At 43.0% G+C, this 139331-nt stretch overlaps 11 protein-coding genes across 22 annotated transcripts in view; 8 read left to right on the forward strand and 3 right to left on the reverse strand.

Moving 5' to 3' along the window:
- Positions 1–12948: 12948 nt before the first annotated feature.
- trappc11 (trafficking protein particle complex subunit 11) lies at positions 12949–28069 on the reverse strand. The gene is made up of 30 exons (XM_029659427.1): positions 27835–28069; positions 27114–27338; positions 26731–26900; positions 26558–26628; positions 26245–26359; positions 24458–24557; positions 24201–24274; positions 23970–24066; positions 23729–23862; positions 23494–23641; positions 22742–22835; positions 22211–22290; positions 21513–21591; positions 21343–21397; positions 20106–20251; positions 19443–19504; positions 19208–19340; positions 18957–19087; positions 18699–18854; positions 18319–18506; positions 17830–17978; positions 16610–16731; positions 16281–16400; positions 16104–16169; positions 15747–15903; positions 15345–15456; positions 15108–15199; positions 14871–15004; positions 14193–14360; positions 12949–13979 (listed from the first exon to the last, which is right to left on the reverse strand). Exons 2-30 carry the CDS (start codon positions 27318–27320, stop codon positions 13935–13937), a joined length of 3405 nt encoding a protein of 1134 aa, XP_029515287.1. The 5' UTR covers positions 27321–27338; positions 27835–28069; the 3' UTR covers positions 12949–13934.
- A 312-nt stretch (positions 28070–28381) lies between these two features.
- Positions 28382–34161, forward strand: abhd18 (abhydrolase domain containing 18). Its single transcript, XM_029659430.2, has 13 exons — positions 28382–28518; positions 30122–30230; positions 30343–30427; positions 30617–30717; positions 31243–31318; positions 31480–31564; positions 31670–31697; positions 31806–31944; positions 32049–32138; positions 32302–32403; positions 32599–32926; positions 33041–33203; positions 33301–34161. The coding sequence occupies exons 2-13, from the start codon at positions 30139–30141 to the stop codon at positions 33353–33355; spliced, it is 1344 nt and encodes a 447-aa protein (XP_029515290.1). The 5' UTR covers positions 28382–28518; positions 30122–30138; the 3' UTR covers positions 33356–34161.
- A 739-nt stretch (positions 34162–34900) lies between these two features.
- On the forward strand, positions 34901–39610 carry rnf103 (ring finger protein 103). Its single transcript, XM_029659429.2, has 4 exons — positions 34901–35687; positions 36030–36166; positions 36508–36623; positions 37224–39610. Exons 1-4 carry the CDS (start codon positions 35462–35464, stop codon positions 38743–38745), a joined length of 2001 nt encoding a protein of 666 aa, XP_029515289.1. The 5' UTR covers positions 34901–35461; the 3' UTR covers positions 38746–39610.
- Positions 39611–41989: 2379 nt separating this feature from the next.
- Positions 41990–57366, forward strand: immt (inner membrane protein, mitochondrial (mitofilin)). 3 transcript variants are annotated; one of them, XM_029659435.2, is made up of 14 exons: positions 41990–42306; positions 43152–43225; positions 43490–43676; positions 43860–44004; positions 45043–45165; positions 47137–47250; positions 47530–47663; positions 49855–49958; positions 53829–53964; positions 54771–54900; positions 55210–55430; positions 55609–55740; positions 55986–56115; positions 56190–57366. In XM_029659435.2, exons 1-14 carry the CDS (start codon positions 42265–42267, stop codon positions 56795–56797), a joined length of 2280 nt encoding a protein of 759 aa, XP_029515295.1. In that variant the 5' UTR covers positions 41990–42264; the 3' UTR covers positions 56798–57366. The 3 variants fall into 3 exon arrangements, with proteins under 3 accessions (XP_029515295.1, XP_029515296.1, XP_029515294.1); XM_029659434.2 differs by having other exon boundaries at positions 41991–42306; positions 55207–55430; XM_029659436.2 differs by lacking the exon at positions 45043–45165 and having other exon boundaries at positions 55207–55430.
- A 1-nt stretch (position 57367) lies between these two features.
- Positions 57368–64755, reverse strand: ptcd3 (pentatricopeptide repeat domain 3). Of its 2 annotated transcripts, none has more exons than XM_029659437.2 (24): positions 64648–64755; positions 64375–64427; positions 64212–64251; positions 64077–64122; positions 63917–63985; positions 63714–63818; positions 63501–63624; positions 63246–63349; positions 62624–62703; positions 62437–62524; positions 62286–62346; positions 61985–62067; positions 61716–61860; positions 61560–61610; positions 60003–60092; positions 59855–59883; positions 59659–59765; positions 59463–59541; positions 59279–59369; positions 58391–58476; positions 58135–58283; positions 58007–58048; positions 57761–57919; positions 57368–57675 (listed from the first exon to the last, which is right to left on the reverse strand). In XM_029659437.2, the coding sequence occupies exons 1-24, from the start codon at positions 64734–64736 to the stop codon at positions 57630–57632; spliced, it is 2016 nt and encodes a 671-aa protein (XP_029515297.2). In that variant the 5' UTR covers positions 64737–64755; the 3' UTR covers positions 57368–57629. The 2 variants fall into 2 exon arrangements, with proteins under 2 accessions (XP_029515297.2, XP_064874554.1); XM_065018482.1 differs by having other exon boundaries at positions 63246–63373.
- Positions 64756–64799: 44 nt separating this feature from the next.
- polr1a (RNA polymerase I subunit A) lies at positions 64800–76017 on the forward strand. 2 transcript variants are annotated; one of them, XM_029659431.2, is made up of 32 exons: positions 64800–65174; positions 65422–65626; positions 65794–65943; positions 66124–66231; positions 66317–66402; positions 66498–66598; positions 66736–66925; positions 67085–67238; positions 67999–68172; positions 68314–68436; positions 68532–68759; positions 68981–69235; positions 69357–69548; positions 69640–69789; positions 69974–70157; positions 70356–70438; positions 70548–70706; positions 71082–71180; positions 71295–71447; positions 71538–71620; positions 71787–71952; positions 72118–72336; positions 72520–72734; positions 73119–73286; positions 73394–73529; positions 73694–73851; positions 74022–74151; positions 74326–74706; positions 74905–75105; positions 75215–75332; positions 75436–75600; positions 75748–76017. In XM_029659431.2, the coding sequence occupies exons 1-32, from the start codon at positions 65098–65100 to the stop codon at positions 75846–75848; spliced, it is 5112 nt and encodes a 1703-aa protein (XP_029515291.1). In that variant the 5' UTR covers positions 64800–65097; the 3' UTR covers positions 75849–76017. The 2 variants fall into 2 exon arrangements, with proteins under 2 accessions (XP_029515291.1, XP_029515292.1); XM_029659432.2 differs by having other exon boundaries at positions 66739–66925.
- A 3739-nt stretch (positions 76018–79756) lies between these two features.
- st3gal5 (ST3 beta-galactoside alpha-2,3-sialyltransferase 5) lies at positions 79757–93515 on the forward strand. 5 transcript variants are annotated; one of them, XM_029659438.2, is made up of 8 exons: positions 79757–80078; positions 86304–86350; positions 86574–86680; positions 87032–87155; positions 87804–88135; positions 88753–88939; positions 89132–89290; positions 91063–93515. In XM_029659438.2, the coding sequence occupies exons 3-8, from the start codon at positions 86649–86651 to the stop codon at positions 91318–91320; spliced, it is 1092 nt and encodes a 363-aa protein (XP_029515298.1). In that variant the 5' UTR covers positions 79757–80078; positions 86304–86350; positions 86574–86648; the 3' UTR covers positions 91321–93515. The 5 variants fall into 5 exon arrangements, with proteins under 5 accessions (XP_029515298.1, XP_029515299.1, XP_064874556.1 ...); XM_065018484.1 differs by having other exon boundaries at positions 79801–79829; XM_065018485.1 differs by lacking the exon at positions 79757–80078 and adding an exon at positions 82593–82611.
- A 3312-nt stretch (positions 93516–96827) lies between these two features.
- atoh8 (atonal bHLH transcription factor 8) lies at positions 96828–104658 on the reverse strand. Of its 2 annotated transcripts, XM_029659441.2 has the most exons (4): positions 104441–104658; positions 103601–104283; positions 102453–102644; positions 96828–97585 (listed from the first exon to the last, which is right to left on the reverse strand). In XM_029659441.2, exons 2-4 carry the CDS (start codon positions 104279–104281, stop codon positions 97580–97582), a joined length of 879 nt encoding a protein of 292 aa, XP_029515301.1. In that variant the 5' UTR covers positions 104282–104283; positions 104441–104658; the 3' UTR covers positions 96828–97579. The 2 variants fall into 2 exon arrangements, with proteins under 2 accessions (XP_029515301.1, XP_029515300.1); XM_029659440.2 differs by having other exon boundaries at positions 103601–104657.
- A 19785-nt stretch (positions 104659–124443) lies between these two features.
- On the forward strand, positions 124444–128145 carry tmem129 (transmembrane protein 129, E3 ubiquitin protein ligase). The gene is made up of 4 exons (XM_029659449.2): positions 124444–125327; positions 125585–126059; positions 126281–126440; positions 127005–128145. Exons 1-4 carry the CDS (start codon positions 125123–125125, stop codon positions 127251–127253), a joined length of 1089 nt encoding a protein of 362 aa, XP_029515309.1. The 5' UTR covers positions 124444–125122; the 3' UTR covers positions 127254–128145.
- Positions 128146–129734: 1589 nt separating this feature from the next.
- Positions 129735–133315, forward strand: slbp (stem-loop histone mRNA binding protein). 2 transcript variants are annotated; one of them, XM_029659450.2, is made up of 8 exons: positions 129735–130007; positions 130791–130919; positions 131371–131475; positions 131559–131621; positions 131831–131965; positions 132055–132204; positions 132506–132617; positions 132785–133315. In XM_029659450.2, exons 1-8 carry the CDS (start codon positions 129949–129951, stop codon positions 132851–132853), a joined length of 822 nt encoding a protein of 273 aa, XP_029515310.1. In that variant the 5' UTR covers positions 129735–129948; the 3' UTR covers positions 132854–133315. The 2 variants fall into 2 exon arrangements, with proteins under 2 accessions (XP_029515310.1, XP_029515311.1); XM_029659451.2 differs by having other exon boundaries at positions 129745–130007; positions 131565–131621.
- A 102-nt stretch (positions 133316–133417) lies between these two features.
- Positions 133418–139331, forward strand: part of ccdc142 (coiled-coil domain containing 142) — a 6540-nt gene continuing 626 nt past the window's right edge. The window contains exons 1-13 of one of the 2 annotated variants that reach the window (XM_029659444.2): positions 133418–133957; positions 134425–134562; positions 134695–134756; positions 134869–134923; positions 135054–136652; positions 136732–136818; positions 136970–137134; positions 137553–137716; positions 137967–138083; positions 138208–138322; positions 138469–138646; positions 138888–139099; positions 139277–139331. The exon at positions 139277–139331 is cut by the window's right edge and continues 626 nt beyond it. In XM_029659444.2, the coding sequence (XP_029515304.1) occupies positions 134475–134562; positions 134695–134756; positions 134869–134923; positions 135054–136652; positions 136732–136818; positions 136970–137134; positions 137553–137716; positions 137967–138083; positions 138208–138322; positions 138469–138646; positions 138888–139099; positions 139277–139331 (2897 nt within the window). In that variant the 5' untranslated portion in view covers positions 133418–133957; positions 134425–134474. The remainder of the gene's footprint in view (positions 133958–134424; positions 134563–134694; positions 134757–134868; positions 134924–135053; positions 136653–136731; positions 136819–136969; positions 137135–137552; positions 137717–137966; positions 138084–138207; positions 138323–138468; positions 138647–138887; positions 139100–139276) is intronic. The other variant, XM_029659445.2, reaches the window with a different exon arrangement.

The following is a 139331-nucleotide window of genomic DNA, read 5'->3' on the forward strand; positions in this document are numbered from 1 at the left end:
ACCCTAACCCTAGCTTCATGTCCATATCCCAGTATAACTAACCCCTAACTTCATGTCCATATCCCAGTATAACCCTAGCTTCATGTCCATATCCCAGTATAACCTAACCCTAGCTTCATGTCCATATCCCAGTATAATCCTAACCCTAGCTTCATGTCCATATCCCAGTATAACCCTAACCCTAGCTTCATGTCCATATCCCAGTATAACCCTAACCCTAGCTTCATGTCCATATCCCAGTATAACCCTAACCCTAGCTTCATGTCCATATCCCAGTATAACCCTAACCCTAGCTTCATCCATATCCCAGTATCCTTCATGTCCATATCCCAGTATAACCTAACTTCATGTCCATATCCCAGTTAACCCTAGCTTCATGTCCATATCCCAGTATAACCCTAGCTTCATGTCCATATCCCAGTATAACCCTAAAGCTTCATGTCCATATCCCAGTATAACCCTAACTTCATGTCCATATCCCAGTATAACCTAACCCTAGCTTCATGTCCATATCCCAGTTAACCCTAACCCTAGCTTCATGTCCATATCCCAGTTCAACCCTAACCCTAGCTTCATGTCCATATCCCAGTATAATCCTAACCCTAGCTTCATGTCCATATCCCAGTATAACCCTAACTTCATGTCCATATCCCAGTATAACCCTAACTTCATGTCCATATCCCAGTATAACCCTAGCTTCATGTCCATATCCCAGTATAACCCTAACCCTAGCTTCATGTCCATATCCCAGTAACCTAACCCTAGCTTCATGTCCATATCCCAGTATAACCCTAACCCTAGCTTCATGTCCATATCCCAGTTCAACCCTAACCCTAGCTTCATGTCCATATCCCAGTCAACCCCTAACCCTAGCTTCATGTCCATATCCCAGTATAACCCTAGCTTCATGTCCATATCCCAGTATAACCCTAAACTTCATGTCCATATCCCAGTTCAACCCTAACCCTAGCTTCATGTCCATATCCCAGTTCAACCCTAACCCTAGCTTCATGTCCATATCCCATATCCCAGCTTCATGTCCAATCCCAGTATAACCCTAGCTTCATGTCCATATCCCAGTATAACCCTAACCCTAGCTTCATGTCCATATCCCAGTATAACCCTAACCCTAGCTTCATGTCCATATCCCAGTATAAATCCTAACCCTAGCTTCATGTCCATATCCCAGTATAATCCTAACCCTAGCTTCATGTCCATATCCCAGTATAACCTAACCCTAGCTTCATGTCCATATCCCAGTATAATCCTAACCCTAGCTTCATGTCCATATCCCAGTTAACCCTAACCCTAGCTTCATGTCCATATCCCAGTATAACCCTAACCCTAGCTTCATGTCCATATCCCAGTATAACCCTAAGCTTCATGTCCATATCCCAGTCAATAACCCTAGCTTCATGTCCATATCCCAGTATAACCCTAACCCTAGCTTCATGTCCATATCCCAGTATAACCCTAACCCTAGCTTCATGTCCATATCCCAGTTCAACCCTAACCCTAGCTTCATGTCCATATCCCAGTATAACCCTAAACTTCATGTCCATATCCCAGTATACCCTAGCTTCATGTCCATATCCCAGTTCAACCCTAACCCTAGCTTCATGTCCATATCCCAGTATAACCCTAGCTTCATGTCCATATCCCAGTATAACCCTAACTTCATGTCCATATCCCAGTATAACCCCTAGCTTCATGTCCATATCCCAGTATAACCCTAACCCTAAGCTTCATGTCCATATCCCAGTTCAACCCTAACCCTAACTTCATGTCCATATCCCAGTTCAACCCTAACCCTAGCTTCATGTCCATATCCCAGTAACCCTAACCCTAGCTTCATGTCCATATCCCAGTATAACCCCCTAGCTTCATGTCCATATCCCAGTATAACCCTAGCTTCATGTCCATATCCCAGTATAACCCCCTAGCTTCATGTCCATATCCCAGTATAACCCTAACTTCATGTCCATATCCCAGTATAACCCTAACTTCATGTCCATATCCCAGTTCAACCCTAACCCTAGCTTCATGTCCATATCCCAGTTCAACCCTAACCCTAGCTTCATTTCCATATCCCAGTTCAACCCTAACCCTAGCTTCATGTCCATATCCCAGTATAACCCTAACTTCATGTCCATATCCCAGTATAAACCTAGCTTCATGTCCATATCCCAGTATAACCCTAACCCTAGCTTCATGTCCATATCCCAGTATAACCCTAACCCTAGCTTCATGTCCATATCGCAGTATAATCCTAACCCTAGCTTCATGTCCATATCCCAGTATAATCCTAACCCTAGCTCCATGTCCATATCCCAGTATAACCCTAACCCTAGCTTCATGTCCATATCCCAGTATAACCCTAACCCTAGCTTCATGTCCATATCCCAGTATAACCCCCTAACTTCATGTCCATATCCCAGTATAACCCTTCATGTCCATATCCCAGTTCAATAACCCTAGCTTCATGTCCATATCCCAGTATAACCCCTTATGTCCCAGTATAACTAACCCTAGCTTCATGTCCATATCCCAGTTCAACCCTAACCCTAGCTTCATGTCCATATCCCAGTCAATAACCCTAGCTTCATGTCCATATCCCAGTATAACCCTAACTTCATGTCCATATCCCAGTATAACCCTAACCCTAGCTTCATGTCCATATCCCAGTTCAACCTTAACCCTTTCTTCATGTCCATATCCCAGTTCAACCCTAACCCTAGCTTCATGTCCATATCCCAGTATAACCCTAACCTTCATGTCCATATCCCAGTATAACCCTAACCCTAGCTTCATGTCCATATCCCAGTATAACCCTAACCCTTCATGTCCATATCCCAGTTAACCCTAACCCTGCTTCATGTCCATATCCCAGTATAACCCTAACCCTAGCTTCATGTCCATATCCCAGTATAATCCTAACCCTAGCTTCATGTCCATATCCCAGTATAACCCTAACCCTAGCTTCATGTCCATATCCCAGTATAACCCTAACCCTAGCTTCATGTCCATATCCCTAACCCTAGCTTCATGTCCATATCCCAGTATAACCCTAACCCTAGCTTCATGTCCATATCCCAGTATAACCCTAACCCTAGCTTCATGTCCATATCCCAGTTAATCCTAACCCTAGCTTCATGTCCATATCCCAGTATCAACCCTAACCCTAGCTTCATGTCCATATCCCAGTATAACCCTAACTTCATGTCCATATCCCAGTATAACCCCCTAGCTTCATGTCCATATCCCAGTATAACCCTAACCCTAGCTTCATGTCCATATCCCAGTATAACCCTAACCCTAGCTTCATGTCCATATCCCAGTTCAATCCTAACCTAGCTTCATGTCCATATCCCAGTATAACCCTAACTTCATGCTCCATGTCCATATCCCAGTATTCCTAACCCTAGCTTCATGTCCATATCCCAGTTCAACCCTAACCCTAGCTTCATGTCCATATCCCAGTATAACCCTAACCCTAGCTTCATGTCCATATCCCAGTATAACCCTAAGCTTCATGTCCATATCCCAGTATAATCCCAGTATAACCCCTAGCTTCATGTCCATATCCCAGTCAATAACCCTAGCTTCATGTCCATATCCCAGTTCAACCCTAACCCTAGCTTCATGTCCATATCCCAGTATAACCCTAACCCTAGCTTCATGTCCATATCCCAGTATAACCCTAACCCTAGCTTCATGTCCATATCCCAGTATAACCCTAGCTTCATGTCCATATCCCAGTATAACCCTAGCTTCATGTCCATATCCCAGTATAACCCTAACCCTAGCTTCATGTCCATATCCCAGTATAATCCTAACCCTAGCTTCATGTCCATATCCCAGTATAATCCTAACCCTAGCTTCATGTCCATATCCCAGTATAACCCTAACCCTAGCTTCATGTCCATATCCCAGTATAATCCTAACCCTAGCTTCATGTCCATATCCCAGTATAACCCTAACCCTAGCTTCATGTCCATATCCCAGTATAACCCTAGCTTCATGTCCATATCCCAGTATAACCCTAACCCTAGCTTCATGTCCATATCCCAGTTCAACCCTAACCCTAGCTTCATGTCCATATCCCAGTTCAACCCTAACTTCATGTCCATATCCCAGTATAACCCTAACTTCATGTCCATATCCCAGTATAACCCTAACTTCATGTCCATATCCCAGTATAACCCTAACCCTAGCTTCATGTCCATATCCCAGTTCATCCTAACCCTAGCTTCATGTCCATATCCCAGTTCACCCTAACTTCATGTCCATATCCCTAACCCTAGCTTCATGTCCATACCCATAAGTATAACCCTTCATGTCCATATCCCAGTATAATCCTAACCCTAGCTTCATGTCCATATCCCAGTTCAACCCTAACCCTAGCTTCATGTCCATATCCCAGTATAATCCTAACCCTAGCTTCATGTCCATATCCCAGTATAATAACCCTAGCTTCATGTCCATATCCCAGTATAACCCTAACCCTAGCTTCATGTCCATATCCCAGTTCAACCCTAACCCTAGCTTCATGTCCATATCCCAGTATAACCCCTAACCCTAGCTTCATGTCCATATCCCAGTATAACCCTAACCCTAGCTTCATGTCCATATCCCAGTATAACCCTAACCTAGCTTCATGTCCATATCCCAGTATAATCCTAACCCTAGCTTCATGTCCATATCCCAGTTCAACCCTAACCCTAGCTTCATGTCCATATCCCAGTTCATGTCCATATCCCTAACCCTAGCTTCATGTCCATATCCCAGTTCAACCCTAACCCTAGCTTCATGTCCATATCCCAGTATAACCCTAACCCTAGCTTCATGTCCATATCCCAGTATAACCCTAACTTCATGTCCATATCCCAGTATAACCCCTAACTTCATGTCCATATCCCAGTATAACCCTAACTTCATGTCCATATCCCAGTTCAACCCTAACCCTAGCTTCATGTCCATATCCATATAACCCAGTGTCCATATCCCAGTATAACCCTAGCTTCATGTCCATATCCCAGTATAACCCTAGCTTCATGTCCATATCCCAGTATAAAACCTAGCTTCATGTCCATATCCCAGTATAATCCTAACCCTAGCTTCATGTCCATATCCCAGTATAACCCTAACCCTAGCTTCATGTCCATATCCCAGTATAACCCTAACCCTAGCTTCATGTCCATATCCCAGTATAATCCTAACCCTAGCTTCATGTCCATATCCCAGTATAATCCTTCATGTCCATATCCCAATAACCCTAACCCTAGCTATCATGTCCATATCCCAGTATAACCCTAACCCTAGCTTCATGTCCATATCCCAGTATAACCCTAACCCTAGCTTCTTCATCCCAGTTCAACCCTAACCCTAGCTTCATGTCCATATCCCAGTATAATAACTTCATGTCCATATCCCAGTATAACCCTCTTCATGTCCATATCCCAGTATATGTCCATATCCCAGTTAACCCTAACCCTAGCTTCATGTCCATATCCCAGTATAACCCTAGCTTCATGTCCATATCCCAGTATAACCCTAAAGCTTCATGTCCATATCCCAGTATAACCCTAACCCCTTCATGTCCATATCCCAGTATAACCTAATAGCTTCATGTCCATATCCCAGTATAACCCTAACTTCATGTCCATATCCCAGTATAACCTAACCCTAGCTTCATGTCCATATCCCAGTATAACTTCATGTCCATATCCCAACCCTAACTTCATGTCCATATCCCAGTATAACCCTAACTTCATGTCCATATCCCAGTTCAACCCTAACCCTAGCTTCATGTCCATATCCCAGTTCAACCCTAACCCTAGCTTCATGTCCATATCCCAGTATAACCCTAACTTCATGTCCATATCCCAGTATAACCCTAACTTCATGTCCATATCCCAGTATAACCCTAACTTCATGTCCATATCCCAGTATAACCCTAACTTCATGTCCATATCCCAGTTCAACCCTAACTTCATGTCCATATCCCAGTTCAACCCTAACCCTAGCTTCATGTCCATATCCCAGTTCAACCCTAACCCTAGCTTCATGTCCATATCCCAGTATAACCCTAACTTCATGTCCATATCCCAGTATAACCCTAGCTTCATGTCCATGTCCCAGTATAATCCTAACCCTAGCTTCATGTCCATATCCCAGTATAATCCTAACCCTAGCTTCATGTCCATATCCCAGTATAATCCTAACCCTAGCTTCATGTCCATATCCCAGTATAACCCTAACCCTAGCTTCATGTCCATGTCCCAGTATAATCCTAACTCTAGCTTCATGTTTAAGTCTCAGTTCAACCCCAACCCTAGCTTCATGCCCATATCCCAGTATAACCCTAGCTTCATGTCCATATCCCAGTATAACCCTAATCCTAGCTTCATGTCCATATCCCAGTATAATCCTAACCCTAGCTTCATGTTTAAGTCTCAGTTCAACCCCAACCCTAGCTTCATGTCCATATCCCAGTATAACCCTAACTTCATGTCCATATCCCAGTATAACCCTAACTTCATGTCCATATCCCAGTATAACCCTAACTTCATGTCCATATCCCAGTTCAACCCTAACCCTAGCTTCATTTCCATATCCCAGTTCAACCCTAACCCTAGCTTCATGTCCATATCCCAGTATAACCCTAACTTCATGTCCATATCCCAGTATAAACCTAGCTTCATGTCCATATCCCAGTATAATCCTAACCCTAGCTTCATGTCCATATCCCAGTATAACCCTAACCCTAGCTTCATGTCCATATCGCAGTATAATCCTAACCCTAGCTTCATGTCCATATCCCAGTATAATCCTAACCCTAGCTCCATGTCCATATCCCAGTATAACCCTAACCCTAGCTTCATGTCCATATCCCAGTATAACCCTAACTTCATGTCCATATCCCAGTATAACCCTAACTTCATGTCCATATCCCAGTATAACCCTAACTTCATGTCCATATCCCAGTTCAACCCTAACTTCATGTCCATATCCCAGTTCAACCCTAACCCTAGCTTCATGTCCATATCCCAGTTCAACCCTAACCCTAGCTTCATGTCCATATCCCAGTATAACCCTAACTTCATGTCCATATCCCAGTATAACCCTAACTTCATGTCCATATCCCAGTTCAACCCTAACCCTAACTTCATGTCCATATCCCAGTTCAACCCTAACCCTAGCTTCATGTCCATATCCCAGTTCAACCCTAACCCTAGCTTCATGTCCATATCCCAGTATAACCCTAACTTCATGTCCATATCCCAGTATAACCCTAGCTTCATGTCCATGTCCCAGTATAATCCTAACCCTAGCTTCATGTCCATATCCCAGTATAATCCTAACCCTAGCTTCATGTCCATATCCCAGTATAATCCTAACCCTAGCTTCATGTCCATATCCCAGTATAACCCTAACCCTAGCTTCATGTCCATGTCCCAGTATAATCCTAACTCTAGCTTCATGTTTAAGTCTCAGTTCAACCCCAACCCTAGCTTCATGCCCATATCCCAGTATAACCCTAGCTTCATGTCCATATCCCAGTATAACTACAACCCCAGCTTCATGTCTACGTCCCAGTTCAACCCTAGTCTTAACCACAACCCCAGCTTCATGTCTACGTCCCAGTTCAACCCTAGTCTTAACCACAACCCCAGCTTCATGTCTACGTCCCAGTTCAAATCTAACTCTAGGGATCCCCAACCTCTTGATTTCCCAGTAACACCATTTGGTTTCTTCTTTCACCTGGATCCTGTTTTCTCCATCATACTGACAAAGGGCAGTTCATTTTTACTATATCTGATAACCTCTGTGGAATGTTTGAAATTCACATAAAGGAATAACAGGCCTTCAACGATGCACATAGTTAGTCTGCATCTCACCAGCAGAGGGGGGTGCACTGTAGATTTAAACCTTTTCAGCGAGGAGACCATTTTTTTGGCAGCAACTTCTGGCGACCCCAGCCCAAATATATTGACAGAACCTTCAACTTTGTCAAATTTATATTTTTATATTAACAAATAACCTTAAATTCCTTACATTTTCATTTCTCTAATCAAAAATGAAAAGTACCAATAAAGACATTGACTCAACTAAAATCATGAATTGTTTATCAAAAAAAGTTAGCATTTTTCCCATACAATAATCTGTACACTTAATTGTTTGTTCCCTAACAATGAAATTGTTTTTATGTGGTGACCCCACTGCAATTCCCCCATGACCCAACCCCCACCTTGAATACCACTGGTGAAGGCCATGGAGAGCACATGCAGCACCCTCATACACACCAAGAGCGAAGAAGCTCATCCTCAAACAAGCATGTTAAGTCATTTTAACAAATTAAAACTTGCACACACAATTATTATTTTTCATTCTCCACATGTTTCAACAATAGATTCCTGTCATGCTGTGGGCTGAGGGTTCCTGTGACACCACCTGAAGATTCTATAGAAGTCAATGGGTGCTCCAGTAAGAAAATCTCATTATTTTATTTGTCACATACACGTGTTTAGCAGATGTTATTGCGGGTGTAGCGAAATGCTTGTGTTTCTAGCGTCAACAGTGCAGTAATATTTAACAATACACACAAATCTAAAGTAAAGGAATTAAGAATATGTATATAAATATTTGGACAAGCAATGTCAGAGCGGCATATAATAAGATAGAATACAGTAATCTAGGTTTATACAGCGTTCTCCTCTGAAAGGTGATGCTCCTTTACCACATCAATATTTTGGTTATTTTTGACGTGTCCTTTCCTTGTGCTTACATCTGGGCCAGCACCTACAGTACACACAAGTGATAAAAAAAAAAGAGATAACGGTATTATATATATATAATCAAAAATGTATATATATATGAGTGAGTGAGTGAGTGTCAAACGCACCAGCAGTGGACTGTCTGTATTTGGGTGAGGTCCTCTGGCATGTCAGTCTCCTGTGTCTCAGGCAGCAGTAGATTAATCATCAGGTCAGTCTCCTGTGTCTCAGGCAGCAGTAGATTAATCATCAGGTCAGTCTCAGGCAGCAGTAGGTTAATCATCAGGTCAGTCTCCTGTGTCTCAGGCGGCAGTAGATTAATCATCAGGTCAGTCTCCTGTGTCTCAGGCGGCAGTAGGTTAATCATCAGGTCAGTCTCCTGTGTCTCAGGCAGCAGTAGATTAATCACCAGGTCAGTCTCCTGTGTCTCAGGCAGCAGTAGATTAATCATCAGGTCAGTCTCCTGTGTCTCAGGCAGCAGTAGATTAATCATCAGGTCAGTCTCCTGTGTCTCAGGCAGCAGTAGATTAATCATCAGGTCAGTCTCCTGTGTCTCCGGCAGCAGTAGATTAATCATCAGGTCAGTCTCCTGTGTCTCAGGCAGCAGTAGATTAATCATCAGGTCAGTCTCCTGTGTCTCAGGCAGCAGTAGATTAATCATCAGGTCAGTCTCCTGTGTCTCAGGCAGCAGTAGATTAATCATCAGGTCAGTCTCCTGTGTCTCAGGCAGCAGTAGATTAATCATCAGGTCAGTCTCCTGTGTCTCAGGCAGCAGTAGATTAATCATCAGATCAGTCTCCTGTGTCTCAGGCAGCAGTAGATTAATCATCAGGTCAGTCTCCTGTGTCTCAGGCAGCAGTAGATTAATCATCAGGTCAGTCTCCTGTGTCTCAGGCAGCAGTAGATTAATCATCAGGTCAGTCTCCTGTGTCTCAGGCAGCAGTAGATTAATCATCAGGTTAGCAGTCAGTTGGGATGTCAATCAGGATATAGACAGTCCTATCAGAGGTCCCTGAGGAGCAGCAGAAGTGAACTAAACACACAATTTTGGGATATTGCTTTTTTTAACCAACTCAAGTGTGTCAAGGATACAACGATGAATGCTGCATTACACATCCCCGCCGCAATGTTCCAACATCTAGTGGAAAGCCTTCCCAGAAGAATGCAGGCTGTTACAGCAGCAAGGGGGGGGGACCAAATCCATATTAATGCTCATGATTTTGGAATGAGATGTTTGACGAGCGGGTGCTCATCGAACATCTCATTCCAAAATCTCTGCCTGGCCGGTTCCCCTCTTTCCACTGGAATTCTCTGCCTCTAACCCTATTACAGGGGCTGAGTCACTGGCTTACTGGTGTTCTTTCATGCTGTCCCTCTTGAGTGGGTTGAGTCTCAGGTCAATCATCAAGTGATCTTCCTGTCTGGGTTGGCGCCCCCTTGGGTTGTGCCGTGGCGGAGATCTTTGTGGGCTATACTCGGCCTTGTCTCAGGATGGTAAGTTGGTGGTTGAAGATATCCCTCTGGTGTGGGGGCTGTGCTTTGGCAAAGTGGGTGGGATTATATCCTTCCTGTTTGACCCTGTCAGGGGGTGTCCTCGGATGGGGCCACAGTGTCTCCTGACCCCTCCTGTCTCAGCCTCCAGTATTTATGCTGCAGTAGTTTATGTGTCGGGAGCCAAGGGTCAGTTTGTTATATCTGGAGTACTTCTCCTGTCCTATCCGGTGTCCTGTGTGAATTTAAGTATGCTCTCTCTAATTCTCTCTTTCTTTCACTCTCTCAGAGGACCTGAGCCCTAGGACCATGCCTCATGACTACCTGGCTGTCCCCAGTCCACCTGGCCGTGCTGCTGCTCCAGTTTCAACTGTTCTGCCTGTGATTATTATTATTTGACCATGCTGGTCATTTATGAACATTTGAACATTGTGGCCATGTTCTGTTATAATCTGTTATAATCACAGCCAGAAGAGGACTGGCCACCCCACATAGCCTGGTTCCTCTCTATGTTTCTTCCTAGGTTTTGGCCTTTCTAGGGAGTTTTTCCTAGCCACCGTGCTTCTACACCTGCATTGCTTGCTGTTTGGGGTTTTAGGCTGGGTTTCTGTACAACACTTTGAGATATCAGCTGATGTACGAAAGGCTATATAAATACATTTGATTTGATAGTTATAATTGATGCGAGCCCTCACTTGGCCTGCAGTGGCCAACTTTGTCTTTTGAGACATCAATTTATTTATGATGGGCAAATTTTTCTGCCGTCTTAGGAGATATGGATTGCTGCTTTGCCTGCTTTTGACCAATCCCCTTAGCAAACATACCAAATAATTTACTCATCCAAAGAAACGCAAAAAGTTTGTGAAACTGGCTATACCCAGGCAGTAGAGTGTTTTTAGTTGGATGGACATTAAAATCTCAAAGGCACTTGCCCTTTGGTCACTTGCCTTCAAAGGCAAAAATCCTATCTGACATCTCAGTATGCTTAACGCAAGATTACCATTTTTGCTGAAGGCAAAAATCTTGACCTCTACTGTCTGACACTCAACTGCACTTACCTGACAGTTCTAACAATGTGCTCTTGACTTGCCCAAAGGGTAAGTGCCTTTGAGATTTTAATGTCCATCCCAGCAGAACAACAGTGTTTCTGTCTGAAACTAAAAACAATCTATTTCCTGAGTTTAGCCAGTTTGACAAACCTTTCATGTTTCTTTGGACAAGTAAAAAAAATAAAAAATCCCTTCATATAGTTTTCACTTTAGATGTAGGATCTTCATTTGATCACTCTCTTGTTGCTTAGAATTTTCCTTTACAGCAGGAAATGCAAACTTGTAGTGTATTCGAGGTTTAAAAAGGCTTCTAAAGTTTATTTCCACCTTAAAATTTCAGACTTGATTTGTTGTAACAAAAAAATGTATCAACCCAAAAAATTATATTCATTATAATTCACATTTCCTGTTGCTGCAGGATTATTTTCCTGCTGTAGCAAATTGGCTCAAATTAAGATCCTAAATCTGTACTTTGAACTGATGTAGTAAACATTCCCTAACATCAAACTGTATAATTGAATATGTCTCAACATGTCTAAATGGTTCCTCATTTAAGCTACATATTGTGGCATTATGTTTGCTCAGTAGATCCAGTTCGACAAGTCACATCATGTAGACAGTTCTAATGATACCCTAGAAGATCAGACTGAGAACACACACCTTCACCTGTATGAGGTCCTGGGTTTGGGCTGCATCACATCCGGCCGGGATTAGGAGTCCCATAAGGCGGTGCACAATTGGCACAGAGTTGGCCGGGGTAGGCCGCCATTGTAAATAAGAATTTGCTCTTAACTGACTTGCCTAGTTCAATAAAGGTTCAATAAAAAATAAATAATTCCAGACATAAGAAATCCAGATAGCACTCTCAAAAATAATATTGTTATAGTGAAAGGAGCAATCCATGCATCGTCACACACCAGATTCCACTGTGGAAAGGCACAACGTGATAATGATAATGCAGATATTTCCAGAGATCAGGGAAATATGCAAAGCTGTCAAGGCAAAGGGTGGCTACTTATATAATATATTTTGATTAACACTTTTTTTTTTGTGACTGGTACTGTATAAAAAAAATTAGCCCAGAAAACTTTTGGTGTCAAATTACATCGTCCACTGGCTGTTGTCGATCCCTGCAATAGAGCAACCCTTCTTCTCAATGTGTGATACCTGCTTCCACATTACCACTGAGCAAATACTCCAAACATTGTTGAAGGTGGGAACTTCCAATGGCACACCAATAAATTGGCAGATGGAACCAAATCTTTTACTTATCCCATGATGAGTCTCATTCCCCATAAATCAGATACCAGGGTTGGGGTGAATTCCATTTCAATTCCAGTCAATTTAGAAATTAAAACAAATTCTAATTCTTCATTGAAAAGCATTTAAGAGAACTGGAATTTCAGTATATTTCCTGAAATGACTCCAACTCTGTTAAATACTACTTGAACCACTAGCCATCACCTGCTACCTGACTGTTCTCAGGAAAAGTAGAAAGGATCACCCACAGCAGAGTTGGATTTAACCTGTCTAAAAGCTGAAACATCACTGAACTTTGAATTCAAGGGCAGGCCTGATGACATCACATCATTACAGTAGGTTCAAGTTAAAACAAGGCATTTGAGAGGCTGTACAATCTTCACAAAAACCTTTAATACTATGCCGTCTTAGTTATACTGTATTCATTACATTTGACAGTCAGTGAAACACACACACAATCATAACTCACCCAAATGTTTTAGTTTGAAGATTAATGAGGAACTGCATCATTGATCAAGTAAAATGTGAGGGAAATTACTGTGGGTGTGTTAGTAAATTCACTCGAATGCCAGAGTGCGCACTATTCGTAAATTCAGAGCGTTTCGCTCTCGGAGTGTTCAGAGTGCACATTGGATGCTCTGCTCTGGCCGAGGAGTAGGGATGAGCCGAGCGTTCTGACCTCACAATGGCAAGCATCCAAGCTAACTGGCTGAAGTTGGCTAGCTTGCTAGCTACTTCCAGACACAAATGAGAGAACACCTAACACCTAACTCTGACTATTTTACTCACCCTAACAGAGCTGGTTAGGCTTTCATGTTATCCAGAGTGTTGGTGACGAACTTACTGCTGGCAACAATTTAACTACACTTTTTGTCTATGTTTACTGACACTGATCATATTCAGTGTGTGTTGCTCGTTCAGAAATCCATCAGTTATTCTGCGCTCTGGCACACTAAGACAAGAGTGCTCTGAAATCAGAGTAAATAGACGGAGTGAATTTACAAACACACCCCGTGTAACAGCTACATGACATGATAACAAAAGCCTAAGGTTTTAGATCAGCAAGCTACAATATTAATCAGTTACGGATCAATCAAGATTATAAAGTAAACTATTGTAGTTAAGCATCCTTTTAAAAGCGTGATTTTACAGGAGGTCAAAAAGTGAATGCATCTGTGGTACAACATTTTCCAGTTGAGCCCAATAGGTGAGAGATGTGTTTCAGGTAAACTAGTATTCACTTAGGGGTGGGGTCTTGTTATGGATCTCACTTAGGGGTGGGGTCTTGTTATGGATCTCACTTAGGGGTGGGGTCTTGTTATGGATCTCACTTAGGGGTGGGGTCTTGTTATGGATCTCAAGCCGCTGCAATGGAGGCATCTTCTGCTTGTCGGCCCTGGGGCTGAAATATATTTAGTTAGTTTACTCATTTTTGTATTCTATGTAAATATGTTTCAATATTACTGTCAGTTAACAGCGCTGCAGCTAACACTGAGATGTATCTACAGAATATGCCATGTGGTTAGAAAGAGCCTAGTGGCTGTTAACATAGAATTAGAATGAATAGACAAGAAGTCCCTTCATTTGATTTATTTGGGTTCTAAGCTAAGTGTACCTTGACAAAGATGCGTGAGGGGAGGAAGCGGCGAAGCAGCTGTCCGGACACGGCAGGGAAGCGCAGCAGGCTGATGTTGAGCTGGGGAAGGTTCTGGTACCCTGCCATCAGAGGGTAGAAGTTATACAACATCTCCTGCTCCGCTCCAGGCAGGATCCTCAGACGCACCTGGGGAAACACCGTGACACTAAGGGCATGTAGAGCAAGAGACTGGAGACCGCATGGGTCCTCAAATGGTATGGTCTATTCTAGTCTAATTCTGAATGAAAACCATCGGTTCTCTACTACATGTGTTGTGAGGCAGCAGTTTAAATTGGAATACAAATAATGGTGGAAACTCCAGCCTCAAAACAGACCAGTGTCAAGTCGAACTCTGGCACTCAGTTAAGTTGTACCCTGGGCTTGCATGTTGAACTGACAACAATAAGGAGTGTAGTAGAGAGTTGTCTGCTTGTAACTATTGCACTGTCCTGTACTCAATTTGTCTCAGGCTGTATGGAATCTCACAATAGTACTCAAGATTGTGTCAGGCTCGTAGTGGACTCGTCGCTGAGTTGCACAGAAATAAACACCAAATGACGGTTGCAGTTAAAGCCAGTGAGTAATATGTTTGTGCTACTTTACAGTTTCTTTCATGTGTTTACCAAGGGGGGGGGGGGGCATGTTGCAGAGACCTACCTGCTTGAGGCCAGAGAACATGAAGGCATCACTGGGTTCCACAGACATCTCCACGTCCTGGACCAGCCCCGTCCGGTTCTGGATGTGGTACCTCACTGGCATAGACTCCCGCACCCTTCCAAACGACGGCAGCTCTGTAACCACCAAACACAGGGAACCATTGTTATGTACATCTGAATGGGACAGAAAGACTCAACTGTGAAAATAATTCATCATTCAGATCAAGACATGCTGTACCTGCATGAACATATAGAGGAATGGTCTCCACTATCACATGGGGGAGGGTGGCAACAGTCGTCACGACAGGTGCATCTGCACACCAAGATTTCCTGAAATAGCAATACAAATGTAATGAGTTAAAGCTTCAGGAAAAGAAAATGTCTTGACCGTGTGAATTTCCCATTGTGCTTGACAGGAGGAGAAATGTCAAAGTAGAGAAGAGGAGAATGGCCGGCTGGAGTCAAGCAGACACACCTCTTCCAGGAGATGAGGTACTGTCCAGACGCCACGCTGCTCGTCCCGTTGAGCACAGGGGGACACTGAAGGCTGAAACACTCGCTGGCACATTCCCCTGTCTGAAGCACCACTGGTGGAAAACAACAACCAAACCTGAAGGTTAGGCTACAAGGAACTCGGGTGTGTTTCTATGCTACAAACTACTAACACACACTGAAACTACAACGATTGGGGTCATTAGAATATATGGTCTTAGATGGGAGATGTTGAGGCTTCCCCTGCAGAGCTATGTCAGAGGGAGCTTTAGTGTGCATCCCAAATTCCCTATATAGTGCACTACTTTTGACCAGGGTCCATAGGGCACTTCAGAGGGAATAGGGTGCCAACTGGGACGCGACCATAGAGACGGTGGTGTCATACCCTGCTCCACCTGGGACTGGGGCTGGTCCATGGCAGCCATGGTGGGGGCCAGCTGCAGCTGGCTGGTCACGAGGTGGAGAGGCCAAGGGGACGCACTCAGGATGTCCGTCATCAGCAGAAAGGGGATGTCCACATACACTCTATCCAGGTGCTCAAACTGAAACACAACATGATCCATTATCACTGAAGTCGCTGCACTGACAAGCACTGCCTTATCAACATTGAACAAAAAAACTGCACTCAAAACTGCATTTAACACCACATTAAAACTGCGCCCAAAACACCATTAAAACAGCACTCAAAACTAAATTTGCACAACAATGCCAACAACATCAATAGAGGGAAAATAAGTTAAACCTTTGTGGATACAAACTTCACAGCAACTTCAAATGGAACAACGGTTTCTATGGTAACAGTTTCATCCTACAAAAAAGAAAGCTATGGTCAACAAACAGTTAATTTCATACATATTTATGGACACAAGTCACAAATACTGAAACTAGCAATGAGTGAGGTTTCAGTGCACAAACTCACTTTGTGACACCTGCAGGTGATGTCTTTGCCCTCCACCTTGGTGCTCAAGGCATAGGCAACATGGAACAGGAAGATTCTGGCTCCAGTGGTGACACAGCGAACATACAGACACTTCTCAACCTGTTCAATAGAGAACGATTAGTACAAACAACACACTGCTGATGTCCCTCAAGAGATCTCAGCAAAACAAGGGGGCCCGGTTTCCCAGACACAGATGAAGCCTAGTCCTGGCCCAAAAAGCTATATTAATGGAGATTCTCCATTGGCCATGCTTTTTTTCATGATGGACAGTGAGGTTGTGCAGGCCTGAGGGTGGGTGGAGGATGTACCTTTTCTCCCGGCTGGAGGTCTCCAATGGCAATGTCTGGAAGCAGTGCAGGATGGGATTCGTCACACATCTCCAAACCGTTCAGGGTCACATGGGTGGACTGTGTGAGGTTTGCATCCTGACCTTAAGGTGGTGGGACAAATATCAAAGCTTGTGATACCTAACCAATGTATGTCAGTGTTTTCCCAATGCTGTAAGGTCCATAGAAATAGAATTCCTTAAACGGAGATTTCCCATTTAAATCTCATTCTGAGAAGTCTGTTTCCAGGGTTCTATCCTGTGTCAAGCCGTTTCTGGTTCTGTAGGTGTGAACTATAGGAAAAAGAGGCCCGAGCACACCACCATTCTCATCGACTCGGCTGCAGTGGAGCAGGTTGAGAGCTTCAGGTTCCTTGGTGTCCACGTCAACAAACTAACATGGTCTAAACACACCAAGACAGTCGTGAAGAGGGCATGACAAAACCTATTCCCCCTCAGGAGACTGAAAAGATTTGTCATGGGTCCTCAGATCCTCAAAAGGTTCTACAGCTGCACCATCGAGAGCATCCTGTCTGGTTGCATCACTGCCTGGTATGGCAACTGCTCAGCCTCCGACTCCAAGGCACTACAGAGGGTAGTGCGAACGGCCCAGTACATCCCTGGGGCCAAGCTTCCTGCCATCCAGGACCTCTATACCAGGGGGTGTCAGAGGGAGGCCCTAAAAATTGTCAAAGACTCCAGCCACCCTAGTCAAAGACTGTTCTCTCTGCTACCCTGGTACCGGAGAGCCAAGTCTACGTCCAAGAGGCTTCTAAACAACTTCTACCCCCAAGCCATAAGACTCCTGAACATCTAGTAGAATGGCTACCCAGACTATTTGCGTTGCCCCCACCCCCTCTTTACATCACTGCTACTCTCTGTTGTCATCTATGCATAGTCACTTTAATAACTCTACCAACATCTACATACTACCTCAAATAACCGGTGCCACTGCAAATTGACTCTGTATCAGTACCCCCCTGTACATAGTTTTGCTATTGTTATTTCACTGCTGCTCTTGAATTACTTTTTTATTTGATCTCTTATTCTTATCTGTATTTTTTTGAAACTGCATTATTGGTTAGGGGCTCGTAAGTAAGCATTTCACTGCAAGATCTACACCTGTGTATTCGGCGCATGTGACTAATACAATTTGATTTGATCCTGTGCTGTGTCAAACAGTTCTGGTGTAATGCTGCCTACCTGGTTTGAGTCCGGCAGTGAGTTTGACGTCTTTGGTCACTGTCTCCTCGTTGGACTGGATGGAGACAGTGATGCGGTACATCTCGTTGTTCAGAGCAGGGGGCTCATGACTCAGCTGAACAGAGATCTTGGGAATGCGAGAGATTATCCTGAAGAACAAAACACATTGTCAGATTAGGATGACGCACCGTCTGTTACCAACTCCACTATGTTTTGAATTTATGACCGTATGAAAAAACTGAGGGCGACATTTTCCTCTATGCTGTGAGCTAATTACCATAGTTTTAACTGGTTAGTTTAACCAGAGATTTAGTAAACAATGCGATACACACAAGGTACAGCATCACAGCTCCCGTTACTTGAAATGTTGCAGTGCATTATGGAAAATGTCTCTACCTTGGTGTGCAGACAGTGAAGCATGTCATACATGGATCATGGAAATCAGTGACGTGACATAGTGTGATTAAACTGAACACAATGGAGACTCACATGGTGCTGGCCTGGATAGACACGGTGTCCCATTCCACATGCTGCTCTGGGACACGCCCCCTGCTCTTAAAGGACCTGGCCGCCAGCAGAGCTTCGTGGGACGAGGCAGCATCTCCTCCCCCGCCTCGCCAGTTGAGGAAGACGCAGCGGCCGTTATCACTGCCCAGCATCAGGTCCACCGCTGTGATCTAACACACACACACACAAAGTTAAACACACAAAGCTAAACACAGTGTGCACAAATCCATAAGATAGATCACAGGTAAAAAGGTGATGCTCTTCATCTCTCTTGGTTATGTTAAATCTGTGTCTGCTATGCCAGTACAGCACAGTTTAGGAAACCCTGACACACTGGAAACCAGTGACACACTTTCCCTTACCTCTATCTTCTTCCCCACATCCTCAGTTTTAGCCACAAACTTGAAGCTGTATATGCGTGTCTTGCCAGGGACCAGGCACATGTTCTCTTGACTGGAGGCCTCTAGGATATCCTGAGACTTACACGGCTCCTCTACCACACACAACTGGTTATACTCCTGAAGAAGGACAGAGAGCCACCAGAGAGTCCGAGTCAACAGAGAGTGGTTGTACCTGCATGGATTGTGGTGGGGTAGTAGAGTTATGTAGTGGGTCTGTACCTGGTTGCTGAGGCTGACACACAGTTTAGAGAAGCGGACAGGGTGAGGGCAGTCAGCCCTCAGGTAGACATGCAGCTGGACCGGGTCATCCACGTGGAAACTAGGGGACAGGAACTTGGCCTTACACTGGACTGGAAAGACAAATGTGTGGTATATGTTAGGTAGCTGTTCACAGAATCGCTCTTGTATTGTTTAAGATCTTGATGCATAATTGTATGATCTCGGTAGGTATACTGTAGAAGTGTACTAACCAAAGGGTACGTAGTCTTGCACCTCGATGGTGAACTCATTGCTGCCAGCCAGAGACATGCGGTCGCTCCACAGGGCCTGGGCAGCCTTGGCTGAGGCCTGGTCACAATCTGGCTCTGCCTCTGGGACCTCGTTCTATGAACAAAGACACAGGCTCAGCGTTAACATCCACAGAACAGGGGCTACACAGTCACATGAACATCAGGTGATGTGACGGGTGCCATTTCTTCAACTCACCATCAGGACCTTGATGAGATTCTTCTCAATCCTGGATTTCTGCTCCTCCCGTAGAGTAGAAGCTGGAGAAATAGACAAAAGGGAACTTAAGGAAAAATGTAAATGACGATGGACTTCTGCTGCTGTTGATGTGATGGCCAGGCTCTAAACAAACTGAACATTGTAAATAAGCAACATATTAAACTGACGAAGTAGCCCATAGAAGCAGAAAATGTAATCTGGAGAGAGCTGGGTGCAAACTGACTAAGTAGCCCATAGAAGCAGAAAATGTAATCTGGAGAGAGCTGGGTGCAAACTGACTAAGTAGCCCATAGAAGCAGAAAATGTAATCTGGAGAGAGCTGGGTGCAAACTGACTAAGTAGCCCATAGAAGCAGAAAATGTAATCTGGAGAGAGCTGGGTGCAAACTCACTAAGTAGCCCATAGAAGCAGAAAATGTAATCTGGAGAGAGCTGGGTGCAAACTGACTAAGTAGCCCATAGAAGCAGAAAATGTAATCTGGAGAGAGCTGGGTGCAAACTGACTAAGTAGCCCATAGAAGCAGAAAATGTAATCTGGAGAGAGCTGGGTGCAAACTGACTAAGTAGCCCATAGAAGCAGAAAATGTAATCTGGGGAGAGCTGGGTGCAGCTGAAGAGTGTCCTGTACTATACCATCCTGTACCTCGTCCGACCAGCTCCATGGAGTAGGTGATGTAGTCCTTGATGTGGGCCATCAGGTAGGAGCACCGTAGCGCTGTGCTGAGGATGGAGGTGAGCAGGCTCCACCAGCGCTCTGTACGGTAGTCACACATCACATAGTCCAGCAGTCTGCATATAGACACACAGACCAACATAGGTAGGTAAGTTTCACAATGATCCTCTTATCCAAAACTTTTAATTATTCAATCTAATCACATTTGTAATATTTCAGCTTTGACTGCCAAAATAATAGCGAGTTAATACGCCACAGTAGCTCTACAGGCCTCATTACTGTAGTCCTGTAGGAACATATAAAAGGTTCACTACTCAGTGTCATCACACTGTTCTACAAATAAAGAAATCATCTCTGCCATCCACACAACATAGGAAATGTTACTCTTCACTACCAGCTTAACCATGAACAAGCTCATCACAATGACGTAGAGACAAAACTATATGCTATATGTCTGTTGTTGTTGTTTTTTAAAGCTTTAAAATACCTTACTTTAAAAAATTATAATATAATTTGTGCAACTTTAAAATAGCTTTATTAGAATACAATATAATTTGATTAAAAAAACAATTATAATTTAGTTTCAAATGTGTTGCCTACAGTTCAGAAATACGTCCTTCCCCTCTTGATAAGAAATGGCCATAAGCTATATTTTTCAGACAAGTAAAAACATTAATGGATACATAAATTGGAAGCGATAAATGTATCCTACACCATTCATTTCCATTCATAAAATGTGTAGGGTAAGCTACCTTGCCATAGTAGATTTGCCATGGTAAACAAGGAAATTAAATACTTTATATCAATTGTACAGAATGATTGTCAAATAGACAAATTGCCCTTAGTCTCCTCAAATTGCAGGACTCAATAGTTCCCGATGATAATAGCCAGAGGTAGAAATTTCTTGACAAATGTTGGATGCAAACAGGACTAAGAGTAAACACCGAGATTCACTTAGGGAGAGGTAAATCGATGGCCGATTTGGTTGCAATTGAGATCAGCTGTGCAAGTGATTTTAGCGCCTGTTTGTGGTATAATAGGAGATCCGTTGCCGATAATCTAGTCGCCATCAATGGTTGCAATTGGTCCAGTAATTTTCTGGAAGTCAGGCTTGCGCCCAATGACAGTGGGGATTTGTTATTATACTCTAATTGACTTAGTAACACATTTGACTTTTGTCCCACTGTGTCTGCTGAGTCAGGCTTACTTCAGTGCTTTGGTGTAGTCCTTGGCATGGTTGTACTCCTCTCCCATCTGCACCACTGGAGACAGACAGACAAACTTTGACAAGTACATGTAGACGCACACAAAAGTGATGCTTATGGTAACAATATGCTCCAAATGCACTGTTCCCCTTCAGCTCAGGGTAAAACTCACTCAGGTGGCTCTTCATCCGAGGACACTTGTATTTCTTGAACTGAGCCACAGCGTTGCTGAGCAGAGCAATGATTAGCTCCTGTAATACAGCAAACAGAACAATGGGAGACTCTCTCTCACACACTTTTGGCATAATAAACCAAGAAGAATCAGTATTTTGCAGAAAACTCCAGGGCGGTTCTCATGGTATTCTTACTAAAAGTGAATCATATATTACCAGATACTGCTCTACATCACTAGTGAAGGATGCCACAAGACTGAACCTTCTGTTTACGTAGTAGGAACTTTGGCCTTTCAAATGAACGTCCACTGAACAACAGACCTGGCAATATGGTAACGCTGTTAATAAATATTCCATCCTCACTGTTCATGGAGCAAATCGGTCATTTCAGTTTGTAATGTTGCAGTATCATCCAAATCCAGAATTCACTTTTGATCTGCTTAGTGGTTTTATTCACCATCATACACCATAAAACTGAACCTCCTTTGACCTGAAAACCTGGCATGGCCTTCTTCCACAATTTACCATGAGGGTGAGAGCTTGCTATCCATTAACATACTATAGGTCTACACTCATGGACTGCGCAAGCCCAACCCTGTGTAGCAATGTAGCCTTCATGCACTAAAAGAGGCTTCAGCGTTAGTAGAACATGAGAATGGCTGTGTCGTGCTGAATTAGTGAGTGAATGTGGACTAACGGAGTGGGGAACATCCTTCTCCTTCATCTGCAGCGCCAGGATCCCTCCTTTCTCCTTCTCCATGTGTGGGGGATCGATACCTGCAAATACAAAATAAGACATTTCAATCAATATTTAGAACCTGAGAGACTGATCAAAACAGCATTCTTGGTTTAAACGCCTGTATTTTTCTTAAAACTGCATGTTTGGTTAAGGGCTTGTAAGGAAGCATTTCACTGTAAGGTCTACTACACCTGTTTTATTTGGCGCATGTGACAAATAACATTTGATTTGAGCTGTACACACAAGTCTAAACACATACAGTGGGGCAAAAAAGTATTTAGTCAGCCACCAATTGTACAAGTTCTCCCACTTAAAAAGATGAGAGAGGCCTGTAATTTTCATCATAGATACACTTCAACTATGACAGACAAAATTAGGGAAAAAAATCCAGAAAATCACATTGTAGGATTTTTAATGAATACTTTTTTCCCCCCACTGTAAAAGCTACTTTTAGTGCTGAAAGATTAGTGTTGAGAAGGGCATACTCACTCTGGTGGCCCTGTCTCCAGGCTCTCTGCCCATAGAAGTCCAGAGCCCCGCTGGGCGTATCCAGGTGGTCTGGGGTGGGGTAGCTCACACTGGCCTGCGAAAGGGAAATACAGTGACGGTCCATCAACATGTGATATAACGGTCATGGGGGGGGGATGCCATGAGGGGGCATAGAGGCCTTCTGACGCGATTGTTGTGCTGTGTGTAAACTAGAATGATTGCACTGCATGAAGAATCTACGATGCAGACATCAACAAAAATATTAGCCCATATCAATGCCATACATTACACATTATATACTCATATGTTGAGTTTCCATCTGAGATCTCCCCCACTGTTTTACCCAAAAGGCTCAGACTTTTCTGTTTCCATCTACATGGGCCAGCACCCGTGTCTCACTAGGCCATACGGCTGCAGAGGCCCTGCTCTTACTTGGGGACAAAGCCAGGCCACTGGTACTTTCCGCTGTCATTTACATAACAATGGCTAACTGTGAACTCTAACACCTTCTCACAAAACTACTGTCTTGATGATGCAGAGGTTCTGCTCACCCTAAGTCTTTAGTGTCACACTCCTGATGGACACACAACTACATTAACGCTGACATTAACATAAAACCCTTGAGGCACACCGGTATGAGGTAAGTCTCAGTTGGAAGTGCAGCAATAGTGGCTCTATATACATTTTTCCCCTCTCAAGCTTCTGCAGTCTTGTGAAAGACAGCTGTCTGAGTCACACATGCATTGCTGTACCTCATGGGCACACAGGTGAGTTGCTTGCTGCTTGCGTTCCTGGGCGTAGTAGGCAGCCTGCTGGTAGTAGAAGCCAGGGTTCTGAGTCTGGATGGCCGTCAGACCCAGCTTGATCGCCTCATCAAACAGGTCACCAAAAGACTGGAACCTGGGAGTGAGAAAATGGGTGGAGATGGGTTATTATCAAGGATGGCATCAGGGAAGAATGGTAGGGAAGTGGGTATTGACTTCTTACTGTTTGGACATCCATGCTGTGTGCTCAAATGCCAGTTCTGCACTACCAATCTTCTTCTTGCACAGATCAATATGCTTCCTGAACTGAGCAATGGCATCCAAAGGTGTGTTGTGTTGGAAGCATAGTCGACAGATCTGAAAAGAGGTTTTCTGTTACACATGTAACTCAACAGGGTATACAGCACAGTCTATATGTTGGGAGCGCAATGTCTGCATTCCTGTTCATTATGATCCAAAAGCACCTTGTAGTTTATGAATCCAGCCATGGTCTTTATCTCCAGCATGTTGGTCTCGTGGGTTCTCAGCTCATGTACAAGGCTGTAGGCAGTCCTGTAGTACCTGCATCAGAAACAGTACTAATGATGTGTCAGACAGACAGACAGCACTAGAGAGATGCATTGTAAGACCAATCATATACACACACACACACACACACAACACAACACAAGCCAGTAGAGCTGTGTTGAACTTACTTTAGGGAATTCTGTGTGTCTTGCTTGAGCTCGCTGAAGAATGCAATCTTAAACTGGTGTCTCACAAACAGCAACTGCAACAACAACATGCACCAGTTGATGACATTGCAGTGATATAACCAGCATTAGCTTAGCTGCAAATTAAACCATTAAAATAAAAATGACACAGAGACTTGGAGGAGTCATTGATTAACATAGTGGTGGTGGAGATCATAGGGAACCAGGAAAACATACACATTATTTCTGTCATGTCTCACCTGATGGGTTGTTTTGTTGAGGAACTCTTTGTGGGATTTGACCCTCCTAATCTCTGTGTAATAGTAGGTCTGTGCATGCTCATAGAACGCATTTTCCAGCCTGCAAATAAGTACATAACACATACTAGGGAGGCTTCGTGATAAGGGTAACATACAACACCAGTCAAATGTTTCAACACACCTACTCATTCAAGGGTTTTTCTTTATTTGGACTATTTTCTACATTGTAGAATAATAGTAAAGACATCACAACTATGAAATAATACATATGGACTCATGTAGTAACCAAAAAAGTGTTAAACCAATCAAAATATATTTTATATTTGAGATTCTTTAAAGTAGCCACCCTTTGCCTTGATGACAGCTTTGCACACTCTTGGCATTCTTGCAACCAGCTTCATGAGGTAGTCACCTATAATCAATTTCAATTAACAGGTATGCCTTGTTAAAAGTTCATTTGTGGAATTTCTTTCCTTCTTAATGCATTTGAGCCAATCAGTTGTGTTGTGACAATGTAGGGTTGGTATACAGCCCTAAAGACCAAGTCCATATTATTGCAAGAACAGCTCAAATAAGCGAAATGACAGTCCATCATTACTTTAAGAAATGAAGGTCAGTCAATGCGGAAAATGTCAAGAACTTTGAAAAAGTTTCTTCAAGTGCAGTCACAAAAACCATCAAGCACTATGATGAAACTGGCTCTCATAAGGACCGCCACAGGAAAAGAAGATCCAGAGTTACCTCTGCTGCAGATGATAATTAGAGTTACCAGCCTCAGAAATGGCCAATTAACTGCACCTAAGATTGCAGCCCAAATAAATGCTTCACAGAGTTCAAGTAACAGACATCTCAACATCAAGTGTTCAGAGGAGACTGCGTGAATCAGGCATTCATGGTCAAATTGCTGCAAAGAAACAACTACTAAAGGACACCAATAATGAGAAGAGACTCGCTTGGGCCAAGAAACACAAACAATGGACATAAGACTGGTGGAAATCTGTCCTTTGGTCTGATGAGTCCAAATTTGAGATTTCTGGTTATAACCGCAGTGTCTTTGTGAGACACAGTAGGTCAATGGATGATCTCTGCCTGTGTGATTCCCACTGAAGCATGGAGGAGGAGGTGCGATGGTGACACTGAGATTTATTTATAATTCAAGGAACACTTAACCAGCATGGCTACCACAGCATTCTACAGCGATAAGCCATCCCATCTGGTTTGCACTTAGTGGGACTATCATATGTCTTTCAACAGGACAATGACCCAACACACCTCCAGGCTGTGTAAGAGCTATTTGACCAAGTGATGGATTGCTGCATCAGATGACCTGGCCTCAACAATCGCCCAACCTTAACCCAATTGAGATGGTTTGGGTTGAGTTGAACCTCAGAATGAAGGAAAAGCGGCCAACAAGTGCTCAGCATATGTGGGAACTCCTTCAAGACTGTTGGAAAAGCATTCCAAGTGAAGCTGGTTGAGAGAATGCCAATAGAATGCAAAGCTGTAATCAAGGCAACGGGTGGCTACTTTGATTTTATTTGTTTAACACTTTTTTGGTTACTACATGATTCCATATGTGTAATTTCATCGTTTGTATGTCTTCACTATTATTCTACAATGTAGAAAATAGTAAAAATAATGAAAAACCCTTGGATGAGTAGTTTCCAAACTTTTCACTGGTACTGTACATGTCATATATTAAGAGATGATGGTGTCAACACGGCTATCGGTAATTTTGCTCAGGGCCTTTGATCTGATCCCGGGTCCCACCAAGAGGAATTACTTACCTGATGATGTAGCCCACGAGGTGATCAGTGTGAGGGAGGACGAAGAGAGACTTCCCAGACAGGTCACAGGCATTGCACAGGGAAGCAGCCCTCTCTGAAGCCACCAGGTCCTCACCTTGGCAGACAGCAGCAGCACAAATTCAGTCAGAGTCCAAGTATGCAGCCTAAACATACATTGCATGACACAATACAATCTCTACAGTACTGACATGGTTGTCAGTCCTACAGATGTAATATTGTGGCTATGTTGATCATAAAACAGTACAACAGTACAATCAACATATATGATCTGTATAACTGTAGATGCAATTACCTGGAGGAAGAGGGGTTTTCTTCTGAATTAAAACAACTGCAACCTTGGTGTTTCTTCCTTGAAGGCTTGTTCTGTGAATGGCATGACATATTCATGATATACATTGCTTCAACTCAACAAACCCACTATAGATCTTCATTGATGACCAGTGAAGAGGAGCAGTACTACTGTACCTGACTATCTCTACTTTAGTGGCACACTCAGACTGTTTCTCCTTCCAAACTGCATCATCCCAGTCCAGCTCATAGAACAGCACCAGCAAGGCAGGTACCAGGTTCAGGTGCTTGTTCATCCAGCCTGTCTTCAAGATCCCTTTGGGGATGTACCACTCATAGGAGGTTCTCTGAGAAAACAACAACAGGGTCGTATTCACTTGTAGGCATGAAACTGAAGAATACAGGTTGAAACGGGAAGGTAGCCTCGTCTACTATCTGATCGCTTGTTTACGTTTTCCATTGCACAGTTTTGCTACCGTTGTGCTTTAGTGTATACACCCCAAATGTTTGTGTTTGGGAACAAATGATGTAAGTGGGTAACCTCATCAAGCAGCACTTACTTTGGTCCTACACTTTGGGTATTCATGGTCTCCTGGAAGGACCTTGAATGAGATGGGGACCCTGTCGGCCCTCCTGTTGGCACAGAAGGCATCCCATATTGCCCTATGGATGGCGTTATAAGTTACATCCAGCCCAGTCAGGGCCACAAAGGCCATGGGCCGGCAGCACAGCTCCGGGGGCAGATCCCATTGGGTCGGACTCATCATGATTGATGCTGCTGCAATCTAAACATGGAACAGACAACACAGACTGTTTACAACTATAGATAGCTATGTACGTCTGCAATGACAGGTGCACAACATATGTTCGTATGATGAGAAATATATATATCTATTTTTTTACTTCAACAAGACATTGTACAACTGGCAGAAACAAGCAGAATTGCGAGTACATTGTGAAAAGAATCCTAAAACAGTCAAAACACAATAAACATGTGAGTCAAACAAGTATTCAGTTGTTACAGCTGATGACTGCCCTACAAATACAATCACAAAGTTGTGATTTAGCTTACAATGGCCGTATTATTAGCTAGCTAGGCACAACCACAATCACCAGAGTCAATTCAGAAAGAAAGAGGCAATAACATAGGACTGCATTGGCTCGTGGAAATAGCTGGCTACATTCACGTTGACACATTCATGTTATGATCAATTGTCGACGTACACACAGTGACAGAAATGGTAGCTTGTAGTAAAGGCGATTAACAAACTAGCTACTTACCAAGCCAGCTAATGCTAGCTAGCTAGGCAACTCGGGTAAGCTAACTGGCTGAGTGTTGCAGACCGACTGAAAAATAAAAAAAGTGCTTAGTTACATAAGTAACATTTCCAACTATGTGTCGAATTCAGAATGTACATCAGTCAGCAAACAGTAACGTTAGCAAAGCCAACTAGTTAGCCAGTGACGAATAGCTTCCTGTCTCCTGATGCCTTCTGTTGACATGTAACGTTAGCTAGCTATAGTGAACACAAACCCAGGCAGAATATTGAGTACTACCGCCACCTGTTGGACAGTCAACAAGAGTTCATGCCACTCCTCAATGTATCCAATAGGTCAAATCACACCCAATTATATTTATATCATTCGTCACACCATAACATTTTTGGACATCAAAATACATCATTTGTTTTGTCATCCAACAGTTTATTTTTGCACCAGTAAACTCTGTATGAGTAGTGTATACATGTATTTTTTGTCACTATTCCTTGTCAAAAGGTGGCAGCAATCTCCAAGTGACTTTTACAAACACCACAGAAAAAGAAATAGCTACATCCGTTTCACAATTCGCATGGCACGATGGGACGTGGGGAGCCCAGCGGTAGTGGAATTCGCCCTCTACGATAACCATACAATTCCAAGACTGAGTTATCAGCGAAAGGCCACCACACTCCGTTTCAATTTGAGGTATAATATACTCTTTCTAATGCCTTTTTTGTTGTCTCTCGTGATTACTTTAGGCGTTACGTCGGCATACAACAATTAATTTAATGGTAAGACATGTTAATTCACGATAGCTAACGTTGGGCTTGTTCGAGTGGATCACTTTTGTCAAGTCAGTGATCATCGTTGGTCATAGCCTTACAACGTGTGTTGTATTATTTAATCATTGTCCGACTTGCGGCTGCATGAATTTGACATAAATCATGTGATCTAAGGTCATGAAGTTTAGACTGCAGTCGACTGCAAGTGTCTCTAAATGTTCTTTACCAACTTCATCCTGCAGCCGTCGCCTGCATTGTGGGAGGCTCTATTGTCAACCAATCATTAGGGTGTTTTTGTTTGACTTCGCGAACGTGACCAAAGACATGACTGGAACAGGAACCAACTTTGGCGCGATTCATTTATAGAGTTACATTTGAGGCTACTATACACATTTTATTTTCTGGGACTGAGTTTGTGACATGGGAGTTGGAGCTATGTTTATTTCGACATAATAAAGATGAAATGTATAAACAATGCCAACACTACCATGTTGGTCTGAGCCTAGTTGTAAAAACTAATTTGTGTTCGGCTGTCGCAGAGCTCACTCCTAGACGTTCGTCTAAAACAAGGGGGGCAAAGTACGGCCAGCTGGACGAGAAGTTTTTTTTTTTTTTCACAATTTCGTGGTTTCCAATTGGTAGTCAGTCTTGTCCATCGCCGCAACTCCCGTACGGACTCTAGAGAGGCGAGGTTCGAGAGCCGTGCGTCCTCCGAAACACGACCCCGCCAAGCCGCAATGTTTCTTGACACAATGCCAGCTTAACCCGGAAGCCAGCTGCACCAATGTGTTGGAGGAAACACCGTACACCTGGCGACCGTGTCAGCGTGCATGCGACCGGTCCGCGATTGTGCTCAGCCTCATGGGTCTCCCAGTCACTGCCAGCTGTGACACAGCCTGGGATCGAACCCGGGTCTGTAGTGATGCCTCAAGCACTGTGACGCAGTGCCTTAGATTTCTGCGTCACCCCCACCAATAGATTTTTAACGAACATTTGGTCCCCCCAAAAATGCAGCCCTCCATTGAATGTCTAAATCCCTATGTGGCCCTCTGGCCCAAAAGTTTGCCCACCCCTGGTCTAAAACATTGGAGGTTATGAAATAACGGAGCCCCGTTCATTTTCAATTAAGTGAGCCAGGGATGTTGGGTGCTGCAAGTATGGTCAAAGGAGCATGAACAGGGCTGGACCCAAATTGGGGAAATCTTAACTTTTGTCTTGCATTTTGGGACGTCACGTTGCTATTGACCATTCAAAGCTCACTATAGTTTCCAGCCCCTACTGGATTGACTATTGATTCTTAGCACTATCTAGGCTGCTTGTTAGCACCAACATGAAGGCGACGCTAGGATGGCATTCTGAATTTACACGTACAAAGGATCTCAGACACTCTTAAACGTGCCTGTTGTCACTTGTTGTGTGAACTCCACGGGGTTCGAGAGAGCCTGTGTTTCTGGTTTTCAGGAATAAATGTTTCTGGTAGACATTAAGTGAAATCTAATGGGCTTATTTTCTGGCTTATCATTCAGATGAGAGATCCTTGTCAATGGGTGTGAGCCGGCTGGATGTTCTTTACAGAAAGCTTCTCCTCACCAAGCTTTTCATCCAAGGTTGGGGAAAGCCTGATGATCTGAAAAGGTAGCGTAAAATATGCCCACTGTCATATGGCATGGCAATCACTAGGTACATTTTCACCTAATTCTTATTTTTCTGGCAGTGTAAATTTAACCACCTTTTCATATTTCCACAGAATATTTGAGTTACGGAAAATCGTTGGCAATAGAGAGAAGTGTAAGGAACTGGTACCTAAGGACTATCCTGTGTTTATTGACAAGGTACCCCTCCCTAAAGTCTTAACAAATGCATGTTGGTCTGAACTCTTACAGTGCCTTTCCTATTTTTTTTCATTGGTCTGTAGCCTACTGAGCCATTTCACATTTTAATAATATGCACATTCACCATAAAACAGGTTTAGTCAATGGCAAACATCATGCAGTTGTATATATTTTTTGCTGTTGTCTTAGGTAGAAGACCAGTCTGACTGCAAAATACACAATGGGTATTTCATATCTCCTCTGGAGCACATTGTTCCTGGTATCTTGCCATCAGAGTCCATCAAAGCCAGGTAATGGAAATAATACTGTCACTAAATGAGTCAAATTTTGCAGATTGCCATATAGTAATAATAGACCATGTCTCCAATTACTTGGGAAAAATCTATGATCAATTTGATCTTACTTCTGAGTTTACTTTATGCAGTTTTTTTTGTCAAAGCTGGAATCGGTAGCAGTGAAACTGACAGAAAAACAGTATTCTCCTATGATTTATTTTATTTTTCCCATGATGCTGGATCCTCCTCCTGACCCGTAAAAAATACAATTCTGTCAAATATATAGTAATACAACAACAAAAAGTTGACCAGTGTTGCTGTTTCACCTTATGCAGATTTAAGTAAAGTAAGAAGCCTTGTCTGAGCCAGAACAGCCCATAGGGTAGTTTCTCCCTCCGAACAGGATGCTATCGCAGGGCCTCACCCCAAATCCATCTCCTTAATGTTAACAGCCAAGCAGAGAGGCATTGGGTCCCATTTTAAGTCTTTGGTATCAAAGCAGACACTAATCCCAAGGCCTATTTTTTTTTGTGTTTTAAGGTTCCAGTTTATAGTTCCAAAGAAGTGGAAAAACCACAAGCCAGTATGTATTCACTTGGCTGGGACTGGAGATCATGTAAGTTACATTAGCTACTAAATGCTTCATAATATTCTTTGCACTAACAGGGTAGCTACATTTGTCAATCAAATGTAATAGCTTCCCCTGATCAACTGCACAAACCAGGTATCAACCTTCTTTGATGTACAACCTCTCATAGAAAATAGCTTTATTTTCAGTTCTTCTGGAAGAGGCGGACCCTCATGGCCAGACCCATGATAAAGGAGGCAGGAATGGCTTCACTTCTCCTGGAAAACCCTTATTATATCCTTTTAATTAGAGAAATAGTAAAATAAGTATTAATATACTATTTACATTGTAAATTGTTTTTAAATATTCTTATTCCAATTCCTTAACTACGACTTGTACATGGATACCGGAAACCAAAAGAACAAGTGTAAGTCATCCCCATAACCTTGTCTTGTTTTAAAAAAAACATCTACCGTTATTCAAGTGTCATGGCAATGTCGTTATGATTTGTGCTTTATGCTTGGTGTTTGTCTAGTCGTTCCAGCCTGAGGAATGTGTCTGACCTCTTTGTGATGGGAGCAGCACTCATCCTGGAGTCTGCAGTGCTGCTCCACTGGCTGGAGAGGGAGGACTACTGGCCCCTTGGCATGACTGGTATCTCAATGGGAGGGCATGTAAGTACACGCCACACAATCATTCATTCTGTTACCAAAAGTAGACATCAGTTAAGTTCATTCTTAAAGGAGAACAATCAATGGAAGCTCTCATCTTCTCACAGATGGCATCCTTAGCTGTAACCAACTGGCCAAAGCCCATACCGCTGATTCCCTGTCTCTCCTGGACCACAGCTTCCAATGTTTTTACAACAGTAAGTATTCCTTTATCCATCTCAAATTTACAAAGCCCATTTCTCAAATTTACAAAGCCCATTTCTCAGTCTTCAATTTATTTAAAAAAACTAAAAGCCAATCAGTAAACTGCCCAAATTTGTTAAGTGCTATGCTCTGAAATACATATTTTGTGTTTTACAGGGTGTTTTGAGCAAAGCTGTGAACTGGAGGGAACTGGAGAAGCAGTATGCAATGCACTCTGTGTACGAACAGGAAATCATCAGACTGTTGGAGTACTGTGGGGTAAACCTTAATTCCATAACATAATGTTAGGTATACATATCGTACCATCTGTTTTATAGCTTGATGTCAATTCAATCAATCTTTTTTACAGCAGTTGTCATAAATGGCTTTACAGATTGGTTAATTCTTTAATAATTGATACATTATTAGTGCAGTCAATTGGTTCATAATTGACAAGACAACCTTTTATTTCAGGTTGATTCCTTCAAGATGGGTCAGGAGTTTCTAAAGAGCTCACTTGACACGCTTTCTGGTCTGGATCTCTCCACGGACATCTTGGGTCTGCATTCCCCCGAGAGGGACCGCATGGGGATGCGCACCTCTGCCCTGCACTGCCGGGCCGGGGAAGGAGCTAATGGACAGGACCACGATCATGGGCTGGACCAGATGCTTTCCTCTGTGAACATGCAGCATACCAACATCAACAAGGGCAGTGGGCGGCAGCGCCAGTCCCTCCACACGGAGTCTCTGGACTTCATGAAGGGTGTCATGGATGAGTGCACACACATCGCTAACTTCTCAGGTGAGAATTGACAGATCCCTATAGAGCTGGGACCCAAAAAATGCTGTAGTTGTGCAGTAGAACTTGTTTAGCTCAATTGAGTAACACTCAAGCCTGGCTGTCTTGGTTTTCCAGTGCCGTTGGATCCCAGTCTAATCATTCTGATACAGGCAAAGGAAGATGCTTATATTCCACGCACCGGTGTGCGCAGTCTACAAGAGATCTGGCCAGGCTGTGAGGTGCGGTATCTCAACGGTGGCCATGTCAGCGCCTACCTCTTCAAACAGGGACTTTTTCGGTGAGTAAATGGTTCCACAATTTCACAAAGAGACAGATGCCCATTGTTGCCTTTCTGTAATATTCTGAAATACTTATTTGGTATGTTTGTCTTACAGGCAAGCCATCTATGATGCCTACGACCGATACCTTGAAAAGTATTCCAATAGCTAGCCACTAAAACAGAAACTCATCCTCACAGGAAAAGGATTCCATTTTCTAATTTGTAAATAATTTCAAATTATGCAGTAGAATTTGATGACCTCAAATAGTCAAACAAATCCTGAAGGATACATTTGTAACATATCCATACACTTACAATGAGGTGCTACTGAAATGACAATAGTTTTATGTAAAAAATGGAATATTGTTTATATGGATAAATGGGTATAGATGTCTTCTAAAGCTCAAGCATGATCCCACATTTGCCAATTCCACACTTTGTGCTCCTCAACCCATCTTTATCCATGTTGTTGCCTTCACCCTTTTATTCTAGGACTAAAGGCTTTGATCAAGATGTGCCTCACTTTATCTTAACATGTTCATATCTTTCCCCCAAACCTGTCTTGCCCCACATTGAATTATTCTCAATATTTCTGATCCTCCCCTGCTCTAACATGTTATGCACCTGTTACTTCTTACAAAAGTTTAGATGGAGGATATTGTGTCAGAGCAGGCTCTCCAACACCATTCCTGGAGAGCTACCCTTCTGTGGGTTTTTGCTCCAACCCCAGTTGTAACTAACCTTATTCAGCATGTCGACCAGCTAATTATTAGAATCAGGTGTGCTAGCTGAGGGTTGGAGTTAACATAAAGGACAGTAGCTCTCCAGTATTGGAGTAAACACTGAGTTAATAGTAAATGGTCTACTCCGTCATCAACCAAATGTTTTATAAATGTCACAAATGTTCCTAAACAATGTTTTACTACTCCAGTGGACCTTCTGTTTCAACTCAGAAATAAAAAGGTCAATCTATCAATTCCTGTCTGTTTTTCATTTGCAGAAATCTAAGTAACATTACTCAAATCAGGAATGCAACTCAAGTGTTTACATGCTCATTCATACGCAGTACACAATGAACATTTATAACTGCACAGTTGACCTTCTTAGAAATAATATGAAAGTTCTGTTCAGGTCATATACGTAGTTTGTGACACCATTGGGTGTATGACATTGTACGTATCCAAAGGCAAAGTGAACAGATAAAAAACATCCCGTTTGGGCCAGATGAGCAAAATGAATGGTATCTGTACAGTTCTGTAATGATGGTTCTGATACTGTATTGAACAGTATCAAGAGCCATACAGAACTCTGGCATTTGGGCCAGAAGGATTCAGATGACATCACAGCATGGACAGACCAATTCTGGGGGTAGAATTTCTGATGTGATGACTTCACAATAGGACCACATACAGAATCTAATGGCAACAGAATAGGGCCAGATGGAATCTGGTGTAGTGGTTCTGGGGCCAGGCACAATCTGTAGCCCATAGTCATGTAGCAATAAGAGTACAACCCTATAATTTACAGCAACACTATTTTTGTTCCACAGCATCAAAATATTAAATTCCTCTACTTTCCTGTCATTCATAGTCTTTCGGCACGGTACAATAGGACACCATGGTCTTTGTAATTATCGACAGGGACTTTAAGTTAGAACCAAGGATATTGTTATATAATCGGCACGTGGGGGTGGAACCGGAAACTGTTATGACGTGTATAGTGACAGCGTCACTTTGTTATGTACACCAGCTGATCTGGCCGTAAAGACGACGATCGTCAGGACTACAGCGATCACCAGACTGCATCATAATCTATCAGATGGTTTTGCGAAATGAGCTAACGAGTGGGGGACTTTATTTATCCTTCCGGTGACATTGCTTTTCTCGTGATTATTTTGCTGTGCTTTCGGGGCCGAAAATACCTGGCTAGCTAAGGAAATTCTCACGTCTAGTTTGCTAGCGTTCAAGATGCATGTAACTAGCTACCGAAACTATTTGTGAAAATGGTGGACACCGAGAACGAATAGTTTGCCCTAAGGGCATCGGGTTGTATATTTGCCTAAAATCGGCCTTGTTTTGAGCGTCTGTACCCTGATACATATAGCTAACTAGATAAGCCTTGAAGTTGTCCTAACTGTTTACTGTAACATAAGTTGCAGTGAGTGACAACTGCTACATCGAGTAGGCTAAACAAAACCTGGAGACACCAATGAAAAGATACGGGTTCTGACCCTGCTATTTACACCGGTAACTACAGTAACCCTCTTACTGTGTAAGATGTGGTTAAAACTATTTTTTCTCCTACTGTATTTTATGGTGTTATTCGTTTTAGCCAGATTTTTTGAAGCAGTTGTCTGGTATGAAACTGGTCTTTTTGCCACCCAGTTGGTTGATCCTGTAACCCTGAGTTTCAATAAGTTAAAGACCATTCTAGAATGTCGAGGACTGGGATACTCTGGGCTTGCAGAGAAGAGGGATGTCAGAGAACTAGTCGAAAAGTCAGGTAAAGCTTTTAATGACAAACCAATGTTATCAAAACACTTGCAAATACAGTGATCTGATCTACTCTGGTTTGTTTTAAATTCCGTACAAATAAATCAATATTGGTGGTGGAAAAACTGTCTGACTGTATCAGTGCACTTGTCATTCTGAAAGCTGCTAGAAAGTGGGTCATAGTTGTCTCACTCAAAGGTTTCATGATTCACTCATACTCCTCACTTATCATGATCTGCTAGTACTCGCGTATCATGATCTGCTAGTATTTGCGTATCATGATCTGCTAGTACTCCTCACATATCACGATCTGCAACAGTACTCCTCGCATAACTGTGTTTTATTCTTCTAGGTGACCTGATGCAAGGGGAGTTGTACTCTGCCATCAAAAATGAAAAGGAGCAAGCTGAGTCCAGCACTACCTTCAGTGGGGAGATGCACTTTTATGAGCTGGTGGAGGACACCAAAGATGGCATTTGGTTGGTCCAGGTAGGTGGATATGATTGCTTTATTGCATGCCCCCTTTAGACCTCTTCCAAAAGTAATACAGAATCTTATATATTACCTCACATAGCTACAATTTAACAGAAATGTAGGAGCTCTTCCAGAAGGAAAATTTTTGAATGTTCAAAATGTTGTTGAAATTTTTAGACTAAAATAAGTAATTGTGGTATTGACTCTAACACTGTACTTTGTTCCTCAATGTCTGCTACTTTTCACATGTATTGAGGATGAAGATACATTAACACAAAACATCAAGCAGTGAAATAAATTATACAATTCCTACATTAAACGCCGATGTTAACATATCATCCTTTCTCTTTCTGTAGGTAATTGCCCAAGACCGAGATGCTCTTTTGAGCAAAGCCAACTGGGGTAAAATGGTCCAAAAGGTTTCTCAGTTTGGCATTCGCACTGGTACTTTTAACTGCTCCAGTGACTCAAGGTAAGTTGGATGCATACTTGAACTGCATAATACTTAATTAGATTTAAGTGCATGCTATTTGTATTTAGGTAGCCTAGTGGTAAGAGCGTTGGACTAGTAACCGAAAGGTTGCAAGATCAAATCCCCGAGCTGACAAGGTAAAACATCTGTAATTCTGCCCCTGAACAAGGCAGTTAACCCACTGTTCCTAGGCAGTCATTGAAAATAAGAATTTGTTCTTAACTGACTTGCCTAGTAACATATATATATATATTTTTAAAATGGATCCCCATTAGCTGCTTACTCTTCCTGGGGACTGGCGAAATTAAGGCAGTTATACAATTTTAAAAACATTGCAATATATTCATAACATATTTCACAACACACTAGGTGTGTGCCCTCAGGTCCCTACTCCACACCACATATCTACAACACAAAATTAATGTGTACGTGTGTGTATGTTATCATGTGTGTGTATGCATGTCTGTGCCTATGTTCGTGTTGCTTCACAGTCCCCTGTTCCATAAGGTGTATGGTAATTCTTCAAGTTGCATTCTGGTATAGGCCACATCAGTATTTGCATATTAGTAGCCTTGATGATGATCCTGTTATCTCTTGCAGGTATTGTCGTAAACGGGGTTGGATGAAATCCACACTTATAATGTCTGTGCCTCAGACTTATGCTTCAAAAGGAAAGGTTATGCTGAAAGAGTACAATGGCAGACGCATTGAGACCGAGCACATCTTCAAGTGGATGACGGCACACGTAGCGTCCCGTATAAAAACCATCCGCATGTCTCAGCAGCTTGTTGAAGAGTGGCACCCCAGTGAGAAGCACCCAGTAAAGATGTTCCTATTTGCCAAGCTGGCACAACCTCCAGCCTTTTTTTCAGCACTCAGTGTCAAGTTCACAGGTCGGATCGAGTTCATCTTTGTAGATGTGCAGAGCTGGGACAATATAACCTCCTTGGAAGAGATAGGTGTGCAACAGTTGCCATCGTACATCCTGAAAATGCCGGAGGGCATCTACAGATATGGGAACAGCATTGGAGAGTTCATCTCCCTACAGGCCATGGACACTTTCCTCCGTTCTGTTCAGCCAGAGGTCAATGACCTGTTTGTGTTGAGTCTAGTGATGGTCAACCTCATGGCCTGGTTGGACCTGTTCATAACACAGGGCGCCACCATCAAGCGCTTCGTGGTTCTCATCAGTACGCTGGGGACCTACAACTCCCTGCTCATCATCTCCTGGCTGCCTATCCTGGGGTTCCTACAGTTGCCATATCTGGAGGGCTTCTACGACTACAGCCTCAAGCTGTTGCGTTACGCAGACACCACCACCATCGCCTCCTGGGTGAGGACCGACTGGACCTTCTACTCCTCCCACCCCGCCCTGTTCCTCAGCACCTACCTGGCACACGGGCTTCTCATCGACTACTTTGAGAAGAAGAGGAGATGCAACAATGAAGAAGAGAACCCCAATAACTTGGAGTGGCTGTCCAGCCTCTGGGATTGGTACACCAGCTACTTGGTCCATCCCATAACCTCATTTCATAACTTCCCCAATGAGTCTGACTGGGACGATGACCCCAATTTCCTTCTGGAGAGGTTGGCCTTTCCCGATCTCTGGCTTCACCCGCTTATCCCCATTGACTACATCAACAACCTGCCCACCTGGAGGTTCAAGTGCACACAGGTCTGTGGGCCAAACTCTGAAGAGAACAGCGGCAGAGATCTGGACAGCAACATACAAAACACTACAGGAGGACAGACCCAAGGCTTAAACAGTGAGCATGAAGAACATGGCTGTGGTAAAGAGAGAGCTTGTGCCGCTGATTCATGTTGTCATTCTGAAAATGGAGGGGATGTACCATGCATGAAAAGGGAAGCACAAGAGCAACAAGCGGATTGGTCCCATTGGCCCAGTGACATGATACACTGCACAGAGTGTGTTGTGTGTCTGGAGAACTTTGAGACTGATTGCATTGTCATGGGACTGCCCTGTGCCCACGTGTTCCACCAGCAGTGCATTGTGGTCTGGCTGGCAGGTGGACAGCACTGTTGCCCGGTGTGCAGGGGGCCATCCTACAAGAGGAAGCCAGTTAGATCATCTGGTCTGGACCTACTGGAGCAGCAGGAATAGCAGAATGTTTCTGTCTGCCAACCTGCCTCTTGTCCTGCACTTAACTTATAGAAATACTTGATGTGTCCATCGTCAGTCCTTGGATCCTTGTAGTTGGTTTTCATTAAACATTTTGGTAGTGTAAACCAAACCTACACACAATAGGGTATATCCGTTGCAAGGGGAAATTTATTTCTAATACTACTAGTCTCAATAATAATAGCTTAAATAATAGATTAAATCTGGCTTTTGTTCAGATAGTTTAAATGCATTTTTGATCATCTACTATGTCATGAAGAGACCTTAATGCCCTATCTTGATGTTTTGCCCCACCCCAAAAAGTCATTTGGAGAAACAAAAGTTTCAGAACTGTTATGAACAAGGAAATCACCAGGAAACCAAGTAGGATACATTTTGTCCTCTCTTTGCACAATCTTGTCTATCAACATGGTCTACTTTATTCATGATCAGTATCAATCTGATGTGGAGTTGCTCTACTACCTAAGAATTCTATATATGGGCCTTGAAGCCAATCATTCCCAGATGTATTGAGAAAGTTATATTTCAGGCATGTGATTTGGTTTTTAAGGTTAATTGTATCAGTGCATTCTCTTACCCTGCAGCACGAAAAAGTGTTTTGTTCATAATGGAATGACCCTTGAAGCGATGTGCTATGCAGCTCTGCTGACTCCGTTTTCATGTATCGTTGGAGCATGTCAATGCCTCTTGTCTGTGTTTTTTAACAGATTAACATCATGTAGGTAGGGGACCCCAACAAGTCTATTCACTTGTTCTTGTCATCTGTGTTGTTGGAGTTTGAAAAGAGAATTGGAAGTGTTGACATGTAACATGTTACTCATTAAAATAAACAAATGTTCATGTGGAATTTCTTGTCGGTTGGTATTTGCTGGATTTCCCATTCCTGAACCCAGAAACCAGGTACCGGTTGTACAGTTTAAGTAACTACAGTTATCTCCCAGCAAACATTTGTTAAGACCACACATTTGCCATTTCGGCTCAGCCTATGACAAAATGTTCCTTGGTAAACGGATGTCCAACTCTGACTTCGCCCCATTGAAGTAAAATGATTCGATTTTACGGTAGGGATGTCCTTAGGATACCGGACAGCACTAACCATGACAAAATAACCGAAGATGATCTATTATATTGACAAGATAGTTGAATGACCACTAACAATGGCAATGCATGTCCTTGATTATTGAATGCAGGAAAGATCAGGTTGGACACGAGTGTTGCAGCGGTCTAAGGCACTGCATTACAGTGCTAGAGGTGTCATTACAGACCCTGGTTCGATCCCGGGCTGTATCACAAGGCCTGGCCGGTGTATGCTGTTATTGTAAATAAGAATTTGTTCTTAACCGACTTGTCTAGTTAAATAAATCATTCAAAAAACTATGAGTGGCTAAACACGTTACGCTGCAGTAAAATTATCTTGCGAAAGTTTCTGTACATGAGAGATTAATGAGTGGGCAGATGCGTGTGTGAACAACAGCTACGACTAAGTCGTTTTCCCCAAAGCTGCCGGTGTTGTGCCAAATCTCCCTAATGTCTACTAATGTCTGCAGTTTTCGGTTTGGCTATTTGTTTGAAATGTATTAGTCTATAAATAAATCTCTTTGCCAAAATTCATCATCTCTCTCATGTATTATTTGACTAGTAACTGAAATGTTTATTGCTTGCCTACATCTTACTCCCTCCTATGTTTAATATAACACACATTAATGATTCATTTCGGTTGCCTATCCTGACGAAGTTTGTTCTATAGAAAGTATTTGACTCTGATGTGTGCCACAAAGTATTTGAATCTAGTGACTCCTTCATTTTGTGGCTAGAGTCAAATACTTTCTGTGGCACACAATACTGGTCAACAAGAGCTACCAAAATTATATGAAGTGTGCCAGGCCTTGCATTCCCAAGATAGAAGGGGGTAGGGGAGGATTTCGGCAGGCAATAAAATGGCCTTGCCCGAAATCTCCCTCCCTCTTCTAATTTCCTTAATTTTATCACGAGTCAAGTACTTTCTATAGAACAAACCGAAATGAATAATTAATGTATGTGTGTTATATTAAACTTATAGGAGGGAGTAAAATGTAGTCAAGCAATACACATTTCAGACCAACTACTAGTCGAATAAGACATGGGAGAGATGACGAATTTTGGCAAAGATATTTATTTATAGATTAATACACTTTAAACTAATCGAAAAATGCAGACATTACTAACTAGTGTCTCCTCCTCGATCAAACAGACATAAAAAAATAAAATGAAACGCAGCCTAACGGAATCATTGACAGCTGCCTTGGAAAAAAATGCTTTCTGCTACTAAGATCAGTAGGCTAAACTGTCAACGGAGTGAAGAGTAGGGGGGAGATTTTTCGGCAAAACACCTGAATGCCACGTGCGATCAAATAAGTATGGCATTCGACACTCATATGTCTCCATATAACGAAATTGCTTATCTCACCAGGACATTTTGGCGGAGTAATGCTGCAATCAAGACAACTTCGAATTCGGAGGAAAAAAATGAACTCATGACGTCAGTGATCTTCAGGTCTGGAAAGATGCCTGAGTTTCCGATTTGGAATTGCGGTTGATGACCGAAACGATTTTCCCAGTCGGAGCTTGTTTTTTCCGAGTTCCCAGATTTCTTGAACACACTGAAGTCGGAAGTTAGAGATTTCCGAGTTCCCAGTGTTTTTGAACGCGACATTCCTCTGCCAAAGATAATTTGTTGCAATGTCACTAGTTCTGTTTTTCAAGTATGATAGGGATGTTTTTATAAATATTAAACTTTATTTAACTAGGCGAACCCCTCATACCCTGACCGCGTTGGGTCCTGACCGCGTGACACCTCTAGCTCTGCGATGTAGTTCCTTAGACCGCTGCACCACTCGGGAGACCGAAATGTTGATAGCTTTTGCAACACCATAGATTTTTGTGGGAAAGGGCTCACATTATGAACGCGTCATACATTGTTTTATATGCCTTTGCAATCAAAAGAAGAAAAAAAATGTGAAATATTTGTTCCAATGGTAACCAAAAATATGATGCATATATATTGATGTGTTCTTCAGCTATAAACGAAAGAGCTATGAACCCGTGACGTAATGCTTTCTTTTCGCAGTTGGGCGTACTCGTAGAGAATAATAGAGGCCTCTAGTGGCCAAAAGGCTATTTTAGCATGAGCAACGCCATTGAGGGCTTCCAAACAAGCTTCCGCCATTTTACAGGAGTCAGAGTAGTCAACTGGGTGGGGATTCCTATTGAAGTTAACCTCAATGGTGCTGCCCGGGCTGTCACGTACGCCATAATGACACAGATATAAAAATTGGGCCTCTATCTAGCTCTATGGCCGTACCCATTGCGCATGCGCACCCCTTCGACTGTGTGTCACCCTCGGCGAAACGGTGTTTGGAAGTATCTCGTGTGTTTTAATGCTTGAGATTGACAGTTTTTATCATGCTTTGCTAAATTGAAACAGTTTGTCATAAATAACGAAGAAAGGGAGTACCAACAACAATGCTGCGTGTCTGCTTGAAAGGGGCAAATTCTGCAGCGCGGGTAAGTATCACTGTTCTAAATGGAACATCTAGTTAGCTAGCCTGCTAGCTATGCTAGCCGAGCGGTCATTCAGTGACCCAGAGACAGGGCCTACACCACTGTGCTTGTTGTTGGGAGAAATAAACAGTTTACGTCTTCAGACATGTTTTACGACCTCTCCTCACAACATATAGTGTACGGAAAGGTGGGAATTCAATGCCATAACATAAAGTGTCATGTTAAATGCCTTCATTAAAAGAAAGCTGCGCTAAACTTAGGCTACTGAACGTAATTTGACGCAAATCTTGTAATTTAATGCAAATCACGTAATTACGTAGTGGAAAGAGGCGTATTTCTATTGATTGACTGCACTGCCCTCCGAATAAAAAAGACTCGAGAGTGACACGAGCGCGCACCAATGCACACCGTAGAATTGGAGGCGGGTCTCGGTTGTTGTATCCATTTTTGTATTAATGTTGTGGACATGTGTGATAACGCATATGTTGTAGTCAAGTTGTTTTGCTACACGTTCAAGTATCTAATGTGTAGGGGAAATGCGGTCTCTGCTACCGTTTCCTAGCACAATCCGTTTCATTTCAACTAGCTACTTGAAAAAGAAAGGACAAATGCACATTCATATCAAGGGGACATGACCTTGGCAAATTCTTAGTTCATAGAATGACCTGAAGAAAGTAGCTTTTGTTTGTGGAAATTTTTCCATTGCACACAACTGATTAATGAGCTTTTCTTGTCCGCTATCCTATTTTAATAGAACAAGTGCTTGTGTATTTTGTATAGGTCCCATAATAGACATGTGGTGCTCCTGTGGATAGTGCATGTGTATGCTGATCTTCTCCTTTCCATAGAAATGCCTGTGTGGGAATGGTGTCCCCCTTCACCCCCTCCAGCAATGTCGTAGCTACACTTCAGGAGGCTCAGGGTAGGTGACTTGCCTCCTGCTGAGTTACTTAAGTGGCCAAATGCTGCATTGAGCTGTTTATGTTAATTGATAGAGCAGCTACCTTACTGTCCTTGACCCTTGCTTGTAAATAAATCAAAGAGATGAAGGAGTAAGTTACCCTAAAGCTGCACACAAGCACTAAAGCCATTCTCAATGTGATATTCCCTTTTATCATTCTGAATGGCAGCTGCTTTGTTTGCTTTCTTGTGTGTTTGAATATCTTACATTTGACTGTACTTGCAGGTCTTCTGCAGGAAAGATTGTAGCTGCCAGTGTCCTCACTGTGGGTGGAGGAGTTGGTGGCACAATTCTATATGCCAATTGGGATCCCAAATTCAGGGCCAATGTTGAGAAATCCATACCATACTCAGATCAAGTGTTTGGACTGGCTCTTGGCCCAGCAGCACCTCCACCTGTTATAAATAAACCAGTAAGTCAAACAACCCGTGTTCTAGAGCACATTTTGAGGAGTCATAGTTTGTCATTCGTGTCATTAAATTTGACTTAGTTTGTTGTCAAACACAAGCTAGCTCATCTAACAAAAGAACCACGTACAGATGTTCACATTCAATTCAATCTTCCCTGACACTATTATTCTATTACTGTCCTGAAGAGAAAGGTTGAACCTGTTCAGATTTCCTCCATGTCTGAAGTGTGGAAAGACTCGAAGCAGCCAAAGGCCAAAGAGGTTGAGAAGAAAGCAGAGCAGCCAGATGCTGAGGGACCCCCTGCTCCAGCACCTCAGGAGACCCTAGAGGGTGAGTTACAGCTGTGCTTGAGAGAGCTGATGTACTTCATGCTCTCTGAGGTGTTGAAAAAATATTATCTTGTGAGTCAAGTACTAAGAATGTTGGCACACCATTGTTTTTAAGACTATTCAATTAAGAGGGACCAGGTGCTTAATGGGAATATCATCCATTAGACGTTGCATGCTTCTGGAATCAAAATTTTCACAACAAACCCATGTCTTCTCTCCGTTGTTGAACTGAAATGATCTGCTGAAATTGTGTTGTGTACTTGGGATGGTTTACTTCATTGTTCTTACAAATACAAATGGACTTGCACTGTTAAGTTTTCTTGCTATCAATCGATGCATGATTACACTTTTCAGGTTAGCAGAGTTATCCTCTAAATCACTGAACAGTGCATAATCGCATGGTATTTTATGCCTTTAGATCTATTTATGCGATTATAAAATCTTAGTTTTCCCCTCAAGTGGGTATCTTTTTGGAGAGAAAGTCCTTCATTTACTCATGATTTTCTTTCTTAGCTAATTGTTCAATATCTTGACATGTGGCAAGTTTCCTAATTAGCTGATGGCTTTACCACGGTGGTCATTAGACCTCTGCAGAACTTTCAATGTTATTTAGCTAGGTTAACTATTTTTTTGTTTAAGGGCCTTGAGTCTGTCTGTGGTGTTGATAAAATTGGGATCCCATCAAACCAGTGAAGGACGTGACTTGATAGGAACTGAGTATTTCATCTCAACTTAATGAGTCTTCAGTACTGAAGTAGAGGAATGTGATGCAGGTCACATGTCTGCTGTGGGTTTTGAGAAGACCGGTTGACGATCAGGTGACCGATCTCGTCTGTCAGTGTAAATCACTGGAGTGAGATGATGGGTATCTTTCCTGTGTTACTTTAGTTTTGCCTTCTTATCTACAGCTATGCTATGAGTCAGTATTGCTGCTGTGTTCTTGTGTGCTAGTTCCATATGTCCTGTTGGTTACCATTACATGGCCTTACCAAGAAGACCAGTCAGTCCACTGATGTTGAGCTCCACTGTGTTGTTGCAGAAGCTTCTGCTCAAGTGGCACAAATCCTTTCAGCCATCGGCGAGGTGCCCTCTGTGCCAGCCCCTGGAACCCACGAGGCAGAGGCTGTGCCTCCCCCAGCCGCCCTCAAGGGGGTCCCGGCAGGTCAGAACCGGGTGGATACAGCCTCCCCTGCATGGGTGCATGGCGCTCTCTCTTTCACTAATATAGGGGGTCCTAGGGTGCATGGGTCCATGCTCTATGCCTGCTCTTCTCTAATACTTGTTTTTCTTTCCTGTTCATTATTCTCCTGGTGATTTTATTTGCCATCTCACCCTTTCACCTCTGTTTACTGTACACCTCTGCATAAAGACTCTTCATGCTGTCCCCTTCTAGCCCCTAAACTAATCACTTACCCCTCACAAAACCCTTAATCCTAGATTGCACTAGCTTGTAATGCATATGATATGTATCTGTATTACTCTGCAATTTGTTGTATTTAGAGGTTATATGCTGTGAATGAGTGAGTTGTTCATGTTAGTGGGTATTTTACTGTACCCGTTCATGCCATACTACAGCCGTGGCGAAAAGTTTTGAGAATTACACAAACATTAATTTTCACAAAGTCTGCTGCCTCAGTGTCTTTAGATATTTTTACAGATGTTACTATGGCATACTGAAGTATAATTACAAGCATTTCATAAGTGTCAAAGGCTTTTATTGACAATTACATGAAGTTGATGCAAAGAGTCAATATTTGAGGGGTTGACCATTCTTTTTCAAGACCTCTGCAATCCGCCCTGGCATGCTGTCAATTAACTTCTGGGCCACATTCTGACTGATGGCAGCACATTCTTGCATAATCAATGCTTGGAGTTTGTCAGAATTTGTGGGTTTTTGTTTGTCTACCTGCCTCTTGAGGATTGACCACAAGTTCTCAATGGGATTAAGGTCTGGGGAATTTCCTGGCCATGGACCCAAAATATTGATGTTTTGTTCCCCGAGCGTGATAACTAAGTGTAGTTATCACTTTTGCATTATGGCAAGGTGCTCCATCATGCTGGAAAATGCATTGTTCGTCACCAAACTGTTCCTGGATGGTTGGGAGAAGTTGCTCTCGGGGGATGTGTTGGTATCATTCTTTATTCATGGCTGTGTTCTTAGGCAAAACTGTGAGTGAGGCCACTCCCTTGGCTGAGAAGCAACCCCACACATGAATGCTCTCAGGATGCTTTACTGTTGGCATGACACAGGACTGATGGTAGCGCTAATCTTGTCTTCTCCGGACAAGCTTTTTTCCAGATGCCCCAAACAATCGGAAAGGGGATTCATCAGAGAAAATGACTTAACCCCAGTCCTCCGCAGTCCAATTCCTGTATCTTTTGCAGAATATCAGTCAGTCCCTGATGTTTTTCCTGGAGAGAAGTGGCTTCTTTGCTGCCCTTCTTGACACCAGGCCATCCTCCAAAAGTCTTCGCCTCACTGTGCGTGCAGATGCACATGCCTGCTGCCATTCCTGAGCAAGCCTTTAAGTTCTTGATGATCCGATAAATGGTTGATTTAGGTGCAATCTTACTGGCAGCAATATCCTTGCCTGTGAAGCCCTTTTTGTGCAAAGCAATGATGACGGCACGTGTTTCCTTGCAGGTAACCATGGTTGACAAAGGAAGAACAATGATTCCAAGCACCACCCTCCTTTTGAAGCTTTGTCTGTTATTTGAACACAATCAGCATGACCGAGTGATCTCCAGCCTTGTCCTCGTCAACACTCACACCTGTGTTAACGAGAGAATCACTGACATGTCAGCTGGTCCTTGTGGTGTGGCTGAAATGCAGTGGAAATGTTTTTGGGGGATTCAGTTCATTTGCATGGCAAAGAGGGACTTTGCAATTCATCTGATCACTCTTCATAACATTCTGGAGTATATGCAAATTGCTATCATACAAACTGAGGCAGCAGACTTTGTGAAAATTAATATTTGTCATTCTCAACTTTTGGCCACGACTGTACAGTGTAATCTGTAGTAGCAGGTAAGCGCTACATGTATGTGTGAATGGAATGTAGGGCATGTGTTTTTGTGGCCATGATTTTGTCTGCAGAGCAAAATGTACTGAGTGTGTTCTGTATTCCCCTAGCGGCAGCCAAATGTACTGAGTGTGAACATGAGCCTGCAGTGAAGGAGCGTCCTGAGGGTGAAGTGGCTGCCCGTCTTGCTGAGCAGGATAAGGCTGAGCAGGACCTCCTGACATGTAGGTGTCTCATCTTTCTCTGTCACCTTTTGCTATGAGTTATGGAGCCTGATACACCGTAACAACATGCATTTACTCTGGCTTAAACATTACGTACAATGAAGACAAATGCAATACATGAGTCAATGAGTACAGTGGACGCATGGTTATTTTCAGCAGATTGCCATTGATGCATGGTTTTGTTACATTATGGAGTGCAGGTTTGACATGGGGATTGCTTATATGGCATCATGATTGACAAACAAGGTAACAAGGCCGTGTGTGTGTGTACTGTTGCAGCTCTGTCATCCAATCTGGAAGATGCTCTGGGCAGCACAGCCAAGGTGACCCTGCAGGCCATCGGTGCTCAGGAGGCAGCTCTGCAGGCCATTGCCCAGCACACCCGCCAACTGAGGGAGGCCATGGAGGCTGAGGTGAGGAAGGGACATGTCTTCAAAAACAACCCAAACTGGCGAGATTTTTCAAAATATTTTAGCCTCGTATTACATTCACCTTCTGTTGCGAATGTTTGTTTTGTGACCCTGAAACTGAAGAAGGCCTCAGTGTCTGAGGAGAGGAAGGGACAAGGGTACACATTCTGAAAGTGTAACCCAAACTGTTGTGATGCCCTAATTAAATCCAAATCCTTTGTAGATGTTTGTTTTGTTAGCCATCGGAGGCAAGGGAGGGGGCTGAGGTGAGGGGGTGGACATATTCTCAAGTGTGAAAAGGGAGTTCTGCTAGCTTTTCAAGTCTAGCAGTTTTTCATTACATTAAAATAGTGCTGCACGATATAGGCAAAATATCCTATTGCAATTATATTTTTTCTTATTTTGCAAAACCGATATGAGTTGCAATGTTGCAAAACGCTTGGGTGAACTCTTGGAATATAGTGCTGTTGAGCATGACAAAGAGAATGCCGCAGTTATTTTCCATCCCCAGTCTCTATCAGAATGGGGCATTGCACAAACGAGATGCTGCAGTAGATCTGGACCACCACAACTCGCACCTCCTATTTTCAGAGAATAAGATCAAGAGAATAAATCTTTAGGGATCTGCGTCCCGTCAACGGGACAGTTGTAAATCATGCAGTGCCTTGTCACGATCGTAGATTTTAGAAAAACAACACATTTCGGTACATATAAGTATCTTATATCGGCTGAAAGCTTAAATTCTTGTTAATATAACTGCACTGACTATTTTACAGTAGCTATCATGGCTATAAAAAAAATGCCATGTTATTGTTTGAGGAGCGCTAACAACAAAACAATTTTTTTCACCGCAATAGGTTTGATAAATTCACCTCTGAAGGTGAAATGTGTACTTCTGAAATCTTGCTCTAATTTATCATCCAAAGGGTCCCCGAGAGAACATGACGTTTTGTTAGATTAAATCATATCCTTCATATCCTAAAAAGGTCCATATAGCATGCACGATAATTTTTGTATTTCCACTCGTTCAATTTTCTAAGAAAGGAATCTATGAAAATCTTACCGTAATTGTTGTTTCAAACCGTTCACATTTGTATGCATTCCTCAGAGATCCTAGAACGTAACCAGACTTCACTATATCATTAGGGGTGTAGTATATCCTATAGAACACCACATTTGGTCAGAGAGCAACGCTTTCATGGCACGCTGATGACGCGGCTGGTGTTCACTTGATCGACTAACTTTGTCAAATAGGCACCAATCGGGTTCAAACTAAGCTAGCTAGATAGCCAATGAGTTGGGCTTTACGGGAGTATCCGGAAACCCTGTATCTGTGGCTAAATGTAGCTGCTAACCTTGTGCGACAGTGTGCCTTTTCCTTTTGGACAAGAATTATAAGAATAAAAAGAGTTATGAAAACTGGGTGTTTTGCAAATGTTGAACTTAAAATATGGCTACTAATACTGGAAAAGCTAAATCAAAGTCCAAGTATACAGATTTGATGATATTCTTGCAGAAAAATGTTATGTGAATGTAAACGTCTCCTTCACGATTTTCCCAAATGTAACTTGGTGACGTCACACTAAATGTCATGTAGTTTGCTCATACTTCAAGTTATCCGTCTGAAAATTTGAACATGCACTGTTGCCATCTTATTGACACCATCAGAATTAGAAGCAGGGTGATGGTTAGATTTGGGACCTTTCTGTTGCATTTCAAAGATGGTGGTAGAAAAAGAAGAGAAATGTTTTTCTTCTACCAGATCTATTGTGTTATATTCTACCTCATTCACATTTCCACAGACTTCAGTGTTTTCTTTCAAATGATACCAAGAATATGCATATTCTTGCATCAAGGGACTGAGCTACAGGCAGTTAGATTTGGGTGTCTCATTTTAGGTGAAAATTTTAAAAAAGGGGGCTACCCCTAAGAACAAACGTTATCATACAGAACACGTATGTTTGTTTATTTGAAAGCAGCAGCATTTTTTTACGCTCTGCATCATGTTTGGAAAGATATGTAGTGTGTGTGCATGCAGAGTGAATATTGCAGCCTTTTGCAATATGGCTATTTCTATATAATATACCTGATATGGATGTGCATAAATGTGATTTTAATAATTAAATATATTGCCCAGCCCTAATACAAACATTTGTATTGTGAATCATTCATGATGTGAATTTGTTTTTTTTAGGCACCCCCTGATAAGAAGTCTACCCAGTGGAGAGTCCTGGAAGATGCACTGAGTGAACGCAGCCGATCAGTAGACGAGGCTGGAGCAGCCGTCCTCAAGGCCAAGTAAGAGCCGCTTGATAATTTATTAACATTATGTTGTGGTCACTAGTATACACTACTTTATTTTGTTTCAGCCGATTTGATAATACATTTGGTGATATTAAAGTTTGAAGTGGTGTATTTACTATTTTATGCTCACTAAAATGAACTTATAGTTAAAAAAACAAGAGATGTATCTCAATAATGGTTGTTGATGCCGAAAAGGCTTTCAACCGGCTTTAATGGATTTTCCTATTCAAAACTTTGGAAGCTTTCAACTTTCCAGCTGAAATGAATTGTATAAAAAGATATAACTGTCCTAAAGAAAAAATATACACACATGATGCATTTTCTGATGAAATTGCTTTAGGAATGGGCACAAGAAAGAATGTCCCCTCTCCCCCTTCTTGGCAATTGAACCGCTTGCAGAAATAATTAGACCGGACCAAACGTAACAGGTATTGGTAAACATAAATATAAACTAAATGTATTTGCAGATCTCCTGCTGTACCTGACCAATATTGAAAACTCAATGCCCCCTAAAAATATTTTCAGGATAACCTAAAATCTCAGGATAAAACATGCATGTGGAAAAAATGAAATGATGGCAATAAGAAAAAGCATAACTCATGATCTTACAGTGGACCACAAAAAAATCTAACAGTTGCACCAGCATGGTTTAAATGAATCGAGGTTTTGTAAATCTAGGTTTATTAATCAGATGTGTTGTACCACTTACATTTACTTATCCAGATTAAACATTACAATGACTCTGTAGTCCATGCCTTTTGGGAATGCTATAAAGTCCTTAAATTATGGGCGGAGTTAGAAAGTTGGCTGTTAGAAGTATTGCAATGTAAATGTATTTTAATCCGCATATTTCAAATCAAATTGTATTTGTCACGTGCCGAATACAGTGTAATGCTTACTTACAAGCCCCTAACCAACAATGCTTTACCACTTTTTTTCCTGAACTTATTAAGTAGAGAATAAAAGTAACAAATATTTAAACGGCAGTAAAATAACAAGCGAGGCTAAACACAAGGGGTATGGAGTCTATGTGCTGGGGTACCGGTATACAGTGGAGCAAAAAAGTATTTAGTCAGCCACCAATTGTGCAAGTTCTCCCACTTAAAAAGATGATGAGAGAGGCCTGTAATTTTCATCATAGGTACACTTCAACTATGACAGACAAAATGAGGGGGGGAAAAAATCCAGAAAATCACATTGTAGGATTTTTAATGAATTTATTTGCAAATGATGGTGGAAAATTTGGATATAAAAGCAACGTCAATTTACCAACATTATGACCAGGAATACAACTTTCCCGAAGCGGATCCTCTTTGTACCACCACCCAGGACAATGGATCTAATTCCAGAAGCCGACACAAAACAACGGTGCCGCAGACGGCGTGGTCTCCTGGTCAGGCGCCGTAGACGTGCACATCGCCCACCTCTCCCAAGTGTACTACGTGTACCTAACCATAAACACCAATGCCTTTCTTAAAATCAATACACAGAAGTATATATTTTTAAACCTACATATTGAGCTAAAAGAAATCCAGGTTAGCAGGCAAGATTAACCAGGCGAAATTGTCACTTCTCTTTCATTCATTGCACGCAGAGTCAGGGTATATGCAACAGTTTGGGCAGCCTGGCTCATTGTGAACTAATTTGCCAGAATGTTATGTAATTATGACATAACATTGAAGGTTGTGCAATGTAACAGGAATATTTAGACTGATGGATGCCACCCGTTAGATAAAGTACGGAACGGTTCCGTCTTTCACTGAAAGAATAGTCTTGTTTTCGAGATGATAGTTTCCAGATTTGACCATATTAATGACCTAAGGCTCGCATTTCTGTGTGTTATAATTAAATATATGATTTGATAGAGCAGTCTGACTGAGCGATGGTAGGCACCAGCAGGCTCATAAGCATTCATTCAAATGGCACTTTCATGCGTTTTGCCAGCAGCTCTGCTGTTTATGACTTCAAGCCTATCAACTCCCGAGATTAAGCTGGTGTAATGATGTGATGTGAAATGGCTAGCTAGTTAGCGGGGTGCGCGCTAATAGCGTTTCAAACGTCACTCGCTCTGAGACTTGGAGTAGTTGTTCCCCTTGCTCTGCAAGGGCCACGGCTTTTGTGGAGCGATGGGTAATGCTGCTTCGAGGGTGGCTGTTGTCTGTGTTCCTGGTTCGAGCCCAGGTAAGGGGCGAGGAGAGGGACGGAAGCTATACTGTTACACTGGCAATACTATAGTGCCTATAAGAACATCCAATAGTCAAAGGTATATGAAATACAAATGGTATAGAGAGAAATATTCCTATAATAACTACAACCTAAAACTTCTTACCTGGGAATATTGAAGACTCATGTTAAAAGGAACCACCAGCTTTCATATTCTGAGCAAGGAACTTAAACGTTAGCTTTCTTACATGGCACATATTGCACTTCTCCAACACTTTGTTTTTGCTTTATTTAACCAATTTGGACATGTTTCATTATTTATTTGAGGCTAAATTGATTTTATTGATGTATAATATTAAGTTAAAATAAGTGTTCATTCAGTATTGTTGTAATTGTCATTATTACAAATCCATTTTCAAAATCGGCCGATTTAATCGGTATCGGCTTTTTTTTGTCCCCCAATAATTGGTATCGGCGTTGAAAAATCATTATCGGTCGACCTCTAGTCTCAACCCCGCTCTGTGTAACTGGGTCCTGGTCTGACGGGCCGCCCCCAGTGGTGACGGTAGGAAACAACAACTCCACTTTGCTAACCCTCAACTCTGGGGCCCCACAAGGGTGTGTGCTCAGTCCCCTCCTGTACTTCCTTTTCACCCACAACTGCGTGGCCATGCACGCCTCCAACTCAATCATCAAGTTTGCAGACTACACAACAGTAGTGGGCTTGATTACCAACTGCAAAGAGAGAGCCTGGTACACCCATCTACTGTCCGGAGAAGTCTGGTCAGAAGTGACCTTCATGGAAGACTTGCAGACAAAAAGCCATACCTCCGACGTGGAAACAAGGCCAAGCAACTCAACTATGCACGAAAACACAGGAACTGGGGTGCAGAAAAATGGCAGCAGGTGCTCTGGACTGATGAGTCAAATATTTGGCTGTAGCAGAAGGCAGCTTGTTTGCCGACGGGCTGGAGAGTGGTACACGAATGAGGGTCTGCCGTCAACAGTGAAGGATGGTGGAGGTTCCTTGCAAGTTTGGGGCTGCATTTCTGAAAATGGAGTTGAAGATTTGGTCAGAATTAATGGTCTCCTCAATGCTGAGAAGTACAGGCAGATACGTATCCATCATGCAATACCATCAGGGAGGCATCCGATTTCCCCAAAAATTATTCTGCAGCATGACAACGACCCCAAACAGTTCTTAATGACTTTCGCTGTATCTTCAGTGTAAAGAAGAACAAGGAGTCATGGAAGTGATGGTATGGCCCCCACAAAGCCCTGATCTCAACATCGAGTCTGTTTGGGATTAGAAGAGAGAGAGAAGCACCTGAGGCTGCCAATATGTTTGGGCCAACCTACCTGCTTAGTTTCTTCAAACTGTGCAAGTGTTCCTAGAAGAATTAATGCTGTTTTAAGGCAAAAGGTGGTCACACCAAATAATATTGATTTTGATGTTGATTTTTCTTCTGGTAACTCACTTTGCATTTTGTTAATTGATAAATGTGTTCTATTAACATGTTTATTTTTGAAAGCATTCTTTACACCATTTTTTTTCACACCTGCCTTAAACCTTTGCAGTACTGTATATATTATTTTATAAAATTATACAACAGAAAACTAACTTTTAAAGGATCAATGACTCTGTGCGTTCTATGTTTGGCTTTGTGCAAGAGGGATTCATTCTGCATCTCTGGTGTTTAGGGCTGAGCTGGACAAGCTGAGAGGAGTGATCGATGGAGCCAAGCACTTAAAGATTGCTGCAGCCCGGCCATCTATCCTGGCTGCAGAGGAGAACCTTCACAGCATGGTGGTAGATCTGGACAGCGTGGTGACCAGGGTAAACTGGCCCTGTTTTACACTGTTAACACATGGGTTGCATTCCAACCTATTTCATATGCTGAAAAAAAGTTAACGCAACATGAAAGTGTTGTACCCATTTTTTTCAATAGATCGAATCAAAGATCCCCGAAATGTTCCATAACCACAAAAAGCTTATTTCTCATATTTTGTGTACAAATTAGTTTACATCCCTGTTAGTGAGCATTTCCCCTTTGCCAAGATAATCCATCCACCTGACAGGTGTGGCATATCAATAAGCTCAATAAGCTAATTAAACAGCATGATCATTACACAGGTGCTAAGGAGTATTTCTCTCTTTCGTAAAGTCCTTTTGTGGGGAAAAACTAATTCTCAGTGGCTGGGCCTTGCTCCCCAGTGGCTGGGCCTGGCTCCCCAGTGGCTGGGCCTGGCTCCCCAGTGGCTGGGCCTGGCTCCCCAGTGGCTGGGCCTGGCTCCCCAGTGGCTGGGCCTGGCTCCCCAGTGGCTGGGCCTGGCTCCCCAGTGGCTGGGCCTGGCTCCCCAGTGGCTGGGCCTGGCTCCCCAGTGGCTGTCCTTCTATGAGCTGTAACTCAGTAAAATCTTTGAAATTGTTGCTTTTATCTTTTTGTTTTTGTTTGTGTATATATATATATATATATATAAGTGCACCACTTGCGTCAAATGTAGTGCACTACATGAAGAATAGGGTGTTATTTTGGACACATACATAGAATGGTCAATACTGTCTCTCTTACGTCATACTCTGCATACTTATCTTTCTGGTTAGATGTCTGTTTAACCTATCATGGTGCATCGTTACTGCAGGTCCAGACAGCCCAGTCTGAGGCTAAGATTGTGTCCCAGTACAGCGAGCTGGTGAACGAGGCCAAGGCCCAGTTCCAGAAGGAGCTGAACAGCATCACTCCAGAGATCCAGGCCAACTGGAAGGGACTCAGTAAGTCAGCTTCATCCCTACATCTTACTCCCATTACCCACCCACATTTTAACAGTTCGGCTTTGCAGTAAGCCTTTGAAAAACTTTGCACAGCATCAATAACATGCTTAGGTTCAGTTAGTCTTTCTGCGACTCTTCTTCTCCTTGTCAACCGTATTGGAGAAGGTTCAAGCCCCCCCACCCTCGAGTTTTGAGATGAGAGGATGCAAGGAAAGATAACTGGTTTAGGCCATAGAACCATGGAGAGAGGGGGGCACAGGATAAATCGGCTCTTAAATTCACGGACTGGCCTCGGCCGTCTCCCAGCAGGGAAGCTGACTCAAGATGACCTCAACTCCCTGATTGCTCATGCCCACCGACGCATTGACCAGCTGAACCGAGAGCTGGCTGAGCAGAGGGTGAGGGAGCAGATCCACATCGACTCTGCCCTAGAGCAGCAGAAGCTGGAGGACAAGAAGGCCCTGGAGGTGGCCATCTCCACCGCCCTGGAACACAACCGAGAACAGATGCGTCTGGAGCAGGAGAAGAAGGTGAGCTCAAGGGCCTTTCTTTATTTGTCTACGGTCTTTGCCTTGTTACAGGGCAGCGTTCATCTGTTTTGATGGCTGGACATTTCCTTTCCTCGCACAGTAGGTTGTAGCAATCTAGCTAAATGTTTTCTCTGTTGGACACACGAGTAGAATGAGACCCATCTGTGTCCATCACTAGGTAGAGGAGACTCGGGAGGTGATGGAGGCAGAGATGCGGACCCAGCTGCGTAGGCAGGCTGCAGCACACACAGACCACCTGCGTGACGTCCTCAAGGTGCAGGAGCAGGAACTGCGCTCCGAGGCAGAGGAGGCAAGTATATCCATATTAAACATCCCATCTACTGTGACACATAACCACAGCCTATCAAACATCCTTCATATTGAAATCCAGGAGGTAAGTTTAGCCATCCAACAAACCAGTTTATTCATTGTTTTGAGTGCTTGTCACTGCTACAGCTGAACTACTTCCTGTTAATATTTAACAATGCAAACATTAAGAACCCATAAAATCATATTTAATGCTAACTGAATGAACATGATTTTAATTGTCTCCAGATCCTGAACAGCTCGTTGATGGAGAAGGAGACAGAGTACCGTCGTCTGACACAGGACCAACTGGACAGCTTCACCCTGGACATGAATGCAGCTTACGCCAGGCTCAAGGGCATGGAGGAGGCCATTGACAGTGAGTGAGACAGACACACGCTTTTGTGGTGGGTTCTGTACGAGATACTAAAGTGTAGTCATGTTACCCTACAGGTCATGTTATAGCAGAGGAGGAGGCCCGTAAGGCCCATCAGCTGTGGCTCTCAGTGGAGGCTCTGAACTACACTCTGAAGACTGCTGCCCTAAACGACCCCACCGAGCCCCTAGAGGGCGCCGTGCAGGCCATCAAGGAGAGCTGTGCCGAGGATGAGTTTGCCCAGGCCCTGGCCACTGCCTTGCCCTCAGAATCACTCAGCCGAGGCGTCTACAGCGAGGCCTCTCTCCGCGCCCGCTTCTACGCCATCCGCCAGCTGGCCCGCCGTGTGGCCCTGATTGACGAGACCCGCAACAGCCTCTACCAGTACTTCCTATCCTACCTGCAGGCCATGCTGCTCTTTGAGAAGGCACAGGAGGCTCCCCCCGCCAAGCTGTCTGCCGAAGATCTCGACACATTCAAGCTGCTCTCCTACGCTGCCTACAGCCTGGAGCATGGAGACTTGGAGTTGGCCGCCAAGCTTGTCAACCAGCTGAAGGGCGAGTCGCGCAGGGTGGCTCAGGACTGGCTCAAAGAGGCCCGGCTCACACTAGAAACGAAACAGGTGGTCAGCCTCCTGTCTGCATACGCTAATGCAGTGGGGTTGGGCACTACCATGGCGCCTTAGCTGAGTCCAGGTCATGGGAGTGTCCCCATCTGCATCAACAGCAAGCTCTGCCCTCTCCATGAGGAGTTAATTTATGAATAGAAGAAATCTGTTTGAAGCACCACTATACCACTGATGGGTGTATCCCAGAAATGTATTAAAACATGCCCTCTCTTTAGAACCTTCCCAAGCATCTACAAGAAAATGACTTACTGAGTAGTACTAATGCATTTGATGTACCTGTGGTCTCAGCAGGTGTAATGGATGAGATCCCTCACTGGGTGTGCTGTTTACATCAGTGGTTCCCAACTCCAGTAACCCCAGACACTCACCTGAACGCTTGACAAGTTGAATCAGGTGAGTTTGTCTGGGGCTACAACAAAATGTGTACTGTTGAAGGGACTGGAGTTGGGAACCACTGGTTTAGATAGCTGGAACCTTGGTCCTGTAAGTTGTCTCTCACTAGCCTCTCACCATTTCAGCTCACAATGTGTTTCTCGCTTTGTTCAATTTGATCATGTTGTGCAGAATCAATTGTCATGCCATTTCCTCCCTGTTAATATTGGATATCAATAAATTGTGGCTGTTGAGTGAGTTGGTACATATTTATTAATCTGTGGTCTGTTGTACACAATCACAATTTTCACATACACTTTGTAGCTAATGGCTTAGCTTCAAAAGCACAGTCTCTGCATTTACAATGAATTAATTGTAGTACTGGTGTTGGCTACAAATGTTACTGTTCAATTCATATTTTGCATTTCAACCTCTAGTGTGGCCATTCAGAATGGTATTGACGTCAGGTTTGGCTCAACCTGTAGATTAAGTCCTGGATTCTGTATTAGACTTCACATCACTCGCTGACTTCAGTTGAGACCTCCAGCTCGGACAGAATAGTCCTACATGGGAAAGGGAACAAGGACATAAGACATCTGGTGCCAAAAAGAGTTGCTAACACATGAAAAATCGACTACGTAGTCATACTTCTGTTCTTCAGAGAGCTCAAACGCCTGCAGTACCCTCTCAGCCAGTTTGGGGGTGCTGGGGAGACAGAAGCTAGCTGAGATCTGTACCAGCTCCATGGCGTGCTGGGGGTCATTGCTGCTCTTGATGCTGGCCAGGAACTCCTCCATCAGCTCCTCACTACAAGAGTACAGTTAATAGATGGGTCAGAACTAGGGTGCCTAGATAATGTAAACACTAAGTGAATACTATGTAAAATAGACTTACGATGGAACTCTGTTTTTGGTCTTGAAGAGCTTCAACATATCCCTAGATTTAAAAGAAGGATTAACATACTTAATGTCAATTGGCTCCAACTTAAGTACTCTGTGGCTTCTGTGTCCAGGTCTACTCACCATGCCTGCTGCTTCTTCTGGGCTGCCAGTAGGACAGAGGTTATGTTGGTCATGGCAGTGGCTGTCCACTCCAGAGCCATCCTGGCTCCTTGCCCCTGCTCATACAGGCTCTTAACATCCAGCGCACACACTGCAAAAGACTCCTGGATCTGCATGAATCCCAATAGATCAGTCAGAATGTAGAACAGACGACTACCATTTACTTTACTGTAAATAGTTTATTTTCTAGCTAGGTGTCTGTCTCTCCATGCCTCACCTCAGGGCTGTGCTTGTCCCTGGCCATGAGTGACAGCAGCTCATCCACTAAATCGGACTTGTTGTCATGCCCCATCCGTCGGATGTCTGGAGTGGGGTGGGGGGGGAAACCAAACGGCTTATGTCAGACAATCCACATGTTGGTTATTGTTTTGTATTTTTCATTCCTCTACTATAAACATGTTTCCATCCACAGTATTTGAGTGAAGTCATATCGTATATTTTTAATCACGACAGCAACAAGAAGTTTCAGCGTAATTTAATGAAGACAATTGTGGTCTTTCTCAGTTCAAATTAATTATGCAAGAAATGCCAGTGGAAACAGCTTTGTGCAAATATTGATAGAATAACATATCTAAGTAAATTTGGAGGCACACGATGACATGGTGTGTGGTCCTCCCACTACGACTATGGAAACCATGCAGTTTATTAGGCTACCGATGACGTAAATGATGAACTTCACAGGGTGCTGAAAGTGCAGTGTGATCTTGATGCTCCTTTCCAAAAAATATTGAGGGTCCTATTCTGGTGACATGATGCTTGACTGCTGTTTGAGAAATGTAAATAATCTCATGTAGACCAGCCTATCCGCACTATCAACGAGCCGTTGGGTAGAGCACATTTGCTATGTAACGCAACAGTGGTGACAAAAGTATTGGTAGAGTTGATCATGCGATTGAAACACGTTGAACTTTTATTCGGTACGTGAAAATGTATATTTTGTTTGCTCTACGTTATCACAAACTGATTTTTAGTCCATTTGGTGGAAACATACCACTGGTGGGAAAATGTTCTTTATGCAGATTCTGGAATATTTGCATGAAAATCTGTTACCAATTGGATGGAAACCTAGTTAATGAATCAGGCAGCACAATCACTTCCAACCCACCTTTCCATATCTGTGGGATCATGTCCAATCTGTTATCAGTGTCCAGTGCCTGGAGCAGATCTCTCATTCCTTGTGGATTGGGGTAATAGAGCTATGGACCAAAAAAGTTCAGAACATTAGTCTTAGAATGAATGTGAGAGTATGAATAAAATGTACATGTCAATGTTGCCATGTCAGTGCTTACAGAAGGAATCAGTTCTTTGTACCACTTCAGCACCACATCTATGTGTTCCATCATGCAGAGCAGGTTGAACATTCTGCCACTGAACAAACAAGAGGTCAGAGGTGACAGTCTATTGGCGCAAAACCACCAGAAATAAGGTGAAGAAATGCTACTCTCCGATGTGAATTTGCAAGCCTTTTTTAGAAGGTTTACTCACTAATAGATACTCTGTTGGAAGGAATCTCCCAGCATCCTCCAGTTCTCTCCCACACTGAGCAGGTCATGCACCTTGTACGCTGCCTCAATGTCCTTGGTATCCAGACACTGGGAACAGAGACATCAGGTCTTAAACAGTCACCACAAACACACTAAAATATTCAAAAACATATATAGATGTATTCTAGAATACTTACAATTCTCATGGCACTGGAGAAAAAGTTTACTGGGAGGGAAAATAAAGTCAAAGCTACATTCAAAATGGCATGAATCACTTGGTCAATTAAGTTATTGATATATGGACCTCTACTATCAGCCTTTAAGATCGAAATGCTACAGGCATACCATCATCTGGATCCTGAGCAACGAATGTCCTTCCTGCCACCTCAGTCATCACTTCCTGTAGGATATCAGTCTGCCCTTGGGAAGGAGACACTAGACAGGACCGAGAGAAAAAGATAGTAACAGAAACATGGAACCACTCTCCCCCTAACATATCACCTCAAACCAATCAAGAAACTGTTTAATAGAAATCAAGACAAAATATCTACAATACCTACTCATTCAAGGATTTTCTTTATACTATTTCTACATTCTAGAATAATAGTGAAGACATCAAAACTATGAAATAACACATATGGAATCATGTGTTAAACAAACCAAAATATATTTTATGAGATTATTCAAAGTAGCCACCCCTTGCCATGATGACAGCTTTGCATCTTGGCATTCTCTCAACCAGCTTCATGAGATAGTCACCGGGAATGCATTTCAATTAACAGGTGTGCCTTGTTAAAAGTTAATGCATTTGAGCCAATCAGTTGTGTTGTGACAAGGTAGGGGTGGTATACAGAAGATAGCCCTACTTGGTAAAATATCAAGTCCATATTATGGCAAGAGCTCAAATAAGTCAATCAATATGGACATTTCAAGAACTTCTGATTGCAGCCCAAATAAAATGCTTCACAGAGTTCAAGTAACAGACCCATCAACATTAACTGTTCAGGGGAGACTGCGTGAATCAGGCCTTCATGGTCGAATTGCTGCAAAGAAACCACTACTGAAGGACACCTGTAAGAAGAGACTTGCTTGGGCAAAAAAGCATGAGCAATGGACATAAGACTGGTGGAAATCTATTATGTGGTCTGATGAATCCAAATCTGAGATTTTTGGTTCCAACCGTTGTGTCTTTGTGAGACGCAGAGTAGGTGATCGGATGATCTCTGCACGTGTGGTTCCCGTGAAGCATTGAGGAAGTGGTGTGATGGTGCTTTGCTGGTGACACTGTCTGTGATTTATTCAGAATTCAAGGCATATTTAACCAGCATAGCTACCCCAGTATTCTGCAGCGATACACCATCCCATCTGGTTTGCACTTAGTGGGACTATCATTTGTTTTTCAACAGGATAATGACTCAAAACACACCTCCAGGCTGTGTAAGGGCTATATGACCAAGGAGACTGATGGAGTGCTGCATCCGATGACCCGGCCTCCACAATCACCTGACCACAACCCAATTTAGATGGTTAGGGATGAGTTGGATCACAGAGAGAAGGAAAAGCAACCAACAAGTGCTCAGCATACGTGGGAACTCCTTCAAGACTGTTGGAAAAGCATTCCTCATGAAGCTGGTTGAGAGAATGCCAAAAGTGTGCAAAGCTGTCAAGGCAAAGGGTGGCTACTTTGAAGAATCTAAAATATGTTTTGATTTGTTTAAAACTTTTGTGGTTACCACATGATTCCATATGTGTTATTTCATAGTTGTGATGTCTTCACTATTATTCTACAAATAATAACCCTTGAATGAATAAGTGTCCAAACTTTTGACTGGTACTGTAGGTATTTGTAAGTCGCTCTGGATAAGAGCGTCTGCTAAATGACTTAAATGTAAATGTATTCACCTGCTTTGTAGAAAATGCCCAGAACATGGTCAAAAGAAGCCAAACTGGGTGCTAAAAGAAAATAAATCATCTGTTAGGACACTGCTATAAGTCACATATACTGACATTCATTTCCTTCAGGAGTGTTACTGGTCAGTGATGCATTTTCCTACTCACCAATGCCCATAGCCTTCATCTCACTGAGCGTGTGCAGAGACTGAGCCCTGGCTAAGTTGCCACAGCGACGAAGGGCCTTCAGCAAAGCATTAAACGTCAGCAGATTGGGCTTCACCTTCTGCTCATTCATCTGATTTAGTAAGTCCTAAGAACCCAGGAAGGAGGAGAAGAAAAAAAAAGGAGAAAGATATGAGATTGACATAAAAACAGGGCAGTCCTTAGACAACAGGAAAAGGTTCAACAGTGTAAGTTGCTTCCTATACACTTACAACAATCAGGTCCCATTTCTCAGTGTACCTCTCCCGGACTTCTGGTGCCGCAGAGATCAGAGCATTGAAGGTGTGGACATCCGCTGGAAGTGGTAACGACAAGAAATGTTCCAATTCACACGCCAAGTATTATCATCAGTAATCAGAATTGTAAATGCCATCCATCATGGCAGACAAAGAGAGAATGTTTCTCTCGCTCTCTCTCTCTCGTTGAATAATGAGAGTAGGAAGATACATTCAGTTGTTCGCATGGACAATAAAGTTGTATTGTTTGGCATGTTGTCTTTGTAAATATACTCACCAGTCAGTCTGTTGTTCAGCATGTCTGTGTACGTATTGAATGCCTTCACATGAGCTCCATACTGGGGATTTAATGCACACATGTAATCAGAAACACCTTAGAAACAAACCGACTGTACAGGAAACATTGTCCAATTCAACATCTGACGCACCTTCACCATGCCTCTGATCAAAGCCGAGTATGCTCGTGTGTCACGTTCTGGAAGAAGGTTAAAGATCCTCTCTGCATTGTTGTTCTCCCTGCATGACGGGGTGATATGTTTATAGGATAGTGCATGTCAATAAAGGCATTACTTGCAACGTTTTCTCTCTAAACGTAACGCCACTCAAACAACTCACCTCCAAACTATCCTCACTAAGTCGGAGGCTCTCCGCAGCCTCCCTTTCCTCCTCCTGCCCTCCTCCTGCACCTCCTGGGCCTGAGGGAAAACCAACAGAGGTCCAGAGGTAAACAACACTGAGCTGTGACAGAAGAACTAGCTATAAAGTATAAACAACGGTGCCTCCCGAGTGGCACAGTGGTCTAAGGCTATGCCACTAGAGATTCTGGGTTCGAGTCCAGGCTCTGTCGCAGCCGGCTGCGACCGGGAGACCAATGGGGCGGTGCACGATTGGCCCAGCGTCGTCCGGGTTAGGCCGGCAGGGATGTCCTTGTCCCATCCAGCACTAGCAACTCCTGTGGCAAACCGGGCGCAGTGCATACCGACACGGTCGCCAGGTTTTTACTCCGACACATTGGTGCGGCTGGCTTCCGGGTTAAGTGGGCATTGTTTCAAGAAGCAGTGCGGCTTGGTTGGGTTTTGAGGACGCACGGCTCTCGACCTTCGCCTCTGCCGAGTCCGTACGGGAGTTGCAGCGACGAGACAAGACTAACTACGAATTGGATACCACGAAATTGTGGAGAAAAAGGGGCAAAACAATAAAGTATAAACAAGTAGAGGCCACATAAATAATATCCTACCACATCTTCTGCCTCTGGCTTGTCATCTTGCACAGGGTCACGATCTCCATAGAGACAAATAAGGTCCAGTAGGTCATTAGAAGCATCAGGAGACACGGTGGTGCCTGCATAGAGAGAACGGGCAGACACTTGCCAAACAAACATTTCTAATCACAGTCTTATTGAACCCCCCCCCCCTCCCTCCTAATACACCCCCAATGTCAATTGTACTCTGTAAATAATACATGACAATTAATAGAAATGTGGGTGACTTACCTGCCTGTAGCAGCTGATCGTACATGTCTACTGCAGCCTTCACCTTCCTCAGCATGATGCGCTCCAGCAGCGCTGCCTCACTCACTTCCTCAATACACAACTCCATGGTCTCTGGCATTAAGCACTGTAGGACATACACACAGCAGTCTCAATTACCTATCTATCATCGTGCAGATTTCCTAATTCAAAATAACACACTAGAACCAAACTTACTGGAATATGTGGTTCAGCAAAGTCTTTCTGGAAGAACTTCGGGTTTTTGTTGACAATGTGGTTAGCTGCCATTCTGCCAGACTCCTGGGAGAGGGAGTATAATTTCTGTAGAGGACAAAAAAATTGAAGACAAAAAAAACATCAGTGCAAACTGGGTAAAAAAGAAGCAGCACAGTTCCAAATAACTCCTGTCCATTACTTACAAACTCTGCAGACGTCCTTGGAGTAAGATAAGGATCATCCTGGAACATGTAATGTGGTGCAGTGGGGTCCTGAAAATGATGATTGTGCATTGTTTAGGCTATCATGGCCTACTACTACTTCTGTCAAAATACACATGGAAATGCAATGCAGACTTCTTACCCTGTTGACGGTGGATGCAAGAGCCTGCAGCACAGCCCATTTGTTCCTGTCAGAGCAAGAATGGTTATTATTCGTCACAATATCAAATTGGTAACTCGGTCTTGAGTGATTTCAAATAAATTGAATACAACATACCACGTTTTCTTTTTGGGAATGACAATTGCCTCTGCAGACTCTGTAATATATTTAGAAAAAGAAGGATTCTACAATTAACACCATCTATGAAGTACATTATCCTGGTCTGGCTCTTTGTGCTTGAGATACTTTACTGGGTGCCATTCATTGGATTTAAATGTACCTCTTTCAGTTGATGCATTTTGTTGACAAACGACTACACTCCATCCAAAGTTCCTGAAATTAATGATGCATTAATCAATCATATAAACACATTTAGAATTAGGTTCATGAAAATAGTTCGGTTGTGCATTGACAGCAAGCTAGCAGTTACTTATGTGACCTCATGTCAGTGACAAAGCAAATTATAATGATCTGTCTTGTCAGTCACCGGAACAAACACACAACCAATACATTAACAGCTGTCACAGCAATGCCAGCGTAAAGTAAAACTTACCTCCGAAAACAGAATTGTTCAAAATTACTTAGAAGAAAGCGACCATTCTTGTAAATGTAATGCCCTACGTGTTTACCGGGGGCCGCCATTTTGGAAACAACCCCGGAGGCTCATGGTAAGGAATTACGATTTAAGTGTTCATAGGGGGGAGCTGCAGTAACACCCACCAACGGATAGTATTATGTGATTGATTAGGTAGCTTTGGCTATGGTGAATGACACAATACATATTTTGTAATTACTCATATCAATTAACCGGTTATGTATTCACATTTTCAGTTGAATGAGAATACGTGCTTTCTTTTCACGCCTATCTCTTAATGGTACCGTCCATGAAGAGGAATATCCCACGTGTTGGAGAATTGTAAATTCGTAGCGCATGTGGATTTTACCCAGTTCAAGTAAGAAACGCATACATTCATAGAAACAATTGACTTGGAATTTCTAAAGTATGCTTTTTGGGAAAGAAGTACCATGGAGGCGACTGGAGGGAATGACATTTGGAATGTACACTGCAGAAGAAATAAGGTAAGAATACAAGTTGTTATGAGTGCATATGCTCTGAAGCCATAATAACATGCCCCTGCTTGACTTTTGCGTTTGGATTGGAGTGTGTTGGACTAGCTAACTATAGTTAATAACTGGTTAGTGTTCACTGTTCTTGGACTGTCCGTTTGTGGTACTGCTACTATTGATATTATGCTACTAGTTAACTGATAAAATATTGCATTCAGTCATCGTAGCGTTATCATGTCATGTTCCCATTTCTCCACAGAAAGTTGAGTGTCAAGAACATCACCAACTTCAGATTCCTGGATAATGTTGGTAATGTTGCCCCCAATGGCCTCTATGACCTGTCATTGGGCCCAGCTGATTCCAAAGAGGTGTGCTCCACCTGTATGCAAGACTTCAACAACTGCCCTGGGCACCTTGGGCACATCGAGCTACCCTTACCCGTATACAACCCACTCTTCTTTGATGTAAGTGAACAACATTGAACACGCTTATCCCAGTAGTTATTACAAGTACATGGCCTGTTTCCAGATAAACTGCTACACAATCCAAAACACAGTTGATAGGCTACAAGTTACAGTGTGGTAGTCTTCTTTTAAAGTAATACCCTCTCTCACTTCTACTCTGGCACCAGAAACTGTACCTGCTGATCCGAGGGTCATGTCTGAACTGCCACATGCTGTCCTGCCCCAGAGCAGCGATCCATCTCCTGCTGAACCAGCTGAAGCTGCTGGATGTGGGAGCTCTACAGGAGGTCTATGAGCTGGAGCATGTGCTGAACCAGGTGAGCATCACACAGACAGGAGTGGTAATATTAAAAAATAATGATGTCTCTGAAATCACACTCCTGTTTCTGGTAATGTATGCATGTCTTTTGATTTGATAGTGTTTGATTCATAAAATTCATCCAAGTTCTGAGTTTTAATCACTCACACAACTGGTTTTGACCCTATCTCTGTTGCAGTTCCTGGAAGGCAATGCCCAAGCTTCTGGGGTTGAGATCCAGGTGGTGTTAGAGGACTACTGTGCTCATGTCAACAAACGGAAGACAGGCGACGATCACAGCTCACCAGTAAGAGCTGATTGTGAATGTGTCATAGAAACTGAACATCACAATTCAGGCCAATGTGATGAAATGTAATGCTTTGTGTTCTCAGATCAAGCATATCTGTGAGAAGAAGAACAAGCTTATAACACTCTTCTGGAGGGTCCAAATGAACTCCAGGAAATGCCCTCACTGCAAGTAAGTATATACCATTCTGGCCAATTACCATTTATTTCATAGCAATTCTGTCCCCTGTGTGAAGCTTCACACTGATTTTTACTATTCCCAAATAGGAGTGGCCGATCACAAGTGCGCAGGGAGCACAACAGCAAACTGATTGTCACCTTGCCTGCGGCTATGTATAAAGATGGTGCCATCAAGGGACCCGATGAAGGTAATGCATACCATTCAGTCTTCTGCTTCAAGATTGGTAATATGGTAGAGGACTAAAAGATGTTGACATTTCTGCAACTCTGTTGTCCTGAATTGGAAAGTTTGAATGAGTGCCCTTGGTCTCTTCTTCTTTTTCAGAAGATGGGATGGCTGGAAAACGTGGATACTTGACCCCTAGCACGGCACGGGATCACATCGCCAAACTTTGGGATAAAGAAGGTTTCTTCCTGAAGTGCTTGTTCTCTGGACTGGAGGAGTTGGAGAGCTCACCCAGTGGCTTTTACCCTGACCTTTTCTTCCTGGAGCTTATGGTGGTCCCTCCATGCAGGTGAGGAATCTCTCAGAGAACAGCCTTACAATTTGTGGGTTTGTTTTGAATGTCATTGTTTGCTTCTGTTAGTTATGGTGTCTGGAATTGCATCACAAAAACCTCCTAGTTGTGAAGCTTTCCAGTAACTTATGAGAGTAACCCTCTTGTTTTCCCCAGGTATCGGCCCATTAACCGTCTGGGAGACCAGATGTTCACTAACGGCCAGACGGTTAACATGCAGGCAGTGATGAAGGACAGTGGCGTTATCCAGAAGCTCCTAGCACTTCTAGCTGGAGAGAAGCTGAAGGAAAAGGAGTTGCAGCTGGAGGAGGTATGTGAACTGATGGAGTGGGGTCGCATTTGCTCTTTAAACATTATTTTGAGGGAATGAAAAGGTCAAAGGTGACACACTTGATTTTCCATGTATGTCTATAAATTAACCTTTTATTAGTTCGTCATCTCGTACTGTATTTTGATTTGATTCTCTTTTACCTCACTAAGTCTTAAGAAATGTAAAAAACATACAGAACATTTGGGAAAAACAACAAAAGTAAAGTCAAATCAAATTTTTATTTGTCACATACACATGGTTAGCAGATGTTAATGCGAGTGTAGCGAAATGATTGTGCTTCTAGTTCTGACAATGCAGTAATAACCAACAAGTAATCTAACCTAACAATTTCACAACAGCTACCTTATACACACAAGTGTAAAGGGATGAAGAATATGTACATAAAGACATGAATAAGTGATGGTACAGAACGGCATAGGCAAGATGCAGTAGATGGTATCGAGTACAGTATATACATATGAGATGAGTAATGTAGGTTATGTAAACATTATATTAAGTGGCATTGTTTAAAGTGGCTAGTGATACATGTATTACATAAAGATGGCAAGATGCAGTAGATGGTATAGAGTACAGTATATACATAAGAGATGAGTAATGTAAGGTATGTAAACATTATATTAATTCAAGACACAAACACGACTCCACATTCCTAGAAATATATATCTGGGTCTTTTGCATGAAATAAAGTTAACCAATTGTGTGCAAAGTGTTGCCATTCCTCTGTACTCTAAATTTAAAGGTACAGGAAGCCGACCCCTCTCAGACAGACCAGGCCTTCCTGGCAGGGATCCCCGGTGCCACACTCACAGATAAACTCTACAACACCTGGATTCGGCTCCAGAGTCACGTCAATATAGTCTTTGACAGTGACATGGACAAACTGATGACGGAGAAGTACCCTGGCATTCGTCAGGTATGTTTTCCCATGGAAATCTCTTGCCACCTGCTCCATAAATGCAGCCTTTTAGCCAAAGGGAGTGAAACATGTCAGTATACTTTCATCTTCCAACCCATACATTTTTTTTGTTCATGCTGTCCCTGTTTTCTCTTTCAGATCTTAGAGAAGAAGGATGGTTTGTTCAGGAAGCACATGATGGGCAAACGTGTGGACTATGCAGCACGCTCTGTTATTTGTCCTGACATGTACATTGGGACCAATGAGATTGGAGTACCCATGGTAAGAGTCATTGCCTTTGCCTGCGTTCTGCATGTCCATTGATAGTTGGAGCGTTGTGTGAGCTCGCATGATAAACTCCATCTGTTTTGCTACAGGTGTTTGCCACCAAGCTGACTTACCCCCAACCTGTGACGCCTTGGAATGTTAAGGAGCTGAGGCAGGCAGTTCTGAACGGGCCCAATGTTCACCCTGGGGCCTCCATGGTCATTAACGAGGACGGCTCCCGCACCATCCTGAGCAGTACTAGCCTCACCCAGAGAGAGGCCATCGCCAAGCAGCTCCTCACACCCTGCACCGGGCAGCACATGATGCCCATGAAGATAGTAAGGACTATCTTTCTAACACCACTTACACCAGCCGTTTCCTCTCCCTATCTAATGGTTCCTTGATTCCTTATTAACCTTGATTCCTTCATTCATTTTTTATTGTGATCTCATATACTTTCCCACTAGTTATATCATCTTTAATGAAGCAACATTTTAATCTTCCATTTCATCTTTCTATTATATTTGCCATCTATTGAGCAATGTTCATATTCTCATAGGTGAATCGTCACATCAAGAATGGCGACGTCCTGCTCCTCAACCGGCAGCCAACACTGCATCGGCCGTCCATCCAGGCTCACTGCGCCCGCATCCTGCCAGGGGAGAAAGTGTTAAGGCTTCACTACGCTAACTGTAAGGCCTACAACGCTGACTTTGATGGGGATGAGATGAATGCCCATTTCCCTCAGAGTGAACTGGGCAGGGCTGAGGCCTACACACTTGTCAGCACTGACCAGCAGTACCTTGTGCCCAAGGTGAATGCTCATTGCTCAGCCTTACTAAATGTATTTTTTTTTTGCTAGATAAGCTATTGTTTTCTCACCCTCAACACCTACTGTTGCTATACAGCCTCACTGCCTTGTCTATGTCCCCCAGGATGGGAAGCCTCTGGCAGGTCTGATCCAGGATCACATGGTGTCAGGCACTAGGATGACCATCCGCGGCTGCTTCTTCTCCCGTGACCAGTACACTGAGCTGGTCTACCGAGGTCTGACCGACAAGGTCGGCAGAGTCAAGCTGCTGCCGCCCGCCATACTCAAACCATTCCCTCTCTGGACTGGGAAACAGGTGCAGAAGGACCTACCCATGGGTTGAGAGGTTTAGTAGGTCATAATTCATAATTGTACAGGTAATAACACAGGTCTCTTTTGTCATTCAGGTGGTGTCTACACTACTGATGAACGTCATCCCAGGAAACCACATCCCTCTGAACCTGACAGGGAAGGCCAAGATCCCCAGTAAGGCCTGGATCAAGGAGTCTCCACGCTATGTTCCTGGCTACAAGCCTGAAACCATGTGTGACTCCCAGGTCAGACTGTTCACTAAAAGTACTACTCAACTTACCAATGTTGCACATGTACCCACCTTGATTTGATTTATTTTATTATTAGTGTCATAGTTTGTATTAGCTGTATGTTAAACCATTTTTTTTTAACTTTGTGCAATGCACCCCTAGTCCTAGACTTTGCCATTAACTGTGTCTGATCCTGCAGGTGATCTTCCGTCAGGGAGAGTTGCTAGTGGGGGTGTTGGACAAGGCCCACTATGGCAGCTCAGCATACGGCCTGGTCCACTGCTGTTACGAGCTATATGGAGGAGAGACCAGCGGTAAACTCCTCAGCTGCCTGGCTCGCCTCTTCACTGCCTACCTCCAGCTGTACCGGGGGTTCACTATGGGTAAGGCATGGGCTTCATCCCAACTTCAACCTTATTCCCTATATAGCCCACTACTTTTGACAAACGTAGTGCCCAATATAGGGAATAGGGTGCTATTTGGGACATACTAACAGGTGTTCTAGATCTATCTGAACAGACTCATGGATCCATCACAAGGCTCTCTCAAAATTGAAGAGTTATTTATTGAATGCATTTCAGGTGTGGAGGATATCTTGGTGAAACGAGGAGCCAACAGACAGAGAAAGCAGATCATAAAAGAGTCTGTCACGTGTGGGACTAAGGTAAAGATGCCAGTATCAATCAGTTGATCCATGTTCCAGGAACAAATAAATACATTTAATGACCTGCTTTAGTGTGGCAGTAACAGTTGTTTGCTCTGGTGTAACCCAGGCCTTGCAGGCAGCCTTTAACCTGCCTGACACCGTGGACGAGAGTGAGGCTAGGGGCCGCTGGCAGGACGCCCACCTCAACCCAGACCAGAGAGACTTCAACATGGTGGACCTCAAGTTTAAGGAGGTGGCCAATCAGGTCAACAACGACATCAACAAGGTGAGCTACATGGGAGTTTGCATTGTTTGATTTGCTCATCCTTCAGTTTTGTGAAGAGGTTACCATCAGATGGTAGTCATCATCTGTTTGCGTGTGAATGTCAGGCTATCACTGTAAAGAAGAATATATTCCTTAGTGGTCCTCTGTAGCACGGTTGGTAGAGCATGGTTCTTCCAATGCCAGGATAGTGGATTCGATTCCAGAGGCCACCCATACGTAAAAAATGTATGCACACATCACTATAAGTCGCTTTGGATTAAAGTTTCTGCATATATTTCTAATGGACTTTGATAGGAAAGTTGATAGGAGGTCCTGGTAGCAGAAAACACTGTTAACTGCTGTACGGTTTTGACTGATGCTATTTTCTACTGCCAGGTGGTCATGCCCCTGGGTCTCCACTGCAGCTTCCCTGAGAACAACCTCCAGCTGATGGTGCAGTCTGGGGCTAAAGGCTCCACTGTCAATACCATGCAGGTACTCCTTTAAGGAACCAAGCAGACATCGAACCATTAAGACACACAACCGATATGCATTTTGTCTCTGTGTACCAATCGCAACTTGATGAGTATGTTTCTTTTGTTTTTTTAGATCTCCTGTCTGCTGGGTCAGATTGAGCTGGAGGGTCGACGTCCTCCCCTGATGCCTTCTGGGAAATCTCTGCCATGCTTCCAGCCGTATGAAAGTTCGCCCCGCTCTGGAGGCTTTGTGTCTGGCAGGTTCCTGACAGGAATCAAGCCCCCGGTACGTGACTTCTCTCTGCCCCAAGTTGTGTGTTTTATTGTTCCACTTCATAATTGAAGGTTTCTGAATGTTCATGATTCATTGTTGCAGGAGTTTTTCTTCCATTGCATGGCTGGCCGGGAGGGTCTGGTAGATACAGCTGTTAAGACCAGTCGATCAGGGTACCTTCAGAGGTGAGCTGGATTTACAGAAGTCTGAATGTTTTTACAGAAGTCTGAATGTCTACGTCCCAAATGGCACCCTATTCCCTATATAGTACACAGCTTTCGACCAGAGTCCTGTGGGATTCACACAATATTTACATTTCCCCCTTTCTGAACGGACTCATTGTGGTTCCAGATGTGTGATCAAACACCTGGAGGGCCTGGTGGTTCAGTATGACCTGACTGTGAGGGACAGTGATGGCAGCGTCGTCCAGTTTCTCTATGGAGAGGATGGCCTGGACGTCCCCAAGACACAGTTCCTCCAGCCAAGGCAGTTTCCCTTCATACAGGACAACTATGAGGTAGGATTTGCCGCTGCTCTAGTCAACTGATCCTGTTTTCTAAAGTGTTTATTGAGACTGAAAGCACGTCTTTATTTCAAGACCGTGCATGGCAAACATTGAATCCATTCTTTTTTTAAAGATGACTTTTTGCAGCACCCATTTAGAATTTCCTGTTACTCACAGGTCATCAGAAAGTCCAAGTGCTTGGATGAGGTCCTGGCCAAACTGGACCCTCAGGCTGCCACCAACCATTTCAAAGCCATCAGGAAGTGGAAAGCCAAGAGGGAGCATCTTTCTCCCAGGGAGGGGGCCTTCCTGCTCTTCTCCCAGAAGAAACTGAAGAAGGCAGAGCGCCAGGCTCTAGAGAACCTGGCCAATGGCAGGGATACTGCCACTCTGAAGGTAATGTGTTGTCCCACTGCTGCAACCCCGCAATGTTATCAGATGAAATATCCCTCTACAACTATATACCAGTTTTTTGGGATGTATTATTTGTCGTTCTACTTTTTCAATGTATCATATCAAACTCTGGTAGTTTGCTGTTTTGTTAAACATTCTAATATGTTACCTTCCCATGTTTCTTAGTTGGTGGATAGATGGAGTTCTCTAGACCAGGACAGCAGATCTAAGTACCTGAAGAAGACTTCACACTGTCCTGAGCCCTGCCTGAGCCTGTTCAGGCCTGACATCTCATTTGGGTCAGTGTCAGAGACGTTTGAAAGCATTGTGGAGTCCTATCTAAAGGACATCCAAGTCAAGCAGTTACCTGAGGGAAGCTCGAAGAACCTTGATGCACAAAGGTGAGATTTCAATCCAGATCGTCTATATTGCATATAGTATTTACCTAAATGGACATTTACGTAAATGGACATTTTAGAGGGGCGGCAGGTTAGAGAGGTTAGAGAGTTGGGCCAGTAACCGAAAGGTTGCTAGATCGTTCTGCTCCTGAACAAGGCAGTTAACCCACTGGTCTTAGGCCATCACTGTAAATAAGAATTTGTTCTTAACTGACTTGCCAAGTTAAATAAAGGTAAAATAAAGAATAATACGTCTTCTAAAAATGACAAACTTTAGGTGTAGAAACTAAGATTGGGCTGTTGTACATAATTTTAGAAGCCATTGTAGCTACTGTATTTTTTACTGAGTGCTTAGGTTATGTCATGGTCTCCACTCTGTCTATGCAGACTAAAGCATCTGCTGCAGCTGAAGTGGCAGCGAGCCCTGTGTGACCCAGGGGAGGCGGTGGGTCTGCTGGCTGCTCAGAGCATCGGAGAGCCCTCCACCCAGATGACCCTCAACACTTTCCATTTTGCCGGCAGGGGGGAGATGAACGTTACCCTCGGTATCCCAAGGTACAGTATGGTCTCCACTGGAATATAACGGTGCAATGAATCTTTGCCAGAATAAAATGTACAAACTCTGGACATTAGTGGCTGAATATTTTCTCCTTCACCCACAGGCTTAGAGAAATATTGATGATTGCCAGTTCCAGCATCAAGACTCCGATGATGAGTATTCCTGTGTTAAACAGTAAAAAAGCCATCAAGCGGGTGAAGACACTAAGGAAGAAGCTGACTCGCGTGTGTCTAGCTGAGGTTATTATATTGGCTCTATTTACTTACTGTTTATGAACCATTACATCCCAAAGTAATTCAATCGTTACTACCACAGAAATATATTACATTTTGGTTATCAACCCATTCTTGTGTTTCAATGAATTGTGAGTGAGAGTCATTATTCTGTCCATTGTTGTTCAAAGGTGTTGCACAAAGTGGATGTCCTGGAGACACTCCGGGTGAAGAACAAACAACAGAAGGACCGCGTCTTCAAGATCATCTTCCGCTTTCTTTCCCCAGAGCGCTACCAGGAAGACAAGATGCTGACTCCCCATCAGATCCTCTACTACATGGAGAACAGGTGAGCTATTATAACCAGTGCTGGGCCCACACATTCTCTTGCCAACACAACCCGTGTGTGTGTGTGTGTGTGTGTGAGAATCAGATCACGGTTACGAGTCCGACAAATGTACTTCCGTGTTGTCGGTCTGAACCAATGTAAGGCATTCTTTGCTACCTTGTCTTTTCCAGATTCTTCCGCCTACTACTGGAGGCCATTAAGAAGCGCAATACCAAGCTGGCCTCTATCAACGCAGTGGAAACACGCAAGGCTACAGTACGAGATAATGACCAGGATGTAGGCGACTCCTCAGCTAGACAGGTGTGTTAAACAAGCATGGACTTTTCCCTATTCATCTGTTCCTTTCAGCCATAACTTTACATTTGGCTTTAAAGCCTGGACTTAATCTTTACCAAAGTGACCATTGTTCTTAAATGTAGACTTATGCTACTTTTGTCCCAATCTTAATTTGTTTAAGTCATTTCTTTGTTGTAGGAGAGTGGAGAAGGGGATGGGGAGGAGGAGAGCATGATTGTGGACGATGTGGGGAATGAGGGAGACGCTGACGCCTCGGATGCGAAAAGGAGAGAGAATCAGGAGGAAGAAGTGGATTATGAGAGTGAGGAGGGAGAGGATGCTGAGGGAGAGGACCTGGTGGAGGAAAAAGAGGAGCAGGCAGAGGAGAACTCTGAAGAGGTGCCTGATGAGGTGCCCGGTGACCTGGCCACTGAAGAGCCTGGTGGTGCTGGGGCAAGGAAGAGGTCGAAGCAGAAAAGCACACACACACAGGACAGCATGAGGGTCAACACTGTGCTGGAAACTAGTTCCAGCATCGAGGGCTATTCCTATGACAGCCAGCAGGGTCTCTGGTGTGAGGTATGTACCCCCAGTCTGTGCCCTTCTGTCTGATTTTGGAATATTACTTTCTGGTTTTAAGATACTAAAATACTTATTTCAGCCAATGGTTGCCTCATTGATGGTCCGCATTGTTTCTCACGAAACCAAGTACTTGACTTGAATATAAATGTTTTGAATGTGGATTGAGTGGAGTTTTTGCATTTCTCTGTTTGTCAGGTTACGCTCATCCTGCCTGTCAGCAAGGTGCACTTTGACCTAACGTCGCTGGTGGTGGCCGTGGCCCAAAATGCAGTGGTGATGGAGACCAAGGGCATCACCAGATGTCTGCTCAGTGAGGTCACTAAGAAAGATGGCTCCAAGGAGCTGGAGCTCAAAACTGAGGGCATCAACATGCACGAGCTGTTTAACCACAGTGAAGTAAATCCACAAACTTTCACATGTATAGAGTACTTGTACAGTAAAAACATAATTTCTTAATGTGGGTATCTTTGTTTATACATTCTATGCTGTGCTGTTTTAATCTCAGATTCTTGATGTGAATCGGCTGTACTCCAATGAGGTCCACGCCATGGCAAACACGTACGGCATTGAGGTGGCCCTGAGAGTCATTGAGAAGGAAATTAAAGATGTCTTCGCTGTCTACGGTACAAACAGGCTCACAACTTGTTTAGCTATCTACTCATTTCCCAACAACAGGTTCTGGAGAGCTGTGTGATCTCCTCTCTGTCTCTCTGCTCTCCTTTTCAGGTATTGAGGTGGACCCCAGGCATTTATCCTTGGTGGCAGACTACATGTGTTTTGAGGGCGTGTACAAACCTCTCAACCGCTTCGCCATTCAGTCCAACTCCTCTCCACTGCAACAGATGACCTTCGAGACGAGCTACAAGTTCCTGAAGCAGGCCACTATGTTGGGTAGGCATTATTACACAAAACATCTGTAGGCTGTACACATAATACAACAGGAGACGTAATACATCGTAAAATAAATAGAGCAATACATGGTCTGCCCCTCATCAGTTGTTGGTTTAACGAGGTGTCTGATCTTTGCTCTCTCAACAGGCTCCCATGATAAGTTGGTCTCTCCCTCAGCTTGCATAGTGGTGGGTAAGGTTGTAAAAGGAGGGACTGGGATCTTTGATCTGAAGCAGCCATTGCAATAAATGTTGTTAAATGCAGGTACCCATAGCCTCCATGTCTAGATATTTCAAAGGAAGGAAGTGAACGCACCAGTTCACTGCAAGTGCCATTGTTATGACAATGAGGAAAGGGACCGTTTTTTTATTTGTTGTATGTTGTCTTGTATTTGACTATTAAATATGTATTGAAGTGGTTATTGTATGGCCTCTTTATTTGAATACATTTGAATAACACGGTCTGTTTGGGTGTGGAGTCAAAATAGCTTTGGTTTCTAAGGCTAAAGGAAGACCAATGCATGCCATGTAGTATCCATACCAGAAGCAGCTGTTGATTTTTTATTTTTTTTATTTCACCTTTATTTAACCAGGTAAGCAAGTTGAGAACAAGTTCTCATTTACAATTGCGACCTGGCCAAGATAAAGCAAAGCAGTTCGACACATACAACGACACAGAGTTACACATGGAGTAAAACAAACATACAGTCAATAATACAGTAAAAAAAACAAGTCTATATACAATGTGAGCAAATTAGGTGAGAAGGGAGGTAAAGGCAAAAAAGGCCATGGTGGCAAAGTAAATACAATATAGCAAGTAAAACACTGGAATGGTAGTTTTGCAATGGAAGAATGTGCAAAGTAGAAATAAAAATAATGGGGTGCAAAGGAGCAAAATAAATAAATAAATTAAATACAGTTGGGAAAGAGGTAGTTGTTTGGGCTAAATTATAGGTGGGCTATGTACAGGTGCAGTAATCTGTAAGATGCTCTGACAGTTGGTGCTTAAAGCTAGTGAGGGAGATAAGTGTTTCCAATTTAAGAGTTTTGTAGTTCGTTCCAGTCATTGGCAGCAGAGAACTGGAAGGAGAGGCGGCCAAAGAAAGAATTGGTTTTGGGGGTGACTAGAGAGATATACCTGCTGGAGCGTGTGCTACAGGTGGGAGATGCTATGGTGACCAGCGAGCTGAGATAAGGGGGACTTTACCTAGCAGGGTCTTGTAGATGACATGGAGCCAGTGGGTTTGGCGACGAGTATGAAGCGAGGGCCAGCCAACGAGAGCGTACAGGTCGCAATGGTGGGTAGTATATGGGGCTTTGGTGACAAAACGGATTGCACTGTGATAGACTGCATCCAATTTGTTGAGTAGGGTATTGGAGGCTATTTTGTAAATGACATCGCCAAAGTCGAGGATTGGTAGGATGGTCAATTTTACAAGGGTATGTTTGGCAGCATGAGTGAAGGATGCTTTGTTGCGAAATAGGAAGCCAATTCTAGATTTAACTTTGGATTGGAGATGTTTGATATGGGTCTGGAAGGAGAGTTTACAGTCTAACCAGACACCTAAGTATTTGTAGTTGTCCACGTATTCTAAGTCAGAGCCGTCCAGAGTAGTGATGTTGGACAGGCGGGTAGGTGCAGGTAGCGATCGGTTGAAGAGCATGCATTTAGTTTTACTTGTATTTAAGAGCAATTGGAGGCCACGGAAGGAGAGTTGTATGGCATTGAAGCTTGCCTGGAGGGTTGTTAACACAGTGTCCAAAGAAGGGCCGGAAGTATACAGAATGGTGTCGTCTGCGTAGAGGTGGATCAGAGACTCACCAGCAGCAAGAGCGACCTCATTGATGTATACAGAGAAGAGAGTCGGTCCAAGAATTGAACCCTGTGGCACCCCATAGAGACTGCCAGAGGTCCGGACAGCAGACCCTCCGATTTGACACACTGAACTCTATCAGAGAAGTAGTTGGTGAACCAGGCGAGGCAATCATTTGAGAAACCAAGGCTGTCGAGTCTGCCGATGAGGATGTGGTGGTTGACAGAGTCGAAAGCCTTGGCCAGATCAATGAATACGGCTGCACAGTAATGTTTCTTATCGATGGCGGTTAAGATATCGTTTAGGACCTTGAGCGTGGCTGAGGTGCACCCATGACCAGCTCTGAAACCAGATTGCATAGCAGAGAAGGTATGGTGAGATTCAAAATGGTCGGTAATCTGTTTGTTGACTTGGCTTTCGAAGACCTTAGAAAGGCATGGTAGGATAGATATAGGTCTGTAGCAGTTTGGGTCAAGAGTGTCCCCCCCTTTGAAGAGGGGGATGACCGCAGCTGCTTTCCAATCTTTGGGAATCTCAGATGACACGAAAGAGAGGTTGAACAGGCTAGTAATAGGGGTGGCAACATTGATGATATTGATATTGGAACCTATTTGTATGAATTGTATTTAGCACTCTGGTGGGCCAAATAAAGATAAAAGATTATATATATTTTTTAAATATTTTAACCAGGTAGGCAAGTTGAGAACAAGTTCTAATTTGCAACTGCGACATAGCCAAGATAAAGCATAGCAGTTTGACACACAAAACAACAGAGTTACACATGGAATAAACAAAACATAGTCAATAACACAGTAGGGGGAAAAGTGTATATACAGTGAGTGTAAATGAGGTAAGATAAGGGAGTTAAGGCAATAAATAGGCCATGGTGGTGAAGTAATTACACTAAAGCAATTAAACATTGGAATGGCAGATGTGCAGAAGATGAATGTGCAAGTAGAGATACTTGGGTGCAAAGGAGCAAAATATATAAATACAGTATGGGGATGAGGTTGTTGGATGGGCTGTTTACAGATTGGCTATGTACAGGTGAAGTGATCTGTGAGCTGCTCAGACAGCTGGTGCTTAAAGCTAGTGAGGGAGATATGAGTCCAGCTTCTGTGATTTTTGCAGTTCGTTCCAGTCATTGGCAGCAGAGAACTGGAAGGAAAGGCGGCTAAATTAGGCTTTGGGGGTGACCAGTGAGCTGAGATAAGGCTCGGCTTTACCTAGCAGAGCCAGTGGGTTTGGCGACGAGTATGAAGCAAGGGCCAGCCAACGAGAGCATACAGGTCGCAGTGGTGGGTAGTATATGGGGCTTTGATGACAAAACGGATGGCACTGTGATAGACTGCATCCATTTTGTTGAGTAGAGTGTTGGAGGCTATTTTATAAATTACATCGCCCGAAGTCGAGGATCGGTAGGATGGTCCGTTTTACGAGGGTATGTTTGGCAGCATGAGGGAAGGATGCTTTGTTGTGAAATAGGAAGCCGATTCTAGATTTAATTTTGGATTGGAGATGCTTAATGTGAGTCTGGAAGGAGAGTTTACAGTCTAACCAGACACCTAGGTATTTGTAGTTGTCCACATATTCTAAGTCGGAGCCGTCCAGAGTAGTGATGCTGGACGAGGGGGCAGGTGCGGGCAGTGGTTGTTTGAAGAGCATGCATTTAGTTTGTCTTGCATTTAAGTGCAGTTGGAGGCCACGGAAGGAGAGTTGTATGGCATTGAAGCTTGTCTGGAGGTTAGTTAACAGTGTCCAAAGAAGGGCCTGAAGTATACAGTATGGTGTTGTCTGCGTAGAGGTGGATCAGAGAATCACCAGCAGCAAGAGCGACATCATTGATGTATACAAAGAAGAGTCGGCCTGAGAATTGAACCCTGTGGCACCACCATAGAGACTGCCAGAGGACAACAGGCCCTCCGATTTGACACACTGAACTCTATCTGAGAAGTAGTTGGTGAACCAGGCGAGGCAATCATTTGAGAAACCAAGGCTGTTGAATCTGCCAATAAGAATGTGGTGATTGACAGAGTCGAGAGCCTTGGCCAGGTCGATGAATATGGCTGCACAGTAATGTCTCTTATCGATGGCGGTGATGATATCATTTCACACCTTGAGCGTGGCTGAGGTTGTTATTAAAATGTATTATTAGGTTATTAATTATGGCTGTGGCTATTATATGTCATTCTATGAAAGTGTGTACATCCACAGACCATCCATTCTGGGTCACTGAGGTATAAAGAAGCTATGGGTGGTCTTTTATTTTGAAGGATAGGTCACATACCGGAAGCAATTATGAATCTGCTCCCCGCTCATTGGTTATGCAGATCAGTACGACTTCCCACTAGTTACCACAGCTACAAAGTCGCTATATTGGCTGTCGTAAAATTGTATGAAGATCCTGCTTTTTGGGGTAAATTTACGGTTAGGCATAATGCTAGCAGTGTGATTAGGCTTATCTTTAAAATCAGGTTTTAAGAAGATACATTGTAGAAATAGACGGGGTTAGTCATAATTATTACTTTGTGGCTACTCGTGACAACCACGTCCCTTCCATGATTATCAACGTTACTGTTGCTGGCTACATCAAATAACATATCGTCAGATAACGTGAACATTCAATATACTGTCAAGATGACTGCTTATAAACGTCCGCTGATGGGTAAGTAGTTACAGTAGCTGGCTAAATAAGCATCCAACGTTCGCTTGCTGGTGATAGATAGTATGATAAAAGCTAGCTAACGTTAGCTAAGCGCGTAACCGTTTGTGTCAAAATAACAAGTTGCCTTGGATTTTGGACTTTTTCGATTCCTATGTTACGTTAAATACGTGATCTTCCCAGACATATTTGGGCGTTAACGTTTGCTATCTAGCTGTGGGCTTCAGTAGCTAACCAACTGTCAAGCCATAGGGTACATCCATTGGAATTCAATTGTTTTTTGACATCGTGCCAAAACATTCAGGACTAGTTAAAGGTGCTCAGTTGACTTATTTTGCATACACCGCCATACCATGAGACATGGACATACTTCATCACTGGAAAATATAGCTAAACGGTTGCGTTTGCTATCAATAAAAAGCGTACAACGGGTTGTCTTAACGATTTAGAAAATCATTTAAATAAATACAAATTTAAACCTTTTAACGTCTAAAAAAAACAAACTCTTATTTGTTTATATAATCGTACATTTAAGCCGGGAACTCGGAAAAAATACAAGCTCTAACTGGAGAAAATCGTTTTGAATGGTCCGACTTGAAAATCCAACTCGGAACCGGAGGCATCTTTCAACATATTTTTTTCTTCTTCCATTAACAACAAATCAATACAGAGAGTATATGAGGGAACACAAGTGTGTGTGTATATATATATATATATAAGGACCTTAAGGGACATATACACTTATAATTCTAACAGCTTTTTTGTTAGAGTATTTAATTGTCTTAAAATACAGTTCAATTTGTTTTTGTGGGGTAAGAAAATTAGTTTTTTTGTTTGTAAATTTACATTTTTGAATATGACATTTGAACAAAAGAATAATGAAATTAAACATTGTTTCGGCTTATTCCTATCATAGGTAAAGAATCCAAGCAGTACATCTCTCCACAATCGTGTAAGACCTTCATAAAAGTGTTCAATTATAAATCTGATGTTTTGCCACAGTTTTCTTAAAAAGATGCAACATTGTTTCTGGGTGGTCATTACAGAAGGAGAAATTTGAGTTGATGTTTTCAGTAAATTTCTTCATCTAGTGGTTGGCAGGATAATATTTATGAATAATTTTAAAGGAAACTTCCTTAATTTAGTTAACAAGTAGGTATGTGTGTGGCAACATCCAAACTTTTTTCCAACAGATATTATCAGTAAATCCATTCCAATAAGGTATGACAAGGTATACAACATCCTGCTGAAACAAGTTTCTTATCGCTCTGTTGTTGAATGGACCAAAAGAGAAACAAATCTTTCCTACGGATGAGTCAACAGGGTTAATGGAAGGTAGGTTCTGAGGGTCAGGTCTTTACACGTTCCTGAATAACATATGGCATCTAAAACAATTGCAATATCTTTAGGTGTTACACGGACCTTGTAAAGTGATAAGAATTCCTTATAACTGAGTAAAAGACCCTCTGCATTTACCAGTTGGCTCACCAATAGGATATTATTTCGGAACCAATATTCTAAAAACAAAGAAGTATTTTTATACAATATATTCTGATTATTCCATATATCTTTGTGGAGAAAAACGGTTTATAAATTAAGGACCATGACAAGAACCTGCCGATGAAAAGCAGAAAGTTTCACTGGAATTTTGTCAATATTATAATTGCAAAACAAAATGAAGTTAAGGCCACCAAAAGTAGAGAAGACATGATGAGGAATAAAATTCCAGATAAAGTGGGTCTTCTTAGCAATTGTTTTATCCAATTGATCTTAAAAGTATTATTTAAAGTAGTGAAGTCCAGAAAATTCAGTCCACCATTCTCATAAGTGTTCATTACAACAGTTTTCCTAATGTAATGGGTACGGTTTCTCCACAGAAAGTTGAAAAGCATCTGGTCTATCTCCTTGCTTATTTTACTGTCAAGATATAAAGATAGAGCGCCATATGTTAGTCTAGAGATACCTTCACCCTTGGTTATTAGGACTCTTCCTTTTAAAGAGAAGTCCCTCTAGCCATTGATTTAGCTTCTTCTGGGTATTTTTAATAAGAGGGTTCAAATTTAAGCCTCTTTTTTTTTTATGGTTATGCCTGAATATGTAAGTTGTTATTTTTTCTGGAATACCATAATATGAACGTGTCACAATCTGACAGCCATGAGTTCACATTTATTAATGCTAAGATGTAGACCAGACGCTTTGGAAAAGGATTGTAATCACATTGATCGATATGGGAATTTGGTTAGCGTCTTTCAGAAAAAGTGTAGTATCGTCAGCCAGCTGGTTTATAATAATTTCTTTACCAGCTATGTTCATTCTAGATCTCCGATTTTCCGACCTGACGAACACTGACGTCATATTTTTTTCCCCCAAGTTCACAGTTATTGAAAGCATTTGAACCTACTTTACATCGCTACAGTCCAAACGCGAAGAGCCCTCGGACCTGAACCCTCACCCCCTGAATGACGTTTTATATCGTCACATCCGAGTGTACCTCAAATGTCGCTTACCCAAGCGAGGGAGAGTGATGATCGGAGAGGTAACGTCCATGGTGGAAGTCTTGAAGTTGAGCTTAAAAACAACCAACCTAAAGCTATAAATATACCTAGCAGCCTAAAGTCGCTCACACTCCTGTCAGGTAGCTAGCTACAGTTACCCACAGCTGGCTAGCTAGTTTTATAGCTTGGTAATTTATTCCAATGCATTTCAGAATCCCCCCCCCCCCAAAAAAAAACCCAATGTATATGTTTATGAAGCTAGCAACGTTTTTATAGGCTCCCCACTACGAGACTACGCAAATTTCGTATATACCAACGCCAAAATCAATGTAATCTATATTGACCCTTTTCCAGTACACGACACACTGACGTCACGTACAGATGTGCGCGACTCTTGGTGGCTGTAAGAAGGCCATCGCCATCTGAGCCCATTCAACATAACTTTAATCTAGACTTGTGTTACTTTTAAACACAATTTTTGGGGGGCTTCTCTTACGCTTACAATGATGTTGTTTTTCTTTCTTGAACAGTTGCTAAGTTATTTGGTTGTGCTCTTTGCAAAATAACTTTTTGATGCAGAAGTTGTTAGCTAGATTCTAACACTCATTGATATAGGCTGTAGCAAAATCTATACCAAGAGCCAATTTGCTGGGTGAGGTTGAAGTGTTTTTAAAAGTATAATGCAGTTGATTTGTGATGATGACACAAACATTATATTAAGCAGGACATTCATACGAGCCTTAAAATCCAATTATAATCCAAAAGTAGTGTGAAATGCACGCATAAGCAACATGTAAATAGAGGCTTTTATTTTAGCTGGTGTTCTATAAGAACTCTTGTTCTGCCATCCACTTGCGCGCATCGCCCTCGTGCTGCAATGTTTGTAAACACAGAAAGGGGTTTATATATATATGTTTTAGCAAGCTTGAGTCATTTTGTTCTCACATGCCAAAAATGCAGCTATGTTGATTTAAATTGGACATGTTTGCATTGAATTTTGGGTCATATCAACCCCACAATTGATCAAAGTTCTTCACTCGCTTCCTCAAACTAAATCGAGGACAGAGGGGGCAATGTTTGTGAATTGGACTACCACTTAAAATGGCAATCCAACTGCATCCATTTTTTGATGGGGATTCCCCTGAGGAAAAGTGTGTAAAGGAAGTAAAATTAACGTGTTTGGACTGCATCTGAGGTTTTTGTCTTTCCCACCATCAGTTGAGACAACATGCTATTGAATACAGGAGAACGAAGGTTACGTATGTGAGCTATTGAATCACTCCAATATGTAGATCAAGAACACTAAGGTAACCTGCCTAAATGACTACAGACCCGTAGCACTCACATCCGTAGCCATGAAGTGCTTTGAAAGGCTGGTAATGGCTCACATTAACACCATTATCCCAGAAACCCTGGACTCACTCCAATTTGCATACCGCTCGAACAGATCCACAGATGATGCAGTCTTTATTGCACTCCACACTTCCCTTTCCCACCTGGACAAAAGGAACACCTACGTGAGAATGCTATTCATTGACTATAGCTCAGCGTAGGTAGCAACACATCTGCCACACTGATCCTCAACACTGGAGCCCCTCAGGGGTGCGTGCTCAGTCCCCTCCTGTACTCCCTGTTCACCTACAACTGCATGGCAAAGCACAACTCTAACACCATCATTACATTTGAGGAGGACACTACAATGGTAGGCCTGATCACTGACAACGACAAGAGCCTATAGGGATGTCAGAGACCTGGCTGGGTGGTGCCTGAATAACAACCTATCCCTCAACGTGATCAAGACAAAGGAGATTGTGGACTACAGGAAAAGGAGGACTGAGCACGCCCTCATTCTCATCGATGGGGCTGTCGTGGAGCAGGTTGTGAGCTTCAAGTTCCTTGGCGTCCACATCACCAACAAACTAAAATGGTCCAAGCACACCAAGACAGTCGTGAAGAGGGCATGATAAAACCTATTTCCCCCCTTGGGAGATTGAAAAGATTTGGCATGTGTCCTCAGATCCTCAAAAGTTTCTACAGCTGCAACATCGAGAGAATCCTGACTGGTTGCATTACTGCCTCTGACCGTAAGGCGCTACAGAGGGTAGTGTGTGCCACCCAGAGCCTCTACACCAGGCGTGTGTCAGAGGAAGGCCCAAAAAATTGTCAAAGACCCCAGTCATAGACTGTTCTCTCTGCTACCGCGTGGAAAGCGGTACCGGAGAGCCAAGTCTAGGACCAAAAGGCTTCTCAACAGAAGCCTTTTGGTCCCCAAGCCATAAGACTTGAACAGGTTATCAAATGGCTACCCGGACTATTTGCAGTGTGTCCTACCACCCAATTCGGCGCACGTGACAAATGAACTTTGATTTGACGAAAGCCTGCTCCAGAGAGCTCAGGATTTCAGACTGGGGCAAAGGTTCACCTTCCAACAGGACAACGACCCTAAGCACACAGCCAAGACAAAGTAGGAGTGGCTTAGGCACAAGTCTCTGAATGTCCCGAGTGCCTCAGCCAGAGCCCGGACCTGAACCCGATCGAACATCTCTGGAGAGACCTGAAAATAGCTGTGTAGCGATGCTCCCCATCCAACCTGACAGCTTAGAGGATCTGCAGAGAAGAATGGGAGAAACCCCCCAAATACAGGTGTGCCAATCTTGTAGTGTCATACCCAAGAAGACTCGAGGTTCTAACCACTGCCAAAGGTGCTTCAACAAAATACTGAGTAAAGGGTCAGAATAGTTATGTAAATATTATATATATATATATTTTTTTATACATTTGCAAAAATTTCTAAAAATCTGTTTTTGCTTTGACATTATCCGGTATTGTGTGTAGATAGATTTAGGGGGGGAGAAACAATTTAATCAATTTTAGAATAAGGCTGTAGCATAACAACATGTAGAAAAAGTCAAGGGGTCTGAATACTTTCCGAATGCACTGTACACTCTAACATAGAGCTCTTACCAAGTAAATCCTCTCTGTAATGAGCCGTGAAAAGGAAGAGGTGGAAGGAGTGCGGCGGCACTCCCCCGCAGCACTACCCGGTACACAGGACTCATCTGAAATTCTTACTCGGAATGTATCCTGCCGAATGGAAAGATACCATGTTGGAGTGATCCAATATAGTGTCATTTCAATCATATAAATATAATTCATAGAATGGACTTATCCCTTAAGACCACTGCAATTTAGCTGGTGCACCATTTGAAATTGAATGGACAGTTTTACTTGTAATCTCTAGCATAAAGATGGCCGCTGGTCCACCCACTGTCGAATGTAAACTTAAGTGGTCTATTCTATATTCTATTATCTATATTTCAATATTTTTCCTATGGAGTATTGACAGTATAATTTAAAACAGATGTTCCCATTCAAGTCAACATTCTCTTATGTGTGGACCTCCAACCATCTTTGTGGTACCATTTCAAAGTAGACATTTTTTTTTCAATTGTATTCCCCTTTTAGTACATTTTATCAGCCAAAACATGACACCCACCCTGTATTCAAGAGGGTGTTGTGTCTCAACCGACGGCAGGCACAACACAAAAACCTCAGCTGATTTTAAATAGGGTTTAAGCTACAGCATATGCGAACATGACACAAAAAAATTGACGTTTATGCATTTTTTTATATAACAAAAAAACATTTTTATTCAAATATATAATAAAATAGTTGAATAATGTTGTTTGTAAACTTTTAAGTGATATAAATCTGAACTGTTTATTTTTTCCAGTGATGAAGACATGGATGTCAGATGGTATGGTGGGGTATGCAAAATAGGTAAACTTTGAGCACCTTTATCTCTTGAATGTTTTTGCATTGAGGTCCAAAGAGTCACTTTCTGAGCACTTCTACAATGGGCAAATGTGTATGGAAGCTTTTGTTCAAATTCAAAGGGATGCTTTCAAAAAGTGATTGAATTCAAATGGATTTACCCCATACACATACTGTACTGTTTTGGATTGGCTGTGCTGAATTACCTTTGACCTGCTACTGGGTGTAGGAACTGTCCCATGAGGAACAGGCTAATCAGCGCTAAGGACAGAGGGAGGCACATTAACTTCCTGACAACAACAAGATGAGGATTTCAAAGCGTTGTGGCTCCAACAGGTACATATTGTTAGCTTGTTCACCCTATTTATTAATAATCACTAGGTAAATGAAGACTCTATTGAAACCCTGTTTTACAGAGTTCCAACTGCCTACTTGATAAGTTATTCAGTTGTTACTCAGTTATTATTAGGCTACTAATGCTTGCATGTCCCTGTGTCAGGAATGAGCTCATGGGCATTTCATCATGCAGCCACAAATTTGTTTAGAAATACTAGCTTAATTTCCTTACCTGGCTCAGAAGCACACTGTACATAACTTGTCCTGGAGGCATTACGTCATGATCATGTATGATATTATATATAAAGAAGCATTGTTCACTGTGTAACAGTGAACATATTATTCTTGCAGACGTTTGTTGTTGCCCTTGCTGGTCCTTGGGTTGATGATCTTACTGGCAGTTGTAACCCTTAATTGGTTTGAGACTGAATCACAGATGCCTTTGGCATGGCACGTGGATCCCAACCACCGAAAGGTAAGGCTCTTCATCGATGTTTGTAACCGTTCAGCGTTGACTTTATAATCATTTTATTTAACTAGGGAAGTCGGTTAAGAACAAGTTATTATTACAATGTGAACATTACAAACGGCCAAACCCGGACGACGCTGGGCCAAATGTGTGCCGCCATATGGGACTCCCAATCACGTCCGGATGTGAGACAGGCTGGATACGAACCAAGGACTGTAATGACGCCTCTTGCACTGAGATGCAGTGCCTTAGACCGCTGCGCCACTTCAGGAGCCCCAAATTTAAAGGGGTAATCTGCTGTTCAAACAACAACACCGGGATGGGGCTGGAGAAATGTAACCATATGGGTGCAAGGACTAACCATTCATGTTGTTAAAATTATAGTTTTAACCATGTTTTGAGGCTATACCGTATTTGTTTACAATTACATTGTTTATAAACAATGGAGTAAAACAAGCTTATAGTTTGAGTTCTGATGGGGTGTATAGTACAGTTGAGCTAAGCTCATGAGGCATTTATAAGTTATTCTTCAAGAATCAATGCGTCGTTATCATGAATTGAAAAGACCAAAAATGGATTTATCAATTGTAGATAGCTTCTTTTAATGTGTTTATTTATAGTGGTGCATTTGATACAATTATATGATCTTTCCAGCTTGTGCACTCTTTTGTACGGGGTGTTCTTTCGAACCAGTGCAGACCAGCCTTTGCCAGAAAGGGAGTAGAAGCAAGGCTCCAGAGCTCTAGTCATGTGACTGATCCTTTCCTGTGGCGGGACACACTGCTGACTCAAGAGATGTTCAAGTACCCCCCACCATTCGGGTTCCGTGACATGCATGGCAAACTGAAGGATGTCCTCAACCTCCTCCCTGCTCAACCAGAGCAGCTGAAGAAAGAGTGCAGACGCTGTGTGGTCTTGGGAAATGGAGGAATCCTCCGTGGCCTTGAGCTGGGCGCCCTGCTTGACCAGTTTGATGTTGTCATTAGGTGAGACTATACCTGCTTTGTGTACCTGGATTTTCAAATGGCTCATCTCTAGACCAGGCAGTGAATTCACCTTTGACCGGCAATTTATTGTCGCACATTAAGATTACGGTCACTTTATTGGTCAAATGCATACAAGGTCCAACCGAAATAACTTCCGCTTTTAACCCAACCCCTCCGTTAGACACACATACATGTACATATACAGGCTTTGGAGAGGTGTGGAGAGCTGCCACACTAGGCACCGGGGAGCAGTTGTTGTGGGGGGTTAAGTGCTTTGCTCAAGGCACAATGGTAGGCAATGGCATCTAGAATTTGATACCAGTAACCCTCAGGTTGCCAGCTCACTTCCCGGTAGATTTTCCACTTTTGACCCAGAATTCGAACTAGCAACCCTCTGGTTGCTGGCTCGCCTCTCTAACCATCAGGTTACCTGCCGTCCCCTGCTGCTTATCAACAGGATGAGACTTTCTGTGGAACAGAAGTCATCACTATAATGATAACATTTCTAAGTAAGAAGGGTAGAGCTGTTATAGTATATCATTGTTGATTCATCCAAAGAGTGACTGGTTACATGAGTGGACCTGTGTCACGTTAACATTCTGTTCATTGCACCACAGGCTCAATAGTGGTCCTTTGAGGAACTACAGTAAAGACGTGGGGAACCGGACCTCTATCCGGATGAGCTACCCAGAGGGAAGCCCCAAGGTCTGGGAAGATGTGGACCCTGAGCTGCAGTTTGTGGCGGTGGTCTACAAGGCTGTAGACTTCAAGTGGATCAGAGCAATGATCAACAGACAGAGAGTTGTGAGTTGTAAAGCCCACCACCAGAAACATGAACAAAATATTAATTTAAAGAAAAAGAGAATGAAATTAGGTAATGTGTAGGCATAGTTGTTGAAATTTTAATAAGGAGCACAGACATGGCTGAGCGATTTGAAATGCAAATTCAGACACTGCCTACTACTTTACCTAACATTAGATTTGTTTTTGTTTCAGTCCCTTTGGGACTGGCTGTTTTTCTGGCAGAAGGTGCCAGAGAAGATTCCAGTAGACTTATCAAAGTTCCGTTTGTTGAATCTGGAGATCATCAGGCAGATGGCGATGGACCTGTTAGCCTACTCCTCCCCACAGAAACGCCTCTGGGGCTGGGACCAGGTCAGACAACCTTTCACAAGTTAAACAGTGCATATTACACCATTACACTGAAGACTTACAAAACATATTCATACCCTAACTAAACTGAAATGAAAGGAACAATAATAAAAAAAGCTTTGATGTATAGACATAATGAGCCGTTTTGGAAGAGTTCTCTACTAGTCGGACATTCTACGCACATAATCATCCCAGTTGGTAGAATGTTTATCTTTGCCATCCCCTGGCAAGATAAAGGAGACTCAATATTGACTGTTCAAATTGTGGGTGTAAAAAATGTGTCAATGCCTTTTCTGTAAACTGATTGTTCTGCTAGCAACCAGCAGCAATCTTTACCTGTAGCACAGGAGAGGGCTGTGCCTGTTTTCTAATACACTGCTCAAAAAAATAAAGGGAACACTTAAACAACACAATCACACTTCTGTGAAATCAAACTGTCCACTTAGGAAGCAACACTGATTGACAATAAATGTCACATGCTGCTGTGCAAATGGAATAGACAACAGGTGGAAGTTATAGGCAATTAGCAAGACACCCCCAATAAAGGAGTGGTTCTGCAGGTGGGGACCACAGACCACTTCTCAGTTCCTATGCTTCCTGGCTGATGTTTTGGTCACTTTTGAATGCATCAGGAGACGTGGAGGAGGCCGTAGGAGGGCAACAACCCAGCAGCAGGACCGTTACCTCCGCCTTTGTGCCAGGAGGAGCACTGCCAGAGCCCTGCAAAATGACCTCCAGCAGGCCACAAATGTGCATGTGTCTGCTCAAACAGTCAGAAACAGACTCCATGAGGGCTCGACGTCCACAGGTGGGGGTTGTGCTTACAGCCCAACACTGTGCAGGACGTTTGGCATTTGCCAGAGAACACCAAGATTGGCAAATTCGCCACTGGCGCCCTGTGCTCTTCACAGATGAAAGCAGGTTCACACTGAGCACGTGACAGTCTGGAGACACTGTGGAGAACGTTCTGCTGCCTGCAACATCCTCCAGCATGACCGATTTGGTGGCGGGTCAGTCATGATGTGGGGTGGCATTTCTTTGGGGGGCCGCACAGCCCTCCATGTGCTCGCCAGAGGTAGCCTGACTGCCATTGGGTACCGAGATGAGATCCTCAGACCCCTTGTGAGACCATATGCTGGTGCGGTTGGCCCTGGGTTCCTCCTAATGCAAGACAATGCTAGACCTCATGTGGCTGGAGTGTGTCAGCAGTTCCTGCAAGAGGAAGGCATTGATGGCCCGCCCGTTCCCCAGACCTGAATCCAATTGAGCACATCTGGGACATCATGTCTCGCTCCATCCACCAACGCCACGTTGCACCACAGACTGTCCAGGAATTGGCAGATGCTTTAGTCCAGGTCTGGGAGGAGATCCCTCAGGAGACCATCCGCCACCTCATCAGGAGCATGCCCAGGCGTTGTAGGGAGGTCATACAGGCACGTGGAGGCCACACACACTACTGAGCCTCATTTTGACTTGTTTTAAGGACATTACATCAAAGTTGGATCAGCCTGTAGTGTGGTTTTCCACTTTTAATTTTGAATGTGACTCCAAATCCAGACCTCCATGGGTTGATAAATTGATTTCCATTGATAATTTTTGTGTGATTTTGTTGTCAGCACATTCAACTATGTAAAGAAAAAAGTATTTTATAAGAATATTTCATTCATTCAGATCTAGGATGTGTTATTTTAGTGTTCCCTTTATTTTTCTGAGCAGTGTACATTTTGTATTCACTATCCTCTAACTTGACATTGTTTGCTCTCCTCTTTGTGCAGAACGTGCCCACCATGGGCATCTCAGCCCTCAACCTGGCCACCTACCTATGTGACGAGGTCAGCCTAGCAGGCTTTGGTTACAACCTCAGCCAGAAGGAGACGCCCCTGCATTACTATGACAATATACCCATGACAGCTATGCTGGGGCAGAACATGCACAACGTGGACCGTGAAAGGGCTCTCCTCCAGAGCCTGGTGAGGGAAGGGACTGTATCAGACCTCACAGGGGGCCTGCACTGCACCTTCTGCCCCAGCTGAAAGAGACTGATCTGGGCCCGCAGCGCAGCTAGCGACACACCAACGATCTACCTTCCACTGACTTATCATTCCAATACTTTTCACCCTGGAATTCAAAAAGTTGATTTGAGTCTATGGATCTGGGGACTTGACTGCAAACTCTTCTATGTTCCAGTGCATGCCAGCATATTGAATCTGCATGGACTAGATGTGCTGACATGATGGGGAACAGTGAAGCTGTACACTTCTCCCCTGCGCAGTTGAAAACGACAAGCCTAAATCCTTCTATAAGGGAAGTATTATCACTGCTAAACTTAAATGTTTTTTTGTATTTATTAAGAGATAATGTATAATTACTTAATTAAATCTTAGCATAAAGTTGATGCTAAAAAGTGTACAAACATTACCATAAATATTGTGAATAATGAACAGATGGACTAACAGATAATTAACATTACCCTTTTTATGCTTTCGATTTTAAGTTGAATGTTTAGTTTGTCCACAAGATGTCTGAATTTGGTTGTGTTTTTACATTTTTCTAATGTAATTATTAGATTGTTCTTATTATAATAATGTATGTTCTCAATGCTTGACTTGGACTAAGATGGGAGCCGGTACTAATTATATTTACAGTGGGGCAAAAAAGTATTTAGTCAGTCACCAATTGTGCAAGTTCTCCCACTTAAAAAGATGAGAGGCCTGTAATGTTCATCATAGGTACACTTCAACTATGACAGACAAAATGAGAAAAAAAATCCAGAAAATCACATTGTAGGATTTTTAATGAATTTATTTGCAAATTATGGTGGAAAATAAGTATTTGACCTCTCACTCTTTGGCACAAAGAGAAGATTCAAATGGGAGGCAGGCCTACACACAAACTATATATGTATGTGCCATTTGCTAAATATTTTTATAATTTAATTATCAGTCACCATTTTTCTTTTATTCCAGGCTTTATTAAAGTATTCCACAAACGGAAATACACAATGGACAGTTTCTCCTCATGGCTGAGCCACATAATGCCAGGGTATATCTGGTGGGCTTTCTCCTCATGGCTGAGCCACATAATGCCAGGGTATATCTGGTGGGCTTTCTCCTCATGGCTGAGCCACATAATGCCAGGGTATATCTGGTGGGCTTTCTGGAATAAGGACACGTGCATAATGTGGTAGAAAGGGCCATAGAGGATCATATTAATAGAATTCTCTATTTCATTGAGGTCACAATAGTTAAATGGTGTTTCCTCTTCCATTTCACCACAATACCGACCTGTTTCAATACACAGATACAATATCCCTGATCTTACCTATTTCAATACGCGGAGGCAATATCCCTAATCTTACATAGCGATCTCTTGCTTTTCGGGAGGTTGTACATTATATTTCTTACACAGAAATTCCCCCTTAATGAAAGGGTTTATGATTCATCTCCTCCACTTATTTATTTTCATATTGCATCATCAGTTGTGTTTTAATAGTGTCTATGTCTCACTTCATTTGGTTTTCATACAACTGTTCACAGTCAGACTGTTGGAAAATGTCAGACATTTCAGTTGTCCAGGCTCCCCCTATGGAGAGATCCCATTGAAAAACGCTGCTGGCTATTCTCGCAATTGGCATATCCAACAGTCTATTCCAAAGTCTCACCATACACGCCTTCCATCTCACCTCACAGGAATCCCAGCCCATGTCCCAGTTATTTCCAGTATAGGTGCAAACTTGTGGAGACCTAAAAAAAATAACGTACTGCTCTGTTATGGACGTGTTAATTTTTGAGATGCCTCTTAGCACCCCACACTCCTGCTGAATAGTCCAGTCCAGGACAGGACACACGCATGTCTGATACAGTTTGGAATACGTAGCATAACCAATATCTTTGAGTGCTTTTGTTTTTCCTAGAACTCCCCCAGGAGCTCTACTTGCTGAATCGGCCCAGGCAGATGTGCCGTAGAAAGGTCATATGTTCATCAAAATAAAGACCAAATATTTAGAATTGCTAGTAACCTTGCATTTCTTCACCAAAACACACCTGAAAAACACTTCTCTTGGTACCCGGTTTTCTAAAATGCAATATCTGTATGTTTTTCTGATTGATCATGCGTCTCCATCTTTTGCAATAATTGACTGTACATAATACCATTTTCTGTAGGTCTTGTTCAGTTTCTGCCATTAAAATAATATCATCAGCATATAAGATGTCATATCTTACTCCAATATTTTACTGTTTAATTTATTTTGCCAAATCATTCATAAACATAGCAAACAGAGTCTGATAAGGCATCTCCTTGTTTTACACCCAAGAATGTGGGAAACCAATCTGTACCATGTTGATTAACATGCAGGTAGTTAGTGCTTTGTAGAGAGTCTGGGTTGCGTGATAAAATTTCCCATCCACCCTGTCTTTATCAAACTATAGGCTTAAACAATGTATATTTGTCATGGAACATATCCTTTTCATTTGCCTTTGTAGTAGACCAAAGGGGTTCAATTCCCCCTGCAGTAATTATATTCTTCCATTAGATGGAGTGGAAAGTACAGTAGTCTGCTACAAGTATCATACATGGGCTCCCGAGTGGTGCAGCGGTCTAAGACACTGCATCTCAGTGCTAGAGGCGTCACTACAGACACCCTGGTTCTGTGGTGGTGTTTGTGGCTCAGCGGTCTAAGACACTGCATCTCAGCGCTAGAGGTGTCACTACAGACACCCTGGTTCTGTGGTGGTGTTTGTGGCTCAGCGGTCTAAGACACTGCATCTCAGTGCGTCACTACAGACACCCTGATTTGATTCCAGGCAGTATCACAACTGGCCCAAAAAATAAAGGGAACACTAAAATAACACATCCTAGATCTGAATGGATGAAATATTCTTATTAAATACTTCTTTACATTTTCTTTACATAGTTGAATGTGCTGACAACAAAACCACACAAAAATGATAAATGGAAATCAAATTTATCAACCCATGGAGGTCTGGATTTGGAGTCGCACTCAAAATTAAAGTGGAAAACCACACTACAGGCTGATCCAACTTTGATGTAATGTCCTTAAAACAAGTCAAAATGAGGCTCAGTAGTGTGTGTGGCCTCCACGTGCCTGTATGACCTCCCTACAACGCCTGGGCATGCTCCCGATGAGGTGGCGGATGGTCTCCTGAGGGATCTCCTCCCAGACCTGGACTAAAGCATCTGCCAACTCCTGGACAGTCTGTGGTGCAATGTGGTGTTGGTGGATGGAGCGAGACATGATGTCCCAGATGTGCTCAATTGGATTCAGGTCTGGGGAACGGGCGGGCCAGTCCATAGCATCAATGCCTTCCTCTTGCAGGAACTGCTGACACACTCCAGCCACATGAGGTCTAGCATTGTCTTGCATTAGGAGGAACCCAGGGCCAACCGCACCAGCATATGGTTTCACAAGGGGTCTGAGGATCTCATCTCGGTACCTAATGGCAGTCAGGCTACCTCTGGCGAGCACATGGAGGGCTGTGCGGCCCCCCAAAGAAATGCCACCCCACACCATGACTGACCCACCTCCTAACCGGTCATGCTGGAGGATGTTGCAGGCAGCAGAACGTTCTCCACGGCGTCTCCAGACTGTCACGTCTGTCACATGTGCTCTGTGTGAACCTGCTTTCATCTGTGAAGAGCACAGGGCGCCAGTGGTGAATTTGCCAATCTTGGTGTTCTCTGGCAAATGCCAAATGTCCTGCATGGTGTTGGGCTGTAAGCACAACCCCCACCTGTGGATGTCGGGCCCTCATACCACCCTCATGGAGTCTGTTTCTGACCGTTTGAGCAGACACATGCACATTTGTGGCCTGCTGGAGGTCATTTTGCAGGGCTGGCAGTGCTCCTCCTGCTCCTCCTTGCACAAAGGCGGAGGTAGCGGTCCTGCTGCTGGGTTGTTGCCCTCCTACGGCCTCCTCCACGTCTCCTGATGTACTGACCTGTCTCCTGGTAGCGCCTCCATGCTCTGGACACTACGCTGACAGACACAGCAAACCTTCTTGCCACAGCTCGCATTGATGTCCCATCCTGGATGAGCTGCACTACCTGAGCCACTTGTGTGGGTTGTGGACTCCGTCTCATGCTACCACTAGAGTAAAAGCACTGCCAGCATTGAAAAGTGACCAAAACATCAGCCAGGAAGCATAGGAACTGAGAAGTGGTCTCTGGTCACCACCTGCAGAACCACTCCTTTATTGGGGGTGTCTTGCTAATTGCCTATAATTTCCACCTGTTTTCTATTCCATTTGCACAACAGCATGTGAAATTTATTGTCAATCAGTGTTGCTTCCTAAGTAGACAGTTTGATTTCACAGAAGTGTGATTGACTTGGAGTTACATTGTGTTGTTTAAGTGTTCCCTTTATTTTTTTGAGCAGTGTATATTAGGGCTTCAAAAACTTGTTTTCATCATCCCAAACTGTTCTAGCACAGGATTAGTTCTATAGTCGATAATGATTAACATTAGAATTGATGTGTGTGTTTAGGATGTTCGCTCAGGTCAAGTTTTCCCTAGGGTCCCAAACATGTCCCCTTTTATTTCATACATAATGTTCTCTTCATCACGATGGGAATATTCAGTGTAATTTATTTTTTAAGAGAGCACATTGTTAAACTATCTTTAAAATGGAACATTAATAAATTAAATCTACACATTCAACAATGTGTTGGTTTTGTATATTTTCACTGTTTTCAGATGAGATTGATTCCTGGCCGCCACAGCTTGCTTTCCATTTGCTCTGCCTCTTTTTTTCCAGACAGACAGAAGTTGTATATACAGGATACTGGTGTTTCCTCTCCGGCTCCAGACCCAATTTTAAGGACTGTAAAAGCCTGAACGGTTTCCAGCTTCCAAAGCTTAGCAACGCTAGAAGAAAACAGATTGTCAGGGAAAGCAATGTGCTCGGGTAAATACCTTGAAAACCAGGTTTTCCTGTTTCTAATGTTGTTAGATATACTATTCATTTATATAAAATATATACTATTAATTCAAATTATCCTCTGTATGAGAAGTGAAAGTTAAGTACTTATTTTCTTGATAATACAGCACATGGGCCCTTTATTACAGGATAATTCAGTTAATCTATTAGAATATATTTGCAATTACATCGTGTTCCCTTTTAGAAAAGTAAGTTATTTTAATATTTGTAACTTGTTAATGTAAAGTAAGTACTTTGTTGAAAAGGCACAAGGTCATGTAATGCAGAACCTCATTCAATCCTCTCTGTTGACATTTGGATCCAGTATCCTATGCAAATAGACTATACAAATTACCATTACACATTTTTAAGCTGTCACCAAATTCTATTAAATTAATCTACACGAGGTAGATAGAAAATGAAATGACGTTCTTTCATGATCCTAGTCATAATTACAACTTTGTTTTGAGGGAAGCTTGACAGCCGCTATAAGCTGTTTAAAGGTGTAGCGTGTGATTGTTGTGTGAGATTTAGGTTGGCAGTACTTGAGATAATGATTTAAAGATGTTAGAGGTGTTTAATGATCATGCATATCCATTCAAATAAATTAACAACAGTTCCTTTATTTTTGGTTAAAAAGTGCTTGATTAGCACACAACAGTCAGAGACTTGTCATTAAATGTGTCAATCTGGGATATTTTAAAATACTGATCTCAGGTAGCAGACAATAACCCATGTAACTTAATTCATATTTCAACACATAAAAACAGTTGCTGAATAAAATACCATTGCTATGTCATTTTAAGTTATCTTGTAATCAAATATATGTTACCAGCGCTTTCACTAGTTAGCTTCCATCAAGCAGAAATTACCAATCATACTATAAAGAAAAACAACAACCTGTATGTCATTGAAAAGGCATCGCGGTTCATAGTTGAATAAAACTGTTATAATCACTGTTATGAATGGTTATAGTCACTGCTGTCTCTGCTTCCAATTGTCATATGATTGAACAATCTGATTTCATCCACCAGACATGTTTTCTTGTTTGCTTAAAGAACATCAATGCTGTCTCCCACGTTTAACTGTTCAAACATCAACCGAATGAGATTCATTCCAACTCACCACGGGCAGAAACATATCCATAACTGGAGATTCTTGATATTTCTGCTAGCTCAACAGGTATCAAGTAGGCCTATGAAATTAGGTCCATCATACTGTATGTCCAAGTGACTTGGTTGTAGTCTCCCCCAGGAGTGACCTTGAATAACCTCAATAACAGAGCTGTAAAGAATTTATTTTGTTCAAGGGCCTTGTTATAAAGCCTGGCTCACGCCACCGATGCTGTGAGAATTTTACTCCTATAAAAGACAAAAAAGAATGTATCAGGCATTGAAAACACAATCTCTTGTGGGTGCATATCAAGAGGTGGTGAGATGCGTACAAATAGAACTGTAAAAATAAAGCATGCAAATCCGATGACTTCATAGGTGCAGAGTTGTCTATGTAAATACAAGGGGTAGAAGAATATAACCCATACCAGTAAAGGAACTGCTTGGTCAGATCAGATGTAGCATACAACTGAGTAGGACACAACAACATTCTTTCTCCCTCTCTTTAGCGTTGGATGCAAACCAACCAAAATATTTTCCTTAATGTGTCTACAAAAAAGACAGCTCCTTCTTCCCCATCTTTAACACATGGTAGGGAATTGTAACATTTGTTTATGACTTGATGTTTGTTTGTTGAAGACTTGACTTTCAAAACTCTCTGATTCCATTTCCATTAATTTGTTTTCCAAATACTTCTGAAAATAGGTCTTCCAGTTTGCATGTGAATATCCACAAAACAGTGATTTAAATAACATGTTGATAAAATGTGAAAGATAAAGTATTAATTAAGTGCTAGATTTGAAATGTTATTGAAAAGAGTTCCAACAAGTAGACAATAAGGTAATTCAGAGCAGAGTGCAGGGCTTTAAGCAAGCGCAGGAATAAGTTCTAAATGTCTTTAATAAGTATGCATTGGGAAAAAGGTTTTTTATCCCCTCGAAAGTTTCCCCTTAGACTCACTGGCTCTCTCTGACAAAGGGATTTCTTTCTTTCACAGAGCCCACCCCTCTCTCCCTCTCTCTCCCTCCCTCTCTTTCCCCGGCCTCTGTAACAGCTGCTGCTCAGTGCTGTATCCTGAGAGAGTGATGATCAGTGTATTTTTTTTTTCAAAGTGTTTTTTTGGAACAGATGGCCAGGGGAGAACTGGGGAATGTGCCAGTACCGCACTGGGGAATGTGCCAATTCCTGTAGCGAGTGAGTTCTCTGGGCCCCAGCTCGCGTGCCTTCACCCTGCCCTCTGCCCTGAGTGGCGCCAGCAGGACTTCCCAACTAGCGTTACGAACATCTGGTGTCTGGGACTGCCAGGAAAACAACCGCTCAGCTATTGAATGTGCTTCATGCTAGGGAAACACATTAGCTCCCAGTGAGGAAGAGAGAGCTAGAGGGAGCAGAGAACTGGGAGTGCAGGGAAAAGTTGTATGCATGTAATTATGCTGGATATGTAATCTATGAACAAACACCTAATTCATCATTATGTTATATTAGACAAGTTTTTTTATCTTTAAGAAAAGTGTTTAAATGTTTGCATCAACTTTGATGTAATTTGCGATTTTACAAAATGTATAGATTACAGTAGTTATTTTAAGTGAAAAACAACTTGTTTACAGTTTTTAAGTTCAGGGTAATCAACCTATTGTGTGATGTTACTATGTTATGTTATGGGTTTTGGCAATAGGTGAGTTGCTAAATGACATTTAAAACATTAAATTACAGATATGACTAAACGTGTGTTTAAAATGTAGATTAGATTGTTTTATTTAACCTTGATTTAACTACACAATTATAGATTAAATTAGATTCATTTATAATGTCGTTTCACCATGAAAGATGGGAGGAAAAGGGGGGGAATGGATGAGAGGGTGAAAGAAGAATCTGGAGAATAAATGAGAGCGATTAAGTGACAGAGGAGAAGAATGACAGGGGACAGATGAAGAACTGGGAGGAGAAGAGGACTGATGGGACAGTTTGAAGAACTGGGGGAGGAGAGGACTGACAAGACAGATGAAGAACTGGGAGGAAGAGAGGACTGATGGGACAGATGAAGAACTGGAGGAGAGGACTGACAGGGGACAGATTAAGAACTGGAAGGACAGTAATTGATAGATCAGTGTGAAGAAGTTAATGTGTAAATGAACGTTCTCCATACTTGGGTCTCATCCATGCATTAAAAAAGCTTGTTGATTTATAGAGAGGCCATGGAGATGTGTGGATCCAGAAGAGAGCTGGAGGAAGTTCAGCCTCAGTTTACATGACTCCCAGTGTCATAAAACACAAAGGCATCAATCACCCCTTTTATTCATCAGGGGCACTTTTTATTCTGTTCTGGACAAAAAACTGGCAAAACACCCAGTTCCCTTTCAAACACGAGTTGATGATGATTTAATTGAATGGGATCCTTAGTAGGCAAAGGAATGCCCGTCTTAATTGGAGAGTGTATTCTTCCCTCTTTTGTTGTCATTATTGTTAGAAATACCATCCCTCTGTCTGTCACATTGCCCCATGTTTTTCTATTTGCAGCTTCCTGATCAGTCAAAGGGAAGTTTTCACTGTATTGCATTAGTAGATAGGGCAGATCTGCCGGTTTTGACTAGCAGGTTAGGGGAACTTACGCAGCAGGTTATCTTCCGGATACAAATGCCCAAATGATTGGAATAATTGACCTATAGAAATCAGGGCATTAAAATCAAACTGTGTTTTAACTAATAGAAACATCACCATGTGAAGATATTTGTAAATATGAATGCATATATTATAGGTACTTCGTTTTATTAGTTGTATTAGTAGTTGTAGCAGTAATTTTATTAGTTGTAATAGGAGTTGTAGCAGTAGTTTTATTCGTTGTAATAGTAGTTTTATTAGTTGTTTTAGTAGTTGTATTTTTATTAGTAGTTTTATTAGTTGTAGTTGTATTAGTTGTATTGGTAGTCGTATTCGTAGTTTTATTAGTTGTAGTTGTATTAGTTGTATTAGTAGTTGAAGCAGTAGGTTATATTACTTGCATTAGTAGTTTTAGTTGTATTAGTAGTTTTATTAGTTGTATTGGTAGTTGTATTAGTAGTTTTATTAGTTGTAGCTGTAGTTGTATTAGTAGTTTTATTAGTTGTATTAGTAGTTGTATTAGTTGTATTGGTTGTATTAGTAGTTTTATTAGTTGTATTGGTAGTTGTATTAGTAGTTTTTTTAGTTGTATTGGTAGTTGTATTAGTAGTTTTATTAGTTGTATTAGTAGTTGTAGCAGTAGTTGTATTAGTTGTATTAGTAGTTGTAACAGTAGTTGTATTAGTTGTAACAGTAGTTGTATTAGTTGTAACAGTAGTTGTATTAGTTGTAACAGTAGTGTATTAGTTGTATTAGTAGTTTTATTAGTTGTAGCTGTAGTTTTATTAGTTGTTGTAGCTGTAGTTGTAATAGTTGTATTGGTAGTCGTATTAGTAGTTTTATTAGTTGTAGCTGTAGTTTTATTAGTTGTATTAGTAGTTGTAGCAGTAGTTGTATTAGTTGTATTGGTAGTTGTATTAGTAGTTTTATTAGTTGTAGCTGTAGTTTTATTAGTTGTATTAGTTGTAGCTGTAGTTGTAATAGTTGTATTGGTAGTCGTATTAGTAGTTTTATTAGTTGTAGCTGTAGTTTTATTAGTTGTATTAGTAGTTGTAGCAGTAGTTGTATTGGTAGTTGTATTAGTAGTTTTATTAGTTGTAGCTGTAGTTTTATTAGTTGTATTAGTAGTTGTAGCAGTAGGTTTTATTACTTGTATTAGTAGTTGTAGCAGTAATTTTATTAATTCTATTAGTAGTTGTATTAGTAGTTGTAGCAGTAGTTTTTTAGTTGTAGCAGTAGTTTTATTAGTTGTAGTAGCAGTTGTATTTGTAGTTGTATTAGTTGTATTAGTAGTTGTAGCAGTAGTTGTATTAGTTGTAGTAGCAGTTGTAGCAGTAGTTGTATTAGTTCTATTAGTAGGTGTAGCAGTAGATTTTATTAGTTGTAGTAGTAGTTGTATTAGTTGTATTGGTAGTCGTATTAGTAGTTTTATTAGTTGTAGCTGTAGTTGTAGCTGTAGTTTTATTAGTTGTATTGGTAGTTGTATTAGTTGTATTAGTAGTTGTATTAGTCGTTTTATTAGTTGTATTGGTAGTTGTATTAGTAGTTTTATTAGTTGTATTAGTAGTCGTATTAGTTGTAGCAGTAGTTTTATTAGTTGTAGTAGCAGTTGTAGCAGTAGTTTTATTAGTTCTATTAGTAGGTGTAGCAGTAGATTTTATTAGTTGTAGGCCTATTCGTAGTTGTACAACAACTTTTTATACTGTTAAGATAAGTTGTTTTATTTTCATTCTTATTATTTCATTGTTATTATTATTAGACAGTAGTTGCCATATTATTCTTGTGACTAAGTGTTGTTAGTTTGTTTAGTTATTTTTTTCATTTGGACACTTGAAAATGAGAATGCATGTCAAGAGATTTCATCCTGCAAAATGTCAAATAAAATAAATCAATAATGCGATTCTGCTAAGTTTTCAATGCTATGATGTCATCAATTTACCAGTCCTTCTAAAATGTCTGATAGATTTGTTAGTATGTGACATGACAGTGTAGGAGGAAGGATGTTAAATGAGCAGAAAGAAAACCTCCATTCATGTAGCTTTATTTTAAAGTCAAATATCCATGACCAATGATTGAATTGGCCTTGTATGGTCACCGGTTGCTCTTTATCAACGGCCTTGTTTATAAGCATAGTTGAATCCACTGAAATATGTTTCATGTTATTGATATGCTATATTGCAATAAACACATTTGAAGGAGAAGTTGGCTTTGACTTGGCTTTCCATTCCCTCTCTGTAACTACTGATGCCTCAGAGGCCATGCTCTTCTTTTGATAGCCTTTTAACTTTAAATAAACTTATTGCAATGCCTCAGCAATGTCTCCAAACGTGTGCTTGAATACTTTTCACTTGCAGGAGTCCATTTCCATGTCAATGTCTCACCCCACCTAGTCATTGCAACATGAGGCCTTCAGCCAAAGAAGACATGCACGGGATAAAATCTCAGGCCAGACCGTCGTAGGACAGTAGCCTAAATACTGCATCACCCTCCCTCCTCCTCTTCCCTAGATCCAATTTACCTTTCTCTTCTTGGAGCGTCCCTCGGCCTGCAGGGTGCGGGTGCACTGCTCCACGCACTCTCTGAAGCTCATGTTGCCGTGATCTGGGGTGTAGTCCAGGTCTGCCAGCTGAGCTAGCGACAGGATGTAGTTACAGGCGATTCTTAATATAGCCAGCTTTGACAACTTCTGCCCATAGGAGTAGCAGGGCACCTGTATAGGGTTAACATTTGGTTAGGCTAAGGAGGCCCATCATACTGATATGAGAGGATGGTAGAACCAAGTTGAGGAAGTTTTCAGTTAAGCTACGGTATGCATGCTCTTTAGATACAATTGCCGGTGTCAGGTGATGTCATGTGACAGTTTTCCAACATATCTTTCCAAGTGCCAAAACAGCTGGTAATGACATGACCCAGTAAAAATGGTTCACAACAACTTCTCTAATTTAGTTTTCAAAGGATAGATATTCCATGTTGGTTTTGGTCAACTAAGAGTTAGTTTGATTTGATATTGATATTTCATAGTACACCTACAAGTATCAGACCAACTGGACTACCTGGAGTGTGAAGAGCTTTGTCATTAAGAAGCCTGTTCCCTGTTTCATATGCATTTGACATATTTTTCTGTCATTGTGAGAGGTGTCATGTGGATATGATTTTCACTGATATTTTGATTGCATATAAATGACATGAATAGACTATTACATAGGCCTGCAGAAGGGGAACATGTTTTTGGGGGGCCAGACAAATAATTGTGTATGTAGAACAGAATAAGAATCAGAGTGACAATTCAACTGTTTGGACTGACATGTCTTACAGACTGTTCTTTCTCATATCTTTAATGTAGCAAACTGAGCACATATTTTTAACATAATGTCAATAATACCAAATTGTAAATTGTTGACACTAAAATTAATTTAATAAACTATCTATAGAAGGGGCCATAAAATTTATACTCAAGTGGGATATATTAGCCTACATTCATACTCAAGTATGATATATTATGATGACATTCACAGTTATTTTAATAATTTCCATATCTCCATACAGTGGCATACTGAAATGGGCATTTAAGTGCAAAAAGTTACTCGGAGTTCAGCATGAACATCACATTTTGAACAAGAGGCGTCATTGTACGGATAGTTTGTTTAGTGAATTCAGTGTTAATACCTGCTTTCTCAGCGCCTCAAAGGCTGCACTGATGGTATGCACCCGGGTCCTCTCTCTGGCATTCGCCAGTAGCCTCCGTGTCTGCTGAACGGCTTTGATCTCAGTGACGACGCCAGACGTTTCTCCTAGCCGTTTCTTTGGCGATTCAACCGGGTCGCTGCTATTGATGTAGGCTGTCTGAGAGGCTGAGGAGAGGGACTTCTCAGAGCGCTGGCACAGGACGATCCGGGACTGTAATGTGTGATCAGTCCCAAATGACTGTTGATGGCCATAACTTGTAACATGCGGGAATGTGCTGAGAAAAGAGTCTCTGCTTGTCGGTGTTGACTCGGATAAAGGCTGTGGCTGTGATGATGGGAGCTTCCCAGTAACTGTTGATGGTAAAGCATTTATCCTCATGTCAAGAGCAGTATTCGGGTTTCCAGATGAAGTAATGGATTTCTCCACAGATAGAACTGAACCAGGGTCCTGTAGTCTTTTTTGGACAATGTTTCTACATGTCTCTTCCATCAGTTCCCCCATAGAATCGTCGTCCATTATTGAATCGTATTGGAACTGTTTGACTTCATCACTGGTGACTCGTTTGGGGTCCCGACCTTTCCGTTTAAACTTTTTATTACCAGTTGAATCCTTTGCATTGATTGTCTTCCAGCCATCGCTGAGTAGATGTGGATTCCTCATTTCTACACAAAAAAAGGCACTATTGAAAACCGACAGCACTGCCTTAATTAATATCGCGAAAAAGTACAATAATATTATATTGTAACTTAATCAATAAAATATAGCCAGACAAATCACTATGCAATGTACCACTCTGATTACAAGCATCGACAGGCTTACTTTAAATAACTCAAATAAAGAATAGACCGCATGTGCAGGCGCGTGTTTCTCCCGTGGATTCCGCGTCTTCTGGAGCCATCAAAATTGGCAGCATTTTTTGTGAATGTGCTCTGAGTTTCATCTGTTTTAGTTTTGCCTCAGTTTTACATAGAAGCCCTTGTCGGTGAGATAAGTCGCCACGCCGCCGACAGCGAGAGACCGCCCAAAATATCTCTCGCCGTGCGTAATAACATATTAAACCATTGATTACGCGCATGGCTACTTGGTGACTTTTATGGACATGCCAACAGAAGGACAATTATAATTGCATTTCAATAATTATCGTCATAAATTCAGTTTAATAACAACTTTTTTAAATTATATCACAATCTGTATGACTTACAACTTAGGTCTAGGCTATAGGCCTCCTAGAGCTGGGGAGCATACCCATCATATTCTTTGTGGTCTTCATTTAGCAAGCAAAACTTGTAGCTAAGTGCACTATGGTGCACATGGTAACCGCTAACAGTGTAACATAGACTTTTTTGATGTGTCTAGATAGCAAAGAAAGATTTTGTACAGGGCAGACAACGGGGGACAGTACAGGAAAAATCCACCCAAAACCACTCATTCCTATAATTTACAGTGTTACATAACACTAACATGTTATAACAATATTTTTTGTGAACACATTTTTCATTTGGTCGTTATAATAAGTTTGGTAGCAAAAAAATCGTGGAAATCTGTTGTTAGCTAAATCGACTACAAAACCCACAATGCAATGCCCTCTCTATGGGCTGGCAAACGTAGCTACAAAATAATACCAAAGTCAATATCAGCATGTGAAGTAGCTAGTTATCTCTAAAATCGCCTAAACAAACTGCACTATCAATTTAGGGGACTACGATCTCACTATGTTCAACCTGCAGATATATGTTCCTCGCCGAATGTAGTCTGACATTCGCAAAGGTAATGCAATGCACCCTGGACTGATGAGGCACACAGAGAGGAGAAATGTGTTAGACCCTCTGTTAAATTACAAATTTTTCGTGATGGGAATATCGGATTCGAGAGAAGACAACCTCCCGCGTTATGACATCGGCCAGTATTGACTATGTATGATATACGTTTTCGCGATCTTAAAGTCGTATTCTTATTAACTTCAAGTGTAGTGAGAGCGGCTTTATCGCAATCATAAACTATCAAACACATGGTTTGATGACATTCCATTCGCTCCGTTCCAGACATTTTTATGAGCTGCCCTCCCCTCAGCAGCCTCCATTGTAACACTATATATACAAAAGTATGTGGACACCCCTTCAAATGAGTGGATTTAGCTATTTCAGCCACACCCGTTGCTGACAGGTGTATAAAATCGAGGACAGAGCCATGCATTACTTTTCTTTCTAACAAGTCAGTTCCTCAAATTTCTGCCCTGCTAGAGCTGTCCCGGTCAACTGTAAGTGCTGTTATTGTGAAGTGGAAACATCTAGGAGCAGCAACGGCTCAACCGCAAAGTGGTAGGCCACACAAGCTCACAGAACTGGACCACTGAGTGCTGAAGCTTGTAGTGCGTAAAAATCACCTGTCCTCGGTTACAACACTTACTACCAAGGTCCAAACTCCCTCTGAAAGCAACGTCGGGAGCTTTGTCGGGAGTGTCATGAAATGGGTTTCCATGGCCAAACAGCCACACACAAGCCTAAGATCACCATGCGCAATGCCAAGGGTCGGCTGGAGTGGTGCCAAGCTTGCCGCCATTGGACTCTGGAGCAGTGGAAATGCATTCTCTGGAGTGATGTGCTTTACCATCTGGCAGTCTGACTGACAAATCTGGGTTTGGCAGATGCCAGGAGAACGCTACCTCCCCAAATGCATAGTACCAACTAAGAGCGTCTGCTAAATGACTTAAATGTAATGTAAATGTAATGTTTGGTGGAGGAGGAATAATGGTCTGGGGCTGTTTTTCATGGTTCGGGCTAGGCCCTTTAGTTCCAGTGAAGGGAAATCTCAGCGCTACAACATAATGATATTCTAGACGATTCAGTGCTTCCAACTTTGTGGCAACAGTTTGGGGAAGGCCCTTTCCTGTTAGAGGAAGACAATGACCCCGTGCACAAAGCGAGGTCCATACAAAAATGGTTTGTCGAGATCGGTGTGGAAGAACTTGACTGGCCTGCACAGTGCCCTAACCTCAACCCCATCGAACACCTTTGGGATGAATTGGAACGTCGACTGCAAGCCACGCCTAATCACCCAACATCAGTACACAACTTCACTAATACTCTTGTGGCTGAATGGAATCAAGTCCCTGCAGCAATGTTCCAACATCTAGTGGAAAGCTTTCCTAGAAGAGTGGAGACTGTTATAGCGGCAAAGGAGAGACCAACTCATGGGTCTTCCAAGATGGCGTAGCAGTCGGACGTGTTTCTTTGTCTTCTCTTGTCCCGTCCTTTACCTTTACACCGGATCATCGCAGCTAGCTGCTATCCGAGTGGCTACTCCTGGCTAACGTCTCTGTCCCGAAGCAAGCATCAGTTAGCCTGGAGCTAGCCTCGTGCTAGGCCCATCTCCCGGCTAGCAAAAGAGGTCAACCAGCCAATTCTTTGGCTACAATACCTCTTTTGCCAATTGGCCTGGACCCTTTACTACCAATCCATCACGACTGGTCTGCCGATGTAACCGGCCAAGGTGGTCTCAATAGGCTCTTCCGTTGGGATGTCGCCGGATGCCCATCTGCTATCCCCGGCCCGCTAGCTGTCTGAATCGCCGTGTCTCTAGCTCGCCTAGCGTAGCAGCGACTACAGTATTGTCTCCCTGATTCATCTAGTGCTACTCATTGGATCCTATGATCACTCGGCTACACATGCCTCTCCCTAATGTCAATATGCCTTGTCTATTGCTGTTTTGGTTAGTGATTATTGTCTTATTTCACTGTAGTGCCCCTAGCCCTGCCCAATATGCCTTAGATAGCCCTTTTGTTCCACCACCCACACATGCGGTGACCTCACCTGGCTTGACTGGTGCCTCTAGAGACAAAACCTCTCTCATCATCACTCAATGCCTAGGTTTACCTCCACTGTACTCACATCCTACCATACCCTTGTATGTACATTATGCCTTGAATCTAACGCACTAGACGACCAGTTCTTATAGCCTTTAGCCGTATCCTTATCCTACTACTCCTCTGTTCCTCTGGTGATGTAGAGGTTAATCCAGGCCCTGCAGCCCCCAGCACCACTGCCGTTCCCCAGGCACTCTCATTTGTTGACTTCTGTAACCGTACAAGCCTTGGTTTCATGCATGTTAACATTAGAAGCCTCCTCCCTAAGTTTGTTTTATTCACTGCTTTAGCACACTCCACAAACCCTGATGTCCTAGCCGTGTCTGGATCATGGCTTAGGAAGGCCACCAAAAATCCTGAAATTTCCATCCCTAACTATAACGTCTTCCCACAAGATAGAACTGCCAAAGGAGGCGGAGTTGCAATCTACTGTAGAGATAGCTTGCAGAGTTTTGTCATACTATCCAGGTCTGTGCCTAAACAATTCAAGCGTCCACTTTTTTTAAATCCACCTTTCCAGAAACAAGTCTCTCACAGTTGCTGCTTGTTATAAACCCCCTTTAGCCCCCAGCTGTGCCCAGGACATCATATGTGAATTAATTGCCCCACATCTATCTTCAGAGTTCGTACTGTTAGGTGACCTAAACTGGGATATGCTTAACACCCCGGCCGCCCTACAATCTAAGCTAGATTCCCTCAATCTCACACAAATTATTAAGGAACCTACCAGGTACAACCGTAAATATGTAACCATGGGCACCCTCTTAGATATCATCCTGACCAACTTGCCCTCTAAAAACACCTCTGTTGTCTTCAACCTGGATCTCAGCAATCACTGCCTCATTGCCTGTGTGCGTGATGGGTCCGCGGTCAAACGACCACCCTCCATCACTGTCAAACGCTCCCTAAAACACTTCAGCGAGCAGGCCTTTCTAATCGACCTGGCCCGGGTATCCTGGAAGGATATTGACCTCATCCCGTCAGTAGAGGATGCCTGGTTGCTCTTTAAAAGTGCTTTCCTCGCCATCTTTAATAAGCATGCCCCATTCAGAAAATGTAGAACTAACAACAGATATAGCCCTTGGTTCACTCCAGACTTGACTGCCCTTGACCAGCACAAAAACATCCTGAGGCGTTCTGCATTAGCATCAAATAGCCCCCGCGATATGGAACTTTTCAGGGAAGTCAGGAACCAATATACTCAGTCAGTTAGGAAAGCTAAGGCTAGCTTTTTCAAACAGAAATTTGCATCCTGTAGCACTAATTCCAAAAAGTTTTGGGACACTAAAGTCCATGGAGAATAAGAGCACCTCCTCCCAGCTGCCCACTGCACTGAAATACTTTCACCACCGATAAATCTACGATAATCGATCATTTCAATAAGCATGTTTCTACGGCTGGCCATGCTTTCCACCTGGCTACCCCTAGCCCGGCCAGCACCCCCTGCAGCAACTTGCCCAAACCCATCCAGCTTCTACACCAAAATCCAGACAGCTGATGTTCTGAAAGAACTGCAAAATCTGGATCCATACAAATCAGCTGGGCTAGACAATCTGGACCCTCTCTTTCTTAAATTATCCGCTAAAATTGTTGCAACCGCTATTACCAGCCTGTTCAATCTCTCTTTCGTATCGTCTGATATCCCCAAAGATTGGAAAGCTGCCGCGGTCATCCCCCTCTTCGCTGGGGGAGACACTCTACACGACTGTTATAGACCTATAACTATCCTGCCCTACCTTTTCTAAGATCACCGACCATTTCGAATCCCACCGTACCTTCTCCACTATGCAGTCTGGTTTCCGAGCTGGTCATGGGTGCACCTCAGCCACGCTCAAGGTCCTAAACGATACCATAACCGCCATCAATAAAAGACAGTACTGTGCAGCCGTTTTCATCGACCTGGCCAAGGCATTCGACTGTCAATCACCGCATTCTTATCGGCAGACTTAATAGCCTTGGTTTCTCAAATGACTGCCTCGTCTGGTTCACCAACTACTTCTCAGATAGAGTTCAGTGTGTCAAATCAGAGGGCCTGTTTTCCGTACCTCTGGCAGTCTCTATGGGGGTGCCACAGGGTTCAATTCTTGGGCCGACTCTTTTCTATGTATATATATATATGATGTCGCTCTTGCTGCTGGTGATTCTCTGATCCACCTCTACGCAGACGACACCATTTTGTATACATCTGGCCCTTCTTTGGACACTGTGTTAACAAACCTCTAAACAAGCTTCAATGCCATACAACACTCCTTCCGTGGCCTCCAACTGGTTTTAAATGCTAGTAAAACTAAATGCATGCTCTTCAACCGATTGTTGCCCGCACCCGTCCACCCGACTAGCATCACTACTCTGGACGGTTCTGACTTAGAATATGTGGACAACTACAAATACCTAGGTGTCTGGTTAGACTGTGAACTCTCCTTCCAGACTCACATTAAGCATCTCCAATCCTAAATTAAATCTAGAATCGGCTTCCTATTTCGCAACAAAGCCTCCTTCCCTCATGCTGCCAAACATACCCTCGTAAAACTGACTATCCTACCGATCCTTGACTTCGGCGATGTCATTTACAAAATAGCCTCCAACACTCTACTCTGCAAACTGGATGTAGTCTATCACAGTGCCTTCTATTTTGTCACCAAAGCCCCATATACTATCCACCACTACGACAGTGGTATGCTCTAGTTGGCTGGCCCTCACTACATATTCGTCGCCAAACCCACTGGCTCCAGTTCATCTATAAGTCTTTGCTAGGTAAATCCCGCCTTATCTCAGCGCACTGGTCACCATAGCAACACCCACCTGTAGCACGCGCTCCAGCAGATATATTTCACTGGTCATCCCCAAAGCCAACACTTCCTTTGGCCACCTTTCCTTCCAGTTCTCTGCTGCCAATGACTGGAATGAATTGAAAAAAATCACTGAAGTTGGAGTCTTATATCTCCCTCTCTAACTTTCAGCATCAGCTGTCAGAGCAGCTTACCGATCACTGTACCTGTACACAGCCAATCTGTAAATAGCACACCCAACTACCTCATCCCCATATTGTTATTTATCCTCTTGCTCTTTTGCACCTCAGTATCTCTACTTGCACATCATCATCTGCACATCTATCACTCCAGTGTTAAAACTAAATTGTAATTATTTCGCCTCTTTGGCCTATTTATTGCCTTACCTCCCAACTCTTCTACATTTGCACACACTGTACATATAATTTTCTATTGTGTTATTGACTGTACGTTTTTTTGTGTAACTGTGTTGTTGTTTTTGTTCCAATGCTTTGCTTTATCTTGGCCAGGTCGCAGTTGTAAATGAGAATTTGTTCTCAACTGGCCCACCTGGTTAAATAAAGGTGAAATAAATCAATAAAATAAAAACTCCATATTAATGCCCATGATTGGTAATGAGATGTTCGATGAACATGTGTCCACAACTTTTGGTCATGTGGTGTATGTTATACCCACCTAATTTTTTCCTGCTTGAACGGCAATAGCTCAGATACACATGAAAACATGAAATTACCCAGGGAATAGGTAGAACATCGCTCAGAGATGCACAAAAACAATGGAACATTCAAAATGGGTGAACCTTTACTTTAAGTACTATGGAAGAAGTTAGTACAATGCTGCCACCTACTGCAGAAGAACACAAACAAATCAAATTTTATTGGTCACATACACATGTTTAGCAGATGTTATTGCGGGTGTAGCGAAATGCTTGTGTTTCTAGCTACAACAGTGCAGTAATATCTAACAATTCACAACAATACACACAAACCTAAAAGTAAAATAATGGAATTAAGGAATATATAAATATTAGGATGAGTGGCATAAACTAAAATACAGTAGAATAGAATACAGTATATACATATGAGATGAGTAAAGCAAAAATATGTAAACATTATTAAAGTGACTAGTGTTCCATTAAAGTGGCCAGTGATTTCAAGTCTATGTATATAGGGCAGCAGCCTCTAAGGTGCAGGGTTACGTAACGGAGTGGAAGCCACCTATTTATGGCTATTTAACATGGCCTTGAGATAGAAGCTGTTTTTCAGTCTCTCGGTTCCAGCTTTGATGCACCTGTACTGACCTCGCCTTCTGGATGATAGCAGGGTGAACAGGCAGTGGCTCGGGTGGTTGATGATATTTTTGACCTTCCTGTGACATCGGGTGCTGTAGGTGTCCTGGGGGGCAGGTAGTTGGGCAGACCGCATCACCCTCTGGAGAGCATGCAGTTGGCGTACCAGGCGGTGATACAGCCCAACAGGATGCTCTCAATTATACATCTGTAAAAGTTTGTCAGGGTTTAAGGTGCCAAGCCAAATTTCTTGAGCCTCCTGATATTGAAGAGGCGCTGTTGCGCCTCCTTCACCACACTGTCTGTGTGGGTGGACCATTTCAGATCGTCAGTGATGTGTAAGCCGAGAAACTTGAAGATTTCCACCTGCTCCACTGCGGTCCCGTCGATGTGGATAGGGGCGTGCTCCCTCTGCTGTTTCCTGAAGTCCACGATCAGCTCCTTTGTTTTGTCGACATTGAGTGAGAGGTTATTCTCCTGACACCACACTACCAGGGCCCTCACCTCCTCCCTGTAGGCTGTCACCTCATTGTTGGTAAGCAGGTCTACTACTGTCATGGGTGAATAGGGAGTACAGAAAGGGGCTGAGCACGCACCCTTGTGGGGTTCCTGTGTTGAGGATCAGCAAAGTTGGGGTCTTGTTTCCTACCTTCACCACCTGGAGGAGGCCCTTCAAGAAGTCCAGGATCCAGTTGCAGAGGGCAGGGTTCAGACCCAGGGCCCCGAGCTTATTGATGAGTTGGATGGTACTATGGTGTTGAATGCTGAGCTATAGTCAATGAACAGCATTCTTACATAGGTATTCCTCTTGTCCAGCTGGGATAGGGCAGTGTGTAGTGCGATGGTGATTGCATTGTCTGTGGATCTATTGGGGCGGTAAGCAAATTGAAGTGAGTCTAAGGTGTCAGGTAAGGTAAGGTGATATGATCCTTAACTAGCCTCTCAAAGCATTTCATGATGACAGAAGTGAGTGCTAGGGGGCGCTAGTAATTTAGTTCAGTTACATTTGTTTCTTGGGTACAGGAACAATGGTGGACATCTTGAAGCAAGTGGGGACAGCAGACTAGGATAGGGTGAGATTGAATATGTCCGTAAACACTTCAGCCAGCTGGTCAGCACATGCTTTGAGTATGTGGCTAGGGATGCCGTCTGGGCTGGCAGCCTTGCGACGGTTAACACGCTTAAATGTCTTACTCACATTGGCCACAGAGAAGGAGAGTCCACAGTCCTTGGTAGCAGGCTGCTTTGGTGTCTCTGTGTTATCCTCAATGTGGGTGAAGAAGGTGTTTAGCTTGTCCGGAAGTCACTCTCATGTAGGCCCTTTCTGCCTAAAATGTGAATGTCATATTTGAAGGTATTACTAAATAGATCAGTTGGTTGGTACACACACAGAAGTTCAAAAAATATTTGGAACAAATACAGCCTTTCATGTAATCCAAGATAACTATTTAATACATAAAAAATGTAGGCAGTGACCTTATATATAGACAGGCTTTAATGTTATAAACATTTTCGGGAGTAAAGAGATACAAACAGGCTTGGGCTCTTCTTTATTTTCTATTTAACACAAAGGCCTCCAGTTGTTCCTGGGCAGAGTGCCAGCCGCTGAGCGACCTGCTGCTGCTTCCTCCTGATATTAAATTCCTCTGGCATGTACTCTGCCCTGGCTGACGCCAGGCCGCCACCAGGTCTCAAGAGTAAATATTTCCAGCTGACACTGTTGCTGTGCTGCTCTGGTGAGGTAATTCATACTTTTTTGTAAGGATCGTACAGTTAAAATATAGTTTTCATCATACTCATTTGGAGGCACATCTGTTTTGTTCATTTGTTTTCCTCTTTCCAACAAATACTATATTAACTGTTACTTTGTCACATTACACTGAATTATCTTTTATTGGACAATTGATGAACAGGAGTGGATCTTGAACCAGCATTACAAAGTGTCATAAAGGTCAAGACCACTTGGCAGACAGAGGTTGAAATAAACTTAAAGTTGGCTATTATGTCTCACTTTTTTGACCATGAGATTACCTTCTTAAAAATACATCATTTTCGTTTTTAATACTGAAAGAATATATTGTGGCGTTTACGGGGTTCCCGATCTTATAACATTACTAGCTTAAAGAACAAATGAATGGAGAGAGAATCATAGTTAATGCCAACAGCCATTTTAATGTTACACTGCACAAGGTAATGGGGAGCTGCACAAAACAACCTAACTAGCCATACCGTATCTCACAGTCCAGAGGGAAGTATCCCCCCAGAGAGATAATCACGAGAGAGCCAAATGGGGCTCTCCCCACTAGTCATATCCACACTAATTCGGGGATATTAACCACTCAAAGTTGGCCTTAGTGGGAGTGACCTACTCTGGCCCGTGGTTTGCCCACCCTACCCCAGAAGGGTCGCTACAATATTTATTCAACATAACGTTTATGAACGCAGATTGGTTCTTGGTTTGGTTCTGCTAATTTATAATGCTACTGCTGCAGAGATAGGTTGACTAGACTCAACAAAATAACCTGATAAGGCTTGTGGCGGTATTTATTTGAGAGGGTTAAAGATAAAGATTTTGTTCGGGCGCCAGGCAGGTATTAACCATGCCGAAAGGAAAAGAGTAGAATAAGAGAGTACCACTACCAGACCCACACACATCAGCAGAAGAGACTGCCTAGAGTGTAGCCTGAGGGCCCTGGGATTGTGGTGTCAGGAAAATAACCTTGCACTCAATGTCGACAAAACAAAGGAGCTGATCGTGGACTTCAGGAAACAGCAGAGGGAGCACGCCCCTATCCACATCGATGGGACCGCAGTGGAGCAGGTGGAAATCTTCAAGTTTCTCGGCGTACACATCACTGACGATCTGAAATGGTCCACCCACACAGACAGTGTGGTGAAGAAGGCGCAACAGCGCCTCTTCAATATTAGGAGGCTCAAGAAATTTGGCTTAGCACCTTAAACCCTGACAAACTTTTACAAATGTATAATTGAGAGCATCCTGTTGGGCTGTATCACCGCCTGGTACGCCAACTACATGCTCTCCAGAGGGTGGTGCGATCTGCCCAACTACCTGCCCCCCAGGACACCTACAGCACCCGATGTCACAGGAAGGTCAAAAATATCATCAACCACCCGAGCCACTGCCTGTTCACCCTGCTATCATCCAGAAGGCGAGGTCAGTACAGGTGCATCAAAGCTGGAACCGAGAGACTGAAAAACAGCTTCTATCTCAAGGCCATGTTAAATAGCCATCAATAGGTGGCTTCCACTCAGTTACGTAACCCTGCACCTTAGAGGCTGCTGCCCTATATACATAGACTTGAAATCACTGGCCACTTTAATGGAACACTAGTCACTTTAATAATGTTTACATATTTTTGCTTTACTCATCTCATATGTATATACTGTATTCTATTCTACTGTATTTTAGTTTATGCCACTCATCCTAATATTTATATATTCCTTAATTCCATTATTTTACTTTTAGGTTTGTGTGTATTGTTGTGAATTGTTAGATATTACTGCACTGTTGTAGCTAGAAACACAAGCATTTCGCTACACCCGCAATAACATCTGCTAAACATGTGTATGTGACCAATAAAATTTGATTTGTTTGTGTTCTTCTGCAGTAGGTGGCAGCATTGTACTAACTTCTTCCATAGTACTTAAAGTAAAGGTTCACCCATTTTGAATGTTCCATTGTTTTTGTGCATCTCTGAGCGATGTTCTACCTATTCCCTGGGTAATTTCATGTTTTCATGTGTATCTGAGCTATTGCCGTTCAAGCAGGCAAAAATTAGGTGGGTATAACATACACTACATGACCAAAAGTTGTGGACACATGTTCATCGAACATCTCATTACCAATCATGGGCATTAATATGGAGTTTTTATTTTATTTATTTATTTCACCTTTATTTAACCAGGTGGGCCAGTTGAGAACAAATTCTCATTTACAACTGCGACCTGGCCAAGATAAAGCAAAGCAGTGGAACAAAAACAACAACACGGTTACCCCAAAAAATGTTGAGTCAATAACACAATAGAAAATTCTGTGTACAGTGTGTGCAAATGTATAAGAGTAGGGAGGTAAGGCAATAAATAGGCCAAAGAGGCGAAATAATTACAATTTAGTTTTAACACTGGAGTGATAGATGTGCAAATGATGATGTGCAAGTAGAGATACTGAGGTGCAAAAGAGCAAGAGGATAAATAGCAATATGGGGATGAGGTAGTTGGGTGTGCTATTTACAGATTGGCTGTGTACAGGTACAGTGGTCGGTAAAATACTCTGACAGCTGATGCTGAAAGTTAGAGAGGGAGATATAAGACTCCAACTTCAGTGATTTTTGCAATTCATTCCAGTCATTGGCAGCAGAGAACTGGAAGGAAAGGCGGCCAAAGGAAGTGTTGGCTTTGGGGATGACCAGTGAAATATATCTGCTGGAGCGCGTGCTACAGGTGGGTGTTGCTATGGTGACCAGTGCGCTGAGATAAGGCGGGGATTTACCTAGCAAAGACTTATAGATGAACTGAAGCCAGTGGGTTTGGCGACAAATATGTAGTGAGGGCCAGCCAACTAGAGCATACCACTGTCGTAGTGGTGGATAGTATATGGGGCTTTGATGACAAAATAGATGGCACTGTGATAGACTACATCCAGTTTGCAGAGTAGAGTGTTGGAGGCTATTTTCTAAATGACATCGCCGAAGTCAAGGATCGGTAGGATAGTCAGTTTTACGAGGGTATGTTTAGCAGCATGAGGGAAGGAGACTTTGTTGCAAAATAGGAAGCCGATTCTAGATTTCATTTAGGATTGGAGATGCTTAATGTGAGTCTGGAAGGAGAGTTCACAGACACCTAGGTATTTGTAGTTCTCCACATATTCTAAGTCAGAACCGTCCAGAGTAGTGATGCTAGTCGGGCGGGCGGGTGCGGGCAACAATAGGTTGAAGAACATGCATTTAGTTTTACTAGCATTTAAAACCAGTTGGAGGCCACAGAAGGAGTGTTGTATGGCATTGAAGCTTGTTTAGAGGTTTGTTAACACAGTGTCCAAAGAAGGGCCAGATGTATACAGAATGGTGTCGTCTGCGTAGAGGTGGATCAGAGAATCACCAGCGGCAAGAGCGACATCATTGATATATACAGAGAAAAGAGTCGGCCCAAGAATTGAACCCTGTGGCACCCCCATAGAGACTGCCAGAGGTACGGACAACAGGCCCTCTGATTTGACACACTGAACTCTATCTGAGAAGTATTTGGTGAACCAGACGAGGCAGTCATTTGAGAAAACAAGGCTATTAAGTCTGCCGATAAGAATGCGATGATTGACAGAGTCTAATACCTTGGCCAGGTCGATGAAAGCGGCTGCACAGTACTGTCTTTTATTGATGGCGGTTATGGTATCGTTTAGGACCTTGAGCGTGGCTGAGGTGCACCCATGACCAGCTCGGAAACCAGACTGCATAGTGGAGAAGGTACGGTGGGATTCGAAATGGTCGGTGATCTGTTTGTTAAATTGGCTTTCGAAGACCTTAGAAAAGGTAGGGCAGGATGGTTATAGGTCTATAACAGTTGTGTAGAGTGTCTCCCCCTTCATAGACACAAAGGCCTTAAAAATGTCCACAATCTTCTCGGCCACATGTCATTAGTACACCACACCTCAATACAGTTCAAATAACAATACACAACTTACAAGCAACCTCACTTTTAACTAAAATGTCCACCCAAATACTTGTGGCAGGGCAATAATAGTCCAGCTCTAATGAACTTCAATGGGAATTGCATTTGAAAAATAGAACGTCTGGTTGCAGGGGAAAGCACTGGAAAATAGCGGGGAGAGAAAGAGAACAAGAGAGATCTTAGCTGTGGTCTTTAGGCGTGCCGGTGTCCTGTCTGACCGTTTGATAGTTTGTTGGTTTGTATGTCAAAGCTTGGCAACAATGTTGCTACTAATCCATGCGATCCATAACCGGTGCGGTCCCAAACGATAACAACCACGACCTAGAACTGTCACACCGATGATGGAGTTAAATACTTTATAAACTACACACGGTGAAGATAAACCAAATTTCTGCAGCATAGCACACACAATCAAACTGTCGCGCCAACCAAGAGCTCCTCCCCAAAGAGCTGAAAAAGCTGTCTTTATTTCCTCCTTCCTTACTGCTGATGCTCTCTTAAAGTGGCAGTGCACGGTGAAGAATCCGTGCAGGATTTCGCCACACTCCTCCCCCCATGAAAAAACAAAGCCTGTAGAAACAGAGAGGATGTAGGCTTTGTTCATGTTCCTGCTACACAAATCCAGGGAAGTCCTCATCATTAGAGTCCTCCACGAAGAGGTCCTGCAGGTGTTGCTTTTGCCTGCGATCCAGCTCTTCTGCCGTAGGGTAGCAGGGCTTTAGGTCAACAACATGCACTGTCCTGACATCTTCCCCAGTGTCCTCCAAACAGAGCAAGTAATTCACTGGTCCCAACTGCTGCACTACACGGTATGGACCTTTCCATCTCAAAGCTAGCTTGGCAGTGAACTTCTTAGACGCCTTTGACAGATGATGTGACATGTGGCATCAAACGCTGGGCAGTCAAGTGAAACATTCAAACTTTGCAAGACTCTGTCCATCGGGACCTTTTAGTGGTCTTCCCAGGTGGAGTTCGGCAGGAGTGACCCCAGAAGTCTCCTGCACGGCAGAGTTCAGTGCAAAGTGAAATTCCGGAAGATGCTGATCCCACCTTGTGTGCTGATCCCCCACGAATGAAGCAATCATCACCTTCAGGGTTCGGTTTACCCTCTTGGTCAGGTTGGTCTGAGGATGGTAGGCTGTGGTCAGCTTGGCAATTACACCCCAGTAGGTACAGAGCTCTTTGTAGATTCCTGATATGAACTGCGGACCTCGGTCAGAGAGGATTTGGTCTGGAATCCCGAATCTGGTAAAGGCCTCCCTTCGCAGAATTAGAGCAATGGCGGATGCAGTGGCTTTGCGGAGGGGAAACCACTCCACCCAGTGTGTGTAGTAGTCCACTACCACCAATAAAAATTCATTTCGGGTCCCCTGGCTGGGAGGAAAAGGTCCCATGAGGTCAATTTCCAACATTTAATTTGGATGGTTCACCACGGTCTGCTGCATTTTCCCGGCAGGTCTGCCATTGTCTGGTTTGTATTTCTGGCAGACTTCACACTGCTGTACAAACTTCCGGGTATCAACCCACATGCCTGGCCAGTAAACCACCTCGTAGTCTTCGATAACTCTTAAAAACTCCAAGATGGCCACTCATGGCATTAGCATGATAAACTTGGATTATCTGGTCACTCAATGTAGAGGGAATGAAGACATGATAATGGGTGCTGCATATTCCATCTCCTCTTGGAGTTTTTCGATACACTTTATCCTGAATTATGCCATACTTATCATTGAAGTGACTCTTGGAGTCTTCTTCAGACAGACTCTTGTGGATCGCCATGATGGCAGCATCCTTCTGCTGTGCTCTCCGTACACTCTCATCATCCAGAGGAAAGGAATCATCCAGACATTTAGCGGTAGTATAAGTACTGCACAAGGGAGGACAAACATTGTCAGTCTCTGTAATCCGAGAAAGGGCATCTGGTACAACGTTCAGTTTTCCTTTGCGATACTCAATGATGAAGTCAAACTTCTGCAGTCTGATAGATCAGCGAATAACACGGCTGTTGGTCTTGCCTGATGCCAGAACCCACTGCAGAGCAGCGTGGTCTGTGACAACGGTGAAGATCTTCACCTCCAAGTAGTAGCTCCATTTCTCCAAAGCCCAGACCACAGCGAGGCACTACCTTTCAATCATTGAATAATTCCTCTCGGCTGAATTAAGGGTGTGACTTGCATAAGCTAGACCTTCTTCTGTTCCAAGTCCTGTTTGTTTAGCCAAGACTGCTCCAAGTCCAGTTTGACTTGCATCCGTGTACACAATGAAATGAACATTCAGGTTAGGATGTCCAAGCACTGGAGGAGTAATAAGACTTGAGTGCTTCAAATGCACAGGGGTCCATTGGAATTTCACAACTTTCTTCTTAAGGTGGTTGAGGGGTTCGGCGACCTTTGAGAAGTCAGGCACAAACCTGTGGTACCATCCAGCCATACCCAGAAACCGCTGAAGGGATGTGGGAATTGTGAATTCCTGCACGGCTGCAACTTAATACCTTCAGCATTAACCACATGACCAAGGAACTTGAGTTCTGGCAGACAGAAACAACACTTCAAGTTCAAGGTCAAACCTGCAGCCTTTAGTCTGTCGAAGACGGACTGTATGTCTTGCAGATGATCCGCGACAGAGGAGGAGTAGATTATGATGTCATCCAGATACACAAGACAATTTCTACCCCTCAGATCTCCCAGGACAGTCTCCATCAACCTTTGGAAGGTTGCTGGAGCATTCTTCAAACCAAAAGACATGACTTTGAAGGAGTACAAACCAGCAGGGGTGACAAAGGCAGTCTTGTCCTGACTAGCGGGATCCATTGACACCTGCCAATAGCCACTGTTCAGATCCAGATTACTAAAGATGGATGCTCCTGCCAGAGATTCCAGTATGTCATTTATTTTTGATAGAGGGTAAGCATCGCTTTCTGTTATGGCATTCGGCTTCCTGTAGTCCACACAGAATCGATATCCACCATCTTTCTTAGGAATCAGGACAACCGGAGAAGCCCACCCGGAAAAAGAAGGTTCCACAATTCCATTATCCAACATGCTTTTGAGCTGTTCATTGAGAATTGCCAGTTTGGTAGGGGACAGCCTGTAGGGACGCTGCTTAATGGGGACCTCATGCCGGGTATAGATTTTGTGTTTGAATACGGTTGTATGGCCGAGTGTAAGAGTACAGACCTCACTGTTCATGTCCAACATCTGGGAGAGCTAACACCTTTCATCATCCGACAGACATGCCTGTTCCACCGCTTGTTTGATGTAGAAATCAGCATCAGGTTTGCTTTTGCTCTCGGATAGAAGGGGGGGTACGGCGGTAATCAGGGTGATAGTTGGGTTCTCGGACTTCACTGGTGGAACATGTTTTTGTCTTTGTCTCTTTATATTTTCTCTGTCTCTGACTTGACCTTGTCCGGACTCTGCATAATGTAACAGGCTCCAGCCTGAAATCAGTGCATTACCAGGTTGAAATGGGAATAGTCAGAGTGCAGCCGATAGGAGGGTTTGGACATAGAGATGGTCAGTCCATTGAAGAACAGGAAATCTAGGCCAAGGACTACAGCAAATGCAAGGCTTGAATCTGCAAGAATAGTCACAGGAAGGTTAATAGTCTCACCATGCAGTTTTATTATTATACCAATCCAGCCCATGGGGGTGGTAGGTTCTCCATTGGCCAAGTACAATGGTCCCTCCTCCCATGTTCGTAGCTCCTCATGAGGTAATGCCATGTTCTGCCACAGGGCGTCTTGCATCAGGGTGTAAGATGCCCCTGTGTCGATTATGACCTCTCCAGTTCCTAACAGTCAGAGGAACCAATAGTTGTTGCAGAATAGGAATAAGACCGCTAGTTGTGCTGTCTAAAGGCTTCATGGTGGGCATTAAAGCTGACCCAATTGTATGCAAGCCACCACGCCTGTCTAGACTTTCAGTCTTCTGTCCTTTCTGAGCTTTTCCTGAATCCTGATGCTAGACATAGAGGGGGCAAGAATCTGGAGGATGTTGGACTTTACACCTCCAACATATAACTGGACTTTTGTCCTGGATCTTGGGTACAAATATCTGACATGGTTTAGCCCCGGGAGAGTTATGGGTATACTGGGATGAGGGAAGGTGGTTCTTCCAGTCCTTCTCAAACGGAGTCCCAAGACGCACCAGATCATCCACGTTCTGCACACGTTCTCGAAGTTGACTAGCAAGGCGGGGAACCATGTTCTTAAGAAGGAGTTTGACCATCTCCTGCTCAGTAATGTCAGCCTTCCATCTCCTACATAGAACTCGATAGGAGAAGGCAAAGTCCCGTATTGGCTCTGCTTCACCCTGGACTCTGTTACGAACACGTTCTGCCAGTTCATCCCCATAGTCCTCTGAGAGGAAGACTCCTCCCAGGTTGACACATGTTTACGGGCTATCTCCCACCAGTCTCTTGCTGTACCATAGAGAACACTGCGGAGGGTGGCAAGAACCTCCAAGTCAGTAAGGGGCCGGATAGAAAGAAAATCATTACACTTAGATAAGAAAAACAGTGGATCAACATCATCTTCTGGGCTGCCAAAAGTGGGGAAAATAAGTTTGATAGGGAGGGAGCGCTCTAGAGGAGACATGACAGTGGCAGCGGGAGTTCTATTGTTTAACAGTATCTTCAGAGGGGCTTTTGTAGTGCTACCTGTTCCTATTCTCTTACTGGCCAAGCCAGTGGCAGAGGTAAAACCTAAGGGAGGTGCAGAAGATTTGTCCAGAAGGGAAAGTACTGTATTACCTCCTGGTGCAGCTCTTCCATTTGAAGGTCTGTGGCCTTCTGTGCTTTCCCCATCTCATTAACGGTGTCCTTTTGACTCTGTTCAATCAAAAATCGTAGTTCCCCTGTGAGAGAGTTCTTCATGTCCTCCATAACTTCCTTCAGATAAGAACATACTCCCTTCACAACAGAGGCTGACTCCTCTGCTCTCTGTGTTTGTTCCTCCTCAAGAAAGATCATGACTTGATGATGATTAGTTTCCATTTGTGTTTTGAACCGGTGCAGTTTTCCTTGAATATCCTGCTTCAGAGAATCTTGTAAATATTTCTGTCTCTGAACAATTTGTTTTCCTCCATTTGACAGGGAAGGTAGAGGGTAAGCATCCAACCTCCGCTGCACATCTGTCTGATGAGCCTCCACACATTCACTAAGTTTGCGAATGGCATTCTCCTGCATTGTCAAACTATGATTGGTGTGTGTCCATTGATGTTCCATTTGTCCAGTGATCACAGAGACACCTCTCCCATTCTCTCTGGACAGGGTAACAGGAAGGGTTTGAGGGGAGGGTTATGGTGGAGATGTTATAGGTGAGCCGGAAGCCTGGGGATTAGGGTCAGTGCTATCCAACTCCATTAGTCCATCGAGTCCTTCCACAATGAAAGAATCCTGATCATGATTACCATCAGGTGTATCGGTGTCCTGTCTGACCGTTCGATGGTTTGTTGGTTTGTATGTCAAAGCTTCGCAACAATGTTGCTACTAATCCATGCAATCCATAACCGGCGCGGTCCCAAACGATAACAACCACGACCTAGAACTGTCACACCGATGATTGAGTTAAATACTTTATAAACTACACACGCTGAAAATAAACCAAATTTCTGCAGCATAGCACACACAATCAAACTGTCGCACCAACCAAGAGCTCCTCCCCAAAGAACTGAAAAAGCTGTCTTTATTTCCTCCTTCCTTACTGCTGATGCTCTCTTAAAGTGGCAGCGCACGGTGAAGGCTCCGTGCAGGATTTCGCCACAACGTGGTTGGGAAATTTACTTGAGAACAAACTATTCAAAAAGCAGCTGATTGGATTACCAATTCTAAAGAATCCATTTGATATATCCAAACTGGTGGAGAGAGTGCTGGGTAAAGTGAAGGCTGTGAGGATCACGAGAGGCGGGCTTGTTTGGATTTTTTTGTTCTTCTGAGGATCAGAGGGAGCGTGTTGCCTCTCAACCGGTTTGATAAGTTTGATGTGTCCTGTGTGCCTCTTCGGAACAGGGCATCCCTCAAGTGGGTAATATCTTGCAGTCATGAAAAATATTCCTGGAATGAATGATGCTCGTCGGATGAATCATGTGGTTGATGAAGAAAAGGTGTAGACTATCTGTTCTTGTGTTTTTTTAATATGGAGTCTCTCCTTACTCAAGTGCATTTGGGATATATAAACTACCAAGCCAGAACATGTTCCAATACCATCATTGTAAAGCTTTTGGATATGTTTCAAGTGTTTGCAGAATGGAGAAACCGAGATGTTCAAGTTTTGGAAAAGATCATATCATGTGTTTTAAAAGTGATGAAAATGTGACATGTTGCAATTGTGGTGGTAACCATGAAGCCATGTCTTTGGAATGCCCAACAAGGGTGAAAGAGAATGAGGTTTCCAAAGTCAGGGCTGTTCAGAGCATTTCATATGCAGCTCCTGTTAAAAGGGTTGAGGATTCAAATGGTTCTCCTGAAGAGTCCATGGTGGTGGATAGGCCTTCACTGAAGGCTGCAGGGGTTGCCCTTCAACAGCAGGACCCAGATATGTTCAAGGTTAAGCAGGTGGACTTTGTGGTATTTATAGCTATGTTGATTAATGGCACTCCCAAGGTGGAGAGACAGTCCAGGAAAATAGATATTGTGGATGCGGCGGAACGGTTCCTGGCTCTAAAAGAGTTCTCGGCGGAGGGGTTGCATGGAGTATTGTCAAAAGCCGTACCACCCTCTCAGGTCATAGAGCCCGAGAAGAAAGATATGGAGATTTGAAGGAAGGAAGAAGTAAGGGTTTTTTGTGTTGTCAATGTGTTTTTTTGTTTTATTTTGGGTTGATTAAGTTAGGTTTCCCTATCACATATGTGATATATATATATATTTTTTTTTAACCCAGTACAGCTTTTTGGTTTGTAGTGTGCCATAAAATGCACAGAAGAAGTTTGTTGCGAAACCCAGGCTGCCGTCCAAACTCATGGTTGTCAGCGCTAAACTCTCAGCCCTTGAATAACGTTTTACATCATCACGTCTGAGTGTACCTTAAATGTCCCTTGCCCAAGCAATTAAAAAAACAACAACATTTATTTAAGTCAGTTAAGGACAAATTCTTATTTACAATGACAGCCTACCCCGGGCCAATTGTGCGCTGCCCTATAGGACTCCCAATCACAGCCGGATGTGATGCAGCCTGGATTCAAAACAGGGACTGCAGCGACGCCTCTTGCACTGAGATGCAGTGCCTTAGACCACTGCACCACTGGGGAGCCCTTAGAGCAAGGGAGAGTGATGATCAGAGATGCAAAGTCCTTGGTGGAAATCTTGGAAGTTGAGTTTAAAAACAACCAACTTAAAGCTATGAATGTACCTAGCTAACGTAGCTAGCTTTCACTCGTGTCAGACAACTAGCTACAGTTACCCATAGCTGGCTAGATAGTTTTTTAGTTTGGTCGTTTATTCCAATACGTTTTAGTATTCCTAAAAGCTAGCTACGTTGATTAAATGTGACACTTCGCGACCACCGGAGTATGACGCTTAACTACAGTTTGCATTGAATTGTGGGTCATATCAACCATAAGTGGTCTACATTCGTCACTCGCTCCCTTGATCTAAATCGAGAGCAGAGGGGGCAAAGTTAGTGAATTGGACCTTCATTTTAGACGGAAATCAAACTGCATCCGGTTTCAACGGGGATTCCCCTAGATGAAAGGGAAAAAATAACTTGTTTGGACTGCAGCACCCGACTTTTATTTTGAAAATTCAGGGGATAGCGAAAGTCGTGGCACAGGATGTTGTCATTTTTTGGTCTGTTTTTTTGCTATTCAGTTCTAGCTAGCTAATGTGTTAATAAAATTAGCTAGACTGTTAGCTTAACTAGATACAAATACATTGGTAACATGGATCGGCCAGAAGTAACGTTTTCTTTAGCCTACATAGTATTAGCGTTTTGCTTTGTATTCACACCAAATGAATTTCGATCAGCTGGTTTCACCGTGCAGAATCTGTTTTCAGGATGGCTTGGAAGTGAAGATATTGGTTTCATCCAGTATCATGTGAGGAGAACGAGCGTCACTTTACTAGTTCATTCAACTTTGCCACTTGGTAAGTCACTTAGCTAGCAGCTAACTAGCTGCCAGGGGCCTAGTGAAAAATAGCTATTGACATGCAATACCCACATTGATCACTGTCCTGTCAAGTGATCATTCATACTAACTGATTGTATTGTTGTTGTTGTTTTTTACTATAGTATAGCTAGTCTCTTTTATCTGTATTAATTCTGCCTAGCTAGTAGCTAGCCACATCATTCAAATGTCAAGTTTATAGACATTTGAGCAAACTTTCTGTTCCGTATCCAACAGGGTACTACATGGGAATGTGCATAGCTGCCCCAGAAAAGTATCTGGCCTATGTTCACTTAATAAGTGATGGCTGGAGGGCTTTCTTCACATTGTCACTGGCTCTTCAGCTCTTTAGCTGGGTGCTCGTCATCTACTGGTCTCGGCACAAATGGGGAAATCATCCAATATCGCAGAACCTTAAAGCCCATGCATTGCCCCAGTCCGGCTGGGGGGCAGTTGCCTCCTCTGTCAACACAGAATTTCGCCGCATTGACAAGTTTGCAACGGGTGCCCCTGGTGCAAGGGTTCTCATCACTGACACCTGGATCATGAAGGTCACTACCTATTATGTACATATTGCACTGCAGCAAGACACTCACTTGACAGTAACAGACTCAAGGCAACACCAGCTCTCCCCTGACTCAGCCACTCCTGTTCAGATCCTGACACTCCGGGTCGCTAGCATCAACCCCAGCGTCAAGCCCTTTGACATAAGGTACAGTAGCTAAAACGAGCTATAGGCTAAGCTTGCTGTTGTCTTGTCAGCTCATTTGAGAAGTAAACCGTAAATGCCAACCCCTTTCAAAACCTTAAATAGAACTACCATATTTATTTCCCATTGTAACAGCTGTTTAATGCAAATATTGTTTTTCTGATGCATAATGCTGTTGTACTATTTATGTGAAATACTCAGTTCTGAATTATGCACCTGCGTAGGCTCAATTCAACAGAATATGCAGAACTGCGAGAGAAGCTGCATGCACCAATCAGGAACGCTGCCAACGTGGTCATTCACCAGACTATGAGTGACCTCTTCTTGGAAACATTCAAATCCCAGGTGGAAATGAACCAAGTCTACCAGCTGACAAGCGGACAGGTGCCCCCATGTTATATTGTCTATGGGTGAACCATTTAATGTATTCAACATTAAAGGTAGACTCAGCGATATGATGCAGAAAGTAAACGACACAGCGTGAAGTGAACCTGTGCACATACTGTGTGTGGTAGCCTAGTGGTTAGAGCGCTGGGCCAGTTCCCGAAATGTTGCTAGATCGTATCCCCGAGCTGACATGGTAAACATCTGTTGTTCTGCTCTTGAGCAAGGCAGTTAACCCACTGTTCCTTGGGCGTCGAAGACGTGGATGTCGATTAAGGCAGCCCCCCACACCTCTCTGATTCAGAGGGGTTGGGTTAAATGTGGAAGACACATTTCAGTTGAAGGCATTGTTGTACAACTGACTTGGTATCCCCCTTTGACTGTGTGAGCGCAAAGCGCTCACCTCAATCTCCAGTGTTGCTCGTGACAACATAATTTTGCTGAGTCTACCTTTAAATGAATTCTCCCAACATGCTTGATAAATGGTCATGAAAAAATGTGTTCTGCTCAGTGTAGTAGAAACTAGAAATATCATGCCCAATATTTCTCTGCCTCTGTTCTTAGGAGCTGGAGTCCTGCATTGGTTGCATGCAGGTGCCCGCCAACACCAAACTGTTACGGCTATGCCAGGAGGAGGGTGAAGGAGAGTGCCAGCAGTGCTACTGTAGACCCATGTGGTGTCTCACCTGTATGGGCAAATGGTTTGCCAGCCGCCAGGACCAGCAGAAACCTGAGACCTGGTTGGGCAACAGAGTGCCTTGCCCCACTTGTAGGGCCAAGTTCTGCATCCTGGATGTCTGCGTTATCCCCTGATCACTCAATACTGTTTTACTCTCAGTCAATTCTAAAGATATGCATAGGAATCTGCTGGTGGTTTGGTGCATCAGATAGCCCTTGTGATTACTTTTCTAATTGTGCCTTCTCTATTGCATCATTAGTGCCATTACTCTGCTATGGGAAACCTTGGCATATTCTAGTTTTTTTCTAACTTTGCTCTTCATGATTTTGATTTGATCAAATATTTTTCCCTGCACAATATGGCTACAACATGAACTTTAAAGCTGGGTAGATTGCTAAGTAGAGGTTAAATTTAGTCTCAGCAAAATTATGTTTCCATGAGCAGCACCGAAGATATTGCGATGAGCGAGATGCAAGACTCGCACAGTATCTGTGCATGTGCACGTGTTCGTGTCACACTGTTAGAGTGGTAGGTACGAACCAAAACAGCTGAGAAGTTTAGCCTCGTGAGTCAATGCTCGTAGTTGTTGTGGAAATCAACCCACTATGCTGTTTACTTTGTGCACCTACGTCATATCGCTGAGTCATTTACGCCTAAACGTTTGTCTGCCCCTTGAATTACCTTGTGTGGTTTTCAACATCTTCCAGTTGATCGTTCTGATGAGACTCAAATGGGGCAAAATGTAGTAGGCTCTGGACAGTGCGGCACAACATATCTTTACTCTGTTTTACTGTCTCTTTTTCAAGGGTGCTGTAATGGAAACATTTTGTTCATCTTTGTGTTATCACTCTTTCATCGGTCTGTTATGCAATTACGGAACTTTGTCAAGTAGGGCTATGAAAATATAATTAATGAAGTAGTCAGTTGATGACATGGGGAAAACTGATGTGGTACATGGTTTTTAAAATTGCCATATACTTAATTTCACAATTATGTTACCTTTATTAAAATATAGCTACCCTCTAATTTGTTTTGTTTGTTGCTGAATGTCCACTGCTTGATACCACATTTCGATGAGGATTTGTCAACAGAAAATTAACTAACCTGACCTGGGAACAAAAAGGTTAAGAATTGTTGTGTGAGAATTGCCACATAACATGTTTTTAACAATACCGAGAATGGATGAGGAAATTACTGAACTTCATTGATCAGTGGGCCTAGTGATCCACCATGGCGGTCTTGGGCGCCTCTTTGTGGCAATCAACAGTAATGGCGCATTCACTGGGAACTTGGGGATAAATCATGACGATATTCAAGTCAGAAAGACGGAGTAGTAGAAAGATGCCGAAAGAGTTTCCGATTTGGATGAACGTTCTAAATTATTTTCTCAGTTGTTGCTCGTTTTTTTTAGTTGTCTTGAACGCACTGAAGTTGGAAGTGACAGATTTCCGAGATCCCAGTTGTTTTGAACGCGGCAACATTCGTTTTTTTTTTATCAACGAAATGTATAAGTAGAACATGTGTTAGCGCCGCGTTTAAAACAATTTTGAACTCGGAAATGTCCGACTTCAGTGCGTTCAAGACAACTGTGAGCTCGATAAAAAACGAGCTCAAACTGGGAAAATTATTTTTAACCAAGAGAATGATATAGAGCCCTCTAGCGGACTAAATGCTGTTATCAGCATGGGCAGCGCCATTGGGGCTTCCACAATTTTAATGTAGTCAATAGGGCGAGACGTCCAACTTCATTGGCTGATCTTTCCTGGTGACCCTGCTGGAGTCATGTCCAATCGGGTCATCAGGAGGGATCAGCCAATCGTACAGAACACTTGTTTCTACTCATTGGCGCTGCGCATGCTGTCCCAGATGCAAAGATGATTCCGCATTCACGTGGTAGTCGGATCTAGAAAACTGAAATGTATGCATAAGTATCTAATTACCAATTAAGTGGGAGTTTCATGTCGAAAACTCTGGCATTTCTGTAGACCTCTAACTTTCTGACCAGAAGGTCACTGACATGATTTGACCCCGTTTTTTCAGAGGTCCCAGTTGTCTTGAATGCATCAATAGACAGTTGGGCCAATGCGGTTTCTGCATTATGATGTATTAACGACACTTCAACATTCTAGCCATGTTATGCCGCGACATTTCCGACTTGCTGATTTGTTGAACGCAGCACTTATAAAACTACTACCAGTTAAACATTTGGAAATGTCGGAGTTTCCTAGTATAGCACATTGACGTGGCGTTAGCTGCACATTTTAACAGTACATGGGGAATAAAAATAAATTAAAAAATGCTATAAAACGGATTGTCTAGAATGAGCATTATGACGCATTTACACGACACTACAACATTCTATGGCAGCCATGTTAGCTCACCATTACACGATGAATATTTAAACAATGCTATGGAACATAATGTATAGGGCGCCTCTTTGTATGTTTGTATAATATTCTAAAAGTTTGCCTAGCTCCCTAAATATATGCCTCTATAACTAAACCACCACTGTTCCATCTGTGGTTTTGTAAACAAGCGCGTCAAAATCCCTCCCCTTCTGTCACGTGACAACAACGGGTCTGTTCGTTTGTACATGGCACGGTGCCCCGGAACAGCAGAGGTTGTGAAATTAGACAATTCCATTGGTCCTTAACCGATATCTATACACTCCTTGGGCACCGGGCCATGCGAAATGAATTCTTCAATTGTTGACTGACGTCAGGGAAGCGCCATTCCTTAGCTTTGGCGCGTTCACATCAAAATCAAAAGAGCTCTGCTTTAAGGGAAGTAGCTACAAGCCCTTCGTTCCTCTGTAAGTTTAGAAAAAAAATGTCTTTTCGTCACAAATCCAGACGCACCAATGCTGAATATAACGGAGATGAAAATAGGTGAGTTGTCATGAGTTTGTAAGTAATTTAGCAACAAAAATCTATTTAAAAATCTATTTTCGCTTTCTCTCGCGCCAGTCTTCTCCCGCGAAATCCGGAATTGTTGCTGGTCTGGTTAGCTAGCTGGCTAATTGTTTCTAGGTACGCTTTTCCAGCTAATGTATGTTTCATATCGTGTTATAAGTATGTGAGCATTTATTGCATTGCTGGCTTATGCATTCTTGACTAATTTTGCTACGTACAGTAACGTAGCGTTTGCTAGACACCTAACCTTTTTATTTTGATCAGGTGTTACCTAGCTAAGTTTACTGCTGGATAGCTAATCAGCTAACAATAGCTTGCTAACTTGCCTTAACTAGTTACAGTAGTTAAATAGAAAGTGCAAATAATTTGTTTATCTAACTAACGTTAGCTAGCCAGCCAACGTTATAACAACCAATTTCCCTTAAAATGTAGCTAGCTAAAATGCAACAGCTAACTAGCTACTAACGTTAGCTTGCTAGCTAGCTATAGTAACGTTGGTTGACTAGCAAAACATTTCGCGCTCATGCATCCTATGGCGCCGAAGCAGCTATTGTACTGTGCTTGAAATATCTCATAAATAGTCAACTAGTGTACCTACTAGTGTCTCCACTGAGTCTGTAGTGATTGACAATAATCAACTAAAACAAAGGGAAAAAGGCATTTTTAGTACTGTTTTAATGTTAAGTTATTCGGAAAAATGATGTTCTTGACAATGGCATGATCTTTCAGTCTTGTTGATCAATATATCATTGTTTCTAGGAATAGGGGCCCTTCAAGGTGGTCCAACTGCCGGAAACGGGGAGCTGATGGCAGTATGAGATCAAATGGGGACTTGGACTCAACCGGTACCAGTGATCTGAAGATGAATGCTAACCATAGACCTGTTAGGTAAGATAAGATTCAGACTGCTAACTTGGGAGTTATCAAACCAATATTTTAGGTAGATTTTCTGTTGAGCCCTTTCTTGCATCCCAAATGGCACCCAATTCCCTACATAGTGCACTACTTTGACCAGAGCCCTATGGTTTCTTTATAGTGCACTTTATAGGGACAAGCAATTTGGGATGTAGACCTTGACAACCATAAATTAAGTAGACTGCCCTGTGACATGTAAATGAGGGAAGCGTTTGAGAACAATGGTTAGGTTGACAGATGGTTGCTAAATGCAAATGTGCCCCATGTATGTCACCCTGAATAATGCTGTTAAAAACAAACAATTAAAATGTATGGTGTTGTTTAATGTTTTTTTCACACCATCAGCCATCTCCAACTTAAGGTGTTTTGAGACGTCTTCTGGAGAGGAATCTCATAATAACTCTACATTTCATTCCTCTTTCAGTTTTACCACTCCTGAAAGTGAAGGTCCAGTTCCTAGATGCGCGGATTGGGGGAGTGAAGTGGAGACTGACGAAAGGCGCTCAAGTGTCCGTCGGGATATGCAACGGTCAGCAGTCACTGCGGAGTTTCCCCTTTTAGTTAAATGTGCTTATAAAAGCTTTCAATTGCTTATGGTATTGTTTCTTTTAGTTACAGGCGAAGGATACTAACATCAGATTTTGGTCCAAGGGAACGAAAGAACTCTTCTGGGAGGTATGTTTGAAAATGAATGTCTCATACTGTGTTTTGCATGAGAGCCTGGTCCCAGATTTTTGTGCTCTTGCCAACTCCATTGCTTGCTCATTGTCAAGCCAAACAAACAATGTGCGTGACAAGGAGTTGGCATGATAGCACAAACAGACTGGCACTCAGGGTACATCCATTCATTGCATTTCATTCATTAATCTGTTTCCTGTCTTCAGCTCAGAGTCCAGAGACTCTCCTGTCCCCGGTGAGGTCATGGAGGAGGACGAGGAAGTCCTGATGAGGAGGCAGAAACAGATCACCTACGGGAAGAACACACTCGCCTATGACAGATACATCAAGGAAGTACCCAAGTGAGTAAAATAGTGTTGGTTTTCATTCAGCTACCACCCTAATAGATCAAAGTTAATATTAACCCATTTGTTTTCCATTGTTTTGCCAGGCACTTGAGGCAGCCGGGAGTTCATCCTAAGACTCCCAACAAGTTCAAGAAGTACAGCCGGCGCTCATGGGACCAGCAGATTAAGCTGTGGAAGGTGAAGATTCACGCGTGGGATCCCCCAGCCCTGGAAGGCAGTGAGCTGCAGGCCATGTAAGCCCCTCAAATATCCTGGCATTTAAAACGATCAAGCAAAAAAAATGTGTGTGTATATATATATATATAATGTTTCTATGCCATTGAACTTTATACTCCCTTTGATATAGTCCTTCAATTGTAAGCACAAGTTGTTCTCCTGAAATTGCATTTGGGAAATATGTTAAAGCCATCCTGTAGAAAAAATGTATCTACCTAGTCTCAGGGAAAATCCTTCATGAGAGGACACCTTTGTGCCAGATGGCTTACTCAAACCAAGTTTGTAATACAGTTGTTCTTTGTTTCATGTATCATTTAGAGAGGAGGTTGACTTGGATGATGTCATGGATATTGAGCTGGACTTCCCTGAGCTGGATTCAGACTCGAGCGCACAGCCTCTTAAAGTCAGCAATGCCTCTTCATCTCAACCGGTATGTTCTTTAACCAGTCTTGGCATGTTTGAAGACAACTATTGGTCCATGTTCAAAAGCCATTTTGGGAAGCACTGTTGGACTCTTACCAAACACAATTGGAGTGACTTTGTGCTGCATTTTTTCAGTATAAAACTAATCTAGATTTTTTTTTTTTTATGTTCTAGGACTCCTGCCAAGGGACTCCCAGCAAGATGATGAAAATAGATGCATCAGTTGATCTTGACATGGCCTAACTGTTGTGCATTGAAAGACAATCCATGGCGATCACCCTAGCTGGAAAAATTATTGAATGCTTAATTAAAATTCCAGGATAAATTCATGATTAAATTCAAGTCAGTGACCTGAATTGTATATAGTTAAAATTGACTTATGTTGTGCTGTGGATGCTTGCATTTTATAATTGTTAATGACTTTATGTTAAGAAAATAAATTTATTGTGAGTAGTTGGGAGTGTAAATTTGACTGCGTTTAGACAGGCAGTCCAAATCAGATATTTTTCTTCTCCATCAGATCAGCTCTGAAAAAGATCTGATGTGGTAGGTACAAATTACCAATTAGAAAAAAATATCAGAATTTGGCAGCCTGTGTAAATTGTTTTGAAATACAATGTTGTACTATATTTTGAAGGGTTATGTTGGCATTGAGGTTTTTATAGGCAGTTTTTAAAAAATAAATGAAGTTATGCGTCAAGGTTATTTTACTCTATGATAAGTTTTCTGTATATGCATTCTCAGCGTTCTGCCTGGCTGTAGCTGCGAAATGTATATGTTCTTAGCTAGTTTTTCATAGTACATTAATGCTTATTACTTAGTGATTATCGGAAGCATGGATGAGCAATAGATCTATGTGAACGAGCGCCATAGCTCCGCCCCGTATTAACCATAACAAGGGACGCTCTCTTTTCATTGGCTGTTTGTATCTCATGATGGTTAGCTAGCTTTGAGCTAGCAATGCTATTCGTGGACCAAACCCGCTACTTTCGTGAGCACTAGGATTAAAACTCAAAATAGGATTGCCTGAATTGCTAACAGTTGACTGCTGTAATCCTCACAGCAAGTGTTGATGTGAAACACGGAAGTATTCAAGTACAAATGTGATGTTTGTTTTATTACCTTTAACGGTAGCTAGCAACAATGGATGCTAATTTCTTTCAATTTGGCCATCACTTGCTAACTAGAAAATATTTGCTTGCAAGAGTGGCAAGCAACGTGGAGTAAAAAACAATGTTGACAAATGAATTTGCCAACGCTAGGTGTCAAGAAGAGGAAGCATAGACTTACTAGCCAGCTAAATGGGGTTCTCTTACTGGGCCTTTACGTCGGATACTGATTTCACAGGTATTGTGGTATTGCCGTTTTATTATGGCAGTAAGTAGCCTATACTTTTCAGATGGCCAACGCGTAGCTACCATGTTAGGGAGTGTGTCACTGTGATAGAGTTGTTATGAATCTCACTATAGAGTCTGGCAATGACAAGCAAGTGTGAAATCGTTTTCAAATAGACACCTGTATTAGTTATGTGAACGGTGGCTATTGTTGCCTTTTTATACGATAGTCCACTATCGGCGATCGCCCAGATGGAGTATTTGGTGGCGACAGCTTGTCAAGGAATACTATCAGAAAACATCAGCAGGCGAGCTTGACCTCATCGCTAAAGTTTAAGAGCTAGACGTAACCTGAATACGAAATGTAAAGAGGGTGATCATGTTACCTTGAGTAACGTTAAAGCTCGGTGCTGTTTCCTGGAAATGTGTTCATTTATTCTGACTATGAGGGCATTTAATTAATAACGTTGTTTCCAACAGCAATGTGAGCCATTTTGGGAAAGACCCCTGAATGCTACGTCCTGTTTGATATGGCTCAGATTTTGTGCACCTACCAGGTGACCCAGAATGGGACCGCTTTGGAAATAGAGGGGCAGGGAGGTTTGGACAAGGCAGGAGGTAACCTTCTCTGTTCCCTAACGTCTACACTGACATTGTGATTGTGAATATGTAGTTTATTGTTACTTCGTGTTCTGTTTCAGAATAGGAACACTGTTGCGTGGTGTGATACTACTCTTTGTCTTCATCCAGATAAAACAGAGACATCCCCTGTGAATGAGAACCCAGAACCCTTTTCTTCTGAAGAGGAACAGGTAAGTGACTAACATTCTCAATTAAATATTTTGTGGTATGCTTAAGTCAATGTAAAAAAACATTTAAGTTATGGTTTTATTATTGACCATTCTCTGAACCATCTTATTTCAGAAGAGACTAAATGCTTTGTCAGATGATGACTTTCTTTCAAAGGACAAGCTTGATGGTATGGGCAACACCTTCTTTGTTACTGTTTTGATAGTTAACACCTGAGCTATGTAAATAGAAACAAATTGATAAGAGGACAATGCTGTTTGTGTGGCATTACAGTAGCACTATACTCCTGTCATCTTCAGCTTCTTGGTCCCAGAGTTGCCCCTTCACCAAGTCTCTGCAGAAGGCGGAGGCCCTGCTGAGGACTCGCTTCAACCCCAGCCTGAGGTGGCTACTGAGGCAGAAAAGTGATGATATGTGGGAATTTGAGAACCGGGATACCTTTGTAGCGTGCCAGAACCTCACCTCTCAGTCGTCTAGCAGGCTGCAGCGGCTAGACCAGGGCATGCTGGGTCTCAGTCCACAGTGCCAAGTGTTGCGGGGGCCACGGACAGGCCAGCTGCAGAGTTGCGTCAGGGGCCTCGCTACAGAGGGCAGTTTCTACCACCACCCTCCAGCCGCTACCCTCAGCCAGCACTATGGGCAGCTGCAGTACCTACTGGAACAGCGGGCTCAGCTCCTTTTCCTCCATGAGTATGCCCGGCGCACCAGAGTCACCACTGTGTACGTTGACAAACTGACTAGCCTGCTGGAGCGGGAGCTAGGTTTGTTGATGGACAGGAGTCGAGTCCTGGAGCGACCAAACTCTGCCTGGAGCTTTGGGATGGGAGGCCTGTGCCAGGAACTACGTATCCATGTGAGCCATTGGGATGCTCTATGTGCCAAAGCCCAGTCTGACGTCTGGCTGAGAACTGTTCTGTTCCAGAGGACAGAGACCCTTGCTGTCATGCGGCGGACACTGAGAGTGCTGGGACTGCAGGCCCTGGTTCTGATGGAACGTTGTATCTATACAGCCCTCTCCGCTCTGGCCTCAGCTCAGCTGGCCAGGGTGCCTAGAGATGCCTTAGAAGACCTGCTGGCTGGGGCAGAGGTCTTTAACCAGGTACTGGAGGAGCAGAGAGTCCAGCATAGAGGCTCGCGGTGGAGAACTCAGACCCTGCAGCTGTCTGACTGGCCTGGGCTGTCTAGTAGGCAGCCCACCCGGAGGGGTAGCCTTCCTGCACCGTTCCCAGTGGTTGAACTGATGAGGATACTGGCAGAGCACAGGGGGCAGATTGCAGCAGAGCAGCTGTACCAATGGGCTTCCCAACAGAGCTTCCTCTACTCCCAGGCCCTGCACACTGGAGCCCCAGCCCCTACGTGGGAGAAATTAGAACTGTTATTCCCGCTGCTTTCCCCTCTACACCCCTCAGAGCCCAGTCCTGATGGGCTCACACTGGAGAACCTCCCTGGGCCCTCTTCAGATGAATCCAGGTTGGGAAAACCCTGTTCCTGGTCCTCTGATCTCCCCTTTATAGCCTTCATCCGTCAGGACCGAAAGTCTCTAGAGATTCTCTTCCAGGCCCTGGTGTCCTCCACAGACCTGATGGCTCCACACATCCCCAACAGACCCAGGCCGGAGTGTACCAACACCCCAGAACATTCTCCCAGGTGCTTTGAGGGAGAGTCTTCACCCACAGATGAGGCCAGGCAGGAGATAAAGAGACCCAAGTCAGTCCAGTCTGGGGCCTGTGTGGAGCTCTTTGGTCATTACAGGACAATGCTGTGGAGGGAGTTTGGCAAAGCTGTCATTCAGCGCTTCCACCAGCCACCAAAGAGAGACCCTTTGGGCAGTGTTAACCAGTGGAACGACCAGATGGTTTTCCAGCTTGTGATGTGGCTCAACCATGGCTGTAGAGGAGGTAACAAATGCTGCCTGTTTTTAATCAGTTGATGTGTGACTGTGACACTTTCAATAAATAATAGTTGAATGCCTTGCAGAGCTCGTCCCTGAAGAGTGTAGAGGAGTGGTTGATGACTTCATCTTACAGCTCCTGTCCAACACTGCTTTTAGGCACTGGGATGAGGGTCAGTTTCTGTGTTTAAAACATCCTTAATACACTGTAATTTGACATCCATCTGCATCATGTAGTTATAGTAATATAAAAACACAATGTTTTTGGTTTCTGTTAAGGTATTGCCTCTAATCTTTGTGTGTGTGTTTCTTTCTCTCTTGCAGTGATGTGTGCGTCACTGGGCTCAGGACTGAAAGATAAATGTCTTCCAGGAGTTGAGCGTGAGAACTGCATGGTGATGACATGTACCATGGAGAGACTCCTGCAGCTGTCCCCTCCACTCCTCACAGTGCTGCAGTGTCTTCAAACTTCAGCCCTCCTGGTCCAAGGTAACCCCTATATCAGCCCACCTGGTCCAGGGTAACCCCTATCTGCCCACCTGGTCCAAGTTAACCCCTATATCAGCCCACCTGGTCCAAGTTAACCCCTATATCAGCCCACCTGGTCCAAGGTAACCCCTATATCAGCCCACCTGGTCCAAGGTAACCCCTATATCAGCCCATCTGGTCCAAGGTAACCCCTATATCAGCCCACCTGGTCCAAGTTAACCCCTATATCAGCCCACCTGGTCCAAGTTAACCCCTATATCAGCCCACCTGGTCCAAGTTAACCTCCATATCCATATGATTTAAACTGCTTATTAATCTGGAAATCACCTCCAAATATCCCTAGGTCATTCTCATTCTCTACCTCTTAAACATTCTACCAGGCCACACGGTAGTCATCTTGCTTTTCATCCTTCATCAGGTGACAGTAATGCTCGGACTATGAGGTCCCTTCACATAGGATCGCTGAGCAGAGTGGTGGCATCCGTCCGATCCTCTACCTTCTGGGTCATGAGAAAGGCCTATCAGTTCCTTTCCTCCTGGTCCCTCAACAAGTTCCTGCTTGTCACCCTAGGAGACCTCAAGGTGAGGATTCACTCTGACATGCTTCCCAAATGGCTTCCTATATAGTGCACTACTTTGAACTAGAGCTCTGGTCTAAAGCAGTGCACTATATAGGGAATACGGTGACATTTGGGGGACACATCTTCTATTTCCCTATTGAATGTATGTTGGCCTTGCTTCAGATGGTCTCCATCTTTCTTCTTGTCTTTAGTGAGAAATCCTATGTTGACATTGAGGGATGCACTTACATAAGTGTGTTCTGTGCTTTAAGGTTCTGAGAGCATCAGTGGTGAGGCTACTGCAGCATGTGGAGGCCCTGAGTGTGAATGAAAATCATCTCCTCAAGCTGCTGGCTGCACAGCTTACTCAGAGTGTCACAGATCTACAGGTGAGGGACAATATAATGGTTGATCTGTCCATTTCTAGACCAATGTTCCACCTGTCATCTCTTATAACCGATTTGAATTTATTACTCAAATAAACTCAGTTCTATTATGTCTGAATTGTTGAAGGTATTCTCTGAACTGGTGCTCAGAATCTTCTCCAAGGACTGTAAGAGGATGTCTGAGGAGATCTTTTTGCAGACCATGCCCTCAGCAAAGCACTGGAGAGTGAACTATAAAACAGGTCAATTACAGACTGATGGAACTGAAATATCCTATATTCTAAACATAAGAAACATGTCCACTATTTGAGTTTTTTTCTGTTGTACTTTGTGTATGGAGCCAATATAATTGATGCTTGTTTTTTCCTTCATCTTATTGTATCTGTAGAGTTCCCCAGCAGCCCTAGTGATTACGCTACTACTGCAGCTCAGAGTGTAATAGGACAGGTACTGGAGGGGGTGCAGCCCCTGCCTGAGGAGGCTCGGATCCCCGCCCTGACAGAGGCCATGACAGCCTTCATGGAGGCCTGGATGGAGCACATCCTCAAGCAGAAGATCAAGTTCAGGTATGTGTACAGTATTCCCTGATTTTAGATTAGCAAATACAACCGTGCTGAATACCATAGAAATACAATTACTCGAATGGGCATAGAATCTCTGACTTGGGAAGCCCATACTAGTGATTCTATTTCTGTGATTATACTGATTATCATTACTGTTATCTCCTAACATGGCACTAGTAAGGGGAGTGATAGACACACCCATTCACCAACCTTTCTGTTCCTCTGTCTCTCTCTCTCTCTGCAGTATCCAGGGGGCTCTACAGCTGAAGCAAGACTTTGACTTGATCCGGAACCTGATACGCTCTGAGGAATACAGCCTGTCAGAGGAGATCCACCAGAGGCTGCTCTCCCTCCGGGTCTTCCACCAGGTGGACAACGCCATCGTGTGCCTGCTGCAGCAGCCCATGGCCAAGCCCTACATGCCTTCGCGGGGCTGGGAGCCCTTCAGACGCTGCTGTAAGTGTCCACCAGGGGGGGTGCCTTCATCATTGATAACATGATTTTTAGTTGAATCCCACTATAGTGGAATTATAAAAGTAAGCCACACAGGCAAGTCAGACGTAACACAACACTTTACAGCAATGTATTTGGCCTGTTTCTCCTGTTGACAATCTTGTAATTTCTACCCGTCAGGTCCAAGTAGTGCCAATATGGTGGACCAATCGTCTAGCAGTCTGAATAATTTTGA

Source organism: Oncorhynchus nerka, linkage group LG5, assembly GCF_034236695.1.
Source record: "Oncorhynchus nerka isolate Pitt River linkage group LG5, Oner_Uvic_2.0, whole genome shotgun sequence".
Classification (NCBI taxonomy): Eukaryota; Metazoa; Chordata; class Actinopteri; order Salmoniformes; family Salmonidae; genus Oncorhynchus; species Oncorhynchus nerka.

Coding starts and splice junctions, on each gene's coding strand:
- trappc11 (XM_029659427.1), bottom strand. CDS start 27,320: ATGATGAGTCCGACCCAATGGGATCTGCCCCCGGAGCTGTGCTGCCGG. Junction 24,067..24,200: donor GACACACAGAATTCCCTAAA/GTAAGTTCAACA, acceptor TTTCTGATGCAG/GTACTACAGGACTGCCTACA. Junction 18,855..18,956: donor GTGTCAGCCTCAGCAACCAG/GTACAGACCCAC, acceptor GTCCTTCTTCAG/GAGTATAACCAGTTGTGTGT.
- abhd18 (XM_029659430.2), top strand. CDS start 30,139: ATGGGTGTGAGCCGGCTGGATGTTCTTTACAGAAAGCTTCTCCTCACC. Junction 30,231..30,342: donor AAGCCTGATGATCTGAAAAG/GTAGCGTAAAAT, acceptor ATATTTCCACAG/AATATTTGAGTTACGGAAAA. Junction 30,718..31,242: donor TCAGAGTCCATCAAAGCCAG/GTAATGGAAATA, acceptor TTGTGTTTTAAG/GTTCCAGTTTATAGTTCCAA.
- rnf103 (XM_029659429.2), top strand. CDS start 35,462: ATGTGGTTAAAACTATTTTTTCTCCTACTGTATTTTATGGTGTTATTC. Junction 35,688..36,029: donor AGAACTAGTCGAAAAGTCAG/GTAAAGCTTTTA, acceptor TTATTCTTCTAG/GTGACCTGATGCAAGGGGAG. Junction 36,167..36,507: donor ATGGCATTTGGTTGGTCCAG/GTAGGTGGATAT, acceptor CTCTTTCTGTAG/GTAATTGCCCAAGACCGAGA.
- immt (XM_029659434.2), top strand. CDS start 42,265: ATGCTGCGTGTCTGCTTGAAAGGGGCAAATTCTGCAGCGCGG. Junction 42,307..43,151: donor GGGCAAATTCTGCAGCGCGG/GTAAGTATCACT, acceptor TCCTTTCCATAG/AAATGCCTGTGTGGGAATGG. Junction 55,741..55,985: donor TGCGCTCCGAGGCAGAGGAG/GCAAGTATATCC, acceptor AATTGTCTCCAG/ATCCTGAACAGCTCGTTGAT.
- ptcd3 (XM_065018482.1), bottom strand. CDS start 64,736: ATGGCGGCCCCCGGTAAACACGTAGGGCATTACATTTACAAGAATGGT. Junction 63,625..63,713: donor TTGCTGAACCACATATTCCA/GTAAGTTTGGTT, acceptor TATGTCCTACAG/TGCTTAATGCCAGAGACCAT. Junction 63,374..63,500: donor CGATCAGCTGCTACAGGCAG/GTAAGTCACCCA, acceptor TTGTTTGGCAAG/TGTCTGCCCGTTCTCTCTAT.
- polr1a (XM_029659431.2), top strand. CDS start 65,098: ATGCTTTTTGGGAAAGAAGTACCATGGAGGCGACTGGAGGGAATGACA. Junction 65,944..66,123: donor TGGAGCATGTGCTGAACCAG/GTGAGCATCACA, acceptor TCTCTGTTGCAG/TTCCTGGAAGGCAATGCCCA. Junction 75,601..75,747: donor GAAGCAGGCCACTATGTTGG/GTAGGCATTATT, acceptor CTCTCTCAACAG/GCTCCCATGATAAGTTGGTC.
- st3gal5 (XM_029659438.2), top strand. CDS start 86,649: ATGAGGATTTCAAAGCGTTGTGGCTCCAACAG. Junction 88,136..88,752: donor CAGTTTGATGTTGTCATTAG/GTGAGACTATAC, acceptor ATTGCACCACAG/GCTCAATAGTGGTCCTTTGA. Junction 89,291..91,062: donor GCCTCTGGGGCTGGGACCAG/GTCAGACAACCT, acceptor CTCTTTGTGCAG/AACGTGCCCACCATGGGCAT.
- atoh8 (XM_029659441.2), bottom strand. CDS start 104,281: ATGAGGAATCCACATCTACTCAGCGATGGCTGGAAGACAATCAATGCA. Junction 102,645..103,600: donor TTGAGGCGCTGAGAAAGCAG/GTATTAACACTG, acceptor AACCCTATACAG/GTGCCCTGCTACTCCTATGG.
- tmem129 (XM_029659449.2), top strand. CDS start 125,123: ATGGATCGGCCAGAAGTAACGTTTTCTTTAGCCTACATAGTATTAGCG. Junction 125,328..125,584: donor TCATTCAACTTTGCCACTTG/GTAAGTCACTTA, acceptor CGTATCCAACAG/GGTACTACATGGGAATGTGC. Junction 126,060..126,280: donor GTCAAGCCCTTTGACATAAG/GTACAGTAGCTA, acceptor GCACCTGCGTAG/GCTCAATTCAACAGAATATG.
- slbp (XM_029659450.2), top strand. CDS start 129,949: ATGTCTTTTCGTCACAAATCCAGACGCACCAATGCTGAATATAACGGA. Junction 130,008..130,790: donor TATAACGGAGATGAAAATAG/GTGAGTTGTCAT, acceptor CATTGTTTCTAG/GAATAGGGGCCCTTCAAGGT. Junction 131,622..131,830: donor CGAAAGAACTCTTCTGGGAG/GTATGTTTGAAA, acceptor TCCTGTCTTCAG/CTCAGAGTCCAGAGACTCTC.